At 40.6% G+C, this 115,445-nt stretch overlaps 4 protein-coding genes and 1 long non-coding RNA gene across 7 annotated transcripts; 2 read left to right on the top strand and 3 right to left on the bottom strand.

Annotated features, from left to right (window-relative positions):
- Positions 1-30,079: 30,079 nt before the first annotated feature.
- LOC133122862 (uncharacterized) lies at positions 30,080-31,318 on the bottom strand. Its single transcript, XR_009708151.1, has 3 exons — positions 31,198-31,318; positions 30,591-30,724; positions 30,080-30,404 (listed from the first exon to the last, which is right to left on the bottom strand). It is a non-coding gene; the product is annotated as an uncharacterized LOC133122862 (long non-coding RNA).
- On the top strand, positions 30,359-43,155 carry LOC133122861 (fascin-like). The gene is made up of 5 exons (XM_061233092.1): positions 30,359-31,339; positions 35,722-35,878; positions 38,978-39,099; positions 39,443-39,610; positions 40,439-43,155. Exons 1-5 carry the CDS (start codon positions 30,517-30,519, stop codon positions 40,642-40,644), a joined length of 1,476 nt encoding a protein of 491 aa, XP_061089076.1. The 5' UTR covers positions 30,359-30,516; the 3' UTR covers positions 40,645-43,155.
- A 7,623-nt stretch (positions 43,156-50,778) lies between these two features.
- rnf216 (ring finger protein 216) lies at positions 50,779-90,489 on the bottom strand. 3 transcript variants are annotated; one of them, XM_061233201.1, is made up of 18 exons: positions 90,359-90,489; positions 85,953-86,200; positions 76,275-76,404; positions 76,024-76,184; positions 75,365-75,892; positions 74,504-74,580; positions 73,075-73,183; positions 72,778-72,939; positions 71,222-71,330; positions 70,814-70,953; positions 69,292-69,342; positions 68,975-69,112; positions 68,198-68,346; positions 67,604-67,682; positions 55,656-55,753; positions 54,753-54,975; positions 52,558-52,627; positions 50,779-52,452 (listed from the first exon to the last, which is right to left on the bottom strand). In XM_061233201.1, exons 3-18 carry the CDS (start codon positions 76,339-76,341, stop codon positions 52,115-52,117), a joined length of 2,499 nt encoding a protein of 832 aa, XP_061089185.1. In that variant the 5' UTR covers positions 76,342-76,404; positions 85,953-86,200; positions 90,359-90,489; the 3' UTR covers positions 50,779-52,114. The 3 variants fall into 3 exon arrangements, with proteins under 3 accessions (XP_061089185.1, XP_061089186.1, XP_061089184.1); XM_061233202.1 differs by lacking the exon at positions 90,359-90,489 and adding an exon at positions 90,143-90,263; XM_061233200.1 differs by lacking the exons at positions 85,953-86,200; positions 90,359-90,489 and adding an exon at positions 77,308-77,393.
- Positions 88,528-89,658, bottom strand: uts2r5 (urotensin-2 receptor 5). The gene has a single exon (XM_061230472.1). The coding sequence runs from the start codon at positions 89,656-89,658 to the stop codon at positions 88,528-88,530; it is 1,131 nt and encodes a 376-aa protein (XP_061086456.1).
- Positions 90,490-91,094: 605 nt separating the features above from the next.
- LOC133115733 (tubulin alpha-8 chain-like) lies at positions 91,095-93,911 on the top strand. The gene is made up of 4 exons (XM_061225389.1): positions 91,095-91,217; positions 91,667-91,880; positions 92,342-92,490; positions 92,904-93,911. The coding sequence occupies exons 1-4, from the start codon at positions 91,137-91,139 to the stop codon at positions 93,876-93,878; spliced, it is 1,419 nt and encodes a 472-aa protein (XP_061081373.1). The 5' UTR covers positions 91,095-91,136; the 3' UTR covers positions 93,879-93,911.
- Positions 93,912-115,445: the final 21,534 nt, after the last annotated feature.

The following is a 115,445-nucleotide window of genomic DNA, read 5'->3' as shown; positions in this document are numbered from 1 at the left end:
TTGAGCAAGAGTGGAGATACACACCTTACACCTCTTCATGTTGCATAATATCCATTGCTAAACTTACTCATTCTGTGTTGCATTGGAAATACATTCTTTGATATTAATGTTTTATAGGTTACTGTTCACAGCTATGAATAATAATGTAATCTCAACTTCAGCCATGTGTTCACAGTTGATTTGAAGACATGAAGCAGACACTTCTTTTCCCAAATTTTTGTTTATTTGGTGTACTGTATGCATGTGTTGTAGTTTGCAAGTTTCAAGGTATTTCCATTGTTTTTTAGTCTTTTCTGTATAGTGATAGAAACCCATTACCCATTTTCCTCCAATGAAAATTTAATTTTATATTTTCAATCTGGACATGTATTTTATACATTTCTGTAGTGTCCTTCTTACCAGTTTTCTTTTATCAACAACTTCACTGTTAGCAAACTCCACTTCCTGCAGTCACATCAATATCTATGGGCAGACAGAAATGCACCTGCCATATAAGGCTCTCCAAGATTTACAGACTGCTATTGACACACTTCCCTTCACACACCAGGCCTTCACAGCACTTCATTCAGTGTCACTCATATGTCAGCCTTTGTTTTGTACGGTCAGTCTTGTGATTTAACATCAGGCTTTCAGCACCAATCAAAATGTAATTTTATATTTTCAATGTGGACATGTATTTTAGGAATATATGCAAATTATCTGATGAATAATTTGAAAAAGTGCAAAATTGCATATTACGGAATATTGCAGAGAATGGTGCAAAATCTCTTAATTAGCTAGAGTAGGAGTTGGGGCAGCTTATACAGTGCATCCGGAAAGTATTCACAGCGCTTCACTTTTCCCACATTTTGTTATGTTACAGCCTCATTCCAAAATGGAACGAATTCATTTTTTTCCTCAAAATTCTACACACAACACCCCATAATGCCAACATGAAAGAAGTTTTTTTGAAATTTTAGCAAATTTATTAAAAATAAAAAATTAAGAAATCACATGTACATAAGTATTCACAGCCTTTGCTCAATACTTTGTTGATGCACCTTTGGCAGCAATTTCAGCCTCAAGTCTTTTTGAATATGATGCCACTGCCACTTTGGGCAGTTTTGCCCATTCCTCTTTGCAGCACCTCTCAAGCTCCATCAGGTTGGATGGGGAGCGTCGGTGCACAGCCATTTTCAGATCTCTCCAGAGATGTTCAATCGGATTCAAGTATGGGCTCTGGCTGGGCCACTCAAGGACATTCACAGAGTTGTCCTGAAGCCATTCCTTTGATATCTTGGCTGTGTGCTTAGGGTCGTTGTCCTGCTGAAAGATGAACCGTCGCCCCAGTCTGAGGTCAAGAGCGCTCTGGAGCAGGTTTTCATCCAGGATGTCTCTGTACATTGCTGCATTCATATTTCCCTCAATCCTGACTAGTTTCCCAGTTCCTGCCGCTGAAAAACATCCCCACAGCATGATGCTGACACCACCATGCTTTACTGTAGGGATGGTATTGGGCAGGTGATGAGCGGTGCCTGGTTTCCTCCAAACATGACGCCTGGCATTCACGCCAACGGGTTCAATCTTTGTCTCATCAGACCAGAGAATTTTGTTCCTCATGGTCCGAGAGTCCTTCAGGTGCCTTTTGGCAAACTCCAGGCGGGCTGCCATGTGCCTTTTACTAAGGAGTGGCTTCCGTCTGGCCACTCTACCATACAGGCCTGATTGGTGGATTGCTGCAGAGATGGTTGTCCTTCTGGAAGGTTCTCCACTCTCCACAGAGGAATGCTGGAGCTCTGACAGAGTGACCATCGGGTTCTTGGTCACCTTCCTGACTAAGGCCCTTCTCCCTTGATTGCTCAGTTTAGACGGGCGGCCAGCTCTAGGAAGAGTCCTGGTGGTTCCGAACTTCTTCCATTTACAGATGATGGAGGCCACTGTGCTCATTGGGACCTTCAAAGCAGCAGATATTTTTCTGTACCCTTCCCCAGATTTGTGCCTCAAGACAATCCTGTCTCGGCGGTCTACAGACAATTCCTTTGACTTCATGCTTGGTTTGTGCTCCGACATGCACTGTCAACTGTGGGACCTTATATAGACAGGTGTGTGCCTTTCCAAATCTTGTCCAATCAACTGAATTTACCACAGGTGGACTCCAGTTAAGCTGTAGAAACATCTCAAGGTTGATCAGTGGAAACAGGATGCACCTCAGCTCAATTTTGAGCTTCATGGCAAAGGCTGTGAATACTTATGTACATGTGATTTCTTAGTTTTTTATTTTTTAATAAATTTGCAAAAATTAAAAAAAAAACTTATTTCATGTTGTCATTATGGGGTGTTGTGTGTAGAATTTTGAGGGAAAAAATGAATTTATTCCATTTTGGAATAAGGCTGTAACATAACAAAATGTGGGAAAAGTGACGCGCTGTGAATACTTTCCGGATGCACTGTATATCCTGGGTGTCTGATAGAGGAAGTATATATATTTTTATCATACATGCTGAGGGTGATTCTCATGATAGTGCTTCCAAAAGAGTACCTACAAGAGCGATACAGTCAGGGCTACAGCAACTGGCCAGCTTGTTGCAGTCAGTGACCAGCCTTTGTACACGTAGAGGTACACACAAGTCCCACTTACACATGCAAGCGGTACATTCATGAGCCCTGTAGTCATCCATCATAGCTGCAGTGGTCATTGATTATACGTCAGCTGCATCCAGAGATTGATCTGACGATAGCACCTGTTCATGACCTGGGTGAGCTAGTCTAGCACGCTCTAGGAAGACTGCCGACACAGAGCCAGAGAGGAGGAAATCTATGTACCAGCTACTTCACTGATTGAACTAGCTCCTAATAACTACCTAAATGGATTGATACCTTATCCCCCATGCACTTCATGCACCACCTCGCCTCTCCCAGCATTTCTTATCTGAGAACATTTACACCCTAATCCTTTAAAGGTTCATGTAAAAATAATGGATTATACCAATATGAAAATCTTAGTTTACTATCTTTAAAATAATCTTATGAAAGGCATGGGCTCTTTCAGCTTATGTGTAGCACTGCAGATGAAAAGACTGCTTCATATTTGCGTGAAGTAAAATTCCATCTGCAGATTAAAGTAGTATAAACCTTTCACAGAACAGTGCTTTTCGCATATGAAAAGGTTGAAGAAAAGTACTCATAAATGGCTTCCTTTATGAATTTGATGAAGGCCTGAGACAAATGATATTATATTTGAAACAAAATATAAAATGTTTTCTAGGTTTAGTGTTTCACCTCTAATTAAATGTTTTTCTAAATTAATTATAGATCATTTCACATATGCCATAGCTTTGACATTTTTCTAAAAGTAGTTTTATTTGGAATGCCATTTTTGGCCTTTTATTCAAGGACAATTATTTTTCTGGACACCTAAATCAGTCCAGCAAAGAGTTGGGGATCCAGCATTTGGAGGTGTGCGATTTGCAAAAGAGTCTCATTGTCTGTGTAGAGGTTATGAGGAAACGGGGATATATTGTATAATTAGTCAAATCCTAAATTGCAAAAATGCAATCCTCATTTTATGGCTGCATTAGCTTGATATTTATATTTTTATATTTTACATTATCTCTGATAGAAATGATCTGTTACTGCCACTGAGAAGACTGGCAACTAGATGGGCCTCTGGCTACAAGCTTTGTAAGCAACCCAGCGACTAGATGAATGCAAATTTTCCAGTTTGACTCCTTCTGGCTGTGTGCACATTCTGTTGATGCAGCAGAGGGGCAGTGATAATACTTATGTTGACTTTCTATCATATTCTCAGTTACTTTTTTTAGAAAGACATATACAGTGTACAATACAACGAGGAGAGGGATGAAGAGAGTGATGAAGTCCTACTGCATGAATGAGGACAATACTAGTGGTCTCCTTAGGAACTCCTAATGTGTATTTTAAGCAGCAAATATATATATTTTAAAACCTATAAACATATATTACATTTGAATTAGGATAGCCATACACAATTATGTGGCCAAAGCAGGATATAGACATGTTCCAGGCTACTGATACTGTATTTATAAAACCTAATGTTCCTCATTTTTCTGGAAAAGATTTTTGTCATGTCCTACTTACCAGTTTTCTTTTATCAACAACTTCACTGTTAGCAAACTCCACTTCCTGCAGTCACATCAATATCTATGGGCAGACAGAAATGCACCTGCCATATAAGGCTCTTCAAGATTTACAGACTGCTATTGACACACTTCCCTTCACACACCAGGCCTTCACAGCACTTCATTCAGTGTCACTCATATGTCAGCCTTTGTTTTGTACGGTCAGTCTTGTGATTTAACATCAGGCTTTCAGCACCAAAATCCTTACCATATTGTTACTTTTAGAAGCACAGCATGGGACAGTATTGTGTTGGCCATTTCTGGGAGATAGAAGTAGATCAGTGCCTTATTAATGCCCCACTGAGTTGCAAAGGCTGATGACTAAAATTCAATCTGTCCCTCCGTTAGATGTCTCAGACACTTAGAAAAACTATCTTCTTGTTCACACCTATTTTTTACTTACTGTCACATAGCTATGGGAAGCCACAGCTGTTTTCATGAGCTGGTGTGGAAATAGGCTAAAGCAGAATGTTGAACAGAAGCATCTAATAATCAACATGGGTCTGTTGTCAGAGGAAGGCTGAGCGTTGCATTAGATGGGGCATTTCTGTTGGACGTGAGTCACACAAGCCCATCTTTGTCTCACATTCACTCAGCTTCAAAACCAGCATGATGAGACATGCACGGCAGTGCCAGCCAGTGTCGTAAATATTGTGTTACAGGGAATTGACTAATAACACTGTAACCTGAGGAAAACCATGTATTGCAGCAGTGATTGAGCTCATAAAGTGCTCTGTATGTTGAAGGCACAGTGCATTGTTTCAGTGTCTCCAGCTTCAGGCTTTCTTGCTCCTTTTCTGTCAGTTGCGGTGGTACAACTTCCTGTGGGTGTGGCTTATGGCATAACCCTACATGGATTTTTCTAGGATTTGTGTCTGATGCAATATAAAGCGGTCAAAAGCACAGTTTTTCTTTTGATAAAAAAAGAATACTTCATTAATTTAATTGAATTTCAATGTCCATTTCAATTATTATATTATCACCACTTTTTTGTATAGGATTTACTTAAGCAAAAAAAAAAAAAAAGAATTCCTGCAACATGAGTCCAAGAAACAAGTATCTCAGATTCCTTCAATTATGTAATTGTCTGTACTCTGTAGAGAAATGTGATAGACAAGTGAAGATCTTGTCTTTGGCGGAGACCCACTGAAAAACCAGGATGAGCTGCCATTGCTGTAGAGTGCAGAGGTGTGTCTCTCCCCACACAATGCTCATCTGACTCAGCCAGGCCTGGAATCATCACAGATCAAAGTTTAACTTCGTCAATATTTGGAATATACTATATTTGGAATATACACAGGAGAGTGATAAAATATGTAACATTCTATTTTTAGTTGCAGAACTGCATGTGAGGTTATAATCTTTCATCATTAACACAGTATATTTCACTACAGTATCATATTCCATCTGCTGCTTATATGAATGAGGCATGAAAGATTATAAACTGAGCTCATAGTTTTTGAAACAATACATAATATCAATATGAATTCATAGTCATCCTAGCTATAATGAACTTTAATGCAGAACCATTTTCCATAGTATGTTTATTCTCAGGTGCTTACAATTTACCGATCAAAACAACATTCAACACAGCGATGACTGCTTGCCACAAACAAACGTCTTTTTCTAGTAACCAAATAAGGGCATTTTCTGTGAGAACAAGGCTTTCAAACAGGAACTGCATTTCTCAGGGCAGACATTTCTGCAGCGAGTCGGCACAGGAAACTGCAGATATTTTAGACCAGGAGAAAGTTGAAGCCAAAATAGGACTCTACGGCACATTTGCATGTAAGAGCTGACTGTTCTCAGTCATTTCCTACATTCACTGTCTGCTTATCACATGGACAAGTAAAAGATTGTGGCAACCTCACTTTTGTTAATCTGAGTATTTTATGTAATCATACCATGTGATGCAACAGGGATATGAAGTTATTTTAGCTAGACCTTGCTAACTGTGGTTTTGATGTCAACACATCAACATAAAAATGTTTTGGTTACTCTTGAATTGTTATTTTTGGAAGATTACTTTTTTGAAGTGATATTAGTAACTCAGTTCATTAGTTCTCAGTTATTGCCATGTGCTTATATTGCTAAAGTCACTAAAGTAAAAAAAACCTGTTTGCCCAGTAAGTGAGTTGAATGGGAGGAAACCAGTATAAAAATGTTCAGATTATTGTTTGAAACTACAAAAATAGCGATTCAAATAGAACAACGTTTCCTGGCTACCACATTAGTGATGAGTCCTACAGTCAGGTATTAATTCCTGGTCATACCACCACCCACAATGTCTGATAGCCCTTCTAGTATCTTCCCCCAGAACCAGGGATAGGCAGCACTGCAATAGGTTGTGAGTCTTTCAGTTTGAGAGCAGTTGGGGACAAAGGAGGAGGGAACAGTAGTTTTTATTGGAGTTCTTGGTTCAGTAATCCAACATGTAATATACCATAGCAGTGGTGGGTCAATTTGTCTGCAAGGATGTGTCACACCTAGCTATACTGTAGCTTGTAGCTGTACCTGTCCGGATATTCCATAAATACCAAGGTACAAGGTGTGTGCTGATAGCTAGGGTTTTTATTTGAGGCTGAACCTTTTAACTCTGCTTACCTTTTTCATTGTCCTTATGCTTATGTAAAAATCTTGTGCAGCAAAGTGAAATTCTGTGTGTCACTGTATAGTAGGAAGAGAACAGAATCTGTGGGTGGGACATAATGCAGTGGCTAGCACTGTAGCCTCACAACAAGGAGGTTATGGTTTCAAGTCCCGGCCGGCCGGATCCTCTCTGCGTGGAGTTCCCATGTTCTCCCTATGCTCCGGTGGGTTTCATCTGGGTACTCTGCTTTCCCCCACAGTCCAAAGTTACATGTAAGCTCTAATTTCAGTGTGGCTGCTCTGGTTAAATAAAATAAGGGTGTACTGTACTTCTTGCCTCTGTTTCACATTCACATTAACTAAAGTATGCCACTGCGTAACTCTACCTGGCACTTGGTTGGGATGTAGGAATTGGGAACACTATAAAATACTTGAGGAACCATTTCTGCAGACCTCCTGGATAGTTAACTTGAAGGTAAATTAGCACCACAGAAGCAGATAGCACTAGTTCACACAAACATGTCCATTCCACAGGCCTGGTTTTTTGCAATGGAATGGCAGTTATCAAATTATTGTTTTGTGATGTGTTTGTATAAAGATAACAGTTTACTTTATTTCAATGACATTTATCAAAGCCATGTTTAAAATGAACTAGGAACAGACTTCAAGAGACTTTGATGTGGCAATGCTGTGCCATGGTGTGTGCCAAAATGAAATCATTTGCAAGTTTTTTTTAAGTTTTTTTTTTTTAACTCAATGCAGACAGAGAAGCACAACTTCCTCTGCTCAATAATTTTTCATGTGCAGCAGTAAAACTTTGCCTGAATAACAGAGGCATTCTTTCTGCTTTACATTTATATCTACAGATCAGGTCCTTGTGTTTATTTTGTTGATGTCTTTGCTTTTAAACATTTCCACACTTTTTTCTGTGGGAGGCCTCGCCTTCTCGGAGATGCAACAGCAACCACCATAAAAGGAAATCTTTAAGTGTGTCACGTGATAACAATGTGAAGAATGCAAGGTCCCTGTCACATGGGACTTTTGCGGGGAAATCAGATTCAAACTACCACCGAATGAATGAAATTGCTTCATGTAAGAAACCTGCTGCAAACCTTCTCACTTATTACGCACAGGAAAATGTGGAGCATTTAAAAAAAAAAAATTATTTTTATTATTTTGTAAAGTAAATATAGGATGTGGGCAGTAGTTTCAGATTGCCTTAAAAGATTCAAAGTTCTGGTTTTGTGTGTGTATGTATGTGTGAGAGAGAGAGAGAGAGAGAGAGAGAGAGAGAGGGTGGGGGGGGGGGGTAGGAGTGCATGTGGCCCGAGTTGATGTAGCAACACATTGCTCTCTTTACTACATGGGACTAATTTGTTTTGCCAACTGTCATATTATTTCACTAAGTTCAGTATAGTTAATCATTAATACCACAAAACTACGTTCCTCATATGGCTTGTTCTAAACAATCATAATAATATTGACAAACATAGAGTCATAGATTAGGTATTTTCACATTACCCCCATATTCTTTATGGTTTTCAGCTACCAAAACAGGAAGTGGTTTAAAGTGGCAGAAACTTAGCCTTGAATAACATGTACTGGCCGAGAAGCAAGTGTTGCCAGATACTTTGTTTCAGTTACAGTTATTCATACATACCTACCTCCCTCACACACACACACACACACACACACACGTCCTTATATGAACACTCCCCTCTCCTCTTTGCCTTATGTACACTACAAACAATAATTAGAACAAGTCCTGTAGGGCAGGGCTCTGCCTCACTATATTCACTGACTCCATATATGGGAAAAGTTAGCAGGTAGTGATTTCCTAACTTAGTCAGCCTGCAGTTCACTCATTGAGCTGTCAGCATCTCATTTCTGGTTTCGTTTTTTGTCTGTATATGACTGTTTATGTATTGCGCATTCTGGTAGGGCAGGAGCACCATTATGGTCAATTAATTGGCCTGGTTATGTTTTTTCACCCTCCACCAAGTATTTCTTTGTTTAGTAAGCTATTTCCCAAGAGGATTGGTTTTGGGAAGTCATATAATATAGCAACCAATATTCTGAGCGGGTTTCCTGAAATGAGATTTGCAGTAGGAAACAAAATAGACGTATGGAATCACTGGAGTATAGAGCATGTCCACAATTTATGCGTGACAGCAAGGAACATGAGTTTGTACATACAGCCTTTCCTATTATCCCCAGGGGCTTGCTGTCTTTTTCTGGTCCTGTTGAGCCACTGTGCGCTTAAAGGATGTGGCCACATTGTGGCTCAGCAGGCGTGGAGAGACTGGGTGTAGAATTTACCCTACGCTCCCTGGTCTGAGAAAATGTAATTAAAAAAAACTTTAAAAAAACAGTTATTAGTCTCTCATCTGTGTCCATACCTATCACTTTCTTTAAAAAAAAAGATCTGTTAAAGAATGAAGAAGTTCTTGTTCTTGTCTATGCATGTTTGGTTTCTCAGGAATGTTAATTGACCTGCTCCAGCAGTGGTACTCACCACTGAACTGTCCTTTTGACAGTGACATGAAGCAGCCTTAGAGGTGGTCCATCCACACTCAGGGGTGCACTGATGTTAGCACAGCCCCTGTTGTGTCATATTATTTCTTGATAATTGGTTTAATTATTCTGAATTTCTATCCACATTATTTAAATAATTGTAAAAATGTGTGAAATGTGCTTCCCTAAAGCTCACCGGTGAGTCATTTCTGATTAATAAAATGTTTTTTTATGCAGGCACAAAAGGTTAAGTATCAATGTTGGATGCGCACATATCAAATCCAGTTTTATAATACTCTGAAACATTCACTTAGCAGCCACTGAAATATTAAATATTTGAAATAAAATGCAGTTATTTTCTATGATAGTAGAATATTAAATTATACAATGTCAAAATAATGACAGTATTGTCTTGTTTTGTCTTGTGTGATTACACACTGGACATTACTGTATTTGCCAATTTAAAGTGCTTTAACATCTTCTGCTGCACAACTCCTTTGTTGTTCCTATTCTGTCAAGAGAGTAATTCTTACAGGAACATCCTCTCCCTTTGGCTGAAACAAGATGGTTTTTCAGATTCAGTCAAATTTATACTCTCTCTCTCTCTCTCTCTCTCTCTCTCTCTCTCTCTCTCTCTCTCTCTCTCTCTCTCTCTCTCTCTCTCTCTCTCTCTCTCTCTCTCTCTCTCTCTCTCTCTCTCTCTCTCTCTCTCTCTCTCTCTCTCTCTCTCTCTCTCTCTCTCTCTCTCTCTCTCTCTCCCTCAGTGCATCAGTGCAGAGTGTAATCATATCTTCTCATCAGAATCTGCCCCTTACTAAAAAAGTAAACATCTTTAAATACAATAATGCAATCAGAGTTGGTTCCTCGTTCCTTCCTTGTTCCAGAGTTGGTTGGTGCTTGTTTGTGTGGATACTGTAGAAAGGGAATGCATGAGGAACATCTCAGTCCTACCAGCTGTCCATTTCATAGAGAAATGGCTGGTAAACCGTAGCTGTGGGCACTTTGTAATTCCAGAAGGTGAGCTGGAGCCACTTAGTATTCCTCCTCCCTCCTCCCCAGGCCCCCTGACTTCCTGTTGGTTCTCACTCTGTCCTGAGGGAACTTTGCCTTGCCTCTCCCGCTTTTGGTGCTAATTAATTCCTTCCCCCGTTCCTTAAACACTGTACTGGTAGATTCAGCGCAAGGACAGTCAGAGCCCTTCAAAGGATAGCCAGGAATATGCCTGTATTACTGCAGGGCAGAGTAGCAGCCAGGAAATAAGTGAGAAGGTTTGCAGCATTTTTATCTTTAAAGCCACCGCTCCCTTAAACATGCCCTGGTTGATTGCTATTCAGCTACCTACTTTATTGTTGTCCTCTGTGGAAGCAGCTGCAATCAGATATATTCAGGGTTGATCCAGGATCCTGTGATTCTGGCAGGGGATCTACTGGCAGATCACAGCAGACCACGACATCCTTGAAATGCTATCTATTGCCTCTATTATATGTTCCTTACAGGGCAGAACACAAAAATACATTATACCCCCATAATAAGTATCATATTATGTTTCAAGGGATATTCTGTGATATTCTTTGTTCTGCTGTGTGCATTTATTTGCAAAGTGCTTCCATGTGCAGCATGGATGCAAATTTTACTAGGGTCTTAAACAATCCTGACATTGAACTGTTACAGAGAAAACACAGGCAATGGGTATTTGAATAATGTTCATGTGTACGTTATCCCAAACTTTTCAAGGCACATGTGTGATGAAAAGACCTATAAAAAGTAAACATACAACACACTTTGCACTAAAACATGGCAAATAATACACACAGTATAAATGATATAGTATAGCATAGCTAGGGTAGCCAGCAACAATATCTCTGTCTCTTTAAAAGGATTTGTTATGTTGGAGGTTCAGAATTCCTACAATATGAAACTCACTGCATCTGTCAAGCAAATTGTCACACTCAGTGGCAAGTATTTTCATGAAATAGCAAAGACAGCAAAAAAACAAGTCAGTCGGAGATAGACACATGTTGATGCCCAGAAGGGAACAAATAGGCTGCAGGTCTATGACAGCCATGTCCTAAAAAGGCAATCCATTCTCCCAATGCAAGTAAGCTCCAAAAGTCAGGGGAGCTCATGCTAGGTGTCACTGCAGGTACCAATGGGCCTGATTACAAACAAAGCCAAGAAATTACACAATGTGGGCTGATTCCACGGTGTTCCCAATAGAGCAACAGATGCTACTTCATGTAATACATAAATATTATTTGTGTGTAATGCAATTCCCTGTACAGGTAAGCCCTAGTCTCCCATCCCTGATCACACTGCAATTGCCTAAATAAGGCAAGGCCGTGGTTCCTTGTGAGTCTGCAATCCAAGGAATGTCAGTGTGTCAGAGCATGAGTTTTAGTTTTTTTCTTCTTTTTCTCCCTCCCCTGTTATAATGGAAGAGCAGAAACACAGCCGCAGATTAGAGAAATCCGCAGTAACTTCATAAGCTAATGTTACATACACACCTTCACTAGCTGCACTGAGTAAACTGATAACCCAGCAGTCCAGCGCATGGCGGTTGCATAACTGAAAGCGGTCAGTGATACCCCGTGTGCCTCTCCAGGGAGAAGCCGTTGTCTGGCCAATTCACAATACGCCCTGTTTTCTTCTGTGCTGCCACAAAGGCTGACGATAACTGTGTTTGTCCAGCCACTCCTCATTCACACCAGCTAAATGAGCAATGCGCTGAAATCATGCAAATAATTACAAAGGCTCCACAAAGGGAAATATCAGAAGAAGCTTTAACAGAAAGGGCCGCTAACGTGGGCTGGGATTGAGGGGGTGACGCCGGACTCTCAGTCCACCATTTCTCTGCAGGCTAGGCAGTGCTACTCGGTAAAGTCACCATTTTATAGCAGCGGAGCAATTCAGTGACAACAGTTCAGATTATCAGGCCTGGAATAATGGGCTGAAAAACGTGTGTGTGGGGGAGTAAGGGGGGCGGTGGAAGATGGGCGGAGAGCTGAACTTTGCCTTTTCTCTCAAGTGAAAAAAAGAAAAATCAAAGGGGGGTGGGCGTTCAACCCAGCAGGGTGACGGTTGCTAGGAAATTACATTGCAAACTCACAGAACTTGAGTATTTGCAGTGTGTCTCCTGAGGGAGGCCTGCACTTGCTTTCTGATTGGTCCAAATGTGCACCCTCTCAAAAAGGGGGAGAGGCGATGCTTCATTCATTAACTGCCGCACTGAATAGTGATGAAACCTGGAACGTGAATTCTGCTCATCAAAATGAATCACTCTCCCTGACTAGTCTGTAATGATCAAATTAAACCTTCCTTCAAAACACAACAAATCTCATACATGTTACTCCTTCTTTTTCAACAACAACAATGTCAACGCATGTAAACCATGGGCTGCAGTAACACTTTTCCCTGGAAGGGGGCAGAGTTGAGCTTCCATGCATAAGCGCTGGGGTGTTCTTCCCAGCTGTCTTGATTTACCAGTCATATTCTCACGATACAAAGAACAGCCAAAAGCAAGCTGCATTCCTGAACAGTGGCTAATGTGGTATAGTCAGCTCAGCTGCCTGACGCTGACCCATCGAGATCGATGCGTATATACTCAGATGAGGGCTCCTTGGGACATTGCCAATGGAAAATTATTCAAGCCCTAAGGGTGGTGTAAATTATGATAAAATGCCACTAGGAACCATGAACACTTTAAAATAAATAAAATATGTCATAGAAAACATACTTTTCTCAGAATATGCAAAGCTGACAGAATAGGGTGCCTAGACAAATGAGTAGGAGCCCTGCTGAAAAACACAGCTCAAGCTAAGTTTTGAAACAGCTGGTAGCTGGTTGACCAGTTAGACCAGCTCAATCTGTGCTTTGAAATAGCTGGTAGCTGGTATTTCAAGCTGGTCATAGCTGGATTTTACACCAGGGAGGTGTAAGATCAGATGACTGTGGTCTGGCCCTGTAAGTGGGGACGGTGGAGCCGGCCTCTGGACCCCTGGAAAATGCCTCCGTGAGATTAGTGAGGGCGCCTTGTCAGCCACTCCAAGCAGATGTTAATGAGCCATCACTCTGAACAGATGGTGTTTGTCCTGAAATAAAAGTTTACTGACAGCTGTACGTGGAGGAGGTCCACTGTACAGAGTGCATTAATTATCTGGAAGGTAATAACTTATCTCTTACCAACACTGAATTGAATTTCTTGTCACTGCATCAATGTTCTGCATTAATACGAGCTGTGGCAAATTTATTACACAAGGATTTTCCTACTCATAGGAACACATTTATCATAACTATAATTTTTGCAAATATCTGTTTTAATAAATCTTCCATAAGCCCAGTGTGAACATGATGAAGCCATTTTGGGCTTCTCCAGCCACATGGCTGTAGTTTGAAGAATGGGCCACTGCAGGGGGCTTGGAGGCGATTGTTGGATGAATGTGCATCATTAGCATGTAAAATACCTGACTGACAACAGGACATCTGGAGCTGGGGCTGTGAGAGGGAGCTCAGCCTGGCCTGCCTGGTGACTGGAGGACATTGAAATGCACGGCTGAATTATAAAGGACTGCTGCTTTTGGCAGCCCCAATCATGTATACTGAGAAAGAATTAACACATGCACGCACACACACATAGACATGCACACGCATACATATACTGTACATGCGCTCTCATTTAAACATACATATATGCTCTCTCTGAAAAACGTAAACACACAATCATACTGTGCGCATGTTCTCCCTGAAAAAGACACAAGCATTCCTGCTCTCTCTGAAAAATGCGGTGAAGAGCTGAAGTTTTCTAGTAAAACACGGTTTTATATTATATACAGTCAGAAAGGAGGCAGTAAAGCAACAGCTGAAAAACTCAGTAGTACTTCACAGTGTGTGGGGGGACAGCCAATCTCATTTCCATTCAAGTGCACATTTACAGCTGATAGTACAGTTACTGTTGAGATGTCAACTGCACAAGCATTTACCGGTCATGTACACAGGTTCTCGTTTCAGAATAATACTTTGGGTAGACACCATAAATGGACAAGAGACCAGTTAAATGAAGAAAAATTTTAGACCAGGTGCCTCATTATTATTTTTAGTTTTTTAGATCACTTCTGTTTTCCTGCCACAGAGGGCCAGAGGAAGCGGGCATTAAGCCCAGGGGAGGTGAGCTTTAGCCTCCACTGGACACATTCTCACCTCAGGTTGTCTGTGACCCCAGTTAGTCTTTATGCTTGTCTAGCAAGAGGAAGCCTTGTCTGGCACAGTGAGTTGAGGGGCCATCTGCTCTTCACTGATGGAGTATGTGGGATAGTGTAGAGTGACAACAGAGCAGTGGTATAGTGGCGTGTCAGCAGTGACGCCAGCAGGAGCGTGAGGAAATAGGGGCGGGGGGCTTCATACGGATACCTGACCTGAACATCCATGTACGTCATCCATGTCGCCTGCAGCAAAAATCCACATTCACTCTGTATGTGAAACCAGTTCATAGTATCCAGTGCACATGAAAGCATTTTGATGTTGCCTTTATAATAAGTTATTTAAATGGAAAAAAAAAATCAGCCATGAATAGATAAATAATTATAATAAAACACAAGATCATAGAACATAAATAACAATGTGTTTCTTTTTCTTACCTGTCCAATATACTTATGTCTGTTTCTGATTAATACAGTGCACATGTAGGCAGTTGTGGTTTAAGATTGAAGTTTCACATAATAGGCAGTAGGGGGAGCTACAAAGCTCCTTCAGACAGGAAAAAGAATGACATATCCAGACTCCAGCACTGTCAGTGAAAGGCCTGTTATTTTGCTGCTGATCCGCCTCCAGGAAATACACGTCTACATATTCTACCGAGGTTCACCCCTGGCTGCCTCTTCAACACACTATAACAAGCAAGGAGGGTAACCTACTAACATTACTAAGACCACTTATTACTTATTACTATGTTGCCATTTTGTGGGCCAAAATATCTACATCATGAATTGCAGCACATCAAAAATAGCTTGGTCACCATGCAGTGTGCATCATTTTCTTCACCTAATTGATCATAAAAAAAGATCATTCTATCCAGATATTGGATACCTGTCACTGCACATGACACTCCTCATGACATGTATTGGTCGGTTGGTTCATTGCTGGGGCATTGATAAACCTCTGTGTGATTGCCTCTGTTTCCACTTTTGTGTGAGAGGAAGCCACATGCAATCCCCACAGGAAGTACTGACCCAGTTACAAACCTCCAATGCTAATGCAAGGCCAGTAAGTCCTCCAGGATGAAATGACGGCAGACTGATTTTAAATACATACTGTACATGATATCACCACACTGTATTATATTCTGGGTGATATCATATACTGTATTTCTTCTTCCTATATCCATACTTTCTGCATTGAGGGAATGCGAAACAGAGTGGAACGGGCAGGGTGGCACAAAGGAGTCACACAGAGTAGACACTGATTGAATTCTCCACAGACAGCAATTTAAGGCTGATCAACTTTCAGAATCAATTATCTGTCCTTAGAAGGGCACAAATTAATTTTGGTGCATAAAACTACACATTAATTTGACCTCAGAAATGTTTAAAGATGATAGGTTACCCCTAGCGCTGATCAAAATGTGGATATTCTCCACAGTGCAATCAGGGACGCATCTTAAATTTACCATCTGTGCCTTTTATCTGAAAGGTTGAAGCTAACAACACATGAAACTAAAGAATGATTATTAAAATGCTTCTAATGAGTTATCTTTTACATTTGAATCAGCAAATAAAGATACACTTGGGCATTTAGGTTATGTCACTTTGACCCATTCAAATAGATTGCTTACTCAGTTTCCAATAAGTGGACGTTACTTTGCTCGACGGTAATATGTAACAGTATGTCAATACAGCACAATTTAGCCTAATCTCACACTACAATTTTGGAAGGGTTTTCTTATTAGTCCAAAATAGACAGTAGGCATAGGATAACCTTAATAATTCAGTAAAGATGAGTTGCAGAACAAAATAAAATGCTTCTAATTAAAAAAAATGTTTTCAAATGCAAATGGAATATGGAGCCTCTCAGCAGATGCAAATCCCCAGAACAAAGCCTCTGTTGTCTTTGGTACAGTGAAATGTTTGTTGATTATGGGCCATTCTGCTTCTGCATTCTCATTTGAATATGACAGAAGATGGCACCAGATATTTTGTGAGAATATACCTATCTGGGGCTGCATCTCATGCAACCCTCCCCAGACTATCACTGGTTTGTTTTGTTTTTCATGTCTAAATACTGTCTCATGTTTTCATGGCACTGAATATGAGTATGAATTATCAAGGAATCAAAACATGAGAAAAGCAAAAGGGAATGAACAAAGGTTACAGTAATCAATATGAAATATCAGTGATTTCTTAACTAATGTTACAATGCATTCATTTGTAAATACTGTATATAGATTACTTAAAATATTTAACCATAAAATATCAGTAAAAGAGAAGCACACAAAATGATGCATGAAAGGAAAACATATGGTTCAGAATTAGTTATTTAGCTGATGCTTTTATCCAAAGCAACTTACAGTTAATTAGACAAAGCAGGGAACAATCCCCCTGGAGCAATGCAATAAGAGCCATGCTCAACCGCCTAACAGCTATGTAGATCTTATTATGGCTACACTGAGGCTTGAATCACAAACCAACCACCAACCTTCCAGGTCCCAGTCATGTACCTTAACCACTAGGCTACAGGCTGTCCATATACATATTACACATATATAGCCTGCATCTAACTCTGAACCATCTAAAATGTTGCAGAGAAGGGACAAATTGAGGCCTTATTCCAACAACACATGGGTTGCTGTTTGGGGGCTGCCGAGTGGAAATGGAGTGGCTAAATCTCACAGAGACTACTTGAAATAACAATGGAGAAATAAGCACAGTGAATGTACTAGTTGGTAGGATTATATTGAATTGTGCCATTGTGGTATACAAGAATGCATATTCATCATTTGGTAATGTTTCACTTGTCCTGAAATTTGTGTGTTTTTGACAATTGTTTTCCCCCAAAGACTCCTGGTGTGAAATGTTTGTTTAAACACAATCCATTGTTGATTTGTGGAGCATGGATACTTCCTCCATCAGAAAGAGGAAGTTCAGTACTTGGACTTATAAGGCAATATAGGAAACTTGGTAGATGAACTCTCTAGAGACCTTATAGCCTACCTTGGGCATGGCTGATGGAAATAGTCTTGTTCTGCACAGTAGGTAAATACATAAACTATTATATTTATATTTATTTCTTGACCTTCTTGGGACTGTTATCTTAGTACCACCTAAATTATTCATGGTGCAATCATTTATATGATAAAATGTCTAGTGTTCATTTAAGTCTAACAGAGTACATATGAGTCATATGTAATCCGTAAGAGTTGATTTAGCACTGAACATTTTTCTGTGTAGTTGCTACTCTGCAGAGTATGAATTTGGCTCTTTGAGAGAAGGTGTGAATCTTAATCAACCTGCCCAGTAGTGAGTACATGTTATTTGAAGTGCAGTAGACACATACATGGCTGAGGATACACCTTGATAAAGAGCAGGCTCATGTTAGCAATAGGGCTGATCAATTTAACTTATGGCAAACATAAGCATTTCACTTAAATCATTATAATAAATAATAATTTAAAAAAAAAATTGCGAATCATTACAAATATGAAGTGTGCATTTATCTATAGTGGGCTTCAGAATTTCATAATTAAGCTTTACTGAGCTTAGTGAGACAAAGGAAAGGAAAAATGAATACAGCTTTTGAAATGTTAGAAAAGTTTCATACAGGATGGGTAACCTAACTCTTTATGGATAAGTTTGATTTAAAAAGTAGACCAAGACAAGTAATAACAAATAAAAGAGAATGTGTTTAATTTTTAACACAACCCATGATGGCCACCTAATGCTGAAATATCCTAAGCCAATACAACTTTTTGAAACTCCTGCAAAAAATAACGAATAGAACAGAATGAATATGCAACATTTACAATAAAATCAATTTCATTTGAGTCTTGCCTTCTGAAATGCAAGTGCTCATAGGAAATTGTGTGATAGGAATGTGAAAATAAAAACAACTGCACAGCTGAAGAACAGATTACAGTGATAGTTTAAGCAGCTGTGGCTACATTTGTACCAAAATAATAGTATAATAATAATACTAGTCGGAACAAACATACAGGACAATGCTATAATATCAGCCATTATTCCATAACTAGGGAACACTACATCCTGTTGATAAACCATGTCCTTTTGTGGAGTTTGGACAGTGGTTGAAAGGAGAGGTTGACCTTCTATGACACATGCAGTTTGCTGAGCGTTATTACCAGTATCAGTCTTCATTATTCTAACAAGGAAACCAAAAAAGGTTTTAAGTTGTTGATGATTGGTTGTCAATTCTCTCTGAAGGACTAAAATGTAATATTTTATTTTAATATTAATACAAATTAGAAATATTCTAAAAAAAAAACATTTTAAATTCTAAAAATAACAGGAAGCCAGTGGAGTTTGGCGAGGATTTGCGTAATATGTGTTCTTTTACTGCTCCTAAATAAAACATTTGCCGAATGTGTCTGAAAAAGATAAACATGGTCTACTCTTGGCAACATTTCTGAGCTGATGGTAGCAAGATTGCACTCAAAATTTAGGCAAGAGTCGACAAAGAAAACCCCAGGATTCTAGGAACCAGGCTTCACATTCAACCTGAGAGTTTCAATTATGGGATTTAAGTTCAGACTCAGGGTTGGGACAAATAATTAATATATCAGTCTTATTTCTGGTCAGCTGCATAAACTTTTGGGCCATGCAGCAATACATATCAATTAAGCAATCTTGAAGAGCAGCTAACCTACAATTTAATTCTGCTTGGCAGAAATGTAAAGTTGTGTGTCATCAGCATAAACATTTAAATATATATTGTGTTTAGAATGGTATGGCCAGGTGGAAGCATATAAATGGAGAACAAAACTGGCCCTAGAATAGATCCGTGAGGTACCCCACATGTGAGAACTGCCTGCCGGTGAGATAAGAACAAAACCACTCCAAGGCAGTTTCTTTAATGCCCACCCAGTTTCTAAGGTGGTCAATTAAAACAGAATGGTCCCCCGTATCAAATGCAGTACTACTGTAAGATCCAATAAAACCAGCACTGAGCAGGCACCATTATCTGCATTTAAAAGAAGATTGTTACTTACTTTGATAAGAGCAGTTGCGGTGCTATGCATTGTGAGAAAGCCTGATTGGAATATTTTTAACAGATTATTGCCATAAAAGCCTATACATTTGAAAGAAATAGTAACTTTGAGATTGGCCTATAATTTTTTAGGTCCTTAGGTCAAAGGAATCTAGATTAGACCTGGAGGCTTTCTATTGGTGCTCAGCCTTTCTACAATCCCTTTTTAAGATTTAGTCTTGATTCTGAATGGTGCAACGGCATCCAGGGTATCCATGCATAAATCATTAAAGTTATTCACAAACTCTTCAGTCAAATGAGACTGGGGAAAACCAGCATGTGAAACTCTAAAAATAGCAAAATGTTCTGCAGTTATTGAGTTAATGATGCGAAAACAAACAGAGCATTGATGACTAATAGGAATTGAAAGTTGTACATCACAGATAACACTTAGGGGATCAGAAACACATATATCCTTTGTGAGTATATTATTTAGGTTTAAACCAAAAGTCAAGAACAAGAACAAAGATTGAAGTCTCTGTCGTTAGTTAGTTAACAACTTCATTGGTTAATGCCAATTCATGTAACCTTATTGTAAAGTGTTACCCCTTAGACTTCAACTGTTTAAAATAGAGCACTGGCAAGATAGCCCAAGAATTCTCACCATATTGAAGAAAAAACCCTGATCAGAAACTATCAGCAGGCAGGCGTGGATGTGTCAGTGACTGTCTGCACAAGACTTCACAAACAGAAATATAGAGGCTACACTGCAAGATACAAACCACGAGTAAGCAGCAAAAACAGGATGGCCAGGTGGTTACAGATTGCTAAGTAGTACCTAAACGAGCCTGCAGAGTTCTGGAAAAAGGTTTTGTAGACAGTTATTTGACCCTTTACTGATAATAAGGCTCTCTCCAAATTCAAATGTGACTTTTGAAGTACATAAGTACATAGTAAATAGCCGGTTAGTAATACTGATAACTGTAAATCAGGGTTTTACCTTAGAATTACACTTTTGGAATTCAGATTATAATGCTGCATGTTAGACTTCACACACTTCAGCCCCTACATGTCTCACACCACTGTTCAGTTTAAGAGCACAACTGAGAAGATATCTCTCTAGCTTCACTACTAAGATAAGATCACAATGCCTTTGGCAACAGTCCATCCCTTCTGTCAGCAGTTCTTGAGTGAGTGAGAAGGTGCTGGTTTGCTCGTTGTCTCAGCACAGAGTTGCTGAGTGAGTGCGGACGTGCCATTTCTACCCTAGAGTAAGTGCAGAGTTCCAAAGTGTTCACCCCTTGTCTCAGCCCAGGGTTCCTGGGTGACTGAGAAGGCACTGTTTCAGTTCATATAGTATATATAAATATACTGTATATATGGTGAGCTCCATATATTTTGGGACAGATACAATTTTTTCTCGATTTACACAATTTACATGTGGTTAAAGTAAACACTCTCAAATTTTATTCACAGGTATTTTTAAACACTCTGGTTTCACCATGTAGATATTACAATACTTAAGATACATCCCCTTCTGACATTTGGTCTGAAAAACGACTATTTCTGCATACGTTTATGTATTTAGTTGCTGACACATGATTGGCTGATTAAATATTTGCATTAACAAGCTGGTGTACAGGTCTACCTAGTAAAGTGATCACCGAGTGTATACTTTGCATGCAGTTCAAGAAAAATACAATCATCCTTAAAATATTAACATATGTTTAGCATTTATATTTACTGGCTACTTTTAACTAGCTGTTTTAGAATAATATAAACTCTCTTTTTTTTAATACTCTCTTTTACTCACTCTTTTTGAGATCAGAGGGTTGTGGTGATTCTCATGAAAACAGTTCATGTGGTGGCTTGGTGGCTATGGTGAGGTTTCAATTCACTGTATCTATCATGTATGAAACACGTTTCAAATGTCTGATGTGATGTGATATAATAACTTGATTCTGCTCTTTTCAAAATAAATCTCATTCTGTTCCTGCTCCTAATTACCTGTGATATTACGGATAGGATTGTACTATATCATCAGGGAGGTTCCTATTTTCAACAAAATTTAATCTGATTGAGTGGGGAATATGAGGGTACACTGGTGGGGTCAGAGCAAGGTCTCTAAAATAACCATCTGCCAGTGATGGAAAGCTGTTTCCTTCAATCCACAGCACCCCAAGCCCTACTGCACCACATCAATATCAAGGCCCAAAGTTGAGCAAAGCACTAAACCCATAAATCAGAAAACCACAACAGAGAGACCTCTGGGAAATAATCATGCCAGAAGCTTGAAGAACAGAAAAGCACTTCACTAGAGAAGCAGGAAGAAGAAATAGGAGCATGCAAATATTTTAAAAAAATGTTGTGTCTGCACATCCCAATCAAGGGTGACAGACTCTGGTATGTTTTCTGTTTCAATTCTTCTCCTGAAGCTTCCTGGTTTCTGTGGTAGGCAGAGACAGACCAGACCAGGGCTGGGTTAGATTCCAAGTTGTATGCTTTCTTCTTGACATTCCCTTCCCTTGCTTCAAGGGGGGAATCCCCAAAATGGCAGGATAAAATATGGAAGCCACAGCCAAGTGGGGTTCGGTTCCAAAATATGAAAGGGGAGGAGGCAATTATATTCTCAGTTTTTAGTGAATACTGGCTGGTGTGTTTTTATCATCACAAAAATGAGCTAGGATGGTTGTTATTAATTATTTATGAGCAGTCATTCAGTTCCCTTTTGGATTGTTCATTGTCTTTTCTCCCTTGCAGAGAACCTGCTAAGTTTGCTTGTTGCCACAAATGTCACAAATGTAGTGGGAAAATACCTCCCTTGAGGTGGAATCAAACCCAGCAAACACCATGGGCCCATTTTCTCTATGTGAGTGCCAAAGCAGCACTTAATCAATCTCATGACGCAGTAAGCTCAAGCACTTATGATGCACAAACACGAAGCAACCAATAAGATTGACTTGCCACTATGTAAATGAAATATCAACCTTTCTTTAATCTTATAAGATAACATGCCTGTGTGACAAGGCGAGTTAGACTCGCTGTTGTCCCCAATGGTGCAGTAATTGAGTTGGGGGGTGTGGCACCGGCAGGATCTCACCTGTTGAACCAATCTCTTGGCTCCCTACTTTTTAAATGTTTTTCCTTTCTCTCCGTGATCTCTCTGATCGATTTCCTGTTTCCTGTCTCGTCCTCTCCTCTCATGTCTGCCTGCCTTACCACGAGAGCTTGCTGTCCTTTGTCTGTTGGGTAATTCTTCGGGATTTAGCTGTTTCCCCTGATTTTGATGCGTCTGTTTGCGGAGTCTCCTCCGAAACACGGAAGTAACAACTCACGCAGCTTAGAATTCCACGGATTGTTTTGTGCAACAATCACTGCTGTTTTGCCTCGGTGCTGTTTTGTTTGAAGTTTGTTTGGTTGCGCTTCACCCAGCACTCAACCACAGAGCTGTGCAGGCTGCTCACCAGGCAGAGACCCTTTCTAACAGAGCTCCCAGAGTTCACCAGCAACAGGCTGTTTATGATAGCTGTTATACCAGAATTGCATTATGCAAATCATTTTGGTGGTAAGTCCCTGAGTACTGCTGCATTTCAGTGTCAGTGACCTGATATACAAAGGATGGTCAATTGCAGGGCAGGGAGAAAACTAGATGGTAGCAGATGGTGCGAGTATATCTAGAAAACACTACTGACTATAAATGGAATTCAATTCTCTTACGTCCATTTTCTTTGGGCACCTCTCCTTATGGTTGCATTTGCCCTCTGCAACAGTATATCTCAGTGTTTAGTGTTAAATGTAATTGCTTTCTCTATCAGTTGCTCTGAATACAAGTGACTCAGTGATTGTAATGTCATGTCATGTAATGTTCCTCATTGGATTGTGTCATTAGCATGTAAAATACCTGACTGACAACAGGACATCTGGGGCTGGGGCTGTGAGAGGGAGCCCGGTCTGGCCTGCCTGGTGACTGGAGGACATTGAAATGCACGGCTGAATTATAAAGGACTGCTGCTTTTGGCAGCCATAGTCATGTATACTGAGAAAGAATTAACACAAACATACACACACATTAATATTTGTGCATTCTCATTCAAACTTCAAACATAAAATCATATATAGCATGCTTTCTCTGAAAAACACAAACACACAATTATACTATGCATGTTCTCTGGTCAAATTAGCGATGTAATTATTCTTTTTTTTGAAGACACTTGAGATCTATGGTGTGGTCCCACAGGACGTATGGACACAGGTGGCTTTGAGTCCTAGGGATTCATACCTGAACACAGGGTGCACCACTGCAACTACCAAGTGTCTCCAAGTGGCTGGATATGACACTTGGATGCCACTTAAAAGTAGTGTAGCTTCTTATCTATATGTTGACAGAATGACAGAGATTAGAAATATGAGGCACACTTGCCCTCACTCAAAATCTGTGAGAAAGTTATTTTAATGAGATCTTATGTCTGTTGACTTTGGAACACAAGGAGCAAATCGTTTCCCTGTTGGCATGGCAATGACTGAAGGGGGGCACAAGGCTGCTTGGACAAGCACAGACTCAGCAAAACAAACCTGTGACCTTTCACCCTACTGGCATACAAGGGCTTTCCACCACTAGGGCTCTCCTGTGACATCAGACATGGCTATTGCTAAGCAGAGGAGGCCCTGGAAAAGGGCTTCTCCAGTAATGCGATGCGAGGAGACACGTATGCATGCTCCAATTCTCCACAGCCCCCACCCCTCCCCCTTATAGAACATTCCTAGGTCCCAAAAATCTAACTTTCGTCAGCTCAGCCTCCCCATCCCTTAACAAATAGACCAGCTGCATCCCTCCACAATATACCACATCACAGATGAGAGAGTAAAACCAATGAAATAATGAAAGTTAAGCAGCTAGGTCATGTCACCATTTTCACAGTATCTTCAACTCTTGCCAAACTTCTACCCCATTAGCCACAAAGCCCAAGAGTGTTTACCCTCGGCTGGCATCTGGAGCAGCCATTAGTTGAGGAACCATTAGCAAAGCCGGAGGAAGTACTACAGGGAGTTTCATTGTGAAGTGAAAGAAACCCAAACAGCGTGATCAGCACTGGCTGCTTCTCAAGATCAGGAGCTTAGTAGAGGATTTTCTTTCAAAGTAGCGAAATGGAAATCAAGGTTTCAAGATAACACACACCGTGGATTATTTCAAACTATGCATGATAATGTATAAAACTTTATATTATTCGGAAAGAGATACAAAGGTAGCAATTGCAAGAATCTGAGACTGCTTTGTAATGTAGTCCATTACGTAAGTGCTTTTATATTTAAATGTTGTAGTTCAGTTAAGAAGTGTCCTGTATGTAATGACAGAATAGAAGCCTCAGTCTGTACATGTGCCTTGAGGGATCGGTTATATTTAAAAGCACATCTAAAATGCCTCCACTGTAATGTCTGGCCTTAATGTCAGGCTGCAACTGATTCTGTGAATAGATTTAATGCTTTCCGCTGAGCTAGAAATCAGAGCACGTGGCTCAGCACAACTCATCAGTCATCATTCACAGCACTGCACATCTCCTCGGTCTCTCTAAACAGATTTACAAGGTCAGACCCATTTCAACTACAATGCTGCTCTACTTTCCGTCCTTGTCCTGTGGTCACAACAAAAATGCTCAGGACTGGGTCAGTTAAAAATAAGCATGAGTGTAACATTATCTAAAAATGGCTTCCCAGTTGGACCAAGATGTCACAAGGCTGAGAACACTGCACCACTGTAGATTTTAGTACTTTAAGTTTGGAAAAAAAAAAAGTAATTTCATCCTCAGAACTCCTCAGAAAGTGGACCCACACATCTTGAAGGAGTAACATGGTGGCTGAATGTGACACTTGCTAAATGTCTTTAGACCACAACAAAACAAATGTGCATAAATGTATGTATTATTCAGTCATTTAAATGTATTTTAAAACTTATTTCTCTAAACGTAAATTTCCCACTATAAAAGTTCACGTCGGGCGTTGTAATGAGAACTATCAATTAGCTATGATTGACAGCCGTGCTCCCACTTTGCACGTTACCATAGCTATCTCAATGATACGTGCTCATCTTGGGAGACTGAATGTTCACAAGCTATCTAACTTGGCATATCAACTATTGATACCTACGGTAAGGATGCGGACTTATGATATTTTTTTCTAGCTAGCTAGCCAAGTTAAAATAAAAGCAAGAGTTATTTTGAAAACAAACTAGCCAGCTAACGTTATCAATAACGTCACCTTATGAAAGCAAACTAGATAGCTAGATAACGCTAATTTAATATAATTAGAAATAGTGTAATAGTCCTTAAAAGCACTCTAATTTAAGTTAACCTGACGTTTGTGAAATATTTGCATTGTCTTGTCTGGAGGCCAGCTGCGCAAATTATGGGTCACCAGTCATAGGGGAGGGATAAGGAGAGTAGTAGAACTTTCTCAACCGGTTGAAAATAGGACGATACATTTTAACGCTTACTTCAAAACTAAAGAATGCACATATTTAATACTTTCATGCCCTCAAACGTAGAAAGTGTGACCAACCATTATGTTACTCCTTTAAGCATTTACTATAACAGAAAATAGGAATAAAGCACAAGCCCTCAGCTGGGGAAAGTCTTTACAGTACAGTCATTTTATTTTAGATTTTTTTCCAAGCGTGCCAATTCAATATGTTACTTTGGAGTTGAGTGTGACCTTGGTGAGCAGTCCATGACCTACATGACCTAGTTGTGGGAATATAGGTTAGTCATGACATGTGTTCTACAGATATCAGGTCTACTCTATGAGAAAGTGTTTGAGGCAGAGAGCTCATTAAATATAAACCATGCTGCGACAGGAAGAGACGGATTCACAACAAAGCTACCTTTATTAGCAGATCAGACAGACTGAAACAGGCCCACAGATTATGTCTGTCTCTGGTGTGGCTCAATGCAAACTACCATGTGAACTAGCATTCTTTAGCTCCATGCAAACACACTGTGTCCAAAGCATATTGAAATCAGTTTTTAATCATTCCTTAAATGCGGCTTACACACAATGGCCTGTGATGAAAATGGAATATCGTCTTCCAAATGTGATCAATGAAAATATGATCAGGAGACCAATAATTCTGGCCAACATGCATCAAAACTGCCAACATGAGCCACATGTATCCTTTATTTAGTTCTCGCAACTTGAATGCCCCAATCATATTTTTAGCCATTTTCCATCATTGCAATGTCTTCAATCAGTTCAGAAGAGTGCAGACAAGCATTCACATTTTTTCACCCAGGATCCCAATCACTGAACTTCATAGAAATAGTGCCATAGTACTGTGTTTTTCACAGCTGGATCTGGCAGACTGCAGGCACCCAAATGAGTAGAGGAGTCTCTTGTAACAAGAAGCAAAGACATCCCCATCAACTTGAACCCACCCACCCTATGTGGCATTAGGGGGTAATTATACATGGCCCTATAGAACTCCTGTCCACAGTTACCACTAGTATGGTCAGGATATAATAATAATTTGTAATTTTAAGTAATTAAATATTCTCATTTGATTTACCTTTAGTTATACCATGGAATGTTCATGTTTTTTTCCTGAAGCACCTTGGTATGTTTCTATCATAAACAGAGTTATCAATATCATGAATAATAATTAACACTGTGTTAATGACCATTATTCGTTGTCAAACTAAACTCTCATTTATCAACAAATAAAATCTTTCTATTGCCTCAAACTATTTGGATGTCACACAAGAATGACTTTTGGAGCAGACTGAGGTGTAGAGGAAAGTCCTCTTTACTTAGGAAATGGGTTTGGGTGGAGGCAGGATCCCGTGGCTGTTTGAGAGGAAGGAGCCTGCAGTATAAACACAGGGACACCCTCTTCACATCCTGCACGGCCCTGTGTAATGTCCACCCCGTCATCAAGCTACAAAGCAGGTGCCGTTTTGCAAGATTACAGTTATTTCACTTTACTATTATTCAGTTTCCCAGCCTCTCTGCTACAGACAAATACTGTGTGTATGTAGTGGGTACAGAGGGTGAGTAAATCAACTTCAGTGTTGGTAGAGGGGAGCACTTTTTAATTCAGGACATGTATGCTTCCACAAGCATGGGCTCTGCGTCGGTTCAGCCAGTATAAAAGAAAACACCCTGCCGCAATGTTGCAGCGCAGCACTATTATTATGCATGTGGCACCACACCTCATGCTTCACCCCAGCCAGACGCAGTACCTCTGACCGTCTAAGCACAGGGGAGCAGTAGAGAGGGAAAGTATGGGATTTATATTCAGCAAACATCGCTGCTGCCGTCCCCTCCGGCCCAGTCGAAGCAGAAGGCACCTGACACCTCCATCAGGGGAACCAGAGGCGTGGCTACAGAGGGGCTGAAACTCATGACATCCACAGTGCCAGCTGTGCGGTCACATGGACAAAGCTCCTCTCTCACACACCCTTTCTCATTCCCACTACTGAGGCTCATGGGTAAACTCGGCTTGATTCAATTTAGCAGGAAGGCATTTAATTAGCAACGCTCAGCAAAACGAAGACATTTATCCATCCATCCATCCATCATCTGAACCCGCTTATCCTGAACAGGGTCGCAGGGGGGCTGGAGCCTATCCCAGCATACATTGGGCGAAAGGCAGGAATACACCCTGGACAGGTCGCCAGTCCATCGCAGGGCACACACACCATTCACTCACACACTCATACCTACGGGCAATTTAGACTCTCCAATCAGCCTAACATGCATGTCTTTGGACTGTGGGAGGAAACCGGAGTACCCGGAGGAAACCCACGCAGACACGGGGAGAACATGCAAACTCCGCACAGAGAGGCCCCGGCCGACGGGGATTCGAACCCAGGACCTCCTTCACAATTCTTACACACAGTTCAGGGCCTAGTGATATTAATAGAAAAAATGCAGTGTAAGACTACAATATTTTCATTGCACTGATATCCTCAGAACAATAACGTCTCTGATTGATCACATAAAAATTATTTCATCAAACCCTTATGCATTACTTACTGTTAAGCATGTCTAAGAGATTCTAAGTTTGTACCCCAAATGACTCATAATGTATATATTCATTACTGTACAGACCCAGTTCTTACAGGCACAAATGCAGGATATAAAAATACCTTTTCAAATATAGTAGCTTTAATAACAACTCGGCCCTGTTACAATTGGATTTACTATGATAGACACTGCTGGCATAGTCTCTCTGTGAGGTGAAGAAGCCTTATGATATGCAAATATGCAAGACTTGATATAATTAGATTCCTCATTTTCATTAGAGAGCTCTGGTTGCTATAGTAGACAGCATGTTTTTTGTATGTGCAGTAGATAGAACACTGTTTCCATGGCAACCTCAACAGTTTTGAGGGATGGATGAAGATAACTACTGACGCTTCAAAATTCAACATGAACATGCGTTAGCACCATTCAGTCAAATTTAAGCAATTTCAAATTTTTTGATAAATCACATGTGCCTGTTTCCATCAAAGATATTTAAAAAGCATTGGAATGAGAAGTGGTCTTTATTTGATAAACAAATGGACTTCATTCATTCACAACAATGGAGCTAACCATCTGGAATGGGAGATAGCCCCTCACCAAATGAGGCGGGGCTGAATTATAATAAACTATGAGAGGCTACTGGGGAATCCAATGCACATGTACACACATACATGAGTACATATGTGAACACACTCAGTCACTGTCTCTCTCAGCCTTTACTCCTGTCAGTCGGCCATCTTGTGACACAAGATTTCAGTTACAGCTTTGTTGTAGAAAAGTAAACATGAGGTTAGCACAATGACAAAATATGTCATGGTATGAAGCAAGCATTCAAGTTATTCATAGTTCCGGACAAAACCATAGTTATTTAAAAACACTCTGGAGACTACCTTTTTGCTGAAGACAAAATATTCCTTGAAAAACTTAATATTTCTTGCTCATTTCCACAATTTGAAGGGACTGCAATAAATTAAGAAATGCTACATGCTTGTTGCAGGGAATAGAGAAATGGGAAACGTCATGTGGCAGTGGCACTGTCAGTCATGTGCTGAAACTGCCAGTAGTCCAGTGGTTTCCTGACACTTATAGTAATAATAATCAATGATAGTGATAACACTGATAACCCTACTGTACTACTACTACCTGTATTAACAGTCATGAATCTAATATTATTATTGTATTAGCTTTGAGAAAGTGTTGCCGACTTGCCTCACCCTACATGATGAGCCTGCAGACTTTTTGGCCTCGAAACATCTGTTGCATCGTTCAAATTTAATCGATTATTGATATATGATAATGACGTCGTCTAATGCAGCCTGACAACAAACAGAACCGTTATTTATTTTTCTTGTTTTCATGGTTCTGTTCTTAAATTAGCTTTCTCTTACGAAAGGGATATTTTTATTTACTTCCTCCCCATGCACATGGCTTTAATTATAAACAAAGCAGGACACGATACCATATCATGTGGTAGGGGTTTTGAATATTGTGTCGAGAACACCATAGTATTTTCTCTTTTTTTACTACCTTTTAACAGAAACACATCAGACCAGATTCCAAATATTTCAGCGAATTTGCTTTAATTACCTGATAAACTTTGCAAACCACTAACAACCGTTGGGTTCTATATTGCTAACTTACTTGGCGGCAGCACCGTCCTCACATCTGAATTCGCCATTCTACGCGTAGAAAATAACAGCAGATTCGTGCTACGCCTACTTGATTTGCATTTATCTGTCCTCTGTGCAGTTAGAGGACAAGATGCTGATAACGTTTACTCGAGACGCTGATAGCGTTTAGTCAGCATAGAGGTTTTTTTTTTTTTTTTGCTGCAGTTCTCTGAAAACTCCCGTTTCAATCGGAGGCGGGGCAGCCAGACTGACATCATCCATCTGTATAAAAGCTGCAGCTGTGACTTGGGATCCAGGCTGTCTGAGACTGCAGTTCAGAACAATTCCAGCGCTGCACAAAGAAACAATCCAAGCATCTCACACATACTATAAAAATACTACCAATTTACAGAAAACCACCAACGAAACAAGACTAATAGAATCACCCCTCTGAACCAGCAACAATGACGGCAAACGGGACCAGCGACATGCTCAAAATTCAATTTGGGCTCATAAATTGTGGAAATAAATACCTTACCGCTGAAACATTTGGGTTTAAGATAAATGCCTCTGCCACCAGCATGAAGAAAAAACAGATCTGGACCTTGGAGCAGGACGGGGACGACACCAACAGGGTCTTCTTGAAGAGTCACCTGGGCAGGTATATTGCAACTGACAAGGATGGAAACATTACAGGTGACAGCGAAACCATAGGCGAAGACTGCAGGTTCATTATCATCGCTCACGATGATGGGCGCTGGTCTCTGCAGTCGGAGCCTCACAAGCGCTACCTTGGCGGTACCGAAGACAGAATCACGTGTTTTGCTCAAACCATCTCTGTGGCAGAGAAATGGAGCGTCCACATTGCTATGCACCCACAAGTCAACCTATTCAGCATCACCAGAAAAAGATATGCCCATTTAAGCTCGAAACAAGACGAGATTGCCATTGACAGGGATGTCCCTTGGGGCGTCGACTCCTTAATTACTTTGGTTTTTCAAGACCAGAGGTACCACCTGCAGACCTCAGACAACCGGTTCCTCCACAACGATGGTACATTGGTCGCTAAGCCTGACAAAACCACTGGCTACACCCTGGAGTTCAGGTCGGGAAAGGTGGCATTCAGAGACTGTGGAGGGAAATACCTGGCGCCTTCTGGTCCGAGTGGAACCATGAAGTCAGGAAAGAGTTCCAAGGTTGGAAAAGACGAGCTTTTTGTGCTGGAGCAGAGCCATCCTCAGGTGGTGCTCACTGCCGGTAACGAGCGAAACGTGTCCACCAGACAAGGTAAGCCAATAATAGCCTACATTTCAGCAGATGCGTGCAAAGAAATGCTTTAATGTTAAATATCAACGAACAATTATAACATTTTCAGGTAGGCCTATGCAATAGGAATACCGCGATGTTGTGCTTGCGTGTTATAACTTTTGCCAGCTGAAGAATAACGACGAGGTTTAGTCTGTTCGTGAATGTGATCAAATGCAGCGTAGGCCTACAGGATTTTTTTTATTTTCACTGCCACCCCAAAGGAAACTATACCAAATATCAGATTAGACAAGTAGCATCCTAATTTTGTAATTGCATCCCTCATCCTTCAGAAAAGAAAGGAATGGAAATGTAATGGATAACTTTCCATTCTTTTCGCAAAGGTTTCTTTTTGCAGTGTCCCGTTTTTAGCACGGATTTAAAGTATAACCTTCTTTAAAATACATCTCGAAAAGCAGCCATGTTTAATTCATTGTTGCTGATATTTTACTCGCATTTTTATTTAACACGAGTATTTAAAACTATTTAAATTGTGTTCTCTTGTGAATCAGCAATAGAACTAATGATAAAAGAGCGATGACAATGGAAATAAGTAATTGGGCTTATGCAGATTAAGCGGCCATGGGTGCAACACGAGCTGTCTGGTCCATGTATGAGGAAAATGTTTTCTTTTAATTATGTAATAGCTTTATACTAATGACTAGGTCCAAAGAAACAAACATAATGCTGAAAATGCAATTGAAATCATGTAGAACCAGAGTAAGCTATGGGTGAAGAGGACCATCTCGGTCTCTTGAAAAATGCATTTTAAATGAGCCATAAGTGAATTGGTGAATTATGGCACACCTTTGCATCAAAATAATATCTATTACAACATGCTGTTGGTTGAACCAGCACAGCCTTGCTATAGCTACTTAAAGCCTTTTAAGACATTGACTCTGAAATGAATAATGAGATTGCAGAGATTGTCAAAAAATGTTGTCCATTCAACATTTTGACATACAGGCTCAATGCTGTTTCACACGTGTTCAGTATGTGACATGCAGCTATTCATTCTGGACTGTTGAGTGGGCACCAAGAACAAGCTGGTCACATGTGGTATCTGCAGAATGAGCCAAGATGGGGACTCGCCTCCTATGTACTGTCTTTGTTGTTCAAATGAACTCTATTTGTTTACATGAGGCTCTACTGTGAAGGGTTTTTGCAGGTTCTTCTGTGCTCAAAGGCTATTGTAAATTTGAAATAAGCCGGGTGCGCTTTATAAGAGCATCTCTGTGGCACTCTGCTCATAGAAGAAGAATCTCTCTGGCTGCTCTCCTTACTGCATCCTTTATGGCCTGTGTGACTCCAACATTCCTGCCGACAGGCTGGAGGAGGTGTGGCTGATCTCTGTGCCACATTAGTGTGTGAAACTCGTCTCCCTTTTGGAAAATTGCGAGGCAGATTTTGGAGTGATAATGGTCATGCTTATGCACGAGGGGGTGGGCTTGTGTGTTTGGAAGAGACAAAGGTGTGAGCTCACTGAGGCTGCCCACCCATGTGCTCCAGCTGAACAATGGACCCTTTCTGGGGCACTATTCTTAGCATGTCAGCAGCTAACAAAATCCTCTGCACACGAAAGGAAATGTGTTTTAAAATATGAAGCTGATGACTGGTTAATAGGTTTTCCTTCAGAATAGATCTGGTGATGCCTTTTGTGTTTCAGAATGTAAAGTTTAACAGACTAACTTGAAGTTGGATTTTTGTGGATTTTTCTAGGTTCTTGTTAAAATGCTAGAATCATTGATTTCCCCCCTCAAAATGTGGTTAAGGGGCACTTTTGACTTGGCATAGCTTTGATCATATTGATATTATGCTTTTTTTTCCCACAAAAAAAGTCATCACAGAACCTAAACTGATACCAAGGGAAGTCAGAACTGAGAACTGAGCAGTGTTGAGTAGATTTGAGATCTGCTGTAGCAGTATCTAGCTGATAAATCTTCAAATATGCAACCACATAAACAGTTGTTTGAAAAAAATCAATAAATTACTTGATGTGATGATAATGACAGCTGTATGAGGGACCGAAATACTTATCGATACAAATTCTTCAAATTGCACATACATAAACCATATTTCATACATATGAAATATTTTCATGAATTTAACCATTTTTTTACATCATTATAGAGGGGATGTTACAAAGTCTGGTTGAGGGGCAAGCCCAAAATGGTGAAGTTCTGGCATATTTGACTTTATCATACTGAAAAAGTATTCAAATGAATTGATGAATGTCAATATTTCACTTGTAAGCAAGCCATTCCTGCAACCATGTCATGTTGCCACCATAGACTTTCTGAACAATCTCTGCTTCTATGTTGCTTGCTCTTGATTGTTGTCACTTTGTTTCACAACCGCGCCTTTCAATACCGACAATATTCTGCTAAATCTTTCAGTATTTTTGAAATTTTGGATCAGTATCTTTACAGGAATTTACCTCCGCAGAATAACCTCTGTGTTCTATGTTTGTTTAAAGTATTTTTTAAGTACATTCTTGCTACGACCATCCCTAAGCGTTCAAACATCAATCAAACATAATTAGAGTTGTACTCATACGCTGGGCTGACAGAGAGCTTAGCGAATGTTCCTGTTTTCTGGCTAATGCTTGGTTAATCAGAGTGATTCCTCACATTTTCTAAGGTTATTTTACACCGTGTATGTGGCTAAGCTGTTAGCAGAATTGTTTTAGCTATTTAACAATGCAGATATTTTAGTTATGAAACCCTCTTGAATGCTACGTGCTACTGTGGCTGTTTGGCTTGCTAAATTATGAGTGAGGACTATAGGAGATATAAGCAGCACAGCTGAGTACTGGTGCCATATTTGAAAATGAGCAACTTGTTCAAGACTGTTTTTTCAGTGTCTGCACCCCTGTCTCCTCCTCCCCTGCTGACCGCCGTCTGCACTGTGCAACCATTTTGGACCATGTGTTTCTCATCACTTCCATTTTACCCCCTTCATTCATGCTGGCATTTTTTGTGGAAACTTAATCTTCCTGTGGAGGCCTTTCCTGGTTTCAAGTTGCTAGTATGAACAATTCCTTACTGCAGTACAATGCAAAAATGTAACTTGGAAAAAGGAAATTAAGAAATCTTCAGACTTCAATCTTTTGTATGGCAGTTAAATGTAGGCTATAGTTGATGAGAATTAAGATATATATATAAGCTCACAGCTTTCCTGTCTGTCTCAGTTCTCAGAGGGGGAATCAGATTGCGTTTCCCCATGATTTGCTGATGATATTGTAATCGTATTCGGGAATAGTGTCCAGTCCAGAATTCTTCCTACACATCGTGATAATCTGTTGACTTACAAAGTCTGGCCAACTGGTCTGTCTTCCCATTGTGTCAGACGCCTACAGAGACATACAGTATATTTCATGTTTGGACAGGTGATTCGCGAACTTGGCATAACGTGAAGAATTCCAGAACTGATAGCCTGTAAGTTTACGTAGGCAGTAATGGACACAATGTGTAGTATTTGACCACCACTGACCTCCCAACCATAACTAGACAGCCCTTTATGCTTCATGATTGGATTGTTGTGCCTACATTTCATGACATGTGTGGGAGGTCAGAATTCCTAGGGAGATCGGCTCAGTGTAGCATTGCGGTTTGTAAAAACTGTGAATACGAAGGAAGTTGGGGGGGGGGGGGGGGGCACACTTGAGGTCACGCCACAGGTCAGCAGCTCCAGTGTGGGAGGAGACATTGGGCCATGTGTTCTGCTGAGCCCTGCTGCTGAAAGATGGTGGCTGCAGAGGAAGCTTTTCAGTGTCTCAAACAAAGCTAACTTTCCCATCCAGCAAAGCTAATTAATGCTTTTTCTGTCCAAATGTTGACTTCTCCTCTTTAAAGAGTAATTACACTTGCTGTTTCAGCATGGCCCCGCCTTCTACACCATTTTGAAAAACTTCGTTCTGGGGTGTGTAGAGTAGGTGTCCATCTCATTTGCAAAAAGCATTCTCTAACCAAACCGTGTTTTGTATTGATCCGTAACTTTAAAGACTAGCCGTTAAACTAAACAGACAAATTTGTGGTGTCAACAATTTCCCCCCTGGATATCTGATTTACATTTATATATATACCATCACTGTACCCTATGTACCATCGCACCTGTGTTTCAAGCCAAAAGGATTTGAATGTTGAAATAATTGCGTGGATAATTCAAATGTTTCGCTACAATAGGCATACAAACATGTTCACAGCTAAAAAAAGATCAAGGGTGTAACTCCCCTTTAGGTCAAAGATTTGCATAGTTTCTGTATCCTGTTCCGTGTGCTTTGTATACCCACATGCTAAAAAAACAAAAACAAATGGTGAATCTATTGGTTCAGATGCTGACTGTGCTCCTTCCATGTTATTTAGGCATGGACCTTTCTGCTAACCAGGATGAGGAAGGTGACCAGGAGACCTTTCAGATGGAGATGAGTAAGGAAACAAAGAAGTGCGCCTTCAGGACCTGCACTGGTAAATACTGGACCCTCACGGCCAATGGAGGACTGCAGTGCACAGCGTCTTCGAAGTGAGTCCACCATGTCACTCCCCTCAGCAGGCCCTGTCAATCAGCCTGGTCATCCCATATATCCCTATGTGAGGTGACGGTACATTCCATCTGGGTTTAATATGTCTGTGCTTATACTGATACTCAGAGATGATAATGATATGTCATTTAGCTAACACTTTCTTATCCAAAGCAACTTACTGTTAATTTGACTAAGCAGGATACAATCCCCCCTGGAGCAATGTGGGGTTAAGGGCCTTGCTCAAGGCTGTGCGGATCTTATTGTGGCTACACTGGGGCTTGAACTACCAACCTTCCGGATCCCTGTTTTATTTGAGGAATTTTAGGATTTTTTAGGAAAGAGTCACTTAGCATTGTTAGGGAAAAGAAATGTCAGAAAACATGATTTGGTTTAAGACAATGTGAACATATTTGTATGTCTTATGTTTCAAATGCAGTTCACCAAAAAGCATATCAAATAAGGAAACATAAATGCAAAAGGGTTTTTCCGAAAGAATGTAATGGTGGCGATGCAACTGCTTAGTCTTGCTTTATCCATTTACATAACTTTTTGTGTGTGTGGGTGTGGAACTTGAATTCAAAAACTGAGTTAATTGTAGTGGCTTAGTGTTAATGTGCCAAAGTTTATGGCCGGTTAGCCACTGTTTACATTTTCAAAATATATGTAAAGCAGTAATCCGTTTGCTTTTTCCATTCTACTTTACTTAACATGTCCTGAACCGGGAAGTCAGAACTGAGAACGAGTAGATTTGAGATCTCCTGTAGCAATATCTAGCTGATCTTTTCAAATGGCTTTCTTTTGGTGTCATCATGGTAATTCACTGCATTATATTGTGCGATAATGGAAAGCAATGATTTGATTAAGCCTCCCATGTAAAATAGATTAAGATGAACATGTCCGTACAGCACCCATTCTAAACAAACAGATACAAATGGGCACAAGGAGTCAATTTTCACAATTATTGATCTGCTCCAAGAATTAAGAGGGCCCTTCCTGTCCATTTTATGCAGAAACTAAAATCCAAATGGAAAGGTTTTGTTAATGATTGCTTTTTCCTCTGGATTTACATAGGGTCGCAGTTAAAGCCCATGTTTGGTTTGACATCTCTTCTCTTCAGTTGTTCAGTTCTTATTGTATGTACATACGTACCATAGATTCCTTCCACAAACGTCATTCTCGGGAGATTTGAAATCCTGTGTATTAATTATACTGCTTAATTGGCTGAAAATAAAACCTGCATACAGAGTTGGCTGCCGGGACTAGAACTGCCTGTGGGTAATGCTGTTCCTGGCAAATATCTAAACAATGGACAAGGGTGCCTCTGAGTCATCTGCTGAGTTCATGTGTACCAATTAGGCTGAGAATGAGTTCAGCTGAAAATGCAGTTTCTGTAAGACCAAGTTTTATTTGGGTTTTAAAGAATTGAGAATGAAAAATGAGCATGCACTCAAACTAAATATGTAAGCATAGATTGAAGTGGAAAAGGCAGACCATCTAAGAATGTTGTGTTCAAGTAAGGGGCAGACAAAAAATAAGAATTATATTCTTCTTTCTGCTCCTTTCCAATCATGAAAAGCATTAATTTGACAGATGTGTTGTGGACTTGTGTGTTAACTTTATATTGCAATGTGCATTTTCATGAAAGGAACAAATAAAAATGAAATGAAATGAAATGAAATGAAATGGAAGTGGAATTCTGGCCTCTACATTAATGTACTGAAATGTACATTAATGTCCCAAATTGCACTCTGTTAAATCCTCTGCCAAAAAAAAAGTTTCTTGGTCCTTTGGAGGCTGTAACTTTGCTCAAGACCACTTCACAGGTGATTAGCAAAATGCACACAAGATTTAAGACCATCGGAGATAAATTATATTGTAAATGTAGATTTAGATAACCTGGTCACCCCTCACTCCAGTGCCTAGCTGCTAACAGATTGTCAGAGACCAAGTGAGGACAGCTGTGCATAAGCCCTCTTCTCTCACAGGGGAACTGAACCTTAGTCTCTACAGTTCATTGATGCCAGATTGTTCTTCTCATGAACCCATTCACGTGGAAAAAGACTTTGCTTCAAAGGCAGGTGATATGGCCGTGTTGAACATCAGTCAGCTTTTCTAGCAGAATTTTCATGAAGACATGCAGTCCAGCCATCAGTCGGGCCATCATATAGAATTTATAGTTGTGCCACACAGTTAATAAATCTGGATGAAAGGATTTCTTTATTTTTGCCATGGATTCCCCATTTTCTGTAATCTCTTCAATTCTTTTGGTGTGTTCCGCAACTTTTTGCCAGTTTTGGATTGTAACCGTTAACCTTAATGTACTCTACCATGTTATTTGTATAGGCCTACACATTTTAACGGTATTGCCAAATGCTTAGAGAAGCAATGTGTGACAATATAGTATATATTCAGCCAATATTTTCTGTGACAATTTTTAGGGCTGGCTATTGGCAAGTAACTCACGATACCATACAAATCCCGATAGAATGTCATACACAGGGGAAATAGAATTTTTCTATTTCCAAAAAACAAAACAAAAAATACAAGCCATTTCAGTAGTGAACAAGTTCAGTTGTTTATAGTAGAATATACTTTATAGAGCTATATATATTAAGAAGCAGTAGCCAAAATTTACAAAATGAATAAAACCGAAAGTAATTGCATAGTTCTTTGGCTTTGAAAATATGATTTTAACATAAAAGCTGTTAAGCCACACTGGCTCAGACGAAACAAAAATGCTGACATTTTACATCAAAAATAAAATATGCCTATATATGGCCGCCACTGTATCGATACGGACATCACTGTTTCGATGGATCGTCAAGAAGTGAATTTTGATATATTGCTGTATTGATATTTTGAGCACTGCTTCAAGTATTTTCCACTTAAAATCAATTGGAAATGATAATTTCACAGCTGTAGGGTGGGCGTGGGGCAGGGCATGTCCCTGGACCCCCTACATAGTTGCAGTTCTCTGGGCCAATCCTTTTCAACCTCCCAACCTCAATACTAAAGTTCTCCTCAGAATTCGTTCTTTGCTGTTCATCTGACTGTATCAAATGGATCTCTCATTGCAATATATTTATTTTCCTTTCCAGGTCTGCCAACTGTTACTTTGACATTGAGTGGCATGAGAAGAAAATCACCCTGAAAGCTGCAAATGGGAAATACGTGGCAGCCAAAAAGAATGGGCAGCTGGCAGCCACTGTTGAATCAGCAGGTGAGTTTGGGAGCCAATTGGCTGATTCTCCCTCCACACGTCTGCTGGTACAATGGATTCTTGTGCAAGGGGATGTTTGAGAAGGTCACCGATTTGAGATCGCAATGCAATTCTGTAATAACCTAAAACCCTGCATTGCTTTCAAGGTCATGCAATGTTACTCCAGTGAGGGTTCCTGTTTCTCACAGGCATCTGAAATCAAGTTGTTCTCAGTATTGGGAAGCTGTAAACAAAAATGTGATACTATTTTCCAGTGAAAAGGTCTACTGCTGTGGCAAAAGAATAAAAATAAAATTAAAATTAAAACATTTAAAAGGACTAAAAGTACTCTGATGTCTTCCAGGTCAGACTGAGGAGTTCCTTATGAAGCTGATCAACAGGCCCATCATTGTCCTGCGTGGAGAGCACGGCTTCATTGGCTGTAGGAGAATGACTGGGACTCTGGACTCCAACCGCTCCTCCTACGATGTGTTTCAGCTGGACTTCCACGATGGAGCCTACAGCCTTAGAGGTCAGTTTCAGCAGTGTGAATAGGGTCTTTCAGTAGTGAGAAGGTTGGTGGTTTCAAAAGATAGCTAGACTGTGGTTAGCCAAGTTGTCCATTAGGCACAAAGGCTATAGCCAGACAGGAGTCTGTGTTCCTGAAGCCAATAAACCATCAAATTGGAGGCAGTGTCTCTCTGTCATCACCTGGTACTGAGATGGCTGTGTGGTTCTGTAACTACAGTAATTGGCTGGCAAGCTTTTAGTGGTGTACTGGAGCAGGAATACTGGGCCATTGTTACATTCCCCTGTTCTTTAGTCTGGCCACACCAGATAAAAAAAATAAAAAAAGAGAGAGAGCAGAGTGTGCTGGCATGCCCTTTTAGAAATCAGTCATCCACGTGCATCCATTCAAATTATTAGCAGTTTGCACCTGCAATAATGTTTAATCATCCATTACAGGTTTAACAGCAGTAAAAAATTGATAAATAAAATTATTGTAATTATTAGTTATCCATTAATCCATTGATAGGATGAATCCCCTGTATCAATTCATCCTATAAATATCACATAAATAAGGGTGTTTCCTTTATATTAATTAAATATAAAGACCTTATAAACTTTTTGACCTTAGTCCATTTCCCCAGCACACGTCTGATGTTAAATAGCATACTGGTTTACCAAAAAAATTAAATAAAGTGTATTATAATGTACATCAAAATGAGTTAAATGTGAGATTTTGAGGGGGGAAAAAAAGGTATGCTGTGAAATGTTGTTCTCCGTTTCAACTAATTCTGCACTGCTCTTGTGCTCTTGTTCTTCCTGGTCTTTCATGACTGCTCCCCTCCCTCCTCAGATTCCACTGGGAAGTACTGGATGGTTGGGAACGAGTCTTCAGTGGTCAGCAGCAGCGACACCCCACTGGACTTCCTGCTGGAGTTCTGCGATTATAACAAGGTGGCCATCAAGGCTCCCGATGGCAAGTACCTGAAAGGAGACCACGCCGGGGTCTTGAAAGCCAATGCAGATGCCATCGACACCTCCACTATGTGGGAGTACTAGAAGCACTTTAACTACCATTGTGGCTTTTTCATTTTCTTCATTTCTTCATGTTTGAGTTTAATTTTGATTCTTTGCATGCATTTGGGGATTAAGTGGTTGAGGGTGTGGCACACTGGTCACAGATTGCTGAAGCTGGCCTGGCTCCTGTGGCTCTCCTCCACCCAGTCTCTGGTATGAGAAATGCTAAACGCTTTTCTCCTGGCCTTTGAGAAAACGGGTCCGAGATGGCAATATCCCCATGTTAAATAAGTAAAGCAAAAAGTATTTTTCTGCTCGATTCTCAACCTGATTTCAATGCAGATGTGTAATGTGTTACTGGTATAATTATTTTTGTTTGCCATATCCATTGGACTATTACTCTAGTCATATCTGTTGTTTGCCAAAAGCCTGGCTGATTGGCATTGATTCCTGGTGAAAACTAGGAAATTCTATTTGTGCATTTTTCAAGAATTCTTGAATGGAGAAAATGTTCAGTCGGTTGCCAATTATTTTTGAGCCGTCCATGAAAGAACCAACTGGAAATGACCACTGGTGTTTAAGTGTTCCGATTTTGCCAAACCTTCTCTCTGAGGTCAGACATCTCTTGTTCATTTCCACCTCATCCTTGGGCCTGTGTTCAGTTTGGTTGCTTTTGACATTAAGGTAAAGTTGGAGTGAAAACAATTCCAGCATGTGTTTTAGGGAAAGACCATTTGTTCTTTAAAAAAGAAATCATTAAAAAGACGACATACGGCATATTCTGTCAGATTGTAAAACCCCCTAAAAAAAAAAGCCTTTACAATGTAAAACAGGTGAGCACTTGTAATATTTAACAGCATCTGCTTGCTGTTGGGAATCCGCATTTGATTTTGTCGTGTTTGAGGAACTAAAAATGTTAAAACCAGTGTTCAACTTCACTTGTCACTGTGTCCAAAGCTGTCCTTGATTAAGTTGAACCAGTTGTAATATTGAAAGGCGAACTTGTATGATATGGACTTGATTTTCTTTTGTGTGCCATGAGTTTCTTTCATCTTGTCAGATGGAGAATATCCCAAACTGGACATTTATTTTGGAATACTGGGTTTAAGTGGAATGCTTCTAGTCACTCATCTCAATGGAGGTAACTGCTCAAGAGCTAACAAAAAGCATGAGGTAATACCGATGTGAATGTGACTTTCAGTCTGACCCTGCACCTGTCCGGTGATTTCAGTGCCCACCTCTGATATGTGGTGTGTAGCTGGGTCTGGAGTTTGTATACATTCCAGATCTGAAGTGCTTTTAACAGATATAACAGGTCCTATAGGCTTTAAAGAAATAAACGACTCCCCTTGACCCTTATGGCCCTTTGGTGGGACTGTCTGTTCCACTGCAGCTTTGATGCACAAGCTTCAAAGGCATGAGTTTTTATTCATTTCCAGAGTGTTAAAAGAATAAAAATGAAACCTTTACTTTTCTAGAGGCACAGGCATTATCATGGAATAGTATTGTGATGTGGAAAGTGAAGGATGAAACTACAATCAAAAAGCTCTAGTGAAATCAGGCTCTGACCTCCTCTGCCACACAGTGACTGATATTTTGAGATGATGTTTTCAGTCAGAATGGTGTTTACATGTCAAAATGAAGTCCTGAGTAGAAAACAATGATCATATATACAGCTTATTTGTGAAGCTTAGTGAGCAAGTAAATGCCTCACTTTGCTATATGACCACCAAACCCCTGTATCTATGTGCTGCTCTGTTCTGTAGTTCATAGAGCCAATCCACTATCAAAGAGCTCAAGTTAAATCAGGCTCTGACCTGCTCTGCCACACAATGATTTCTTTCAGGGGTCAGACCGATCTCGAAAAGACAAACACCATCTGTTTTGAGACTTTGTTTTCAGTCCGTGAAGTTTGCAGGTCAAAATAAAGTCACGGGTACAGGAAAAAGATGATGTATACAGCTTATTTGTAGACCTTAATAAGCAACTAAATGCATAGCTTTGTTAGATGACTACCAATTTCTAGCACCAAACCCTTGGAAGGATATCTGTTTGCTGCTCTGTTCTGGCATTGGTGCTGAACATTTCTTAAACACAATGAACCTTTTATAAAATAACTGGAAACTGGTGCTGTTCTTGCATCCACACAAGTAACCACACACAACTGGAATTCAATAACGTGATTTTATTGGCAAGATAATCAGTGTAAAATGCGCAGCAATGCAAATCGCTTGTACTGCAGAATTTGTGGAAAGAACCTGCATTAAGAGGGAACTGCACCAGAAGTGCCCCGATCCTTTAGGACTCGCACATGTTTTTTGTCATTATGGCAACTGTTGGAAAGATGGTTGTCCGTGAGAGGTGATTTGGGATCAAAGGGAATGATAATGGTTGTGCCTTACTCAGGCTAAAGTAGCTTCTTTATTTCCCAGAACATTCCACTTGTGTATTTGAATAAAAGTAGCTTCTGTTTTTGTTTTACTATTTTTTTTTTCTTTGTGCCATTTGTATGACTTAAGCCTAATGTCAAGTAAAGTTTGAATATGAAACTTCCCCTTGTCTGTCTTGGTGTTTTTGACAATGTAGATTATGAAGGGGAGCAGTGTGGAACTCCCTCTCAAATCCAGCACATTAAAAAGTAACTACAACAATGGAATCTTGAGTCCTTAAACTATTAAAAGATCAGGTGAAGTTCTTTCTAATGTTTTAATAAATTACAGCTGTTTGAAATGCATCCATACGGCAAGTTTATGGGGTCATTCTACAAAAATGAGATTTATACCCTGACTAGTATGGTAAAATCTCTGGTTTTAGTTCAGACACTTGGGCCCCCTGTGAATGAACCTAGCTAGAACAAAAGCAGACAGAGAGACTGAGGACATGCTGGCAGTGTCTGGTACCAATGGTGAATGCCGAGTGCAGAGACACCTTTGGGCCTCTGAAAGTTTGCTTTGTAATTTAATCTGCTTGCCAGAGTGCAAGAATGCACTGGTTTCTCTCAGAGAAGAAAATCATCTTTGGACATCCAGTGCCTTTTCTATAAAAGAGGTCTTTGTCATATTCTTTTAATGGTCTAACCTTTTACACAATATTTTAGCGAGGGATAATTTTCCAGGACAGGAAATGGCCTCCTTTCACTGGTTCTCTGGGGCTGGTTGTTGAACCCTTTTAGTATTTTCACATGATACTTTACTACATTGATGCATTTGTCAGAATTCAAACAATGTCATTCCACACATGTAATGTTAGGCAGTATCCTTTCAATGTTCTATAGCTCTACAGATGAGGACATGCATTGAGAATGCTTGAAAATTACAATGCAAGAGCAGCCATATTTCTACATTCCATAGCAACAAGAGATCAGCTCACTCCTCTAACCTGTAAGAAATACACATCTGCATTCTCCATACTCACCAGACCTGATAATATCCCCTTGCCTTGCCCTCTGGGTAAATGACCCTTGTCCTTCTGACTGAGCGAGGAGCAATGTACCGCCCTCCAGACCAGACCTCTTCCACAGTCTTCTATACTTATGCGTTTTATTCACACCAAAAACAGGCAAACCATATCAAAACAACATTGTCTGAAGAATCCACACACTACCTTTACGACATTTACCCACCTTGTATCTTCTGTCCTACAAATGGCAAGCCACAGAGAGGAAAATTGTTCTGGAATGCAGCAGGCAGAAGAAAGCACAGCCTCTATACTGATGAAAGGAACTATGCACAGCCTCTATACTGATGAAAGGAACTATACACAGCTGAATGTGGGGTCGGTGAGAGCTGTTTTACTGAATTAAACAAAGCAGTTACATGGAAAACGGCTACTTCGACATGGCCACAGACATGACGTTCGGATAAAAGACAAATTAATTGGGACATTATTCTGCATAAGTTAAAGAAATGTATACTGATCAGAAAGAGGTTTGTGTCAGCATATAGAAATAAATGTTTTAATTATCTAGCCAACAGGTCTTTCAAAGCATGTCTCGTTATGGTTGTGTAAAAAAATTAGTATGAAACGCTGCTTCCGAATCTTGATTTTCTTATACTCTGAAAGATTCAAATGAATCCTTACATGAAAAGCAATGTTTTTTCTTTTTGAGAATGCAATTATAGCCTTGATAGTTTCAGTGCATTGGTCTCCTGCTGCTATTGAGAGATCATGTGTCGCTATTTTAGGAAATATAAAGACAGTGTTGCCAAAAAGGTCTATTCATGCACAGCAGCCAGTTCCTTGGGCAAACTTACTCAGCACTTCAGACATGCGAGAACACTGTTGCCATAGAAACCACAGCTCAGAAATGAGTGGGTTGGGAATTGGGGATGGGGGAGGAAGGAACAAAAAGCATTTAAAAAGGGGTGTTGTCTTAAAAATATAAAATCCATTACTTTCCTTAGCTGGTGCCAGTCATATCCAAACTCTTTAAAACATGAATTTTAATCTCTCACTTCACATGGTAAAGTCATACAAATAATATTGAAGTACAAGCTGAATTCTGTAAATGTACTGTAGCAGAAGATGTAGTCAGGATAGATGTGACGTTATAACCCAGCCAGTTCTTTAAGGTACTAGGAAGGGAGTGATAATGGAGAGTGAGGGAAATTTAGACCTGAAAGAAAGAAGTTGGAATTAAAATACCCAATAGCAAAATTAAATGTGAGGGTAGGAAAATGCTAACGCCCTTCATGGGCAGAATACATCACCCCCGGTTGAACTAGTCATAAGTAAACCACCTTAACCTCCGGAGACCCGGAAGAAAAAAGTACTTACATTTTACATTTTGGATGTCAAAAACATGGTGCAGTGAAAATATTTTCATTTTAATCATTTTAATTAAATGTCCCATAAGTTAGAAATACTGAATATTGAATTTTGTTTGAGGATGCATGGTCTCAGGAGGTAAATACTAGTGAGGCCAAACATGAATTAACAATTTTTGGGATTGGAAGGATGATTTTTTTAAATTATGCAGTTTCAATTAATTAAAAACATTTTATTATTGTATTATTTACTGAGCAGTATGTTCATTTGAGTTTGTCTGAACTTCTGACTATCACTTTTTTCCAATAGTTTTATTGAAATGCATACTCATAAAATACCTTTATATTTAAATACACTGTATATTGTTCCCCCCAAGCTAGACTATTTATATGAGAAGTGGAAATGAATGCACAGGATCTTTACTTCTGTTATGTACAGTGGCCTCCAGAATTATTGGCACCCCTGACTGGCAATGCAGAAAAAATACTTTAAAAAATAGAATTATTGAGATAAGCTGAAAAATGCCAAGATGTTTGAAAAATACTGCTTCATGCATGTTTCAGTGGAACCAACCAAATCAAAAACATAGATTTCACCAAAATCAAGGTTCCATAATTGTTGGCCCCCCTGGTTTAATACCCGGCACATCAACCTCTGACAAGGATAACAGCATGGAGTCTTTTCCTGTAATACTTGGCAAGGTTAAGGAGCACATTTGGATGAATCTTGGACCATTGCATATTCATATTCTTGGGTTTGCTCTCATCAAACACCTTCTTCAGTTCAGCTCACAGGTTTTGGGTTGGATTGAAGTTCACTCACTCACCCCCTACGATATTTCACTGTGGGAATGAGACTGGAGTCAAAACATGAAAGGAGATCAAACATACCGACCGATGCTGTATCTGACCAAAATGTTTGATTTTGACTGGTTGCATTGAACAATTTATCTTGACATTTTCTGATATCATTTGAGACTTTTTTTGTAGAAGTATTTTTTGTGCATTGCCAGTCAGGGGTGCCAATAATTCTGGAGCCCACTGTATGCTTGTCTAGATGCATTTCAGCATATGGGTCCAGCCTTGCTCACCACTGCAGCACAGCAGTGCAATCCATTATTTCCCCCTGTGGAATGCAGTATGGAGGTCTACTCTCAACAACCCACTCAAGCCATCTCAAAAACATTTCTCAGCCACAAGCAAAAAAATTTATCTGAAGGGCGACATCATTCCACCTGAATAAATGCAACTCTTGTTGGAGACGAGAGATTATGAAAAGGTTTTACCTGCCCATGTGGTGACCAGTGAGGTTTTCAGCAACTGCATATCATGCTTAAATATAATCATAAAAGTAACAGGAAACAGAAATAAAAATGTTGACACATATCAAGTGAATTCAATAGACAACCAACAGAAACAATGAAGGTTTTTTTTTGTTTTTTTCTTGTGAAAACAAATAATGCCTTTGCCTGATTAAGTTAACAAGTCTAAAAGCGTATAAGCATTGAATTTATTCTGTATTTCCGGTCAGATGCACTGGCTTTCTGGTTGATATCACTCCATGGACAGGGACAAGGCTGAACCAGCAGTGCTTTTAAAACCAAAGTGAAAAGCTGATTATCAAGCAGCCCCCCATGTTTCCTGTGGGCTTCCAGACAGAAGTCATGAGAGGGGAGACTGGTGCTGTAAAACCAGAAGGAATTACAGGAAACCAAGGGCATGTAAATGATAACACCGATATCTACCACTGAAATTCAAGTCCATATGACATATAGAAGAGTTATTGGTGTGATTTTGACATGGCTTTGAAGAAAACATGTTTAGAGGCGGCCTTTAAAAAAGGAAAGGGAAAAGGAAAACTTTTTTTTGGGGGTGGGTTAAATGTCAAATGTCTGAACATGCCTTTAGTCTTTCCCCCCACATTACAAACTAAATAATGAGCACAAAATGCTTTTCACTGTATAATTCCTACCCCATCAGCCACTGCAAACTTTTTTTAATGAGGTCCTCAGATGTAATAAGCCACAATTTCCTAATTATTTCAGTAACATAATGATTGCTGCAGCAGTCACATGTTGACGCCATGTGCCCCAGGAAGAGATTAAAATTAGCACTGAGGATTCACGCTTTGGTAGAATGAACATGCCTGCAGTGACAGAGGGTCTTGGGAAAAGCGGCCCAGGATAAAAGGAAAAGGTCACATGATCTGTCTCCTCATTTTTCATTTTGTGCCACTACTGTTATTCGCCATGAACACCGCTATACGAGGAAGAGGATATAAAAATGTGAGAAAACAAAAGAAGCTTGAAAACAGCACTGTCAAGCTCAGACCATCTACTGTGTAACTTGTGAGTGAATATCCCACTGTGTAAAGTGAGTCACAGGGCAACAGATGTGCTGGCATTGCAGCGAGACTTCTGCTCTGAAAGATAAACATTATCAGGACAAAGGGGAGTTAAGACACTGGGGGAAATGGCCCAGTAGCCTTCTCTGTCCAGTCAGAGTACAGACTTAAAAATGGAACACTGTGAAAGGCATGAACTCGACCTATACATATGAAAAAAAAAATATGAAGAGTCATAAAGTAAACCAAGAGAACAAAGGACGACTAGTTCCCTGGTGTCACGCACCTCAGGAGGAAATACGGCTGTCTCACCCCCCAAACTAATTTAGCAACTCAACAATAGCCCTTTAGACCTGGTAACGGAAGTTCTCACACCATTCCATTATCAGATGGCAGACTGAACTTGTAATAGCACGCCTCCTTCCCCTTTAAAAACTGTTGGTGTTTCCCCCTCTTCCTGGTGTTAAAAATGCCTTTTGTTTGGCAGGTGATGGTCAGTGAGGGCTTGTATGATACAAGGGCTTTAGAGGCCCAGTCTAATAGAGGTCCGATTACACCTTTGGCTCTTGAACATGACGCACAATGGCATGAAGCTTAAAGCAAACCTGACTACATTTGACTGGATGCAGGATGCTAAACCAGCAGTAGGCATCACAAAACTATAAATCACATTATTAATACAAGACAACATTGACCTGAGAATAAAAATAAAATAATTTGAAATCGGTCGACAGCTAGGGCTGTTCACATTCAGACAATATCTTACAAAATAAAATAAATACTTGTACAGTATGTATATATAATGCTTTGATGTTGCACTATAAAGCAACCCTATCATGCTAGCGGGTTTTCCAATATAGAAACTGCTAGGTTTAGGAATTTAATCGGAGTCTAGCAGAATTACTTTCACATTTTTAAATTGTAGAATTAAAACATTTGTGAAGACAAATGTATTAAACTGCACACTACAAACAAAACTGAAAATGTAAACTTCATCAGACCAAACTAAAACACTGAACACCAAAATTGAGCAGTCACTACAGGCAAAATAGATACGTCTTCAGCACATGCAGAATAACTCCAGTAAAATGTACAGACAGCAACAGGAGCTGGAAAACTAGGCTGTCGACAGTTCCTAACTGCTCTTCGTCACTGTTGAGTCAAGGCATCAGATAGAGTTAATGGAGGGGCTCAGGCAAAGCCAGGCAAGCCAAAAAAGAAAAAACATCAGAGCACCAGATGAACAGGACAGACTTCTTCCATCTTGTATTCTTGGGTGGGCCCAGTAGGAATACAAACTGCACTAAATATTTAACTCTAAAATACTAATGTCCAACACTACAACTGCTAAGGAAACTATGATGAAGCAGTAACTATGATGAGGCATAAGACATACAAGGCACAGCCTTGTCCAACTGTTTTCTTGGGAATTCTATTTCGTGTGTTAGTCAACAGACCCAGACCCAAACATATCATACTCTACTAGTACTGATGCTGTACTAGTACTGAAAGAACTGCACTTCTAGCCATCTGGAATTCACAAAGGTTTTGACTTGCAATTTCAAACAAATGCATGCAACACAAGCTTGCCATTATTTAATCAGATAACATTCGAAAACACCAGGGAAATGGCAGGCATTTACACATACATATATATTGGTAGAATCATGCAATACTGCATGTAGATGCGATAACAAGGTACCACCCACTCCTGCACAACAACTAAACTGACGCATGGGGGAAATTGCCCTCAACAACAACCTACAAAGACTTCTCCAGCCCTTGCAAGTGTAGGATGATGACCACAGAAACCTGGACCTGCCTCACTGCACCTCTGATGGAGAAGTGGGCTGGTGGGTAGTTTTAACCGTTTGGTGGAACCATTTCACCTTCAAAGACTTCAGTCCAATTATCTCCAATGCTGTGGCCAGCCTTGGCATAGGGGAGTCCAGCACCAACAACAAAGGAACATCTGAAGAGCCTGCGGACAGTGGGGGGAAGACTTCCTGGCAGTGCGAGCATGCGTGACCAGTCTCAACAGTCAGCGGTCCTGGCCTGGTGCTCTGAGGCTGGACAGCAGAGACGGTTCTCAGCGGGAATATGGCCACTGCCACACAGACACACAAAGGAAACACATGAGCAGCACCAACCCTTTTCCTGGGCAGAGGGAGAGCACAAAGTGCACGCAATGCTAACTTCCAGTCACATCCTAAGACACACCCTAAAAAAGGAGCCAGAACAGTAGGCATTACATGTTGAAGCCAAGACTAAACATGAGTGCAGTGATTAAAGAGTGCAGTGATTAAAGATTCAAGCATTCAGAAGGCTGAAAGTCAGGGAGGTGCTGGTCTAGTGTCTAGTGCTCCAGGAGCTGTAGTAAGCACTCCAGCTACAAAGTGCAACCAGCCCCCACTCCAACCGTCCCTGTTCCACCAGTGGCCTGATTCACTGCACCTCCCCCACTAATGACATCACAGCAGAGAGAAGAACAGGACAGCCCCAAATTCAACTTCACAAAAACAGAAACACAAGAACAGGCGCAAGGAGTTAACTGTCCTCACCCTGAAAACAGAACAGTTCATTTCAAAACGCTATCCATCCAGACAAAACATCTCTGAGTGAAATGGAAATAGGAAGCATTAATAGCTTCAACATGACAACACACAGAAATTCAGAAACAGCTGCAGGATTCTCATGGAGCCACCAGAAACAAGCACATTACTTGATTCAGTCTAGGACCAAATTCCAACAACCTCATATAAATCCTCTCCCTCATGAAGCTCAGGACAAAACTAAAAACGCAGGAATGGGGGCCAAACCAGGTTTGTTCAAGATGGAGGTTGTCTACAAGATGTTAATATCAATACTTTCACTACCCAGTGAATGACCAGCAGTACACTGATAAACCTAATCCTCTGGGATGTCTGGAGGCTGTGAGAATGCTGAGGACAGCTTTCAGAATAACGGCTAACCATCCCCCCCCCCCCCCCCAAATCTAATTCTTTCAGAAGACATACCATTACTGAATGCAATGGCAATAAAGAACTTGTAGTAGTTTCTGTTCCATACATTTGAATTTTTTTTTATTGAACAACTATTAAACAATCATTCACTCATTTTTAATAACAGGATCTTTCTCCTCCAATAAGGTCTGTCCCCCTGCAGAATATACACTTAAATGAATTGTGCTTTTCACCTTACAGCAAAGACTGACAAAGAGACTGCAGGCACTCTGTTTGTATTTAGGTTTTCAAGGGCAAGCCTCTTCTTTTCTGTTCAAGACCTGAAGGGAAAGGAGTGAAAATCGCAGGGGCACCAAATACAAATAAAATGCAATGACTCTTGAATGCACATAAATCTTCCCTGTACTCACAAGTACTTACAACTCTACACAGGATTAAACAAAAAAAATAAAAAATAAAAAATAAAATAAAAAAATAAAAAAACCCTGAACCCCTAAGGTGCTTAAAATGAATGGAACGGTCCCTTGGACTGGATCAGTGGCTGTTTGGTCGCCCTGTCACACACTACAGGGCTTGATAGGGCTTCTGCACACAGAGGAAGACTGGTGTGTACAGCTGAGCTATAATTTCCCCATCCTTTCTAATCAACACACATGGCACAATACCACAATAAAGCTTGCTAAGCACCACATAGACATGTGGTCCCCACACACAGCCAGACATAGACACGCATGCAGAGATGTGCACGCGTGCACACACAAACACACACACACAAGGGATTCTCTAACACAGTGTTTTGGACTGCAAGTACTGAGATATCGCTTACTGCAGAGATACTGAACCTGGTTTACAGACAGCCATGATCTACTAAACCTAAGAGTCATTTAAACTGCCTACACACTCAAAACGGGCGAAAGACCCCAAACATTCTACTGAGACCAATCTGACCCAGGTAGTTAAGTGCCCAACTTGATTAGTTTGTACCAGTTTTTGGCATTGCCCGCTGCCTGAAAATTGAACAAAGCAAAATGGCCCCTAAACGTGGCCCAGGAGAAAAATGCAGCTAGGGAAAAAGTGTCAACATAAAAACATTAAACCAATTCTCAGGAGAATTCACAGGGGAAACCATTCTCTCTAGCGTGACAAAGCCAGTAGAAACCCTATAAATGGGCTGCATGTTAAATAAAAAGATTTTGGCAAGCGAGCATCTGATGGAACAGTAGTGACATGACAGAGAGCAACCTGTGAAACCAAGATAACCATCTCGCCAAGAGCTTCCTACTGTGAAACCAAGAAAATGATCTTGCCAAGAACTTCCTACTGTGAAAGCAAAGGAAATGCATCCATACACTGTACCCAATTACAAAACCATTTATTTATTATGTATTTATTTTCTAAGCGAGATACAGGAGAATTTCGGGGAATTCAGGAGGAGGACTTCAGCGAGGTCTGTAGAAGTTGAGGGCAGGTCCAAAATGCATGGGTATATTGAAGTCGTCGTTCATGGGCGGGTTCAAGTTAAGGAGGGGGTTTAGGTTCAAGGGGGCGTTCAGGTTCATGGCGGGGTCCCGTGGCGGGGGGACGTAGGGCGCGGGGATGGGCCGAACGTGGAGGGCCTGGCGGTGGAGGTGGGGCAGCATCATCTGCGGGGGCACCAGCAGGAGCGGGTGCAGGCCGTGTGGGGGAGCAGCCTGCCCGCGCTCGCCTGCAGCAGCCAGGCAGGGCACCTTGGGCTGGGCCGGCTCTGGTGGGGGGCCCACCTGCTTTCTCTTTTTCCCTGGAGGGAGGAGAAGGGATGGGGTGAGAGCCAAAATGGAGTCTACAGTTATCACCGCCACCGAGGTATCTTCGGAAGCAGACCAGCGCCCACACATAGGCTCACCTGAGTTCTTCTTCAGCAGTTCTGCTTCAGCCTCCTTCTGGAGATCCCCAATGAGCCGCTCATCATCTTGCTGTACAACAGACACAACATACCCTCAGTAAAGATTACTACACAACAGTAATGTCCACACCTACAAAGGCAAGAGCTGAAGAGAATGAGGCCGAGAACAATGGATAGAAACTTAAAGATCAGCTCAGAAGGGCCAAAAAACACAAGACAAAGACATTACAAACACTTTTAGCCAGTCGGCCATGCTCTCTTTTCCAGTCAAACTCGAGCTCCATTCGAGGCCAATTATTTGGACTTTGTTGTGCAACTTCAAACTGCAGCACTACAACTTGCAAATACATTCTTAATGGCTGCCAGATGACAAATGAGAGCACTGGCTACATTCAGCTGCTAACCGCTGCCTTGCCAAAAGGCCGGCCTGATCGTCCGGGAGAAGATTACACAACATATGGGAAGAGGGAGGCAACGGGAGCCGAGCCAGAACAAACACGAAACGGGGGCTATCCATCCATCACTGCAGGCTCAATTACGGACAGACCCAGAGACCGGGAGAAGGGTTCCCTCCACCAGAAACAGGCAGTGACCAGGGAAGCCAGTCCTCTGTCCACACCACATCTACAGACAAACATTCCCTTATGAAGTACACCAAATCCACCATTAAACCACCTGCATCGGTTTTTCTATTTTATGGCCTTCAGGATGCCATTTTCCCCCTTTGTTAAACGGCAGAAGCAAGATTAGCTAAAAAAATTAATAAATAAATGACAGTCTTCTGCAGCTGTAGCCTAGTAAAAGTTGAAATGTGAAGCATAGTCTTCCACTTGGCGTGTGAAAGTAAAATGAACTAAAATAGAGTGCTTCCAGCCTGTGTACGTTTCCTTTGCCAGTGTGCAGTACTATTGCTGTGGGATGAGGGCAGTAGGCTGCCAGATTATTTAGTAAAGAAAGGCACTATGTCAGCATTTTTATAGATGAACAGTGTCACTTGGAAAGGGCAATTCTCAGAGCAGTTTAGGCAAAGAAATATACTATTTTAGCCAGTTTTAGCTTGGTAGGTTTGTTTAAGTGTCTGAAATGTGTCCGGTTAGACAACATTAGGTAATTATTTTCTAAAAACTGTACAGAAGTTCATGAGAACTCATGAACATTTCTCCCATGAGATCAACTTGAGAAACACATGCACCTATATGAACTGCTCATTTGAATGAATGTAGATGTCCCATAGGTGACCCATTATGTCTCCCTACCCCCCCCCCCTTGAAGTAGCTTGCTTCAATGTACAGTAAACTATATTTTAAAAGTAGGTTTAGCTTAAATTACTTTCCCCTTATTGGAAGCTGTCTCTCCAAAAGGGTAAATTACCCTCACTGGCCTTTCTTCAATTACAACCAACTTCCTCATACAGGCGTAATATCAATAAACCCACAGTGAATTAAAGCTTTCAAAGGGCTGTGCAAGTGGAAAACTATAACCCCACAACACAAGCCCTGTGAAGCAGTAGCATTGTGCTTGTGAGTGATATGATGCCCACTGATTTGAGAGCCAATGAAAAGCTGACAGCACATACTAGAGGCAGGGTCCGTGCCCTGTGCCCTTTGACATCCACAGCTCATCGGAGCAATCAGAGTTTCATAGGACGCTGCTCCCAGGAGATAGGAATGTGCCCATGACAGAGTGTTTGAGAGGGGAAAACACTGCGGACAATGCCATCCAAAATGAGGTTATGGCAGACACACACACACACACACACACACACACACAAGGGGGATAAAGCACATGAACCCAACCATTGGGTTCAACAAAATGATGAAAAGGTGGCTTAGTTAAATGCCCTCATCCCCTGAGCACCACCCACTGAAGTCCAACCCACAGCTGATCGAAACTAAAGCACACGAGAGACATGTTTTGGATGCAGAATCTAGAAAACCATAAATTCTAACCAGAGGGATCGATAAAATGCTATGGCATCAAATTACTGTGATTTTCTCCATTATACCAAATACTTATTTGCTCTGCTCATGAATAAATCCTCACAAGACATTAGCCATTAGCCATTTTCCCTTTCATTTATGGTGCGCTTCTGACACTGGAGCTAAACTGAGGGGTGCCAACCCATAATGAGGGAAACCAGTGGTCAGCAGCAGGGTACTGGGGGGGTAGTAAAATAAGTGCCCCCCCTCACTCACCGTGGGGTCCGACCACAGGGAGCACTTCTTGCAGTGTCGGCAGTCTGCGCCCGGGGTGCGGGCGTGCTGGCAGAAGTGGTCGTAGCCGGAGATGGGCTGCCGGCACAGGTAGCACATGAAGGCCCCGCATCGGCACGACATCCGGTTGCAGCCCTCCGACTTGACCAGGCCCATCCCGCAGCTGTGACACTTCCTCACCCGGGCCTCCGTCATCTTCTCCTCGCTGCGTCACACACGGGGCGAGACACGGGGAGAGACACGGGGAAAAGACCGTTAAACCTCCCGTATTTAGGGTTTGGAGGCCGCCCTTTAACAGGATGCTCGCGTAAAGCGCTGCAGCTGCCACGCTGCTGAATGACTTTTACAGCCCTGCATTGTGGCTCGCGGAGGCTTTCCTGCCTCGTTGGGAGGAAGCAGAAAAAGGTGCAGAGAGCCCAGAGAAAACAGGAACCGGCCCCTGAGGCAGCTGTATCCTCGAGCAAAGCTCCTGAGATACAGGAAGACGGTCATCAGGCCCACTTCCTGTGCAGACTGGAAACTCATCCCACACAGGAAAGCGCATGTTCTTTTCTACATGGGATGCTTGATCGCTCTTCATCTCCTCAGCTAGACTCCGACCACTCATTGCAAAACATGCAACTGCTCACCACAGATGATAGACTGGGGGGGGAAGAATAATGACCGCAACCCCATGAATGAAATGCTTGGCTCTGGCTGTCAGCTTCAAATCACATTAAATTACAAGCCCATACAAGATGGGAGTGCAAGCAGGCTTAATTAACCCACCCACCACTTAAATGTCTACAACTGGAAAATGCTATTCCCTGAGAAGGGTCTAAATAATGCATGTGCTTGGAACAGATTTGTCTGTAGCCAAAAGAAAGCTCTTGAAGGGGGACTTACAAGGCAATCCTGATGCGGACCTCGTCCTGCTCCATCACCTGCTCACACGTCTTTCCGGCATGTTCCTTCCACAGGAAGTGGCACTTCCGACAGGTCTCCTGAGGGAATGGAGGGAGGGAGGGAGTTAAATAAGAGCATGCTCTGTTAATCCCAAGGAAAAGCATTCACCCACAACAACTAAAGCATGCTGCCCTGCAGTTGAGGAAACGCTTTGCATTTTTGAACAGGCTGGGTTCGGGGGTCATGATAATTGCGGCACGGATGGTGCAGTGGGTAGCACTGCCGCCTCACAGCAAGAAGGTCCTGGGTTCAAATCCCGGTCGGCCGGGGCCTCTGTGCGGAGTTAGCATGTTCTCCCCGTGTCTGCGTGGGTTTCCTCCCACAGTCCAAAGACATGCAGGTTAGGCTGGAGAGTCTAAATTGCCCGTGGGTATGACTGTGTGAGTGAATGGTGTGTATGCCCTGCGATGGACTGGTGACCTGTACAGGGTGTATTCCTGCCTTTCGCCCAATGTATGCTGGGATAGGCTCCAGCCCCCCTGCGACCCTGTTCAGGATAAGCGGGTTAAGATAATGGATGGACGGATGTGAATTGTGCATACAAAATTACCTCAAAGATTTAGGCCTTTTCCTTACATATTGATTTAATTTTTTTAAACGTGTCATGGCACAAATTGCACTTTTTAAATCGCAACACCCGGCAAACTTTAAAAGACTGACTCTACCAGGAAAACAAAATGGAGCATGAAGCTCAAATTCTCATCTGACCATTATCTACCACATGCTGTACAGAAAGAGAGAAACATTCAAGAGATGCCGGAGTGCGGCCTCCTGGAGTCGGCATGGAACGGCCCCCCTGTAGGATGCAGCCAGATGAGCACATAATCGCCCCCACACAGGGCACAGGAAACAGTGTGAGTCAGCCAGCTCAGGCCTGCGGAAGCGCAGCCTGTGAAGGCCTCAGGCAGTGCGCTAATAGGGGGGCTGCTCCACACAGTCCAGGAGAGCAGAGATCTACTGTACTGCTGTCTGCACCGGTTCAGATTTAAGAGGGATTTGTGATAAAGCCGTCCCAAAACCCGGAGGGGCACAGAGCCGCACAAAGCACACTGCTGCTTCTGTGAGGACGCCCAGGCGAGAGCCAATCGCTCCGACCTACAACTTTCTCCACCAATTCAGTGCCGGGGCGTGACGACCCGCTCTCCCGCGAAACAAAAGGCCACACAAGAGACGCGGCGCTTGGTGTCTGCTCTCCGCTGCTGTGAAATCCTTTGAAATCCTCCTTCCAGAGCACAATTCACAACCTCCTTCAGCCAGGCGGCAGCTGCCCCGGTTGCCTAGAAACAGCGTTTTTTCATTCGAGTCCCATTCGGGGCGGCGTCAGCCCGCAGTTTCCCCTGCGCCCCCTTTCATCTCGCTGTTCGGGACATCTGTGCCCATTACAGCCGCTGGGAGAGCCCGGCCAGTGACAGGTATTAAAGCGCAGGAGGTATTAAAGGCAGGCAGCTGCCATTTTGTGCCTCCCAGCAGCTTGCGGGCCAAGCCCTCCCGCTGCAGTGCTCACGAGATGCCACCGCAGGCAGGAGCGGCCCATTCAGAGCCACACAGGAACGAGCATCCATGACACCCAGCGCTCATTAATCACAGATCTGCAAGTCACCTGGCAACTGCCATGGGATACGTGCTTCTGGATACTTCTTTAAAGATGATGGTAAATATTCATGAATTGGGACAAATGAGTCGCAACAAGGTAAACAGACACTTAACAAAAACACTCCTCGTTGGTTCTAGATGGCACATTTCTACAAATGTGACGCTGTATGTTCTGGCCTACGGGAGGAGACACAGAGCGCCGGAGTCACATACATAATTACTGGACTGTTTGTCCTTTGAGTGAATGCACCTCATCAATGTTTAAAATATGCATGCATGTTGTTTCAAAGGTCAACACAACGGCACTAACGTGATTAAAGAGGCGCCAAAAGAAAGGAAGAGTGAATCGAGAATTTAAGCAGAGTAATCACCATAATTGCACAGTGACAAATACCCGGCTAAAAAAAGGAGTTTTACGCAGAGGATAGGGGCCCAGCTCAAACGCTGTGCAGCGAGAGGGGGGTGGAGAGAACTGTAAAAGGAGGAGGAACTGCCAGGCTGGGAAGCTGGTGAAAGATTGCACCCTAGCGGCAACACAGGAACCCTCAAGGAAGCCACAGAGAGCCATATGCGTCTGCACTAATGAACACTGTAAATCAAACCTGACACTGCTTATGGAAATCACGCTTTGGCAATTCCATTCGACAATAATGAAATGGGCCCTGCTCAGCTGTATAATGCCAAGGAGGATGCGCTTTGAATGCAGAAAGGGCATCCTGTTCTTACAGTGTGAGACGCACACGGTCTCAGCCACCCTGCCCCCCCACAAACAGTCTGGCTGTGGGTGACTCACCCACCCCCCTCCCCCCTCTTAGGTCTGTGACATCAGTCACACCCCTCAGGCTCCCTCTCTCAAACATTACCCACACACAAGCAGAGCTGGACCCGGATCACAGAACAGTTCTGCGGTCTGGATGCAGTCCGACTCTCGGCGGGATTTAAAAAAAAAAAAAAAAATTACAAACCCAGAATTTTCCACTGCTTCACTGTGGGTTGACCTTGAGAACACATCTCTCAGAAGATGAGGAGAAATCAATAGAACTCGCTCACTCCATTACGTGAAGGCTCAGTACTGCATGTATGTTCTGAGGCAGAGACTGGACAGCACAGCAGCACTGGACCGAACTGGCCATTTTCCAAAGGGGAAAGGCCCAGTCACACCCATACAGTGCAGTCTGAATGCAGTGACCCGCTCATTTCTGTGATAGGAGGAAAGGAAGGGGGAAGGGGAAAAAGAACATAAGAAGAGGACAGAGTCTCACGAAAGAGAAACGTGATCTGAGAGAAATATCCCGGTCTCTGCCCGTTTCGGATGTGGGGAGGGAAGACGGGCAGTGTGGACGATCGACGTTTCCCGGCCAGGGCCACTGGGGAGTTTCTGGAAAAGTGGGTCAAGTTCAAACCCACACTGCACAGCTCTGTGTGCGCGCTCGTGCTGGTGCTTGCAGACGGCTCCAGAGAATGCAGAAATAAGGAGGGCTAAGCGTGTGGACAGTGAGGCAGAAAGCACCGGCTCAGCTCTTAAAATGGCTTCTTATACACAGAATGGCCCAAAATCCAGAAAATCACCTTTTGGTCTTAAGTTTAATATTCTTCCTGCATGCATGCACACCCTCACCTATTAAGCAGAAATTGTAATTGTAAAAAATACACTGCTTGTTTGATATTAGAGTCCAATTTAGTACTCAAACCAAAACCTATGGAACCTAATCGAAAAGTATTCTCTAAATGCCCTCAGATAGAGTGGTGAAGAATATTAAAGAAATGCATGTGTCTACAGCCAAAGATTTAACAATTTGTTAAAACAGAAAACACATTTGCTGTACAGTCATTGGAAATTTTACATTTCTTCACAGGCATTGCCATGGACAGTTTATAAAGAAGAAACGGATTTGACCACAGTAGAAAACAGCATTTACACACTGGTCCACTTAATAGCTTGTATATAATGGCTCCCATAACACAGTGAAATTAGGATGGAACTTGAAAGTCGTAAAAGAGAGACTGAAAAGAAAGCAAGCAAACAAAAAAATAAAAAATCTGATGCAAATTTAGTTGCTTTGTAAAGAATTATTGACCACAGACTTTGATTAATCATCATAGAAACCATAAAAGGCCATTGATGTAAAACAAGACTTTCCATTTCCAACAATCAGAACAACACCACCCTCACTAAAACAACGGCCAATAGGTCTCATTTAACTACCTGCATGCAATCCAGACTACTTCAGTCTGGATCACAGACCGGGGTGCACTCAGAAGAGCACATGAAGAGAATGACACCAAGACGATTGCTGAACGAAGCACCTACTACAAAAGAGGAAAGGCCTGAGCTTAATCTAATCTACGGGTGTGTCATCTTAACGAGTGACCAGAAGGGTGTGTGCAGCCTGCAGACAGCCAGCACAGCCATTTTAGATCGATCAATAATGGCTGAGAGAATGAGCCAGTCCGGAACTAGGTCCAGCATAACACTATACAAGTAAAGAAACAGTTTCTGCAGATGTATTTCAGGAAATCCACAGTAACTGACATTACAACCGCTGGATTTTTTTGGTGGCAAAGCCCAAAACAGCTGCAAAATAGACTGATGAGTTATTTCCTCCTGAGGGTTATAAAAGCATGTGTCAGTCAGCATGTATCAGTCAGTTTCAGACTTAACCACTGAAATGCCCTGTAGTTGTAATGACAGTTACTGTGGAATTGCCCATTTTATGTTGCATTACCTTGCTGTAAAAAAAAGCTCAAGGACATACCATTTAACAATGTCTAAATGGGAAAATAATAAAAGGACAGTCCGTTTGGATGGCTTCTAATAATACTGCAGAAAACAGTGAGAGAGTCCCTCTCCTCTCTCCTCTCCTTCCAGTCCAAGCAGGGGCTGCAGCTGCCCTTATAAGGCAGAAGCAGCCAGATGCATCGTGGGTGCTGATGGGCGGCGGCCAGCGCAGAGTGTGCAGAGGCTCCTCCAACAGTTCCACCTACTGACAGGAAGTTGTAAGCACAGGCATCCTTCCCAACAAGGGGAATGGTATACCATCACCATCATACAATGACGAAGGCAAGCCCTGAATCCTAACCCACACTGTACGTGCTGCTGACAGAACATAAACCACATTGCTGGTAGGTCTATTCACCAAAGTCTCTCAAATTCATTAAAGCAAAAGATGGGACTATAAAAGCAATCTTTCAGAATGTCTGGGGAATTATTTTGGTTGTGGGCTGTAGGGAAACCCCGTTCAAAGCTGCACGCAAGGAATGACTACTGTGAGTAGGCCTATGCCGAGGCATACAGCACGTATAACATAGACACAGCAGACATTTTAGGACAGTAAACAAAGCAATGAAATAATGGAATTTAACCAATGTGAACCCAGCGGAAAACACCGTGGCAGATCAAAAGTAACAAAAACATGTGGAGTGTACAGCATTCTCAAAACACAGTACACGACACACAGCAGTCAGCAAGGAAAAGGCAGAACATTAAGTCCTCTAAACTAGAACAGCTTTTTGCATTAGGCCAGAAGGCTCTCTGCAAGTCTCCTTATGAGCAGAGAATAATGGCAGCGTGTCATAAAGTGGAGAGCGAGGAGCAGAGACGACCAGCACAGTCTGGGGGGGGGGGGGGGGGGTCAGGGAGTGAATGCAGGGGGGGGGGAGGGGGGGTGCAGGCCCGAAATGGGTGGAGAGGGCCTCTTGCAGCGTGACCCATCCATTACTCTATCCGGAACGGTGATTTCACCAAATTACTATTCCCTCCCCAGCCAGATGTTGGCTGTCTGTTGGTCTGTTGGTGCTGGAAGCTATAACTACGCTTACAATCAGCAGGCAGAGGTGGGGGGGGGAGTCCAGGATTCTGTGGTGTCTTTGTTATTTGTTCTGCTGAGACACAGATATGTGCCTCTCGGGGGCCAACCTGACCTTTCAGCTCAAGCTCTCTCGGTAGCACAAAATGGCGGCCGATAAGAGCGAGCAGAGGGAGGCAAAAATTCTATTTATTATTAACACCACTTTCTGCAGATCTAAAGCCACTTCTTCCTCAGCAAACGGACAGACGGATCACATTTCTCTCCTCCGGTGACACAGCCCTAATCCAGTTCAAAGTGAAAGCAGAACGCCAACAATGCCGTTCTGTTCAGTGTTACTGAATGTGTCTCTCAGAGAATACCCTCTGGCCATGCTCAGACTGAGGCCCCATGACGAGCTCTGAATGACAAAGCACTGGGCATTTTGCTTAGCATCGAAAAGCGAGGAGAGGGCTGGCGGTTTGCAGACAGATGTCGGCCGGCTAGCAGAACGACAGTTGGAGCATGAAGGGCAGGAAAGGGGAGGGAAGAGTGAAAGTAGGCCAGATTATGAAATCATGCCACACTGCTCTGGATTTCTTCTCTGCTCTGGCTGGCCACACAAAGAAGAGTGGAAAACCCCTTCAGGAAAAACAACTTACTGCAGGCTCACCCACATTTAATCAAATTAATGCCAGAGAGAGGGGTCTTTGAGAAGACTTATTTTTCCAAAGATATTAATTCTTCATTCTTTCTGTGCCTAATGTGTGATGGGTGGGGAATTGTTGAATCAATGACATCTGTGGAGAGAGGGTCTGGTAAAACAAGACCGATGATGGATTACTAGTGCCACCTTGAGGACATTGTCTGCAGAGCAAAAAGAATATATACAACAGATCAACCTCAAACTCTGGGAGGGGATTCGCATTATCTGCTGATTTTTGCAGTCCTGCCGCTTAATTTCAGTCACTGATTGTCTGTACACCTAATTTCCAGTTAATTTGATGCTGAAGCAACGTCACTTGCTTACTAGTTCATACAGACTTGTTAGGCGAAATAATGTGCATGAAATGCAGATGGAAAGAAAATTATTTAGAAAACCTTTTTGGAGGTTAAAGCTAGTGGTTAGTAGATAATTCTGAAGTCCCTGCACCATAGTTACAGTAGGTCATAGTCAATAATACCCCGTCCTACAAAATGGATGACAATGAAACCTGTTCTGATGAGGGACCAGATCTTAATCTGATATCTTTTAGCCATTGTTTATCATCTGGTTCTCAGATACCCATTTTGTACAAAACAAAAATGGATTAGTTCTCCATTTTCAGTTGATGGCTTGGCTTAAAGCATAATGAATTTAAAACAACAGACTCCTCGATAACAGAGAGCAAGGGGAGGCTGCCAGTGATGTCGTCAGCTGTCCTAGGAGAACAGAAGCCACTCTAGACAGCTGCTGAGAATGAGGGCCCTTTCAGCAGGACACAGAACAGGGAGGATGGAGAACATACAGGAGAACTAGTGGCACACTGGCATTAGTTGCCATTTGATACAGGCCAGTGTGTAGAAAACTGTGTGAGGTCTTAATGTCGAAGTATGATGCTTGGTGGGAAACCATTTCCCCTTTCACTGATGAGACTTACCCTGCCCTAATGTAGCAAAACTCCAGCTAAAATGGACTAAACCCTTGATAAATATAAGCAATTAAATGCATCTAGAGCATTAGGCAGGGGAATGCCACTGAGCCAGGGGCTTTTTCCACCAGAACCACATGGGGCTGAAGATCTCCCTGACTGCTTGGCAGTGCCACTATAAACCCTTGTTATGCCAGCAGGCCACTGTACATTAATCTTACAGCTGATGAAGCAGAGGGAACCAGAAAACAGAACAGAGTCGAAGAATGAGAAACAGAAACTGCTTAAGAACAAAGCACAAAGCACAGATACTACAAACATATGGGAAGTTGAACATGTAAAAGAAAAACTTTACCAAGTGTAATAGATCAAAACTTTAGAAATATAATCATGTTAATACATTATGTAGCTAGAACACTCACAAACCCAATGTGTTGAGCATAGCAATGCACAATATCCTGGTGCAAGCCAGTAGCTCAACACCTCAATCCTACAGTAGGCTGGATTTTGTTCATATGCATGAAACCAACTGATCCGACAGGAGAGACTACTCACATATGTCAAATGCATTTTACAAATGCCTAAGTGGCAGAGTTTGTAGCGATGCAGAAACAAAGAGGAAGGATAGAGAAGTTCACAGCACACAGGACAGTCTTCTCAGAAATCCCCCATCCCCTCTCATTGCCATTCTTCTGAGAAATAAAGCTTATCGGTGACCTCAGCTTTGGATAACGGAAAATGGAAAGACTTAGATAACTAGTATAAAGTTCGTATAACATGTTGGATGATTCTCACTGCTTTTAATATGACTCATTATAGCTACTTTATTCTCTTGAAATAATATAACACCCACCAGTTACTATGACTTTGTTTTTCATTATATACACAATTTATCTATGCCTGTAGCGACATTCTGAAAACAACGATAACGCGATTATCCGAGGGGCTGCACTATGATTACAGATTACTTGCAGATGCTTGTATTTGTGTTCGCCTGTGCACTACTTAGTGTGCACATGGCTACTTGTTCATGAGGCTACGTGTTTATTAGGATGATGGACACGTAGAAACATTGAAATTCAAATTTGTTGAATAAACATTTATTTAGTTATTTATATTTCGAATGTGACTCATTAATTGCGCACTAGATGTTGCGCATGACTTTGAACGTCTGCCATTACCACTGCAAAGACGGCACATATCCTAAGGAAAATCAGAGACGTTATTAAACTAACCTTACAACTGGTTCAACTGGTTTTGAAACGGGATATCCATTTTTACATTGCGAATTATAACAGCTGCTGATGTTGCCTTTTTGTTTGCCTTACAAAACGCTCGATCGCTGATACCATTAAAGGAATGTAAAACCATGGTCAAAGTTTCACAGTAGCCTAATTTTGCTACCGGTATGAATCACGTTAAGTGGCTGGAGCCGTCAGAACTCGGCAGCCAAAATAGGGTTTTGTAACATTAGTGTAACTGTGGCGTTCTAACAATTGCAAAAGTCCAGTCCAATTCCAACAATTAACATGGCTGTATTTACATTAATACGAGAGCTCTCGCTAGATTTCAGACATGCGTGGGTTTTTGGTTAATTTCACTAAAATCAGCCCTATAATTGAGTACAGCTCATTCAATGACGTCTGAAAATAGCAAGGTTGACAACGTTACATGGCAACATATACATAACAATAGCAAGCTAGATAACCTAGTATCACAGCTCCTGGCTCCTTTCTTTTAAAGTGTTCGTGCATGGCTGTGTGCTGGTGTGATCTGCGTTTCACCAACGACGTCGACTAATCGTTGCAGCCATAGTTTGGACACTTGGAAACAAATGTCTGCATATTCATCAAGAGAGCTATTGGACCTAAGGCTAAGAAGACAACACTGTACAATGTAGTTATAACTGAATTTCATGAGATGGCCAGATTTTCTACATCAAGGACATGGTCGTCTCATATCAACTCAAACCAAACAGAACTCTTCTGGTTAGGCACAAGACCCCAGGCCCTTATTAAAATGCCAAACGACAGTTCTCTTTCGACGCAGACTAAAAACACACCTTTAATACACACTACTATACCTTAGTCCTCCCTCCTGATTTACCGCCCCCTTCCAATATCCCTCTTGTACACCCTACATTATTAAATATCAGTCCTCCCTCCTGATTTACCCCCCCCTCCCCCTTATGATGACAATGACAGCTCTTCATGTGTGTTTGGCTATTTATGGTTTTTGAAGAACCTATACATGTAAATCACTTAGGATTAAAAGCATCTGCTAAATGACTAAAATGTAAAAATGTACACAAAGGCCTGTACAGAGCCCAACCCAATGACAATTCACACCAAAACCGAAAATACGGTACGCACAAGTGCGGTACAATTATTTTTAGGAGTAACAAGACTTCTCACTACTCAATTAATGATTTTTGTAAAGTGGTCAGTTTGCTTGTATATCCTGTAACCTCAGAATATTGGCCAGTCAGTGAAAAAGAAAAAAAGAAATCAGGGTAGTATATTCTCTACAAGTATGGCTACAGTACTTATACAGCTGTAGAAATAGCTGTAGTTTAACAAAAATAAAAATTCTCATTGTGCATTCTTGGACTGGATAAGAGCATTCTTCAATACGCTGCTTTTGCTGACGCAGGAATCCTGGCTAACTCCTGAGACCGCATACATTACCTTAATGTAGAGGGCCTAAATGCTATGAAACACTGAGCACTCCATCAGGGCCAGGGGAGGAATAGACTACACAAAATAACCTGTCAGGAACAGAAGCATTTTACTTTGTGTAAAGCTTTTAACTACGTGTGCTGCCTCCATGAATGTCATGGAGCAGTCCCCTGGGCACTGAACACCCCTCAAAACCAGTTCAGTCGCAAATAAAGCTGTGAATCCTTGAAGAGAAGGTGCTTTGTTGTGTTGTATGGACCCTTCGTCTGAAACCGAGCATGCAAATGACACCTTGTTTTTGTGTCAGTTGGCAAGGTGACTGAAGAACATAAGCACTAGTTCAGTCCATCAAAAGCAGAGTAAGGCCTCACATCCCTGCATCATTTACTCTAAATTCTGGTGTAAACTGCTTTGTCTCCAACAGCCTTCTCAAAAAGTCTCATTTCAGCTCTCCTGACATTTTTTGGTCTGAATTTGCAGTGTATCTCTGGGTTCTCAAACCGTACGTAGCTTATTCTCAATCTTTTCTCATTACCGTGGATCATGTAAACTGGAGGGAGAGAATTATTTTTTTCTTTTAAACTGGTTTTGCCTGAATTGCAGACTTCCTAATTACTGACAATGCATTACTATTATAAGAGACATGGTTAGCTATGAAACAGAAGCAGAAGTGTTGGTTGAACACGGACTGAATTCCACAAAGTTCCTGCCAAGTCATATTATACTGCCACAACCAGTTAAATCAATAATTAACTGTAAAACAATACACTAGCCAGCCTTACAGTCAATAAACATGTGCAGCATAGCAGCAATTAATAAATTCATTACCTTCATAAATATGCACATACTTTCACACGGTTTAACATGAAGCAAACCTCTCTCATTGGAACCCAACACCCCCCACACCCAGCAGATCACCCACCACTGTCTGGTTATACAATGAAGCCTCAGAGTCAGACTCTACAGTGGAAAAACAAACTGTGTTCTGCAATACATAAAAGCAGGGAAGGCTGTAAATCTGCGGTACAAAGACTGCAAGATGGGCTGAACTTGAGTCATATCCCAGACAGAACATCACACTGAAGCAGCAGTAAAACGCAGGTTTCAGCACAATCTCCACTACGGTCACTATGGCAACAAATACCTCCATCTAATGTAGCTTGGAGACCCAACAGGGCCGTGTCACTAAAGCCATCAGGACGGCCAAGGCTATTTTCCCCAGAAAGTACACGCATGCGCACATACACGCACACCACCACAAACGGCCAATTGGTATTCAACCTGTGAAGGCTCCATAAAGCCAAACATAATTTCCCTGCCCCCCCCCAAAGTAGAAAAAATGAAGCATAATGAATAATATTCTGAAGATACGACAGTGTACAGCGCTGTGTGAAACACACAGGATTTACGGTACTGAATGAGACAGAGTACGACCCATGCACCAAATTCATTTTAGTAGACAAACATCTCACACCCTCCCACACTAACTTCGAGGAATGCTACAAATAACCTGTAAAACCCACATACAGCAACCGAGTCAATGAGGTCTGCAATACGTGGAAATGAATTTGAAGGGCGGTCTTAGTTTCCCGAGGGTCTCAGAGGAGCGACGGCGTACAGAGTAGGACCGTCACGGCACCACAGCTCCATCCTGTGGAAGCTTCTGGATGCTGCCATTTTAAAGCCCTCGTCACAAACACCGTTCTTGGTACATCTTACATGAGGTCATATTGTACAGTACGACACACCACTTATTTCAGACATAAAATAACCATGAACATTCCTACAGAAAATGTCAACAGGGTCATTGACAAATGGGACGTTAATTTCCCCAATAGGGAATTGCTGCTCTTCAATCCCTGATCTTTGCACCCATTTTCACCACAAACATTTCTCTGGATAATAGCACCTGCCAAATGCCAGCACGGTAAAAAGAACAATACACATTTAAGCTTACATCAAAGTTTATTTTCTCCTTTAACGGAGTTCATGTTGGGCGTCTCGTCTTTAATCCTCACATAACAATACAGGTTTCAGAACATCAAAATACTTCTCTAAAACTTACACAAACTCTAAAACAGCCATGACAAATACCAAACCAATACGAAATCTACCAAACACTTGACAAATAGCTTCTTTACCCTGAGACGGCAGAGAACGGGGGAAAAGAATTAGCCATGAGCTGTAGAAACAGTGCTGACCTTTCTGCAGCGAGGGTTGGGGCAGCTGAACAGACAAATTTCTTTCTCCAGCAGGGCCGGGAAATTACAGGAGGGACACCTGGGACACAGAGAGAGAGAGAGAGAGAGAGAGAGAGAGAGAGAGAGAGAGAGAGATGAAGACCCATCCCAATTATGGCTCCATTAGGCAGGCTAGGTAATCCTATGACATGGTCTTCCAGTGAATTATTTAATTCCCAATCTCCAGACCACAGCAAGGGCCAATCCGCTTCAGGATTTTGTGCCAACTTCTGCTCTTAATGATTTAATTAGCTAAATAATGTCTGGAGCAGACATTTGTATATGGACCAGCTACAGCTGCAGACTACTAGTGTATCCTAAACATTGTACTGTGCTCAAGTACAGGATTGAATCAACATAAGAGTGGTCAGAAAAATACATTAAATTAATCGGGTGGAACAAAAACCAACTCGACTGGAGTTGTCCACCCCTGCCGAGAACGCGCAAGTCTTTAATGTTCAGGGAAAAGAAATCCATCAACGCGAAAGCAAGGGAGCCCAAACGGAAAGGTCACCGTGTGCTCTAGTGAGAGGGAGGCCTCGGGGCGCAGCGCACCTGGTGAGCTCGTCGGCACAGGTGGCCGCCACGGCCTCCTCGGCCTGCCGCTCGTAGTACTTGCGCAGGATGCTTTCAGGAAGCACCTTCTCCAGCTCGCTGGTGGGGAAGGTGCAGGTGCAGTTCCCATCCATGCAGCTCAGCTCCGACTGCAAGGCAAGTCAGAGATGCGAGTGCCATTAAAGTCACCATCCTGGATATGAAGAAGATGGTGGTGGAATACATTTCATTCAAACAGGGAATCAGTAGGTGATTCATGGAGAGAAAAAAAACATGAAAGAATCCATTTGAACCTTTTCATTTCGGTGGGTGGCTACAGGGTAGTATCCATCCAACCATCCATCCATCCATTATCTTAACCCGCTTATCCTGAACAGGGTCGCAGGGGGGCTGGAGCCTATCCCAGCATACATTGGGCGAAAGGCAGGAATACACCCTGGACAGGTCGCCAGACCATCGCAGGGCACACACACCATTCGTTCACACACTCATACCTATGGGCAATTTAGACCCTCCAATCAGCCTAACCCGCATGTCTTTGGACTGTGGGAGGAAACCGGAGTACCCGGAGGAAACCCACGCAGACACGGGGAGAACATGCAAGCTCCGCACAGAGAGGCCCCGGCCGACGGGGATTCGAACCCAGGACCTCCTTGCTGTGAGGCGGCAGTGCTACCCACTGCACCATCCGTGCCACCTACAGGGTAGTATCACCACAGTGAATAGGGAGGCTGAAGTAACCGTAACTTAAGGAAGACGTGTTGAAAGGACCCTTACCCTTCCTGCCCCGAACACGGCCTCCTGAGCGTACTTCACCAGGCATTCCTTGCAGAAGAGATGGCCGTCGACGCACTGCGTCATCTCCTCAAACGCAAACTCGCCGTAGCAGCAGCAGCACTCGATGAGCTGCCCGTCCTGCAAACGTGCGAGAAGTCAGCCACGCCACGGCACCGCAGAGCGGATCTGAGCATGGTTATGACCGCTCATGACCATTGCAAAATATGCAATATCACTCCCTAAAAATTGGTACAATATTTTATGCATCAAAGTTCCCAATAGACCACAAGCAGATGAAAAGTCACAGTCAACAATACCTTTTGATACTGTTCCTCATTCATTTGAAGTGCTAACAGGAAATCTTCATGCTATGGGGGAAAAAAGATTGATTTTATGAGTTGCCATATTTGTCATGCTTGAACAATTGTTTTAAATGTTTTACATTCTCATTTCCACAAACAATTTTACATTTATTTTCAGATTCCATTGAGAAAAGTAAATATGAAAAACACAGTATTTGGACAGTGATATTTGTTTTGTTTTTACTCTGTACTACAGCAAACATACAATTGAAATAAAACAACCACTATGTGGTTAAACTTTCAGCTTTAATTTGAAGATTTTTTACATCATAATGGGTGACTGCGTAAGAATCACAGCCCTTTTCATACACAGCCCCCTCCCCCCCATTTTAGGGGACCAAAAGTAATTGGACAACTGACTGTCCAAATGTTTCTTGGACAGCTGTGTTAAGTTTCCTTGTACGTTATTGCATAAAAGAGTGAGCAAAAGGTTGACTCTAGGAGAGCCATTTGCATTTGTCTGTTGTAGTCTCTCAACATGAGGACCAAAGAAGTGCCAATGCCAGTAACGGAGGCCATCATTAGGCCGTAAAATCAGAATACATCAGACACAGACAAAAATTAGGCGTCAAAATCAAGCATTTATATTAATACGAAGCAAGAACGCACTGGTAAGCTCAGTAATGGCAAACGACCAGGTAGACCACAGTAGACAGTGTAGTGAATGACTATGAATTGTGAAGAAAAACCCCTTTGTAACTGTTCTACAGATTAAGAACACACTCCAGGATGTAGGCATAGACATGTGGAAGAGAATGACTATGCCAGCAGAGATGACTATGCCAGCATAACCTTAGATGATTCACCACAAGATGCCAAAAAAAAAATAGTTTGCAAAAACACACATTAAAAACCTGTAGAGTTCTGGAACAAAGTGTTATGGACAGATGAGACAAAGATCAAAGTGTACCAAAGTGATGGAAAGAGGAAAGCGTAAAAAAAAAAAAAAAAAAAAAAAAAGGAACTGCTCACAATCCTAAGTGCCCTCACGATCTGTGAAACATGGTGGTTGTATGGCTACGGCTTGGGCAAGTAAGGCTGCCACTGGCCCTGGCTCACTTGTGTTCATTGATGATGTCACAGCTGATGGCAGCAGTAGGACTAATGCCAAAGTACACAATCAAAACTTGATTGGACATTGCTTCATCATGCAGCAGGACAATGATCTAAAATATAGAGCCAGACCAACCAAGGAGTTTCAGGGCAAAAAGTGGAATGTTCTTGATTGGCCAAGTCAATCACCCGACTCCAATGCAAATGAGCATGCATTTCAGCTGAAGACCAGATTGAAGACAAATAGAATGAAATTCTCCTGTTTGTTTCCAGGAGTACAGAGAGAAAACAAAAAATGTGTCACTGTCCAAATACTGCACTGTATATATAGCTTTCTATATTGATCCTGTATATATCGCATAATGTTTCTTTGGTCACACAGTTGTTTGGGAGAAGTATTAAGAGTGAAAACCCTGGCCCTTACCTCAGACATCTCCTTCATCTTCTGTTCATAGAATTTCACTTCCCTCTGAAGTGAAGGTGGAAGGGACTTCAATGAATAAGATCTGCAGTATCGCCTCTTGTTCTCCAGGAAAAACATGCGTTTCTCAAGCTTTGTGGAACCTGGCAGAAGACCACGATCACTCACTTTAAGGGTGCAATACAAGTTGCATTTATCAGCTTGACTGCTTCAGAAGACATTGTTTGCTCGCATGTCCCAGGAAGTTGACAATTATGAGCTCTAGAGGAACCATATACAAAGTAGGGGGAGAGAGACTTCCCCTTTAGACTGATGTGGCATCAGCAAATTCCACTACTAATCAAGACAGCAGGCAGCAAAAGAACAGAACTGCATGGTGGGGAAAAATAAATAAGTGAAACATGTAGTCACCTTGCTCAAACTTGAAATCCATGTAGGAAAACTGGTTCATCGGTTTTCGCTTTTTCCCTCTCGATTGAGTAGAATGCTCTCCCCATTTCTTAAGGGCATCAGACAAGGCCTAATCAGAAACAAAAGCCAGCAAATTATTTTCCTGAACAGGGCATATAAAACAATAATCAATAAAACATAAATAAAATCTCTTGACAATTGGTCCATACACCCAGTAATCACTTTGGGTAGACCTGTACACCAGCTTGTTAATGCAAATAATTAATCAGCCAATCATGTGACAGCAACATAGTGCATAAAAGCATTCAGACGTGGTCAACATATGTTCAGACCAAATGTCAGAATCGGAAGAAATGTGATCGAAGTGACTTTGACCATGAGACAGGGTGGATTTAGTTTCTCAGAAACAGCTGATCTCCTGGGACAACAGTCTCTAGAATTTGCAGAGAATGGTGAAAAAAAAAAAAAAAAAAACATTCAGTGAACAGCAGTTCTGCGTGTACAAATGGCTTGTTAATGAGATGTCAGGGGAGAACAGGGAGCTGACAGGAAGGTGACCGTAACGCAAATAACCACGCACTACAACAGTGGAATGCAGAAGAGCATCTCTGAACACACAACACATCAAACTTCTAAGTGGATAGGCTACAGCGGCAGAAGACTAAAAAATAAGTCTAATGCCTAATAAAGTGCTCCCTGAGTGTATACTGTATTGGAATTGTTCATACAAGCATTCCTTTGAAAGATACTGGTAATACCTTTAAAATGGAAGAACATAACATACCCAGTTATTCTGGGTTTCCATATTTATTTAAAGCCCTAGCAGAACTAAGTTAAATGGTTGAGTATATAATGTGCTGAGGAAGTTAAAACATCTTTTCACTCTCTACCTGCCGGACACATATATCCAAAAACCACCCATATACACAGGAGGCATTTCAAATTGAACAAACCTTCCCCACAGCCAGTCAGTAGCTATGAAAGCTTAGAGTGAAAAGAATCTTTATTAAAATCAAAGGGAAAAGGTGTGGAGCATACAGATGTAAGCCCTTTAAAAGGTGCAAAACTATGCAGTTAAATTTGACTGATGAAGACGCAGTAGATCAAAATGTGCCAGTTTTGCACCAATAAAGGGATTATTCAGCATCCGTGCACTCCCGACAATTTCCTTTTTAAATGCATTACTGTCCTGCATCTGAGAGGCACCGAGTTAGCCTTTTCACCGCTTGATGGACAGTGACCTCCTTGTTGACGATCTTTATCAACAATTCTGTTAAATTACTTCCATTGGCAGAATAGAATGAATATTGCATATCTCCAAAAAGAAAACGCTGCAACACTGGCTGACTGTCCAGTCAGGTCAGTGACATGTTACCCCTTTGCAAAACTAATACCAAGTCTCCTCTCTGCTTCACCCCCCCATGATTAAATTCAGTTACTGCAAAACCCATTGGCTAAACATTGCGCTGACTGAATATAAAGCCATTTAAAAACACAGTTCCAAGATGATCAATGTAGAAAAATCCAGCACAAAAACAGCACGTGAGTCAGTCTACCTTGCGAGTGATTGCATAGTGTCCCTTCAGAGATCTCAGAGCCCATTTGATGTCCAAGCTGCTTAACATTTTGAAATCCCCCATCAACAGGTCCGCGGCTTGAATGAAGGTGCGAGCATCAGCCATTCCCAGGTTTGCGAAATCGAAAAAATCTGCCTTTTTCTAAAAAAACAAAAACAAAGCACCAATGCAGGTGTAACGTGAATTAAATGCTGCACAAATCCGCATTTCATCACTAAAATGATGAAATAGTCTTAAAATAGTCTTGCCAAGTTGCTAGCCAAGTTGCTCACTTGCCTGTATTTCAGTAGTATTTGTTTCCAGAAAAATACTGGTTTGTAGATTCAAGACCGGGATTCTTTCGTTCTTTGGGTATTCAGGGTTCTCCAATAAAAAGTTGCAAATTCTGCAAAGACAATGATACATGTGTCTTTCTAGAAGCATAATGATTTTCTGCAATTATTGCTGAAAGTCCTGAAGGCATTCTGGAATCGTAATCAGCTGTATGGTGCAGACATGTCCAGTCTGTCATGTACTTATGAACTATGATACGACTCCAAGCAGATACCAGAAGCTGAAATCTGGTTTCTGGCACTGCACTTTACATTGGCATGGCAATAAACATTAAATCAAACAGAGAAAATTCATGCTTCCTCATCAGATATCAATCTCTGCCCCCAGCCTGTTCAACTTCATTTTGTTTTGCACTAGCAAACAGGGCGTGTTGACCATGTAAAGGTAGGAATCTGCACAGCATAACAGCAGGTTCTGAATGTTTATGAAAATGTGCCAAGAGAACACCCCTTGCCTATTTTTTATACTTGTATTTCAAAACTTGTGACGCCAATGTTGCTACTCATTCCTCCAGGTTAAAATTACCTTTGAGTTAGAATTATCCATCACAATAACTACCAGAGCGGAGCACAATTAGGCATGGTCAAGTTCACTGCAATGGAAAATAAATAAAAAAAGGTTCCTCAAAAAATGCCAATTGCAATGTCTCTTCCATGGCCATTGAACGAGTGTATTTTTCAACAATGGAGTAATTTTGTGATAAAATATAAATAACCGATATCAGTAAACAAGGAAACTATTTTACACAAGTTAGGTCGCAAAGACTACGGCTTCCAAAGGAACCCATTTGAAAAAGCACTGGAAGTGCACAAGTAAAGCACAAAAATATTAAACTGGGGTAGAGATGAATGGCTTGCTGTGCCGCTTCTACAAGCCACTAACACCCCACTAGCTTCAGACAATTCCATTGATCGCACAGAAAGGAACTCATAATGAGACACCTCCATAAAGGGCGTCTCATAAAACCATCCTCCTGACATGGAGTAAGGCAAACCTTCTGCCAGCTGTGGTGCAGGCAGGGATTCTGCCAACACACGGCACTGTGGAATGAACTAGCACCCTTGGCACATATGTATGGAATGTATTCCACCTAGTCCCACCCTTTCGAGGATTTGACTCATGAATTGTAACTTGACACTATCAAATTCAATACACATGTATTTGGTAGCTAAAGGGCAGTGATTAACCAAAATGACACAAACACTGTCGCAATCTAAAACTGCCATCATCGAAATGGAAAACAGGATGCCAAAACCATCCGTTCCAGTTCAAGAGTCTAGCATACTCACTAATTGAACTCTTCCACTCCTAACCCAGATTGGAACTGGTATCGAGTGCTTCATAAATGAAACAGAAAAACACATTTACTTACAAATTTAAATCTTTTGCATTGTGTTTCCTTATCCAATTTGTTAAAAAGTCTTCCTCTACATCCGGAAAGAGGTCCATCTGCCCAAAACAAAGTTGTGTTACATGAGCTCACATTATAACAGCATACATTGACTAACTTGATCTTGATCTGCAAGCATAAGTAATCTTTCCCCATTTAAAAACAGACGGCATCCACCAACTTAAAAAAATGTCTTGACAAATTTCAAACTCTAAACTACCCTGAACAGTTGTGTCCACTTTCACAGGAACACAGAAATAACAGAATTTCAGCATACAAGCCTATTCATTTCATAAATTTTTTTATTTATTAATTCTGAATTATTTTATGAATATAATATCAATTAAACACAAATTTCAACAAGGTGAGATTTTCTGTAAATAGAGTGCATTTTAATCCCAATCATTGTGATAAAAACAGCAATGTGGATTAAAATTATTAAAGCCAGTGAATTCTAAAGTGCTGTAGTGCACTTCTGAATTTAACCAAAGTAAGTTTCAAGCATAAGTTTCTAAGTTTTAAGCATACCAACTACATACTGATGGCACAATCCTGTTAAAAACAGTAAATGGGCTAGCTCGCAGAAAAACAGCCATTTCTCAAAATGTTAAGCTTTTTGAAGGTGTAAGGAACTTGTCAACATTGATGGCCAATTCCCCTCTGATCTTACACAACTGCGGCAACATTCTAGTTTCATAACGGTTTAAGAACATAAAGGCTTCAGTCAGAAAAACACCACAGAACTGTGGTATAGTAAATGGTGTGCATCACTCCCTTCAATGCTCAAAAGAAAACTGGAGAGGAAAAATGTACAACTCTCTCATGGCAGCACACCACACTTACCACTCCCTGCACCAAAGTCTGCACCTCAGGGCCACTGCCTCCAGCATTGGAGGGCCCAGGCCTCTCGTCATCAACCACCTCTTGGGGCACAGGCTGACCTGTTCTCACAGGTCTCTGGACCACAAAAAACACCTCACCCACAGGCTGCTGTGGCTGCACCTGCTCCACGGGCTGTATCTGAACAAAGTTCAAGGGGCCTTCCTCTATACCCCTGTCTGTCCTTTGCAGGCTGCCAGTAATGGGCTGGATTTCATGGGCAACCTCCACAGTATCCACTACTTGAGGCACCTCAGCAATGAAAACTGCTCCCTCCGGGTCAGTCCCGTCGCTTGCAGGTCTGGGCAGAGCTCCGGCTTTCGACGTAGACGGTGCTGCACTCTGGTTCTCAGCCACTGGGGCCACACTTTCCAACACAGGATGCGTGTCTGGTTGTGGAAGCCCATCATTCCGGTGTGCCGGCCCCTGAGAAAAGCCACCGCCCCAGAGAGCTGCAGGTCGGATAACACTGGGACGAAGTGGCAGTTGTGGCTGAAAGACAGTGACAAAGGATTGTGGCTGGATTTCAATCATCTCTACCTGGAGAAACGGACTTATCAACATAGGCTCAAGATTCAGTAGAATCATGCCACACTTTAAAAGAATGAAAATTGTGTTTTTACCGCTAAAATCGCATGCCCATCTTCCTCTTCCTCTTCCTCCTCTTCAACCTCATATTCTGGTTCAGACTTCAACTGGACAGAATGGTTCGGTACACAGGCAAGGACCTCCTCATCGGAGTCATCAGATATAGTAATAAAGAGGTCATTTCTAACTTCACCATCTGCCAAAACATTCGGAGGTCACCAAGATTAATGATAATTCTAACTGACTGATCCTTGAATGCTGTATATTGACCATAGCAATCACCTACCTTGTCCCCGATGTCTGCGGAAGCTGGCCAAATGAATGACATCATCATCATTTGCTTCATCAGCCATCGTCGGAACCAGAGACTCTCCAGTCTTCACTCTTATGCTCACACAGACGAAGTCCACATACTCCTGGGTAAAATATATAATTGAAATAACTGCAGTAGTCCGAATGCTTGCATTTAACTTTGTTTCCAAATAGGAATATCTACAGACGCTTGACTACGTGATGACTGACATCTTTGTCAGTGTGGTTTGAGAAACAATCGGCTTCTTTCACGCAGATTTCACTCCTAAAACAGTTGCTAAAAAGGTTTTTTTTTTACCTGAACATGAATTCTGGTGCCACTGGATTCACTATGCACTTGGTAACCTGTTGTATGATCTACTTCATAGTGTAACAATTAAATAATGAAACAATCCACTAAAATATACGTTTAAACTGTAATCTTACCCAAATTTACAGAGACCTGTTCAAGGTGTTCATGGCTTTGGGAAGATGGTTTAAAATAATTACTAGCGATAGGTTGGGAAAACCTGAAGAAACTAATGAATGTCTTCGCTCGCTTAGAATTTAATTTCAGTTTAACGTCATTTTAACTGCTGTTAACACTGGGGCTTCCCGTCTGTTTAACTTTCAGTTTCCTGGCTATCTGGCGAACTACCTAGCTAGCTAGCCCAAAGTGATTTACAACGACTAGCGAGGCGTCGTTGCCTTGAGAATGAAACTTGGCTAGCAAATGACATGACTCCAGAATACATTATTTCCAGAAGATTGTTAGCTAGCTAGCTAGATATGTGGATAGGAAATGCTGCCGGATAGGTAAACTAGCTAGCAAACATTAGCCACAAAAGCTTGTGTGTGTTGCTTGCTAGCTAAGAGGACACAAAATAAACAATGTTCACATCACGGAAATAAATTCAGAACTGTACCCCCGTTAAATTATCATAACAAGCTAGATATAGCGGAACTACTGCCTGTCTGACAAATAATTTATCAGAATATATATTTTAATCTACATCTAACAAACTTACCTTCCACAAAACACAGTTCCAAAAAAAAAAAAAAAAAAAGAGACGAACACAACCGACAGCTTGGCGCGTTGCTGCTTGGTTCTTATACTTTCTTGCCGGAAGCGAGATGAAAAGGCACGTAACACGCATAAGCCGCATGGAGTTATTGGAGATGTAGTTTTAAAGTATCTGCTACGGAAACTACTATGTCGCCTGCTCTGTGGTACCCAACACCATAATTGATAAGGTCACGAGGTGAATTTGATGTCACCATGAATGTTTCTGAATTCAAGATTCTGTGCGTAAGCCATACACAAACCTGGTTGAGTCATTTAGACTTTCCCCTTTCATAGACTATTAAGTAGCTGAATACTTCAGCTTCACCTGCAGACAAATGAAAGGACTTGAAACTAACATACACAAACACATATTAAAGATACAGTATATTATTGTAAACCTAGTTATCTCATTTGCATTAGAATTTCTTTTAGATTATAAGAATATGAATATTGAATTTCAGCATATATGTCCATTCATGTAATAGATTGTGTTAATCATAGTAATTGAACAAATTTCAACAAGGTGACTGGAAAATCTCGAGTAAATAGACAGCAAGGCAGCAATAAAAACAGCAAGGTGGATCAAGTAAATGCACTTCTATTTTACCAGAGACCCCACACACACACACACACACACACACACACACACACACACACACACACACACACACACACACACACACACACACACACACACACACACACACACACACACACACACACACACACACACACACACACACACACACACACACACACACACACACACACACACACACACACACACACACACACACAGATATATTACTGACATAAACACAGTAAAACAATTATGTTCATATATATATATATTTATTTTTTTGATTATGCTAACAAGATAGTTATCTTGATAGTTATCAGCAGAAAGACAATGTAACATTCAAAATGTACTCTCGATTGTTTACACACTAGCACTGGTGTCATAAACCCAATGAACAAAACTTGACTTATCAATTCAACATATCAACTATTCAAAGGTCAAACTTATTCAATCAGTAATTAGCTTTAGGTGAGTTCTCCTGTGTTGTAGTACGATGGTTGATGTTGTTGCAAGAGCTGACATTTGGAAATGAGAATTGCTGAATATTTTCTATTGTAGTTCACTATAACATATGAATGCAATTCTTGTTGATTATTGCACAGCAGAGTACCTAGTGTATTCTACTACAAGGGGACCACTGTACCAATTAGAGTTCTTATGCTATCATCACTTTCCTTGACATACTCCACAATACTCTCATATCATCTGATCAGAGAAAGCAAGATGGGCCAGAGCAGCTCATGTACATTGTCATTGCTGACAACAGTTTCCACCGGGCTGCTCAGGTCCACAATGGATTTGATGAAACCCAGCATTTGAATTTTATGTAAGAAAATTTCTTGTGATGTAAAATTATTTGGCTGGATCAAGTGTAGAAATGGGACCCATAGTCATATTTTGCTTTTGTATTTTCATTTTTCTCTGAATGTCTTTTCCTTCTTTGTTTCATATTTACATTTCTTTTGATTTCTTTTGATACATTTTATATTTCTTTTTGATTTTGATTTTACATCAAAATCGTTTTATAGTTTGGAACAACTGGCTAATGTAGTCCCATCTTGTACATTACAACACTGAAAAAGCAAATGCATACTGATACCTAAAGATCTTCATAATAGCATTTTCGATTAATGACATGGGTGTGTAATTGCCATTCATATAGTCTATTCATTTGTGGGCATGTGTGTATGAATCAGTTACAAAGGGTCAGGGGCAAGGGGCGAAGAGATAGTTTTAAAATGTTGTACATTTTGACAGAAAATGTTTACTGTGTTTTGTGTCTATAGCTTTGAGAAATGGGATATAGTTTCAGGAAATGTGTTTTTGATATTTAAAGATTTATTTTCCAAGTGATAAAATTGCCTAGGTTATTCAGCATAAATATGTTTTCTCTTTCCCCAGAAGATGGTGGTAAAGAACCACCTATCTTGCATGCATTTACATTACATTGCATTACAGTCATTTAGCAGGCGCTCTTATCCAGAGCAACAAACAATAAAGTGCATTTGCAAATAAGCCTGAACAAGTCTGTAGAACTCTATACAGGCAGCTATTCTGTACAACTGGATTAAAGTGAGTGAGGTCAATAGTGAGGTCAAATATTCTATTGGTGATGCGGTTTCCCCCCACATTAAATTCTTCACTTTCAATTTCTGACAGCAAAGCATTCAAACAGTTTCAACCATTTGCTCAACTTTGTATATATTCATTCATTCATTATCCTAACCCGCTTATCCTGAACAAGGTCGCAGGGGGCTGGAGCCTATCTCACCATACATTGGACAAAAGGCAGGAATACACCCTGGACAGGTCGCCAGTCCATCGCAGGGCACACACACCATTCACGCACACACTCATACAGTCATACCCACGGGCAAATTAGACTCTCCAATCAGCCTAACATGCATGTCTTTGGACTGTGGGAGGAAACCGGAGTACCTGGAGGAAACCCACCAAACACAGGGAGAACATGCAAACTCCACACGGAGAGGCCCCAGCCGACAGGGATTTGAACCCAGGACCTCCTTGCTGTGAGGCGACAGTGCTACCCACTGCACCATCCGTGCCGCCCACTTTGTATATATGTAACATTTTATTTTCTTACATTTACTGAAAATGCCAAGAATTAGAATGAGGAAGATACAGCGAGGTCTCTTTTCAACAGAGCCATGTGTCCTAGTGGGAAAGCTATCTGCGCACACCAGTGCATATAAGAATGGCATATGCCATGTGACACTTTCTAGGCTCATAAAAAGGATAAAGAGCAGTTAGACATGAAACAGCCAGGAGAGGGTTGGGAACCACCACCACATGTTGCCCAGTGCAGGGTGGCAGTTAACTCATTATTTTTAGTTCCAGATGGTTCATTCTTAAACTTTCTTATGTTTACATTTACTTTGACATTTTAGTCATTTGGCAGACGCTTTTAATCCAAAGCGACTTGCATAGGTTCTTCCACAAGTCAAAGCATCACATCCATAACTAGGAAAATACACATGGAATGCTGTTCTAAACATATAGTCATCATAAGTGCAATTTTTTTTTTTTTGGGTTAGACAAGGAGGATAGGGATATCAGAAAGGGGGGGGTGGGGGAAATCAGGAGGGAGGACTAAGGTAGAGTTTGAAAAGGTGTGTTTTGAGTCAGCGTTGAAATAGGGGGAGGGATTCTGCTGTCCTGACAGTGGTAGGCAAGTCATTCCACCACTGAGGAACCAGAACGGAAAACAGGCGTGAACGTGCAGCTCAACCGCCAGGTGCACGTAGAGAGGGAACCATAAGGCGACCAGAGCTGGCAGACCGGAGTGGTCTAGCTGGGGAGTAGGGAGTGATCAAGGATTGTATGTAAGGTGGGGCAGTCCCCTTAGCAGCCTGAAATGCCAACACTAGGGCCTTGAATCGGATGCGTGCGGCAATAGGAAGCCAGTGGAGACCAATGAGAAGCGAGTGACATGAGCCGACCTGGGCTGACTGGTGATCAGGCGGGCTGCAGCATTCTGGACCAGCTGGAGGGGCTTGATGGCACACGCTGGGCTAGGAGGGAGTTGCAGTAATCCAGGCGGGAAATGACGAGCGCCTGGACTAGGAGCTGGGTGGCTTTCTCCGTCAAGAGATGACAGATATGGCGTATATTATACAGAAAGAACCTGCAGGTTCTGGCAGTGGAGGATACTTGTGGAGCCAGGGTGAGGCAGTTATCAAGAGTCACTGCTCTTACCGGTTGTTCAGGCTACATTTAATCCTGCAGTAAAAAGTAGTGTCCTCTAGTTCATTCTATGTTCCAAACTACTACCTAATGTTTGAAAATTACCATACAAATATGGCATCATTAGAATTGTGACTGCTTGATAAACTTTGAGTCCTCACAACATACATTTATCCACAGGTTTAAAAAAACGTTAGGCTATGATTCAAGGGTCACCGTTGCCAAAATAATTGTTTGAAAATTAGTCTACAAATATCACAAACTCATGATATAGCCTACTTTTATTGGCAGGTTTAATAAATAAATGATATTCGAGGATATGTGTAAGCCCAGATAATGAATTTCCATAATCTTGTAACATTTTATTGGTTGCGCAACATTGCGATGTTTACGCATGGTTAATAATAATAATAATAATAATAATAATAATTATTATTATTATTATTATTATTATTATTATAATTCCAGAGCCCACTGTATATATTATTCCTCCCTCTTCCAATTTTCCATGATTTTTCACAACTTTGCCTTGACAGCTCTACGGCAATATTTTCAGTGGCAAATACCAAGCCTTAGCCATAATTGAGTCATGTTGTTCATCCCCAAATTAGCACAGTATTCATCCAGGGCTATGCCATCTGTTATCACTTTCATGCAATGACTGCTCTTTCCCAGAGTTCAGAAAATGAATGCAATGATGTCAAAATAGAACAATTATTCGCTGGATATGAGCAGATGTTTCAATAGTCACCAGCTCTCATCAATGTGTTGCTGTCTTCTGACAGAGACACACACCGAGGTATTTCACCAGCCACTCCTACATTCTAACAGAAATTAACTTGTTAACAAATTATCATACAACCTATGCTTTTGATTTGTTGGGAAAGTAATCTGTGTGAGTGGGTTGCATTGTATCATCTTTGAGGTTCCTTCAGTACAGGCCAAAGCAACAAGACGAACATGCCTAGTGAGGATATTCCGTATGAGAACTAGAGATATAATGAACATGGATTCCTATGGGAGCCCAATTGTGTATGAAGCCAGTCCACAGAGGTTGCCATGTTTGACTCTAGATGTTTTTGGCACTAAAGCAAGCACACTGGAGCTTTTTTGGCACCAGAGCATATGTACTGGGTACCTAAACAAAAAGTGAGTGTGGTTTAGATTCAACAGGGCTGGCTGCAATCAATCAACTGAATCTGATTATCTATTTACTTTATTCAATAGGTCAGTTGACTCGATAAGGGGTCAATTCCTTTTTCCGCAGTAGTGATATGGGTGTTTGATAATTTGTTTTACATTATATAAATGAAATGGGTTTGAAAATGTGCTTTATGTTTACTCAGAGTCCCTTTCAATGCTTTTGATAAATTTTAGTAATTTTAGTAATTTTTTCTGAAAACCATCGGTGTCAAAATTAACAATACTTTACAATAATTTAGTTAATCTCAGTCTAAAGGAACTATTTGGTGTCCTTCCATCACTTCCTCTTCACTGGAGTGTAAAAATGAGGTAACAAGTATACAAAATCCCTTTGTCAAACAACAGAATGGGGTCACCATGTTTCAAAAAGAACCATCAGATGAGACAAAAATTGAACGTTTTCACCATACACACCATCAACATAGTTGGTCACAAGAAGAATGCATACAAGCACCTCATACTTACTTCCAAATATGGAGGTGGATCAAAGATGTTTTGGAGAGGTTTTTCTGCCAGTGTTCCGCCACTATTTATTATTATATATTTATGGGTGCCAATAATACTGCAGCCCATTGTATATACTGTATATAGATATAAAAAATATGATTAGAAGCTTGAAATGAGCAAAGTCTTCCACGGATTTCATTTGAAATGGTATCAATGAACAAACAGCAGTCATATGCCAGTAGTAGTAGTTTGAACATTCATTGATTGCATTCTGTCCCAATACAAACAAAAGACAAAATGCCTTTCTCCATGTAATTTACACACCAAATACATGACTGTTTGAAGTGGTACTATTTTCCTCATCAAGACCTAATTGGTTTCTCAGCAGTTTTGTCTCTGTAAGTGCAGAATCACATTTTCACTTTTAACTACAAAAAGAAATGAACAGATTTATCCTGTTTAGTCAGTATTGCAACGGTGGTGTATCCATGCAAATGCCATTTTCCAAGCCTACTCATTGAGAAAAGCACCATTGTTAAATAAATTGAATATAATATATATAATTCTATTGTTTGATGTGAGCCTTCTCCATACCTCTAGGCTGCCATGTTGACAATATTTTCTATGGTGCCTCAGAGTACTAATGTTGATGAGAAACCAAAGGGTTATGAGTCTCATAAACAAACTATTAGGACAGGTAATCACATTTTACTTTTTAAATGAATATATAATGAATTACATTTGCATGTATTATTTTGAAATGCAATGGAATTGTGTGAACATGGTCTGGTGCAAATACATGTTCAATACAAAGTGGAAGCACTTACATTGAGCTCTTCCTATAGTTCAGTGAATGGGAAAATATGTATGTCTTTATTCTAATATTGTGTGGATTCTAATTCATAATCTGAAATGATGTGGCTTTTCACTGACAATTGTAAGGTCAGTGCACTCAAGGCCATTCTCTGTATTCTTCTTCTCAAGGAACTGATGTTCCTTGAGAATAAGAAAAAAGCATAGTAGAGTATAAAATGCTGATGAAATACAAAATACAGTGCACTGCTTTAGTTCATGTAAATTTCATTCAGGGCTTTTTGCACGCAACTGCTCTGATACAAAAGTAAAAAAATAAAAATAAAAAGGGAATGTCTCCCCTCTCTGTACTAGCCAGGTGTAGTTTGCCATCTCTTGCCTTTTTTCCACAGGAATGATCAAACCATGAGCTGCACCTGTTACAAATACAAGTGACGCTAAGCACACTGATAGGATTCATAAGTCAAAGCCTAATTAGTGTTATTGTTATACAGCAAGCCTTGACCAGATCAAGCTGATCATGGACATGATGACATTGTGAAAAGCTTGAATGAGAGGCTGATGAGGACCAATGACAGAAAGGGCACTACACTTTACTGCTGCCAGTAGCATTACTCTAAATTATGGAGTGCTGAAATAAAAAAGTCTTATTCCAATCAATGTGAACTCCATGTCACAAATTAAAATGGAAAATAAAATGGAAATGAAAATCCATGAAACAAATGAACAAAAATCTAATTAGAAATATACAGCAATCAAATATTTATTGTATATATAAATGTATTTCTATTGTTTCTGTTGATGGAACAAAACATTAATATTGATACATTACATTATTGGCATTTGGCAGACGCTCTTATCCAGAGCAACGTACAGTTGATTAGACTAAGCAGGAGACAATCTTCCCCTGGAGCAATGCAGGGTTAAGGGCCTTGCTCAAGGGACCAACAGCTGTGTAGATCTAATTGTGGCTACACCAGGATTAGAACCACCAACCTTGTGTGTCCCAGTCATGTACCTTAACCACTATGCTACAGGCTGCCCAGGTTGCCCTGTCAGAAACATTATTCAAAAATGGAAGATAAATGCAACCGTTGAAGTCAAGGCAAGGTCTGGAAGACAAAGAAAGATTTCAGAGAATGGCCCTGGTGAGAAATGCCACAAATCACTGCAAAAAAGAGTAGCAAACACAGGTCTAGCTGTACACAGGACACAACATACTTTAAACAACAAAGACATACATGGCAGAGTTGCCGAAAAGAAAGACATCAACTCAAAATGTAGCGTCTGAAGTATGCAAAAGAAGACATTGAGAAGCCTGAAGCCTTTTGGAACAATGTGCTTTGGACTGACAAAACCAAAATAGAACCTCCAAAGTAGGAGAAAAAATGGTGAAGCCTTTGCAGATAAGAACACCTTCCCAACTGTAAAGCATGAAGGTGGATCCATTATGCTTTGGGGCTGTGTGGCAGCTGGGGACACAGGAAATATTGTGTGAGTGGAGGAAAGAATGGATTCCACCAAATATCAAGAAATCCTAGAGGCTAATGTTCAAAGGTCAGACATTGATGTTGAAGAAAGGTTGGGTATTCCAGCAAGACAATGATCCAAAGCAAACCTCGAAATCAAACACAAAGTATCTCCAGGAAAGATGGATGAAGGTTTTGTAATGGCCATCACAGTGCCCAGACTTGAATATTATCGAAAATCTGTGGAGAGATCTCAAACATGCTGTACATGCTGAAGAATATTTCTGAGCTAGAGGTGTTCTGCAAGGAAAATTTCCAAAAGTGGCTACAGGAAGCATTAATAAGCCATTATAGCTACCCAAAGTGGAGTTATGAAGTGTTAACTGACAGGGCCCCCAAACCTTTGCACAGGACCTTTTTCTTTTTCTTTTATCTTTCTTTAAAATTTGAAGAAATCATGTCATGTTTAATGTTGTACCATTTAGAGGTCGGGTTCATTTCCGTTCACTTAGATATTAATTGCTATTAAAGGCTTGTTGATCTGGGGTGCAAGTTCCAGGCACTTTTGCAACCATTCCAAGTTATTTACACCTTTCTATTATGCCCTTGCAGTGCTAAGCAGTTTGTTTAAATTTATGGATTTTCTTATACCCATTACCCAACTTGTGATGGTCAATGACCATCTGTGTCTTCTGAATTGATAGCTCTTTGACTTTTCCCATGCTGATGGTTGACAACGGGATTGTGCATGCTTGTTACCTCATTTTTATACTCTAGTGAAACAGGAAGTAATGGAATGACAAAATATATTTCCTTTAGACTGAGATTAATTAAATTAAATTGTAAGTAAGTGGTAAAATTGCGCTGTCACCGCATAAGCAAGGTACTGACCTTGAATCCTGGTCAGGGCTCCCTCTGTTTGGAGCTTGCAGGTTCTCCCTGTTTCCACATGGGTCTCCTCCTGGTATACTGGCTTCATAGGCATGCAAATTAGATTAACTGGACAGTGTAAATTATGCCAGCCATATGAATGTTAAGCAGGCCCTGCGATGGATTGGCAACATGTCCAGGGTGTATTCCTGCCCTTCACCCACTGTCTACTGGGATAGACTCCAGACCCTGATCCAGGAGCACACAACCTAGAAACAGATGTACAGCATGGAATAAAGGATGGCAGTATCTTCTCTAATGATTTGGAGCATGTTACTGAACAGTAAATAGCCATTTCAAACATCCTAATAAATGTTGTGAGGCTAAATGATGCATGTCTCTTGTAATGGCAAGAATATCTAAAACATAATATTTTAAACATTTCTTTATTTCATGAATATTTCTACTAGCAATGTTTATTGTGACTTTACAAGATTTACAATTTCATCATGTATTTTACAACACAAACACCTTAAGAAGATGATTAATGACTACTTTCAACATACATCAACATTTGTACAAAAACTACTTTTAAGCACACCAATAACCGATATCAGAAACAAAATACATTTTAATGGCAATAAAAATAAATATAATTTTTGAACAACAAAGGATCCACACATATATTAACACTACTTATTATAATACATAATTCATGGTATCTTGTCATCATAGCTCATAATTATGTTCTGATAAAACATAGGCTCAGTTATCCGTATCAATATCTGATATCAAATAATTTCTATGGAGGACAACTGAAATGCACCTGGCCATAAGAAGACATCATTCACAGGCCCATACACATTTCTAAAATTCAAATAAATCAGATTTTTTATTAACAGACAGTGCTGTGAACTCAACGTTTACAGCTTTTCTATTGGGGCTTTTGAGAAGTCCTTTTGGTCATAAGGGAAACCATAAGGCTTCATTCAGTTTTTAACCCACCAACTCAGCTAGTATGCAGTGACTGGCTCTGATGTACATATGTAGTGCACAGCTGATAGTGGCAGACTTCAGATGACAGAGAAGTTGCTCTTGCACAATGAGAAAAGACAATCATGAGAAAACATTACTCATTGGTGGCCTTATGGCCACTGGGGATGCTGCACACACTGGACAGGAATAAATATCAGGGTGTGTCCATACACTAGTGCCCTCTGTCTTCTCAACACAGTGGATCAGCCACCCACCAGCCCCAAGTTAGAGAAGTGCTTGTTGAATGATATCTTTGTTCAGTGCACCACAATGGCTTTGATGAAGGACATTGATTGTAACCAAAGCAAATATAATTTTCAGAGCAGAAGACGTTATCGTAATTGATCAGCAAATAAAAGACCTGTGTATTGTTTGCGTATTCCCTTCCCAAAAAGACGAATGTTTTTGGGGTGGCATGGCAGAATAATGGTGAGGGAACTGGGCTTGTAAATTGTAGCAGCACTTCGCACCTGGGGGCATTATATCATCATGGTATTTGTCCCTTCATTTCTTAAGTAAAATAACCAACTGTATACAGGTAAGTTAATTGTATATAGTTGCTCTGGTTGCTCTGCTAAATGAACTACATTTAAAACAAACAAGCAAGTACATTTGTAAATAAGTAAATAAAAAAAAATTAAAACAAAATAAACTTAATGATATGGCAAAATGTTCAATATTATTTTTACTGTACATATCTATACTTTTCACATTTACTCAGTACTATGTGACCTACAGTAAACAATGAATGCATGATATGAAAAATTAAACTCTAAATTATAATGCATAGCAATCAGATTTTCAGCACTCTGAAGAGACTGTTCAGTTTCTATGTATGAGCAAGATACTGTACATGTTATCTATTTGACCAGCCCTTCATATTCAGCAGCTTATATTTTCTAATACAGTTCCATGTAGGATGTGAATTTGAAGATAGATAAATTACAAAAATGACAACATAATTCAGTCATTCATAATCTAGAATTATAAATAATTGATTAAAGTGAATCACTTGTATATAAATTGCATTTGTTAATTAACAAGTACAGTAAGTGGGAAAAAAAGTGATTAAGATACTTTCTTTATGACTGAGATGAGTAAATTAGCAAGAGCCAACCACTGGCCTACCTATTTATTTTTGTCTCTCAGAAGGAAATCCTTGCCAGTCATGTCTGAATTATAGTTATTGTAATTATTTTGACGACTACAAAAATTTTGTTATGTATTATTTTTGTTATAATCGACTGTGAACATTTTACGGTTTTATTTGATCTGGATAATATTAAAGCGTAGCCTACTATTTTCCATAATTTACTAAAATTTTCACCAACATAGAACAAATATTGGTAAATGATTCTATGTATATAAGGTATTCACATTAATTAGGCGAGCAAATTGTCAGGGGAAAGCTAATCATTAGGAGCCATTCTCAAACTATATTTAGAATTATAGAGGTATAATTGCAGTTACACATTGTATTAGCTTTTTAGATAGGCTGTAGGAGGATTGTGATGTAACTTTCTATTGTAACCACACACACGCGCGTGTTAATATTGAGCAATTATACATTACAAGCGTCCGTAACTCCCTTAAGGTGCGCGATGGCCAATGTCTCTGTGAACTGGTGACTTCCTGATGACACAGATCTTTGCGACGCTGGTCTAAATTTCCTTTTAAACCCCACAAAACTCTTTTGTCGTCCTTTCAAATATTCCTTGTAATTCTTCGTCAATAATGTATAAAGAAATGGATTGATGCAACTGTTGCTATATGCTAGACAAGTGACTATGAAATTAACGTACACCATTGTCTTATGAGATAAATGGCCATGTCCAAAGTAATAGATGCTAAGTAGTTGCCATAACCAAAAAGGTAAGAAGCAAGCCCAATAGGCAACAACGATGCCGAGGATCATGTAAAGCACTTTCTGCTTGGGGCAGCGATTGGTTTCTTTTGTTGTACATTCCGTGGTCTGGGACATCCAATAAGTCCTGGCTAATCTAACATATAAATACCCAATAACAATGCCAGGAGCCAAGATGCAGGTATTGAATAATACAGTCAGATACACCTTGTAGGTTTTCATTTGCCAGGTCGGGTGGCACATGCGTTTCACCTGTCCATTCTGAACAGTCCGTTTAAGATCAATCATGATCATATTCGGGAGAGCGAGCAAAAACGACACAAGCCAAACTGCACAGGTTACTGTCCGCCTGTAGTGCCTGGATCTCCCAAAAGTATCCAGAGGTTTAACAACCGCCAGGTACCGCTCAGTACTCATTACGGTCAGAATAAAGATACTACCGTGCATGGTAAGGAAATCGAGGCTGAAAAGAATCCGACACCCGATATCTCCAAAATACCAGTCCTTCATAAAATAGGTACAGACCACGAAGGGGATTGTGGCCAAGTACAGTAAATCAGCAAATGCTAAGTTTATAATATAAACGTACATTGAACAACCGACCCGTACCGAAATGTTCATAATGACCAGGGTGTAAACATTTCCAACCACCCCAATTAAGCACATCACGGCTAGTACTGTCCCAAGTAGAGATGTTATGAAGATCTCATTGAACGAGCCGGGGCTTTGCGGAGAGGGTGAGGGCGATGATGAATTTAAAAAGGCGAACGAAGAGGCATTCACCGGATTCCAAGCATGAAGAGCTCCTACACAGTCAGTTGAACCCATCTTTCCAAAGTGAAGAAAATGTCTCACCGAAAAAAAACTGGTTCCATTTGTTTTGAAAATGAATCAAAAACTTGTTAATATTGTTCGGTCAAGATTCCGGGCCCCATAACGAAGCTGTGTTTTAAGTGGTATACATTAAATAATGATGCACATCTTTAAAACGTCTTAGGAAAATATATATTTTTAAATGAAACAACAAATGGATGAAATCACAGTCGATTGAATCACAATATTTTCTAAAAAATTTAAAAAAATAGCCTTCTTGAGAAATGATGAAATCCCCACGTATGCTCAATGGTAAACGCAAAACCTCTCCCCGTCGCCAACTGACCCGCGAGCAGCTTCAAAGTAGTGCGTCGGCTTCAACGGTGCTTGATTAGAGCAATTTATATCTGGAGAGTGCGCACATTTCTAGTTTGTAGCCCCTGGGTGAAGTAATATCTTTCCTTCCCGTAAACTCGAGGAAGGGTGGGATTAGACTCACGACAAAAGAGGAGGGGTTGTTTAGCAGAATCAGGCATGGAAGCAGTGTGAATTCCAAGCGCAGGAGCTTCCACAGGTTGTCAGTGGTCTGCAACATCATTCCTGGAGGGCTGCCGTATATGGTGGCTTTCGTTCCAACCGCAATTGCAGTCCCACAATTTTAACAATGTAATTTCTTCTCAATTAGGTGCTTTACATGTTTAGAGGGATTACTTACCCTCTTAAGCCGCATTATATCAATTAGATATAAGTGTCATGAGGAATACAAGTCCCATGTTCACATTGTGCTTTCTGTGCTATATTGGGAGCAACTGTATAAAATGAGGTAACAATTTAAACTGATCAAATTCAAGAGGGAAAACGATGGGCTCCTAAGTAGGTTGTCAAACACGTGTTTAAGTTCTGTCATAATATAGCCTAATTGAATTTCTCCCACCACACAATGCAGGTTTGGCACGTTATCATTTTCTCGATATTTGGATCCTTCATTATCTCCCAAATGGTTTGTTTTTGTGGCTATGTGTCAACACCTTAACCAATTAGGAGCATATTGCATTACTCAGTCTTTAATTTAGGTTAAATCATTTTGTAATCTCTTTTTAGATTTTGTAGCCTTGTTGCTTGCAATACAGCACAACTTTTACATTACTGGCATTTGGCAGACTTTTATTGGTCATGCATAGCTCTTTCTGACATAATGTGACTTAGTAAAGTAAATAATCCCTCTAAACACAAAAAGGACCTAATTAAGAAAATGAGAAAAAGATATTTGTGTTCTGATGATTGAAAATATTTAGAAATATTTAATTATGTGTGGGGTCTCCCACACATTATGATTTGAAAATTCCTGTAGTGTGTGCCAGGCTTCAATAGATTTAAAATGAGCTTGAAGATTACATACATGATATAACATGGTCTGAATACATTGCTGGCTATACGAGGGACACCTGTAATCAATTAGTATTCACAATAAAGCATGTCTGTGGCACTTGGCTATGTGTTTGATTCAGGTGCAGGCTTGGTTCAACAGTCTTGTTCATACTGAGTTCACGGCAGAGCAGCTAGAGGCAGAAATGGTAATATTCAAATTCTAATTTCCTTATATTCATGTGGCTGGTCGCAAAAGACAGCTGCATGCGATTCTTTTCTTTTTTTTCTGCATGGTACACCAGGTTGTCCGGCTGGTTTATTTAGTTTTGTACAAGCTTGATTAGGCCAGTTCTTGACAATCTGTAATGCAGTGTCCCACCTCAGTTTTTCAATTAAAAATAAATGAATAAATAATACATTGATTTATAGATGAATGATTGCATCTTCTAATCCACTACACCTAGTCTGGTGCAAGTGGATCACCTTTGTTAATTATCAACCTGTGGCTTGAAACTGGGCCATTGACACAATTCCTCCCCCCTCCAGCTGAATGTACTGTAGTTGAGGACTGAAATAATGTGATGACAACCCAGCCTTGAGGTGTGAACACCCCTAATCTTAACTTTAACCAAGTCTACATGTGCGGTCTCTACAGAGGGAGTGCATCTCTGTGCACATTGGCCAAGCAGGTGTCCAGATGGGAAATTCCTGCTGGGAGCTGTACTGCCTGGAACATGGATTCAGTCCTGACGGGACCGCCAGTGGCTCCCTTCCAATAGATTCCTCCTTTGGAACATTTTTCAGTGAAACACAAGCGGGAAAGTACGTTCCCAGGGCTGTATTTATTGATCTGGAACCAACAGTGGTGGGTGAGTAACAGCCTGGTTGGTGGGATTACCTGTTTGACACATGGGGTATGTGTCCTAATGGAATTTCAAAAGGCCTTCTCTGTGGTTCTAGGAGGCACCAAGAGGCTTCCATCCAAGTCTATGAACTGGATCAGCTAGTAATGCAATCATGTGATTTGCATGTCAATTGGACATTTCTGATGTAGTATAACTCTGTGTAGAGCAGTTAACAGGGTATAACTGAATAATTCTGATGTAATCGACACAACTGGTAATGTAATGGGCTTTTAGAACGGACTTAATTTTTAAAATGAGTTCCAAAAAATGTATTCTAAGGGTTGAGCTCCTCCCTTTCCTAATGTTAACTGTATGGATGAGTGTGTGGTTTCTAGACCATGCTATTCAGAGGTCAGTGGGTTGTTCATTTAAAAAAAAAAAATAAAAATAAAAAAAAAATTCTAAATCTGAACGATATTTCCGAGATGAAATACGAACTGGAGCCTACCGTCAGCTGTACCATCCAGAGCAGCTCATAACTGGGAAAGAGGATGCTGCCAATAACTATGCTCGAGGACACTACACCGTTGGGAAGGAGATCATTGAATCTGTTTTGGACCGCATGCGCAAGATGGTAAGACTGAATTGATTATGTAATGGTCTTCCATTTACCAGAAACTATCTGGATGTAATTACAGGTTCATTTGGTGGCCAGTTTGAAGAGCAGTAATGGTGGACCTATGCTGAATGCTAAGGTTCTTCTAAGCCCTGTTTTATAAAAAGGATTTTTAATTTGACTGTCCACAGTTATGGTAGGTATGGCCAACCACTGTCCTGATGCCTCAATGGTGAACACCAGCCTATGGTGTTCTCTTCCATGTTACTGGAATGTTGAGTTGTTGGCCATTTCACACTGAACAAGAACTAGCTCTTCAATGCACTTCAGCTCTGTGACCTCTTCACAATGAGCTCCTGGACTTGCATGTAGAAATCTGTGTTAATGGAAGATGTGACTAATGTGTTATGCATGTCCTGTGCTCTCTCCAGTCTGACCAGTGCACGGGACTCCAGGGCTTTCTCATCTTCCACAGTTTTGGAGGGGGAACTGGCTCGGGGTTCGCCTCTCTACTCATGGAGCGCATGTCTGTGGACTATGGGAAGAAGTCCAAGCTGGAATTCTCAGTGTACCCAGCTCCCCAGGTGTCCACAGCTGTGGTGGAGCCCTACAACTCCATCCTGACCACCCACACCACCCTGGAGCACTCGGACTGTTCCTTTATGGTTGATAATGAGGCTATCTTCGACATCTGCATGCGCAACCTTGATGTGGAACGCCCATCCTACACCAACCTCAACCGCCTCGTTGCCCAGATAATTTCCTCCATCACCGCGTCCTTGCGCTTTGATGGGGCCCTTAACGTTGACCTCACAGAGTTCCAGACCAACCTGGTGCCCTACCCTCGTATCCACTTCCCCCTGGTCACCTACTCTCCTATAATCTCTGCAGAGAAGGCCTACCATGAGCAGCTCTCTGTGGCTGAAATCACAAATGCCTGTTTCGAACCCTCTAACCAGATGGTGAAGTGCGACCCACGTCGAGGGAAGTACATGGCCTGTTGCCTGCTGTACCGTGGCGACGTGGTGCCCAAAGATGTCAATGCCGCCATTGCTAGCATCAAGAATCGCCGCTCAATTCAGTTTGTGGACTGGTGTCCCACAGGCTTCAAGGTCGGCATCAACTACCAGCCCCCCACCGTGGTTCCTGGTGGAGACCTGGCGAAGGTCCAGAGAGCCGTGTGCATGCTGAGCAACACCACCGCCATTGCCGAGGCCTGGTGCCGCCTAGACCACAAGTTTGACCTGATGTACGCCAAGCGGGCTTTTGTGCACTGGTATGTGGGGGAGGGCATGGAGGAGGGAGAGTTCACAGAGGCCAGAGAAGATATGGCAGCACTGGAGAAGGACTATGAGGAAGTTGGGATGGATTCTACAGATTGTTGTGAGGAAGAGGATGAGTACTGAATTGTGTTTGTATTAATAAATCTAAGCATTAAAGTTGCAGTGTCTTGTTTGTTTTGGATGGCAGGTGTTCATTGGTTCAGTGGCTTCTCCTTTTCACTTGGTCAACACCAAGTACAGTGCTTTGCATTTGAACATTTCTTGTGTGTCTAAAGAGGTTGGTTTGATTTATATATATATATTATGCAATAACCCGGGTGAATGGCAGGACTGAACTTGAGCTACTGATGTAGACTTTCAGTTCATTTAGAACAACTGGGGCCATACCTGTTTCTGGTTTCATGCTACCTTCTGGCTTGAATTACTTTCATCCCATCATTTTAGCTGCATTTCATGATGAGCACGACTGACAGCTGAGAACTCTGTCCCTGTAGATTGAATCACCGTAAAAGGTTTCATACAAGTGAGTCTGCTGGTCTGACCAGCCGATTGATTCAATTAGCCAGGGTAATTGGTGGAAACAACTAATTAAAATTTTATAGGGGTGTTCCAGGTATTTAAAGATGTATGGAGTTAGGATAGTTGCAAGTGTTGTATAAACAAAAACCCACAAGTGCCAAAAAGAATTATTTCTAGAGAAGTTGATTAAGGCTGTAACTTAAACATCAAGTAGAGGGTCAGGTGAAATTTCTGACATGGGTATAAATGTGCCAATAATGGCCACAATTCATATTCTATGGGTCATATCTCCGCCAATGTTATTAGTAATGTGTTTTCTCTTTACACAATGGAAAAATATTCTCAGATACCTCATTTACGCAATTACACAAAGTGTATACTTTTGGCGATATAACTCCCCAAAATTAGTCCCTGGAGAATAAAAGTGCATGTTTAGGACCAAACATCCAAAATGGATGTCGATACATGTTTTCTGAGGTGTAATATGAATTCTGTATTTAAAAAATCCCTACATACAAATTTATGGACCTGCATTTTTTAGAGACACCTGGCAAACTGGGAAACACAATTCAATTTTGTTCTCATAATCATCTACCAACATACAGAAAAAGAGAAAAATCCAAGAGGTGCTGTGGCGCAACCTCCTGGAGTTTCCCCATCAGCTTTCTCTGCCTGGTTTTAGTATCTAAAATGGCAGAAACTGTTTGCAAAGAGCAGTGACGGGTTTTTTGAATAGTCCCAGAGCCCAGTGGTCACCTCTGTGTTAACATTTAGCGACGTCAGAGAATGGACCAGGAGCAGAGAATGCAATCAAGGGCCAATGGTGGTTAGATTTTGCCAGGGATAGGTGCAGATCCCATATGGTACCTTTACAACATCAGTGGACCCCGACCCCAGGCCTAGAGGAATAAAGCCTTTTCAAAGTTGTAAATAACAAATTTGTGCTGTCAGTGAAATGGAATTCAAGGCTTCAAAAAAGCCTGCTCTATGCATTGTACACTAAAGATGCAACATTAGGGAGAGAATTCTTTTTTTTTGATAAACTGATCAAGGAGCATATTGCTCTATTGTGGTTTTTGTTCATCTCACAAAGTTTTAGCCACATTGGTTTAACATTTGTGGACATACCCAAGATGAATCAGAAAACAAAACATTAAAAAGAGCTAAACATTTTAGTTTGGTTAAAATGTGAATTCAGGACCGGCACAAGTAATTATGCATCACATCTACGTCATAAGAGATTCCTTTTATGAGTCAAGTAAAACAGCATTATTTTCTTTCCCAGAAAAAACAGCAGCAATCAATTCTTACTCTGTGAAAACTGTATAGACCTAATTCAACAAAGAACCGCAAAAGTGTATTGATGCAGCCACTATTTGCAATGGTAAATCAATATAAATTAAAAGAGTTGAACTAGACATTGATGTAAAGGTACAAAGTGCAGGCAATATTCTTATCAAACAAGAGAAATGATGGCATAAAAGCCCAGCAGTGCACAGTTGAGGGGCAGATTGTGCATGTGTTTGTGGTTAAGACATCCACAGGGTTCTGTTCTGCAATACTAGTTACCATGGTAATCCAATAGACTGTTCCAGGAACAATAGTGTTCCAGTCATTCCTCTCACAATCAAGAAAATAACAGCAATAACAAATATGTTCAGTGAAAAATCATTGCAACCATCTAAAAACCACACAAGTTTAACCGCAATCTTACTTTGGTTAGTATCAAATGGAGTATCCAACAATTAGCACAGTGCTGAAATTCACTTGCCACATTAAACCACATTATGCTAATAAAGTTAACAACCAGAAATGTTTGGGCCATTTGTACTCTGTAGGACAAGATACCACTCGTCATCTTAAAATAGCAATTGGTTCTTGGCAAGACAACAATGTGGGTGCATCTTTGCATTTTTAGCAGTCTTATAATATGGATGTAACTGCAAGCCCACAATTAGTGAGAATTCAATTTCCCTACATTAAGGGCATTTTATTTTAATTGGATTTGTTTCCAGGCTACTAGAATGATTAATGATATGCTATAAATGCAGTTATTCTTTCACCTGGGAGCCAGATACACTATTGTGCATGTTATGCCAAAGGGATTAACTGAGAAAAATGCCTATATTTTTCAATAATGATGACTGATGACAAATGCAGACAGATGGCATAACCACAAAGATAAACATATTGGCATGCAGATCACCTGCTTGTCTGTCAATACTTAATGACAAATATTTAAGCCACAATAATTATTAAAACAGCTGGCACTATTCTTTTTTTAAACATCACCTGACTCCATGGCTAAGAATAAATGAATCTGAATTTTTAGTTCTCAGTCTCCTTCCAGTGTCCAGCTCTGATTAAAATGCATTGGGGGTTCTAATATAGAGCCAAGGTCCAAGATTAAGGTATTGACTTTGTTTTCAGTCTTTGATGAAACAAAACTCTCTACAGTATGACTCAACTTCCATGTCCTTGCTAGTTTTGGCATAGTGGCCAAAGGGTATGTTTTTATTTCAGCTCAATCCACACCCTCACAAAATCGTCTCTCAAGTAACAAAATTCCACAGAATGACTGACAAATAGAATTTTCTAGTACCTAATATCCATGCTCCTAGATTGTTAACTTGGTTTTTAAAGCATGATGTATTTATAACAGCTGTCCTATAAAAAAAAGCATATAATTTGGTCGAAAACGTTGACTGTCTCAATATTGACTGTACAAAGCAAAACCACTTGTACCTGGCTTATTGTCTATTTGCTTGTACTAATACTCATTTCTCAATTAGCTGACAACATGCTGAAAGAAGGAAGTGGAATTGGTTGGTCATGTGTAATAAACTAAATTAAAAGGCCATTGACTGCAATAGCCTTGGAATAAGTGAAAAACATCTTCTTTTTTTTTCTTTTCTTTCCCAGACAGGTTCTTTTGATTTACACACGGGACACATTTGGCAAGAAATCGAAATAGTCATTTTTACGGTGTGGAATGCTACATTCCAAATCCAGGTAGTAAACATTTCTCTCAGAAATCCACCTCACCTCATTACTTTCTGCATGGTATAACAATGAAACAATTGTGGAATGTCTGCTAAAGTTTTGTGATAAAACAAAACAAATAAAGACTTTTCCTCTTCGCCTGGCTGTGTGAATACTTCCACTGAAGTTAAATTAATACTACAGTATGTGGTTTCATAGGCACCAATAAAGCTATACAAATATCTACTGTAAGTGGGAGAACAACTTGAAACAGGCATTTAAAGGTACAATATGTAAGATTTTTGAGTTAAAATATTGTTACAAGACCATTGTAAATCCCTTCCTATCATTGAAAAAGGCTCACTGACATGTGGACTCACCCTCTGCCTGTGTTTATAGTCCTTGAATTCGGGTTTAAAAATATATGGTTGATGGGCCGACATTTGTACCAAAACATTGTATTACTGTACAATAATTCAAGCTCATTGGTTGATAATTGGTTCTAATTGCCACAGCCAATGGCAGCCCAAATAATGCAAAACTGGTAGCAGGCACTTGGTTATTGTTAAGGCGATGAAAGACACTGGGCATAAAGTAAATTTTTACACTCAGTCAGGAGTCCATATTAGCCCTAGCAAAACCTGTTGCTAGGGCTTGAATATAGTTACTTTGGATTTAAGATAGGGCGCTTCTGTAATATGGCCCCTGGTACATAAAATCCCTTAATGTTGGTACATCAGAAAATGTGGTGTTTCCACAAATGAGTATTTCTGTTTTATGTATAATTCAATAAATGAATTGATGAATCCAAATATAAATGAATAACAAAAACGTTTAAAAAAACAATGTTTTAAGTGAAATTTCCTCAAAAGACAGCCTTTAACGCTAAAACATCAGCCTGCTCTCCATCAAAGTGTATCATTTACAGGGCTGATCAATTTCATTTCCTGTCTTTTGAAATGCAAAATCCTGTCTTTTTTAAATTAACTTCCTTGGTTTTTACACCAGGGGGTTCCATTAATACTTGATAGGTCATTATAAATGTTCATTAAGACTTGAGAACTTGGCTTGCATTAAAGAATCGATTCGGGCCACCTGCAAACTGTTAACTCCCCATTTTTTTACACGTGGGGGCCATCTACTGGCAAAAAGTGTTATGTCGCCGTTCGTTGCTAATCAACCTAAGGTTTTGTTTTTATAGCTAACATGCATAACGATGCATTGTTTAAAAGTATAGTTAGAATATTTATTTTCTATTTCAATGATAATTATGCTGGAGACACCCATTGTCTGCCAAGGGTATTTTCATATTAAGTTACATTCTAGACACCTTCAATCTTCATTTAGCTCAGACTTTAGATCTTTAGACTTGCATATTCTCTCCAGTGTAATGAGAAATATCCTATATCAGCCAGCTAAGCTGGCTAAGTAGATCGCAAAGTACCTTTAAAAACCTAACTATAGCCTATCTAGCTAGTTAACTAGCTGGCATTGAATTCTTAAATTATGTGTGTAGCTATTTTTAAAATCATCGTCAGTGTAGCCGTTTCCTAGATATGGGGCAAAACTTAAAACAAAAACGTCCAGTGACGTCACTGGACGTGTTTGGCTTGAATCTCCAGCCTGTGTTACCCAGAAGATAACGGGCGCTCAAACTCCACCCGCAGAGACTGGTTTATGGATTCTGCTAGCCTACTCACTGTACTTAAGCGTTATGCAAGGAGAACCCGTGTAATGTAATGCTGTTCAAAGCTTATGAGGTGTTATTGGGGTGAATTTTCCCTTCAAGACTCAATATTTAAGTCCTCATCATTTGATCATTTGAATTATTTTACATGAATAGCAATAGCAGAGCATTACCTAGCGGTCTTTTAATGTAAACACCGCAAGAACAACCTGCCCAGGGACTAACGTTACAGATGAAAATTAGCTCTAACTTTGGCACATTTACATTGATGTAGAAACTGAAATGTTGATTAATGTGCACTGTACCTCGTAAATAAATAAAATAAATACTACACAATGTTTCTGTTTATGAATACCTGCCAGTTTTTTCCGGTAGCCCACAGGTAGCTCGGTAAGAGATATTTGCTAGCTAATGAGTTTGCTGCTGCAAACTTTAGCTAGCTAGCTTGCCTGCTTATAGGTTATATCTGAGAAATCATTTAACAATAGCTTTATCAGTTAAAATGGGTAATGTTAGCGTAGTGGATTAGGCAGTAGGCAAATATCTTGGCTAGCTAACGTTAGCTACCTCTGCACATCAAGAAAACAAAAATTGTGTTGTACCGATAAATATTATGTGCATTTTATATTGGGTGTTACAGCTGATTGATAAGGATCTTACAACGTGGTGCAGGCTGTTTTGATCACTATATAGCTATATGAGTCTGCGAAAAAGCATACTTTTTTTTAACCATTCATCGAGTTCTAGTGTATTTAATTAAGAATTAATAGATAAGAACTCAGACAGCTGAAATGTCAATGTTTGGACTCAATAGGAGATACCGAATTGGTGTGTAATCAGTGTAGTTATCACGGACACATGGAAAGAACTGTTCTGCCAATCCTACACCTAGCAGGACTAATTCATTCATTGATCCCCGAGGATGATCCCAGACGAAGGTAATAATCTCTAAATCAGCGTTATTTATATATTCATACGTGACTCCCTAAATCTTGTTACATTTCCTGAGACCGCTTCAGGGAAATTGAAACTGATTTAGAAACTCCAGGTTCCGAACATGATGATGCCTTGCCAAATTCTGAGGTAATTCTAATAAAATGTCCATTCATTCCGGAGCATTAAGTGAGTGAAGAAGCAAACAGCTTTGATTCAGTGAAGCAGATGGTATTTATTTGGTGGCTCTTCTGTTTCCACAGTATCCCCAATTTAGCTAATGGAATCAATACATTCAAAATGATATGTGGTGGCACTGGTTCTCTGCCAACTGCCAAGGCAATCTCAAATCTCAAAGCTACTAGACAATGCCCTCGCACAACCAAAACCACAGTGCAATGCTCTTAAACCCACAAAACACATTTTCTTACACTTTTCTTACTAATACAAGCAGCCTATTGAGATGAAAATGCCTCAATGAAGGAAGGAAGTGTAGCTTATGGGAAATATTATATATTTACATTTCTTCTGGTTTCGTGGGAGAGCTGTTTTATCACTGATATTATGTCATATACGTTTATTATTAGTATAAAAGTGAGAGGTCTGGTTCCACTTCAGTGGTGACAGGCATGGCTCTGCCACGCATACTCTCTTTAGCTACATCAGGGTCCAGCTAAACCTGGCTCGCCTGGTCTTGTTTCCCCAATGGATGAGATATTGTCGTGAGCCACGGACCCGTTGCCGAGCTCAGACCTCACGTTCCCACGAGCAGTACCTCACAATGAGGTGTCTCGGGGACGAACTCAAGTACTCCGAACGTCCTGGAGCCCTGGTAAGTTCTACTGAACTTCCAGCCCAGTCTCGAAGTGAAGGGTGTGATGCAAATCTGGTAATCGATGTCCTGTATTCAATGTATTCCTCTAAAGACTCTTTATCACATATGATTATAGTAAGATATACTTTATTATAATCAATCAAAAGAATAGAGTTATACAGATTACAGTGTACATATCATCTTTTGCAGTTTGCTAATCACATGCAAGTTACATATACCCCTCTTAGCTCTTTCTAAATTACCTTTCCACCACGATGTTTAAAAATCAAGGTACACCCCTCCAATATCCATCCTCCTCTTTGGCCTTTACCTTATCTTATGGCTCCCCCTTCACGGAGATAAAAGCTACTGAACTTCCATTAATACAATGGGTACGAACACCCCTAAAGTCTACTACTTATTTATATCGTATATAGTATCTTTCTAAAAAATAAAAGACATAAAAATAAAAGGAAACTTATAATGTATTACTTCTATGTATTACTTTTCCTACTTCTACAAGTAATATAGATTATAATTACCACTCATGCCCTAAATATAGCCATCTCGTTTTCTGTGGGATTTGATCCCTCCTCCTTGCTGTTGATGAGCTCTTTGAACAGCTGCATTGGTTTGGGAATCTGGGGCAGGATCAGGACCCAGACTTTCGAAAGACGTGACTTTGCACTTCGTACTTCTCCTGCCTGTTGTCTGGGATGTGCACTGGTATTTCTTCGAACACGTCGGGGGTTTTGCAGTGCAGCCGCAGCATATGCCTCTCCTCACTGACACTGAGGTTAGGGGGGGAGGCTTCAGGTTCTTGCTTGGGTCCAGCAGGAAGGTGTTCTGTAGCGTGGAGGAACCCCGCGTCCCGTCTGTTGGCCTCCAGGTGCAGTTCACGGCTCCAAGCATGTTGTAAAAGCCCTTTAACTCTTTCACCAGCTTTTCTGTATGATGAGGGATGCGCGTGAACACCTCTTCGACATCAGTCCTGCTGTCACAACTCTTGGGCTGAGTCCGCACCGCGTACGTCACTCCTCTCTCCATATCCATATCCTGGAGTGGCGCGCAGAGGGAGCGCGCCACTCCAGCTTGACTACAGCTGTCTTGTGTTGCTCTCTCTTCACCAGCTCGTAGATATCTTCTGAAGCCAAATTCTGGGATCCTGCTCTAAGGTCTAAAAACTTATCCCTTATATATCTTTTTTGCATACAAAAGTGTACCTTTTTTGATAAGAAATGCTCCCATTATGTCAAGCGGGAAGACATTTATCTTTTATATAACCTGTTTTTTAATGATCATATTAATTATTTCTGTTTTTCCAATTGTCATTTTCTCATACCTCAAAAGAACTGTCCCCAATATTTTATGTCATGGGCCCCTCTGGTTTGGGAATTTCCCCCAACTTAATATATGAGTGGAAAAACACTAGCCCTTATGTTGTTTTTAATGAACCTATTCATCACTGGTGTCTGTGTCAGTTTCATAATCTCTCCTTGACTTCCTCCAAACTTTGATTTCATGCAAGCCAGACGTTAAAGCCTGCCACCATCCCAACACCCTCTTCAGGTGCCCCTTTTTGTGGCGCCTTAAGGGATCTACAAAGGACATCCAGCCAATAGCTGAGTGTAAATCATCCGCCATTAATCATTAATTTTCTTTCGGTATTGACATCCCTTCCGTTTTCCTTATTTTTGTTTTTCTTTAGCCGGGCATTGTGCCCCTCCCCTGTAGGGTTGGGGTATTCTCAGTCAGAACTTTAACCTTGCTCCTTAAAACCCTAAATCTAAGTCCCCCGACTTCAGACTCCTCTACTGACAAGTATGGCTGCTCATTCTCTGAACCACATATTTTTCTTCTTACGGGCGTTCTTACTACCACCTCGATGGCGTGTGCGAGGGGTTAACAATGCATTCCTTTCTAACCCATCCCCCGTCAATCTCTCATCAGGGGGGCCTAGGGCCGGGTCCTCGACAATATGTTCTAGTGATGAGTGCTTGAGATAAGCTATATCAGGGGTTTTACAGGCATCAAATTTATTTTCAACTGTGGAAAATCCAGGTTCAGAAAGTAAAACCACTTCCACCTTCCAACTGTCTGAATTTGTACTTAGTTCAATTATAGTATATAGGTAGACGGTAGAACTTCCTGAAATCAGCTGGCTGACTTTCCACTTCTTAATTCTTCATATAATACAGTTTAAAAGCAGTATTGGTCCAAAGTAACAGACTATTTTAACCAAATGATACAGTAATAGAAGATAATTTTAGAATCACTTGCAAGACATTGTGAAGGGGATTGATAATTTATAGTTTATATTTAAGCATCAACTAATGTAAATCTCTACATTTTGTAGTCAAAAAGTCAAAATATGAAGTCTAAAATAGTTTCTAGTTTCCTGTATGGTGACAATGTTATGCCGGGGGGGAACAGAGGAACCAAAAGCAGACGGGTGCAGAAAAATGTTGAGTCAAAAAACAGGCCAGGGTCAAAAACCAGGGGGGTCAGTCCAACAAAGCAGAGGTACAGATATCCACAAAGCAAAGAAGAGTCCAGGGAAGCAGGCAGGGGTCAGAACCAGAAATCCAGATAAGCAAGGGCAAGGAAGCAAGGAAACAAGGAAACAAGGAAACAAGGAAACAAGGAGGCTACAATCGGGGAAGGAATCAAGGGCTCAGGACAAGAAAACAGGACAAGACGAACTAGCAGCGTGCAACTGAAAAGGACAGGTATAAATACATAGGGGAATGAGACAAACTAGGCAGGGCATGGGAGTGAGGGCGGTCTAACAAATAAACATCAGGTGAGACACATGAAAGGGTAATAGGACAATAATGAGGGGGAAACGAAAACGTGGACTGGATTCACAAAGACACACATGTAATACAAACGGCTCCGGACTAGAGAGTAGACAATTGCAGAGAATCAGGAGATGCAGAGATACAGAGAGACAGGTGCGAATACTTCACTGAAACTAAGAAAGTAATCAGTGATAGAATAGGGAGTCGGAGTTACAAAACAGAATTGAAACTGGAGATGCGTTAGTAAGTTACTTAAGTGATTTAAATTACAAATAGCCAAAACTAGTGAATGTTAGTTTATTAGTTTGACAAACATATTAGTGTGTTAGTATAATTAGTACTGTACAACTTCTATGTTAGTTGGGATTAGTATATTAGTGCTATGTACAAACATGAAATGGAGAGAAAGCAGGAAGTAAGGAATGCAAGATTGGAAGGAAGGTTGAACCCCGGAACTACCGTAAACACCCGAATAGTGGGGCACGCAGACAAGGGAGTGACTGGGCTAGTAAACATTCAGACTCAGACATCACAGGGGAAGACGAGTGCAGAGACTAATGAATATAAACAGAACACCAGACATGAAATATGAAAAATAATAAATTACAAGAATAATGATAATGAACAATGAAACTAACAGAGGACAGAACACAGGAAAATAACAGACAATTAGGGTAAATAAAACGGTCAGACCCATAATTGCATGGGTAGAATGACACAGATCAAGGAGAAACAGGTCAGTAAAAACGGGGAGCGTTTGGAGTTAAGTGTTAGTTGGCCCATTTCCCTGGCTTTCATTACTCTGTCGCCCTTGAGAATTTCCTCAGCTTCATTATCAATGCAAGTAGCAACCCTGCCTGGACCTTCCTGTGGCTGGACCACAGACAGCAGAGCTGTGTTTCTGAATAATTGTAATGCAAGATGATGTAGTTGATAAGTACTAATTCAACAACAGCTTTGAACTGCAAAGTTGGCAGATTCCAGACACCTTCATTTAGCTCAGACTTTAGATCTTTAGACTAAGATGCTTATCTTGTAATGAGGCTTCGGAGAGTTTGGATGAAACCGGAAAAGCCAGAGGTATAATTGCTTGGCAATCTAGCCTTCCTTTACTGAGACAGAGATCAACCACCATGTGGAGATCAATTAACCCTGAATTCACATAGGGCTCATTGAAAAAAGCATTGAAAGATGTGGTTCAGCCACTAATTATAAATCATCAGTGTGCATTAATACTGACAGTGTGCTGCTTGCTTCTCTTGGAGAAAGTCAAATACTATTACAGGGGTCTACAGAATCCATGGAAACTGCCAATGCCAAAGGGACATCTAAAAGATCCAGAATACATTTAACATTTATTCTACTGCAATGCTATTCAATTTAAATGGCAGGTGGTCCAATGACAGCAAACATTCTGCCATAGATTATGTTTTTTTCGTGTTGGTGCATTTTGCTTTTAGTGCGCTTTTATTGAAAACCAATAAATTCTGTGAATATTGCCATCCACAGTTCAAAGACAGCAGAATGATTATTTCTTTAGCATTAAGATTATACCAGCGATCTCAAGGTCTGAGAAAGATTTCATAGAATCTTAATGCTTGAGATCTGGACATGCTCTCATTGTGGGGGATGTATTTGGAGGACATAAATTATTATTCTGGTCTGGCTATTTTATTTTGGTACATAAGGGTGACCCCTTTAAATAAAATCATGACAGTGCTTTCCAAAGACAGTGTTTCATTTGCCAAAGTGAAGACCAAATTAGTTAAGTGAATTAAATCAATGGGAAGTTTACACAGTAGGAACCAACAGTAGTTGGTTCCTACTATGTTCCTACTACAGACATTGTCTTGTTTCTAGTTGCTTTCTCTAGATTAATACAGTGGTGACTGCCTCATTATCTACATAGCATTATCTACATGAATAAGACTAACATCATTTCTGAAGGGCGGCACGGATGGTGCAGTGGGTAGCACTGCTGCCTTACAGCAAGGAGGTCCTGGGTTCGAATCCCCGTCGGCCGGGGCCTCTCTGTGCGGAGTTTGCATGTTCTCCCCGTGTCTGCGTGGGTTTCCTCCGGGTACTCCGGTTTCCTCCCACAGTCCAAAGACATGCAGGTTAGGCCGATTGGAGAGTCTAAATTGCCCGTAGGCATGAGTGTGTGAGTGAATGGTGCGTGTGCCCTGCGATGGACTGGCGACCTGTCCAGGGTGTATTCCTGCCTTTCGCCCAATGTATGCTGGGATAGGCTCCAGCCCCCCTGCGACCCTGATTGGGATAAGCAGGTTCAGATAATGGATGGATGGATGGATCATTTCTGAAGCATGGAATTTATAATTTATATTTTACTATATTCAACAATATAATGATGCATTATTCAGACTGCACGAAAGACAACATAAAATGCACACCATCTGTTTGTGTTATTGACAATGTACAACAAACCGTGTTTCATTGTAATTGTTACACCACAATTGATTAAAGTGACATTTCCCCAAACAAGTAATATAAGATACATATAGTATTCTTGTAATGTAAAAGCATGCAGAGTATAGCCTATATGTACAGAACTTTGTTATTTGTCACTGGAGATAGCAACTATATGCGTAAATGAAGACAGAAAACAAGAAACCAATTACAATTCTTACAATTAACTTTTTTTTCGAGCTTCACTTATATCTACTGCACTCAGCAGAGAGCATGCTCTTCAAGCCTTTACTCTGCCTGTTCATGTCTCTATATCCTGCTTATCACATGACATGTTAAATAGCTTCAAAGTTATGTTTTCACATTGAATGTGAAAATGAATTCTTCGCTTAATAAATGTTCAGTTTTGAATGAAAGCTAGATTATTCCTCAAGCAATGCTTTGGTCTGTATAAAATAAAGTTGCTTAAGCATTGTAATGTCTTGACTTGAAAAGTCATCCACAGACCTTTTGTCTATTACTCAAGTGCCTAAAGATAAATACAGTTGTGTTCAAATAAATAGCAGTACGTGAAAAAAAGTGAATAGACTGCAACTATTTTTAATAGCTTTTAGTTCCATATTTCAAATGTAGTGGAAACATTACACGTTCAATTCAAAATCAAAGCATTAACAAATTTGATCAAGTCTGCATTATTCTTTTACAGGAAGCAAAGAAAAGGAATATTAATCTGTAAAAAAAAAATGGCAGTGTCAACATTTTTCTCTTCAAACTCATTATTTATTATTTATCATTTAAACTGTATAAACTGAAGACATTTTTCAAGATTTAACTTCACTTTAAATTACTGAACTAATATTTAGTTACAATTGTTTTTGATAACTGCTGTGCATCTGTGTTGTATCTGGCACCCAGAAACGGGTATTTCAGCCCAGGATGAACAAACTACATTCCACAGTTCCTGTGAATGTTTGGGTTTTGCTTGAGAAACTGCATTTTTAATGTCACCCTACAAGTTTTCAATCGTAGTATGAAAAACATCCATGATTTTTGTGCCACCATGCTTCACTGTCTTTGCTTGAATTCAGTACCCGGCGGTCGTCCGACATACTGTCGACGACCACTAAACCCGAAAGGAACAATTTTTCTCTCATCAGTCCACAGAATGTTACGCTATTTCTCTTTGGGCCAATCGATGTGTTCCATGGCAAATTTGAATCGATTCTGCACATGTCATTTTTTCAACAATGGTGCTTTACGGGGGCTTCTTGCTGAAAGCTTAACTTTGATCAAACGTCCTTCGACTGTAACAGCACTTACAGGTAATTGTAGATCATCTTTGATCTTTCTGGAGCTGATGAATGGCTGCATCTTTGCCATTCTGTCTATTCTTTGATCCGTTTTAACAGTAGTTGCTCGTTTTCTTCCGTGTGTTTTGGGTTTTTGTTGCCATTTTAAAGCATTTGAGATCATTTTAGTTGAGCATCCTATAATTTGATCTCCAATCAAATTTTTATCCTAATGACGTTGTTCCTCCAAACAATGTTTGGAATGGCCCATTTTACCATTTAAAGGCCCAATTCAGAAGGAAATATATTTTATAACAATGTGTGAAACATTTGCTTCCCTTCTTCCTTAATAAACGACAATTAATGACATCCGTTTTTTTCGCAGAATGAATGAACTCTCAAATTAAACTCCACACTGCTATTATTTTGAACATGCCCCTTTCAATGAATGAGTCAATTACTCAGAACAAGCAATGTGTATGTCATGACAGTTGGGTCTGTTGTTTTTCTATTACACTACTACATCTACAAGTAAATTATTTGCCATGCAGAAATATCACTACTACTAATAACAGTGGTTCATCAGGTTACTGATTTTTTTTAGCATGACTATAAGTTCCAGCATAACTATAGAATAGATATTACTGCACATTATTGGAACTGTCTTTCCCACAGGTGAATCCATTTCAAGAGGCAGGTAATATTTCCACACAATATACAGTATACCATGGTACATCTGAAAGTGTTTCAACACTTTTAATTTAATTGAATCATGTCAGGTTAGATGGTAGTTATACATCTTTATGTTATTGCTGTGTATATGTCAGGCTTTGACCTTGCACCACATTAAATAGATTTAAGAGTATCTGCTAAATGACCATTTAATTTGGCTTTTAATGCACCTCATTCAATAGAGCCAATTCATCAATATAGTTTTATTTGTTTAGCACATTTCATACAACAATTGCAGGTTAATGTGCTTTAGATGAAATAAGAGAAAAATTAAGGAATGGCAAATGTGTCAAATAAGGAAATAGTAAGCTGGTTCAACCATTCCAGAACTTAATCATTTTGATTTGAGAGTCTGTACTGTATGCTGATTTAATTGTACGTACAGTATTAGGCTCTGTGTGCTGAGCATTGGTTTTTAGCACTTTTTGATGATGCAGAATCTGAATTGTTTTACAGTAAGCGGTTCCTTCAGGTTATGGAGTTAATGGAGTGTTCTTTTCTTGCTTTGAAGTGATACATGCATGCAAAGCATATAATTTAATTCTCATTGGCTCTCTACCTTGTAATTACAGAGGATTACAGTCAACTAATCACATATCAAAGGTATTTATTGCTGACATCACTAGATCTTGTGATTAGGGCTTGACATCAACACCTGCCACCCACCAAATGTGGGCAGAATTTGGCAGTGGCGTTTAACTCTTAAGCCTTCTGGTGCTGGCAGAGGGTCTGTACAGACCAAATATGGAGGCTCCCATATGGCATTCATCCATTCATATTAATCTGCATTGTTAAACAAAGTTATTTAATTGTCTTGCGCTGCTGTCCAGAGAGGCGCTATGAAGGCAACCACTGTACAGAGTCTCCGGGCAGTACTGTATGGCCCCTCCATAGGTAGCATTTTCTATTTACAAAATTGTAGTTTACAAAGGTATTTGAAATAGTTACGTCAATTCACGGTAAGACTACATGATACAATTGTACACCATATTCATTTTTTGCCTGTGTCTGTGATTAAATTAAACTTAAGCCTCCTATTATGTTTGGATTTTGTGACCGGTTTTATGTTTGGGGTCAAATTAAGCCCAACAGTTGAAATAAACACAAAAATATTGTCATACAACATTTGGGCACATAATGTGTCGCCCTCGCATTGTCTCCTGAATTACTCGCTTTTTATAAAAAAATATTAAGAAATCTGTGAGAAACATCTCATTTTAGAGCCCAAGGAACAGTAAGTGAAAGTTTGGCACCTGTATGGGAAAGTGCCACCAGAATCACTTACAAAGAAATCTGAGGAAAAAAAATGGTTGTGTATTTTCTTACATCTTATACAGTTACAGAGGGTCAAAATAACACTGCACAACAAATTTGTATGGCAAGTTGCATAGCATTATATTTCTTGCATGTCTACTATTTAATCCCAGCAAATTAGAAAATTCATACAGTATCAATATAAAAAAGGATTAACTGGTTCTTAAGAGATGGCAAACACTGAATGGGGTCAAATTGACTACAAACATATTAGGAGGGTTAAGAGACTTTCACGTTTTGTTCCAGAAGTTAAGTTACATCCTTTAATATCTCACCCGTGTATTCCTAAACTGTTATGTGCTTTTAAAAGAAAGTTGCTAGCAAATTGCTACATTGAAGCTACAACAACAGTCACATGCTGCCAGCCACCACTCAAGTTGCATGCCAGCAGGCAACATTACCGTTGTAGTTTCAATATGTGAGGTGTTTCTCCTTGTAGCCTATGTATCCCTCTTCTCAGGTCAATAATGACAGTGGTGGCCATTTTTGGTTTCATCTGTCAATAGCACCCATCATGGAACTGCATGGTGACCGCAATTAAATTCTACATTTCTTGCAGACTTGTTTGTTTCTTGCTAGCTTCTTACTGTGCATGGGGACAAAATGCACTTGTCTCCTCTTCCTTGTAAGTTTACAATTGCTTTGTGTTTATTATTTATTATTTATTGTTTATTATTTATTGTTTATCTATTATTATAACAATGCTTAGTGTTACATTTAACCATTTTCAGTATATAAAAATATAGTTTTCCATTATGTTTAGCAGTGTTTATTTTTATGTTTATCTTTTTTCTTTATCATCATCATGGGTGCCAATAATTCAAGTATTCATGGTAGATACACATTTTGTGCCCAATAGAATTAACATATCATCAGGTTTAGTGTGCAGTAATCCCTATCATGAAACATTAATAACATGCAATTACACATACTGTAAGTAAAGGAGAAATCCATTTCAGCTTTTAGTTATCTGACAGCTGTCACATAGGGTGTAATTAATTTATGAAGAATGGCCAATTAACTTAAGAAAAAAAGCAAGACATTTTGACCATTTCCACTCATATTCAATTAATATATTGTGTCCCTGCTAATGGCAGGATACAGCAAATGATTTTGAGTACTTATCATACTTAAAGAGCAACAGCGCAAACTCAATACTGAAAAGTGTTCTTGTCTTTTAGTGCCTTCAGACTCAAATACCATCCCTTATCAGCATCACTTAAAACATTATGTTGAATGAACAGGACAAGGAATCAATCATAATGTGTACAGTATGTGAATCCATAATGACAATAATTGAAACCTGTAAGACATTTTTTATGCAGAACATGGTATGAGCTGGCAATTATGCCCCTCTCACAATTAGACAAAGAGATGAGCTGCAAGTAATTAAATGATGAGAGCTCTGCTGATGAGATGCTGTCATTACAGAGGTGACATATCAGGTGATCATGACAGCACTGATATTACTTTAGGACAGAGTGTCCTTCCAAAAATATAAATAATAAATAATGACCGTCTGCTTGGATGACTCACCATATTATAATTTGTGGCTACTGTAATAACTACCTGTCCAGAAAACACAGACACATAATAATATACTAGACATCCACATTGGGAAATGTACAAAAACTTAGTGAAATGTTCAGAGAAGAACATTCCATTGCACATACTCACCCACGTTGTCACAATTCAGGCAAAATATGAGAAGTTGTAGGCCTTTTCTCCAGCAACAGCCAACCATTGCAAAGCCAGTATCATTCACTCACAGTGAGTTTCAAACATAAATAATGTGATTTGTATGAACGTTACTGCTTAAAATATTGATCACATTTCTGATTATGAGATGCTGAATGACATTAACCAAAATGTAACCTATTTTTGAATTATAAAATGGCCTCAATCAGTCAACTTTGGAATGTGTACAGTATAAGCAGGATACTCCACCCAGAGGTGCAGGTACAGGGTTTGAACATACACCAGGGACAACCACTCTCACTATTCAAAGCAAGCGAGTAAGATACATTTTGGGTGGATAAGAAGCCATAATGATTTTGATATTGTCTTTTCTTACTTCTCTCAAGAAAAAAAACATGACAAATGTAAGAGCAATTTAGGAGAATATTGTTCCATTTTGCCCAAAGCTACTGACTAATACTTCTGTAATTTATTATTTTATACAGTAAATGAAAAGTTTTATTTTTCATTCACTATGACAAGTAGCTACTGGAACCTTTCTCTTTTGTCATATCATATCTTTTGTTGCAGCAAATCACTGATGCAGCTGATTCAGTGTCTTAACACTACACAGAATATAAAGTAAATAAATGGAGTAGCGCAGAACTCTGTAGACTGCTAGTATTATACTGTTATCCACCACTGCATACAGTGCCCTCCATAATGTTTGGGACAATGACCAATCATTTATTTATTTGCCTATGTACTATGTGCACTTTTGCTATGTACTATGTATCACATGTGGTTAAAGTGCACATTGTCAGATTTTTAATACTATAAAAAAAAATATCTTATACTTTTAGTTCCACCATGTAAAAATGACAGAAGTGTATATAGATAGCCCCCCATTTCAAGACACCGTAATGTTTGGGACACAGCAATGTTATGGAAATGAAAGTAGTCATGTTTAATATTTTGTGGCATATACTTTGCATGCCATGAGTTCCTGATGTCTGTGACCCATCATATTTTCAGGTCATCCTATAAGTGATACTAAAACTCTTTGCATGTGAATAGATATCTATGAAATGGGACTAGATTCAGCTGTAAATTACACTGGGGGTGGCCTGTAGTGTAGTGGTTAAGGTAAAGGACTGGGACACGCAAGGTCACAGGTCCTAATCCCGGTGTAGCCACAATAAGATCCGCACAGCCGCTGGGCCCTTGAGCAAGGCCCTTAACCCTGCATTGCTCCAGGGGAGGATTGTCTCCTGCTTAGTCTAATCAACTGTACGTCGCTCTGGATAAGAGCGTCTGCCAAATGCCAATAATGTAATGTAAACACTGCTACAGTATAGAAAACATATGTTGTCTAAATGCCTTTTAGTCATCAAGGGTCCAAAGTATCACTGTGCTGCTGCCAGATAAGCAATGGATACAAAGAGTAGTTTCTTCAGATAAATTTTCCTGCTGAGCTCAAAAACTAATATTTTCGTATTTACTGCATATCTGGCAGCAGCATTTAGTATCTGGTGCACTGAAATGGGGGAACTAAGCACTGCTGAAATTTCTACTTGGTGAAACCAAAATGTATAGAAATGCTCTTTATTAACTTTTCTTTTTGATTTTTAAGATTTATTACAAACTGTGGAGTGCAGAGGCTTTTCTTGTGAAAAGGCTGTTTGGAAACAATGACACATACCCAACTAAAGGCCCTCCAGCTCCTCAGCATGCAGTAACCACAGGAGCAACAGCACACTGTGATCGCCATTGACACCTCAGACACTGTTTAGACATTGTGCCTGCTTAAGAGAAGGCTGTGCTTGTTTCTTTTCCCTACCATCTATTCCTTGTTGATAGTGTTTGGGCAATGCCCTGTATCGAATGCCAGGTCAAATTAAAATGGATTACAGGGACAGGAATGCATTTTCTTTTCTGGATTAAATTCAATTATCGATTAATTCAGATAACAGACAAGACTTCTTCTGGGAAATTTACACAACAAAGCATGCAATAGGAGTGCCACAGACTTGAACAAATACACTTGTCTCAGTCGGTACTAATCAATACATCTTGACAATTGTCACATTTGATCTCATGTTGTAAAATGTAAAAATTGTAATAAATAAATACTACTGGGTTGCACCTAGCCAGATATAGTGTGCTAGTCAGATAGTCTAGCAAGCCAAACCTATTAATTAAATTACTTGCAGTTTGCGGGGGTCAACATTGTTTTCAAATGCAGCATGCTTAGCTAGAGTTTAAACCTCAGGTTTAAGCCCCTAGACCACAGAACTGCATTACAACTGGAATAATCCTTATTTCTCAGATTTGGATTGGTGTTCCTGTTGTAATGCAGTGTTGTGCTCTTGAGGGCTCCAGGTCTAGAGATCTAAACTCTACATGCGTCTTTTGATATTTATGGATTTGATGCTTTTCACTTGTTCAGGAACTTCTGTAGTTGTAAGTAGCTTTGAATTAAGGGTATCTGCTAAATGATCAAAATGAAATGGAAATGTACTGCCCATCTTGACTCAGCTTTTCATTGTTGGATAGGTCTTGTCTGTTCAGATGTGTCCTCGGGAATATGGAAGTGGTAACGCCAGCCTCGATCTATACAGAGGGTGTTCTTCATCCTGATAATACATCCTGACATTTTGAACTTCCAAAGACCACTCAGCATTTATAATTCAGTGCCGTTCAAATGTTGATTTTATCATGTAGCTTTTTATTAAATTTTATCAGCATCACTGACATTGATGACCTATGGCCTATGCTTCCAATTTAACTCAAATTTATGGCAAGCATCCTCAAATCTCCCTAGCCTCCCTAGCTAATTTTGGGAGTGTTCAAAAATCATGATTCTGTTTGCAAGAACTATAAATGTGTGGGTTCCATCAACATTTTTTCTTTTAAAAATCTTTTTTTTGTTGTTGTTGCTCTTGCTCTTGTACTAACTGGATCCTTTCTTGTACTGTTTGATTTGTTACTTTGTTACTACATTTTCAACCTCTCTGAACTGGGTTTTTTTTTTTTTACGTGACCGCAAGCTTCAGGAAGGTCACCTAGCAACCATGCATCCTGCTCTGTAGTGCACACTACAAACCTTGATGCGAGCATTGATTTCGGTGCTTTTTCTAAAAATAATCTCACTGAGGTTTTCCCTGTGGGTCTTAGCTTCATGATGTGCTCGGAAAGTATAGCTGTTAATTCATATTAACAAGACAAATTTATTATTATCACATTTGCTAACACCAAACTAGTGCCTTCTTCCATGAATTGACCAAAAGTAATTGGAAAATTGGCTGCTCAAATTTTTCTTGGACAAGTGTGTTCATTGTTAGTTCATGCATAAAAGAGCTAGCAAAAGGTCTAGAGTTGATACGAGGAGTGCTATCTGCATATGGAGTCTGTTGTTGACCAAAGAAGTGTCAATGCAAGTAAAGCAGGCCATCATTAGGCTGAAATAAATCAATCAGAGATGACCAAAAAATGAAGTGTGTCAAAATCAAATGTTATGTACATTGTTCAGAAGACCAGTGTAGTGGATGACAGAAGAATCCTTTGAATGGTGAAGAAAAATCCCTTTGTAACTGTTCAAAATGCTCTGCATTTTTTTAATCCATATACTACACAAAATAAGGTCATGTCAGTGTCCTTTTCGCGGCAAGGGTACAGCAAACAAAATGCATAATAATGCAATTCTTAAAATATGCTCAGAGAAACGTTGTTAGACTGTCCGTTATTTACTTATTTCTCTGGAGGAATTATTGTTGTCCGTTTTGCTGTTGCATACTTCTACAAAGGCACTTATACATAGCAATGCCATTATCTACGTTTTGTAGATTTGGAACAAGAAGAGCCCACGTACAAGCTTACATTACATTATCTGCCAAATGCCAATAATGTAATGTAATGTACAACAGCAAGGTTCACTGCATCTTAGCCTGTTGCATGACCTTTGGCTCCACAATACAAAGCATTTTCATTGACGTGACCATTTTATATCAGCAATCCTCTAAATACATTATAAATGATGGGAAGGATAAAGTGTGGAGAAAGAATGGATCTGCATATGATCCAACACACACAAGCTCTGTGAGGAAGTGCCATGGCTTGGGCTCACATGGCTGCTCAATATTGGTATACTGTCTGCAGAAGACCAAATACAGGCAACACTGCCAAGTGAAAACCACTAGAAAGCAGCAAGAAAGGATGCCCAGGTTACAGCTTGCTAAGAGACCCTGTAAAGGTCTTGTGGACAGACGAGACCAAGATTGACTTGTATCAGAATCAGAATCAGGCTCAGGGTGCCACAGGTGCTGGCTCATATGCCTTCTTTGATAATGTAACTGCCTATAGCAGCAGCAGAATACAAGGTAATGATCCTAAACATACACAAGTTCTTTCTTCTTAATGATGCTCCAACAAGTTTGGCAGCTTGTTTCGGTAAGCCTATTGTTTGGCCTATGTCTCTGCCTCATAATGGCCTCCTTGAGTTTTGTGGTACAACTC

The sequence above is a fragment of the Conger conger genome, chromosome 2 (genome assembly GCF_963514075.1).
Source record: "Conger conger chromosome 2, fConCon1.1, whole genome shotgun sequence".
Classification (NCBI taxonomy): Eukaryota; Metazoa; Chordata; class Actinopteri; order Anguilliformes; family Congridae; genus Conger; species Conger conger.
This window is presented reverse-complemented; position numbering and strand designations above follow the sequence as displayed.

Coding starts and splice junctions, on each gene's coding strand:
- LOC133122861 (XM_061233092.1), top strand. CDS start 30,517: ATGACGGCAAACGGGACCAGCGACATGCTCAAAATTCAATTTGGGCTC. Junction 31,340..35,721: donor AAACGTGTCCACCAGACAAG/GTAAGCCAATAA, acceptor CATGTTATTTAG/GCATGGACCTTTCTGCTAAC. Junction 39,611..40,438: donor TGGAGCCTACAGCCTTAGAG/GTCAGTTTCAGC, acceptor CTCCCTCCTCAG/ATTCCACTGGGAAGTACTGG.
- rnf216 (XM_061233201.1), bottom strand. CDS start 76,341: ATGGCTGATGAAGCAAATGATGATGATGTCATTCATTTGGCCAGCTTC. Junction 74,581..75,364: donor AGACTTTGGTGCAGGGAGTG/GTAAGTGTGGTG, acceptor TGTTTTGGGCAG/ATGGACCTCTTTCCGGATGT. Junction 67,683..68,197: donor TGTGCCGACGAGCTCACCAG/GTGCGCTGCGCC, acceptor TCTGTGTCCCAG/GTGTCCCTCCTGTAATTTCC.
- uts2r5 (XM_061230472.1), bottom strand. CDS start 89,658: ATGGGTTCAACTGACTGTGTAGGAGCTCTTCATGCTTGGAATCCGGTG.
- LOC133115733 (XM_061225389.1), top strand. CDS start 91,137: ATGTGTTTGATTCAGGTGCAGGCTTGGTTCAACAGTCTTGTTCATACT. Junction 91,218..91,666: donor AGCAGCTAGAGGCAGAAATG/GTAATATTCAAA, acceptor CGGTCTCTACAG/AGGGAGTGCATCTCTGTGCA. Junction 91,881..92,341: donor TCTGGAACCAACAGTGGTGG/GTGAGTAACAGC, acceptor GATATTTCCGAG/ATGAAATACGAACTGGAGCC.